Here is a 144,179-nt window from a genome sequence, read left to right on the forward strand (position 1 = left end):
CCTTGAAGAAACTGAGTTCCTTGCAGGGGTATCCCAATAATACTCAAAAGCCTGGGAAGCACCCCCAAAACCAGGGCATAGGCTGTGGAAATGAGTAAATAGAAAAAAAGGAAACTGACCATAAACAATTCCTTTGGTCCCATGGAGGATCAAAACACATTCAGAAGATGAAAAAAGTCCAAGCTTTTGCATCTAAAGACTCCAAGAAATATAAAAGTTGGACATAGGCTATGACAGAGCTCAAAAAATGGAAATCAAGGTAGAAGAGGTAGAAGAAAAATTGGGAAGTGTAATGAGAGAGATGAAGGAAAAACATGAATACCAAGTTAGTACCTTAGTCAAGGATTTATGATCTGTAAAGTTCTATTTGAGGGTGCACCATAGATTATGTCAAAGAATGACAGTTGGTGTTGAGAAATGAGGAGCACTGTGAACTAGACACTGAACTCATGGAGGAGGGAAGAAGAAAGTACTGAAAGTTGATATATAAAATCTAGTAGAAATTGAATTTATTGGTAAATGTGGTGGCATGAACCTCAAAGGAGGAGGTTTGTTGGCTGATACTAATAGGAAGAGAGTTTAGAAGGGGCAATAATGAACAAAGACTATTCTAATCTCTCTCATGAATAATTGGGAGATATAAATGAAAATAAAATCAGTACTGCTAAAGGTAGACAGGGATGCAATGCTAACAGGGCATATTCAGGTCTCGGCATTTGCAAAAAGATGCTAGGATTGAGAAAAGAAATTTAAAATGAAAGTAAATGTGTTAATTATGGAGCATATTCCCAACCACAAAGTAGAGAGAAGGGCAGATCTGAAAGAGAATTTTGGAGGAGATTGGATTGAAAGGTAAGATTAGCAAATGATTTATCAGTTCAGTATGGGGAGGAGTATTTGTAAAATAAAAGCTAGGATTCAGAATCTCTGGAATGTAGAGAATTTTAGGGGAATATTAGGAGTTAAGAGAAAGAAGTCTAGGGAGAGATATAGTGGTTAAGGATATCCTTGAAGGAGGAACGCAATCAGACTATCCATGATCCTTCAGTGAGATCTAAGTTCATTATAGGTATTGATATTTCTTATGATGCCCTAGAAGACTTGCATAGACAATAGAAAGGTGAGGGATTAATGAAGTATTGGGCTTTGGGTTTTCATGTTTTTCCTTCAATTCCCACAAACAAGTGACTAAAAGTCCTCTAATTTTTGCTTCCAAAGTATTTGTAAGTTATTCTCTAGTAGCTAACCATGGTAGTTGACTCTCAGTATTTTTCTACTGAACATTGTATTCTCATACTAGAGAGGCATCATAATGAGGTGGAGAGTACTAATCTTTTTTCCATGAAGACCTGAGTTCAAATACTGCTCCTGAGACATATTACTATATCTACTCAATATTCTAATAGTTTTTCTAATATTGTAAGTTGAAAAATACTTTTCAATTTGACTTGGAATATGGTGTTGGATCTTTGGGAGTTTCTTAGATCAAGGAAATCAACAGTTGAATCCAATATTAACTTCCAAATTGATCTTCCTACTCTTTTCCCTTGACTTTACTAATTCAATCCTTCACATATTTACCAAAAGAAATATTCTAAGGCATTGCTTTTATGTTACTCTTCTATTCCCAAACTTGAATTAACTCTTATTTATTCAAAAAGCTTTCATAAATTCACAATCAGAATCTCAGAGAAGGAAGGGATATTAAAAACCATCTGATTCAAAATACAAAAAATCATGAGAATATTGTAGATATTAATAGCAAAATTACATGATCAACTATAACTCAACTATTGTTAAGAATACAATGATCTAAAATAATTTTGAAAGATCTGAGATGAAACATGCTCTCCATCTTCAGAAAAAGAATTGATGAATTCTGAATGCAGATCAGCGTATGTTTTGTAAAAGCCTTCTAAATATTTTGTTTTATTTTTGTCTATTTTCTTTCTTCATGGAAATATGTTTTGTATGGCTGCACATGTGTAACCTATATAAAATTACGTGCCTGCTCAAGTGATCTTAATAGGATGGAAGGACAAAAGGGAGAAAGAATTTGAAACTCAAAATCTTGAAAATTAAATACAAAAAAACTTTTAAAAAGAGATTTAGGGTAAAATAAGATATTAAATTATAGAAACAAACTGGATAGATACCTGGAAACAATCAATGAAGCCTGATTCAATAGGGATTTCAGACTATAAACACCATTGTTCAAATTTGGATTAACAATTTCCAGTTTAAAAGATTTTTTCCTTTTGCTGAAAAGTTGATATGCAGCTCATGAAAATAGCCAGCCTAATTGTAATCAGTGCCTTATTGTATTTAGTGAACAATTTATCATACGTTCACTCCATATGTAAAGTTCAGAATGTAATTATTTTATTAATGTCCAATTTATTTTTGTATCAGACTATATTAAATTGCATAGTAAAACAAAACTTTTTTTGGAGACTTTAGATGTAGTTTTTTGACTGTTGTCTTCCAAGTGTATGTGTTTCTGTGAGCAGCATCTCTTTTCTTTACTCATTTTTCCATCCTTTTTTTTTTAATTTCAACTCTATCCTAAAATAGGGTTTTGCTTCCAGAGTGGAGGAAGCACTGTCTCAAGTATTAGGATTCTTGTGTAATTGTCAGAGATACTTTTGAGAGCCTGTAAGTTTTGGTGCTTCCAAGGTAAGCTAAGAAGAGTGTTTACTACTCCCTTGGTCTGTGATCTCCTTTGTAAATTAAAAAAAAAAAAACTACTATTTTCCATCTTGTAACAGTGATCAGTGTTCTAGCTTTCTGGAGACCTCAAGATTTGATATGCTAGTGGTAGTTTTCACTTTGAGACTAAGACCCAGGACTACATCCCAAATCCAAAGGGACCCCTGTAATCTTCTGACCAGTTGTCTGACCCTCTTATTTTCTGTGGGCTAAGTTATCTGGAAATTGCCTCTACAGCCAATGAATTCACAGAACCAAAAACTGGTGCTAGCTTGTGGGACCTCAGTCTGGGGTGGACCACACTCCATTTTCACTCATGTGCAACAGAACTTTCCTGCCAACCCTCTAAGTTATCTTGGATTGAAAAAGTTTCATCCTTACTTTTGTTTGTTATGCCACTTCAGAATTTATCAGCATTAATTAAAAAATTTTGGAGGGGTTTGGGGGAGAGAGCACAGACAAGTCCCTCTAACATCTTGGCTCCACCCCTAAGAAATAATTTTGAATCTACCAATTTTCAATTTTATTTAGGGCATGTTTCTATAATTTTTGCATAAGAATATATGGCACTTTGTCGAATGATTTGCCAAAATTAGGGTATATTGTATCTAACTACTTACTTTTTAAAAAATCATGATTTAAAGTTTCTAAAATGCTTTACTCATAACAACTGTGCAGGTAGATATTTCAAATTTATTATCTTTGCTCTATTGATGCAAATGATTCCCTAAGGCTTAAGTGACTTGCATATGATCAAGGCAGCAAAATGTATCTGAGGAAGAACTTAAAGTTAGACCCTCTGGCTCTAAGATGAATAATCTTGCCACTATGACACTTTCAGATTCAGATAATTAATCCTATTAATAAGTAACCCTCTAAAAAAAGAACAAGAGGTCATGTAGAATTACCTGTTAATGATTAAGTCATACTATTTCTTTTAGATTCATTGTAGAGATGCATGATAAGCATCTATTAAAAATGTTCTAGAATTTTCTGAGAAATGAACATCAAAGTTTCTGAACCATAGTTTATTCATTTTATATTACTTTTTTTCTTTTGAAAAATCAGTATCTTCACCCTTTTCACATCCAATGGTATCTTTCCTTCATTATTCTTCAACAATCATGGCAATCAAATATTTTGGCAAAAAAAATTAGTACCTGATGATGCAGTTACTCTAGGCCTCCTGACGTGATTTCACTAAGTTCAGGGAAGTGCTTTCTTATGATCTGATATCCATTCCAGGTATAAACTTTATTTTTATTTTTATTTTTTTCAGTAAAGTATCTAGATTTATTTTGTTATAAGAGTAAGCATAAACCCCCCTCCCCCAGGTATAAACTTTTAATTAACAAATTGTTCCATCCTTTACAGAGAACAATGGGATTTTTATTTGACTTTGGATATTTTGCTGTAATGCATAATGCTGTTATATGAAGTTTTTATTGTTATATTGGTACTGCAAAACAGTGTTGGAGGATGTTAACCTTTCAACAGAACAAAATAGATTTTTTTAAGATTGCTTTCTAGCCATGTCTTCTTGAATTCAGAATTCTCAGTTTGAGTTTTGAACTTAAGTATAAACCTTCATATTTGAGATATCCAATAGCCCTACCCTATCAAGACCTTGAAAAATACTAACTCTATCATCTGAAGTAATAAATGTCTATGCTCCAAATTTTCATGATATCTTTAAATCCAGCTATTTAAAATAAGTTACATAATATATTTGAATTCAATGAAAAAACAATGTTTTTATCGAAAACATTCATTTAAAAAAGGTTAAACAGCCTAAAATTAAGTGTAGATTCTTTAGAAAAACCACATAGAAACTATCTTTTAAATTGGCATCAAATCATTAAGAACTATTCTTTGGGACAAAAATTCATTAATTTCCAACTCTACTTAAGTGGCTTAATTTCTAACCCCAATGTATCCATGCTTTTCAGATAAACAGTGAAGAGGAAGTAGATAAAACTGCATGTACTGTGAATTTGAGATAAACATCTTCCTGGAAGAAGTACACTAAGTAAAAAAAAGGAACTTAAAACTTCATGTAAATATACCCTCAGTATAGGTCCTCAAAAGTACAGTCCACTAATTTTATCTTGAAGGAGGCATTTATATTGAAAATATGCCACTGGTCTGAAGGGATTAACTACAGGAAAAAACCCCACCAAACATAAATCTGATCTTTGATAAATCCTGAAGTAAGATCAACAAATTAAAAACTAAGATTGAGACATACTCAAACTCCCTTATTTCCCAATAACTTGACTTCCTATCCCTATTATTAAATTTCCCATATAAGGAAATAATGTGCTTGAGCAGTCTCACCTGACAGATTCCTTTAGCAGCCTGTAATGTTGCCCTGTTTAGTCCTTTCTGACTCTCTATGATATCATTTAGGGTTTTCTTGGCAGAAATACTGGAGTTGTCCTAAGTTTTTGTTATATGTATGTATTATACGATATGCATACATTATATGTGGTATATATATTTTTTTATTCTTGAGGAGTTTCTAGCCACTTGAGCATTGCTCATCAACAGATAATAAAGAAGCTTTTTATCTTTCAGCCTTCCTCTTGATTTATTAAACTCCATTCAAAGGACCAAGTTGTCAGGATTATCATCCAGGAGTTATTTTATTTTATTTTGTTTTATTTTTTCCCCAAGTAATATTTTATTTTATTTTTCCAATTACATGTTATGAAAGTTTTTCAAAATTCATCCACATGCATATGCATATTTATAACTTACATAATTCCCTTTCACACTCCTTTCCAACTCCCCTCCTCCCAATGGCAAACAGTCTGGTGAAAATTGCACATAAATTGTTGTGTTTAACATGCTTACAGATTACTCATTTTCTGCATGAGGGATTAGGACTAAGGAAAAAGAAAGAAAACCAAGAGATAGGAAAGAAAAACATAGGAGAGAGAGACTTCCAGGGCAGAGCCAAGATGGTGCTACAAAGCTAATCTTCTCCAGGAGCCTTTCCTTACCAAAGATAAATGAAGCCTCTAATCTGACACTCATACTACAGATCCCACCAAGAAAAAGTGAAGATTGAAAGTTTTCAATAGTAGACATTGTGCAGGATCTTCAGGAAACTTCTGTTGAGTCCCACTTCTGGACTCCCTTATCTTCCCCTGGGATGGAGGAGTGGGAGATAAGGATTACAAAGGAGACAAATACTCCATCAAGATCTCCAAGTGCCCCATTTATTTACCAAAACACCAGTGCTTAAATACCTTTCCACTCTCCCATCCACTCCCACTCTCATGGTAAGGTTCTGATGCTCAAAGACACAAGATGCTGATAATCTACAGCATTGCCACATATAACAGTCCCCAACAAAGGTCTATCTCTTTGGGGGCAAAGGGGAAGTAAAGTCCAGGAGGCAGGAGAATGGGGAAAGCCAGCAGGAGGCTTTTAACCACAGTGCTGCTATACAAGTCCTGACAAGGTAATAATAACAGAGGTCCTGGCAGCTGGATAGCAAGCCAGCAGGGTGGATTCCAACCCTATACAAAGTCTGAACCCTGAAAGCACTGGGGTAAAAGGCAAGACTGAGTCTGGAACAATCCTCAGAACCTCTACATAAAGGAGGAAAAAATTCTCTGCAAAGACAAGACCTGGACTGCATAGGCAACGTCTTGGCCAACAATGAGACATGGATCAGACCCCAATCCCAGCAAAATAAAAATTTGGATCTATACTCCATATATCCCAGGAACAGATCTACAACAACAAAAATGAACAAAAAGATAAAAAAAGCACTCACTATAGAAAAATACTACATAGATAAAGATGACAGCAATTCCATATCTGAAGAAGAAAGCAGTGAAAACTCACTCACAGAAATGTCAAAAAGTCTATAAATTGTATTCAAAAACAAAGCTCATTGAAGAGCTTAAAAATGAATTTAAAAACCAAAGAAGAGAGGAAGAAGAAAAATGGAAAAAAGAATAGAAAGTCATGCCAGAAAATTGTGACAAGTTGACCAAAGAAATCAACCCCATTAAAAGTAAAAATAACCAACTGGAAAAGTAAACACAAAAGCTAATTGAAGAAAATAAAATCCTAAAAATTAGAATTGAACTGTTACAAACTAATTAATCTAGAAGATTACAAGTTTACATTGAACAAAATAAAAAGGCTGAAAAAATTGAAGTAAATGTAAAGCTCCTTCCAGGGAAAATGAATGACCTGGAAAATAGATGCAGGAGAGACAACCCACTAATCATTGGACTACTAGAATGCTTGGGCCAATAAAAGAATCTGGAAAACATCATGTAGAAAATTATAAGGAAAAACTGCCCCAAGATACTAGAACAAGAAAACAATACAACAATTGAACGAATCCAGAAAATCCTTCCAGGAAAGAGATCCCAGGATAAAAACTCCAATGGCTGTAATAGCCAATTCCAGAACCCTCAAATTGAAGAGGGAATATTGCAAGCAGCAAAAAGAACACAGTTGAAACACAAAGGGAACACAATCAGATTAACACAGCATCAATCAGTCTCAAAATTGAAGGATTGGAAGAAATGGAATAACATATTTCAGAGTGCTGAGGACCTGAGATTATAACGCAGAATGTACTACCTTGCAAATTTCAGCATATACTGTCAGGGAAAAAGATGTATGTTCAATGAAATACAGCACTTCCAGAACTTCCTGACACAAATACCAGAACTGAACAGAAAATTCAATTGCCAAATACATGACTGAACAGTTACCTTATAACAAAAAGGTAAATGAAATGGGGGACTGAAAAAATGAAATTGTTTTAAAGAAATGTTAGTTCATAAATGGGAAGATATAACAATTCTAATTTTTTAGAACTTTACTTCTCTAATGAAAATTAGAGGATAGAATATAATTGAAGAGAATGAACCTAAAGGATATCAGTGTAATTGGGTATGGTCTGTCAATTGAAGAGGTCCAAGATTACATCACTATGTTTGACTTGAAAAGCCCTGGGGGAATAAAAAGGAGGAGTATTAATTTCAATTTAAGTGTCTCATTATATTTTGACACACTTTAATCACAAGGTGCTAGGCATGTTGTCTAATGAGAGCATCATGAATTGTGAGGACTTGAGACAGTGTCTCTGTTATAACCATTTGTAAGCTTCCCAGGTGAGAAAGATCTTTTCAACAGTAGACATGGTGGAGGATCTTCAATGAAGGTCTGGGAAGTAAGGTCCAGGAGGTGGGAGAGCCTCCTAATACTTAGAGATCTTTAAGCATCATAAACTGTGAGGACCTGAGACAATGTCTCATTGGTAAAGTTCTCAGAGAGACCTCCAGAGCCTCCAGCTACTTAGAGTTCTTCAAGCAACATACAGTTAATTAGCTCCGCATCCAGTGCTTCCCTTAACAAGGGGTTAAGTACCCTGGGTGGGAAGGGAGGAGGTAAAGGAGGAGAGACAATTAGCTTTGGTTGACTTGACAAGGTGTTAATTACCGTGGGGGGGAGGAAAAGTGTGAAAGAAAATAGGCCTGGGACAAGGGGAACAAATAGTTCAAGAAATAATGTGGTTTTGGATGATTCTTTGGCTCTGAGGAGGACTGTGTGTACTTTAAAGATACTTGACAAGGGGGTAAGGTAAAAAATGATTATAATTATAATTTGAAGCAATTTGAATCAATGCTGCTTATCAAGCAAACATGTAAACAATCTGTGATGATTTCTTGATAACAATAGGAGCTTATCAAGCAATCAAATAATCAAACTGTGGTTGATGATACCTGATTAACATTTTTAGAGCACCAAGGGAAGAGGCACAAGATTTATAATTTTACAGGGAAAGAAGGGAGAATGTGAATGGTGAGTAAATTCTAATCAATAAATTTAGCCCAGTGAGGGAATAAGATACATTCCCACTTGGGTTTAAAAATCTCACTTAATCTACAGGGAAGGGGGACTGTGAAAGGGGAAGATAAGAGAAGAAGGGATTTATAAAAGGGAAGGAAGGTATAAATGAAAAGAAACTGAAAGTTAAATTCCTAAAAGAAAAGCCAAAGGGGAAAGCTAGTATAATTTTGATGAGGAGGAGTAAGAGAAAAGATAGGAGATAAATATAAATGGAGAAAGATAGCATGGAGGGAAATACAGAATTAGAAATCTTTTTATGTAAATATGAATGGAATGAACTGTCCCATAAAGCGGAAGCAGATAGCAGAATGGATTCAAAACCAGAATCCTACAATATGTTTACAAGAAACACATTTGAAGCAGAGAGATACACACAAAGTAAAGTTTCTAAAAGGCTGGAGAAAAATATATCATGCCTCAACAGAAGTAAAAAAAAAATCTGGGGTAGCAATGCTAATCTCAGGCAAAGTAAAAGCAAACATCATTCTCCTTAAAAGGGATAAGGAATGAAATTACATCTTTTTAAAAGGCATCATTGGTAATGAAGTTATATAATTATTAAACATGTTTGTATCTAGTGGTTTGGCATTCAGAGTCCTAGAGGAAAAGCTGAGTGAATTACAAAGAGAAATAGTAAAACTTTGATAATGGGAGGCCTCAATCTCCCTCTCTCAAGAACTACATAAATCTAACCACAAAATAAACAAAAAGGAAGTTAAGAAGATAAAAGAAATTTTAGAAAACTTAAGATATGATAAAGCTCTGGAGAAAGCTTAATGGAGATAGAAAAGGATATACCTTTTCCTCAGCAGTACATGGCACCTTCACCAAAATAGACCATATACTAGGGCACAAAAACCTTATAGCAAATACAGAAAGGCATAAATAATAAATACACACTTTTCAGACCATGATGTATTAAAACGTACATGTAATAAAGGGTCAGGGAAAGGTAAACCAAGAGCTAATTGAAATTAAATAACTTTATATTAAACAATAAGTGGATCAAACAGCAAATAATAGAAATAATAATAATTATATCAAAGAAAATGATAATAATGAGAAATCATGCCAAAGTTATGGGATGCAACAAAGACAATTTGAGGGGAAACTTTATATCTCTAAATGTCTATATGAATAAGATAGAGAACTATGAATTGGGTATGCAGCTGAAATAGCTAGAAAAAGAACAAATTAAACAACCCATTTATATATCAAATTAGAAATTCTGAAAATCAAGAAAGTAATGAAATGGAAAGCAAGAAAATCATTGATCCTATAAGTAAAACTAAGAGTTGGGTTTATGAAAAAAATAATAAAATAGATAACCCTCTGGTTAATCTGATTTAAAAAACAAAGAAGATAACCAAATTACCAGGACCAAAAATGAAAAGAGTGAACTAATCACCAATGAGGAGGAAATTAAAAAGATAATTAGGAGCAACTTTGTCAAACTATATGCCAATAAGTTGGACAACTTGAGTGAAATGGATGAATATTTACAAAAATACAAACTGTCCAGATTAAGAGAAGACGAAATAAATTTCTTAAATAACCCCATTTCAGAAAAAAGAAATTGAAGAAACCATCAATAAACTCCCTAAGAAAAAGTTTCCAGGTCCAGGTGGATTTACAGGAGAATTCTCTGAGACATTTAAGGAACAATTAATGCCTATTCTACATAACCTATTTAAAAAACTAGGAGAGGGAGTTCTGCAAACTTTTGACATCAACATGATGCTGAACCAAAACAGACAAAGAAAATTATAGATGCAAAAATCTTAAATGAAATTTTAGCAATGAGACTACAGCAAGCTATTAACAGGATAACACACCATAATCAGTTTGGATTCATACCAGGCTAGGATGGTTCAACATTAGGAAAACACTCAACATAATTAAATATATCAATAGCCTCTGGAATAAATATATCAAGATCAATAGCCTCTGGAATAAGAACTCACTATTGGACAAAAATTGTTGGGAAAACTGGAAAATAGTATGACAAAAAACTAGGCATAATCTCACACCCTATACCAAAATAAGGTCAATATTGGTACAGGATTTAGACATAAGGAGCAATACCATGAATTAATAGACCAAAAAATACTCTATCTGATCTATGGAAAAAGGATGAATTTATGATTAAATAAGAATTAGAGCAGATTATTAAAACTGCAAAATGAATGATTTTGACTATATTAAATTAAAAAAAGTTTTTGCACTAATAAAATTAATGCTGCCAAAATTAGAAGAAAAGCAGAAAACTGTGAAACAATCTTCACAACCAAAATTTATAGATAATTGCATCAAATTTATAAGGGCACAATTCACTCCCCAATTGATAAATGGTTGAAGGATATAAACAGACAGTTTTCAAATGAAGAAATTAAAGCTATATATAATCAGATTTAAAATGCCCTAAATCAATATTAATTAAAGAAATGCAAATTAAAAGAACAATGAGATATCATCTCACACCTATTAAATTAGCCCAGATGAGAAAAAGGGAAGATGACCAAAGCTGGAGAGGTTGTGGGTGGATTGGGACATTGATGCATTGCTGGTGGAGTTGTGAATAGATCCAACTTTTATGGAGAGCAATATGGAACTATACCCAAAGAGCAATAAAACTGTTCCAATTCTAGGACTATATCCAGAAGAAATTGTAAAAAATGGGAAAAGCCCTACATATTCCAAAATATACATAGCAGCTGTTTTTTGTAGTGTCAAAGAATTGGAAATTGAGGGGGAAGTCCATCAATTAGTGAATGGGTAAACAAGTAATGGTACATGAATAACATGGAATATTAGTGTTCTGTAAGAAACCATAAAATTGTTGGACTCTAGAGAACAAGAACAGTGGAATCACACTTAGGATCTGATGCTGAGTGAAGGGAGTAGAGAACAATGTACACATTAACATTATGAGATGAACGACATTGATGGAAGCACCTCCTCCTGGCAGTCCAGAGAGCTAAGACAACTCTATTAGAGTAGTTATGCACTATATTATCCCCAAACAGAGGAAGAAAAGCAAAACAAAACTAAACACACACACACACACACACACACACACAAAAAAACACCCCCACCAAATCTGATGAACACTTTACAAAAATTTTCTCTTATGTACCTCTTTCCCTTTAATCCTAATTCCTCGTGCCAAAATTTATTAATTTGTAAATGTATGTAAAATGTTCAATCTGATTATTCCCTACTGAGGGGAGGGGGGGTGGGAAGGAAGGGTGGAGGGAAATTTTGCAACTTGGAAATATGCGTGTACAATTGGATAAAAATTAAAAAAAAGAAATTTAAAGAAAAAAACATGAGAAATTTTAAAAAAGTGGACATAGTGTTCATTCAGATTCTGTAAGTTTTTCTTTGTTTTGTTTTGTTTGTCTTCCTCTAGATGGCAATAGAATTATCCATTACTGATTACCAGGGTTGTCCTAGCTATTTGAATTGTTGAGAACAGCTGCATCCATCAAGATTCATCAACTCATAATGTATACATTATTTACTTGGTTCTGCTCCTTTCACTCCACTCCACAATAGTATATCATAACATTCATGTAACATAATTTGTTCAGCCATTTTTCAATTGATGGGCATCTCCCTAATATCCAATTCTTTGTCACTAGAAAAAGAGCTGCTATGAATATTTTGAAAATATGGAATTTTTCTCATTTACAATAATTTCTTCTTGTTATAAGTCTAGTATTGGTATTGCTGGGTCAAAGGGTATGATCAGGTTTATTGGTCTTTGGGCATAGTTCCATATTGCTCTCCAGAATGCTTGGGTCAGTTCACAACTTCACCAGCAATGCATCAATGTCCCAATTCTCCCACATCTTCTCCAACATTGGTTGTTTTCCCATTTTGTCATCTTAGTCAATTTGATGGGTGTGAGCTGGTACCTCATAATTGTTTTAATTTGCTTTTCTCTATTCAATAATAATTTTGGAGAATTTTTCATGATGATACTTAGGTTTAATTTCTTCATTTGAAAACTGCCTGCCCTTATCCATTGATAATTTATCAAATGGGGAATGGCTTGTAACCTTATAAATTTGATTCAATTCTCATTTATTTTAGAAATGAGACCTTTATCAGAACCACTAGCTATGAAAACTGTTTCCCAGTTTCTTGTTTTCCTTTTAATCTTGTCATCATTGGTTTTATTGGTATAAAATCTTTTTAATTTAATGTAGTCAAAATGATCCATTTTGGACTTTAAATGTATTCTTATTTCTTGTTTGGTCATAAATTTCTCCCCTTTCCCCAAAATTTAACAGATAGAGAATTTCTTGATCTGTTAATTGGTCTATGGTATTGTCCTTTCTGTCTAAGAACTATCTCCATGTGGATCTATGCCTAACTTTTCACATACTATTTTCCAGTTTTTCCAACAATTTTTTTCAAATAGTGAGTTCTTATCCCAAAATTAATATCTTTGGGTTTGTCAAACAGTAAATTACTGTAGTCATTTGCTAATGTTTCTTTTCAACCTATCCTAATCTACTGATCTTATTACTCTATTTCTTAACCAGTGTCAGGGAGTTTTGATGACTGCCATTTTATAGTATAGTTTTAGAACTGGTACAGCTAAGCCACCTTCCTTAATATTTCTTTCATCAGTTTCCTTGTTATTCTTGAAATTTTATTGCTCCAGATAAATTATATTATCATTTTTTTCTAGCTCAATAAAATACTTATTTGGTAGTTTGATTGACATGGCACTGAATAAGCATTTTAATTTGAGTAGAATTATCATTTTTATTTTATTAGCTTGACCTAACCATGACAATTGACATTTTTTCAACTGTTTAGATCTGACTTGAGTTGCATGAGAAGTGTTTTGTAATTTTTTTTTTTTGGTTTATCTTGGGAGGTAGAATCACAATTATTTAATGCTATCTGCAGTTACTTTAAATGGAATTTCTCTTTCTATTTCTTGATCTTGGGCCTTGTTCTTCATACATAAGAATACTGATGATTTATATGAGTTTGTTTTATTTCCTACTACTGTGCTTAATTTGTAAATTGTTTCAAAGAGTTTTTAGATGATTTCCTTGTGTTCTCATCAATTAATTAGCAAAGAGCTAAAGTTTTGCTTCCTCATGGCCAATTCTAATTCCTTCAATTTCTTTTTCTTCTTTCTGAAGCTATCAATTTCTAATACTTTATTGAATAGTGATGGTGATAATTGGCATCTTTGTTTCTCCCAATCTTATAGGGAATGCTCCTAGTTTATCCCATTACATAAAATATTTGCTGATGTAGATAGATATTGCTTATTATTTTAATGAAAACTCCATTTATTCCTATACTCTAGCATTTTTAATAGGAAGGAATTTGTACTTTGTCAATTTTTTTCAGCATGTATTGAGATAACATAAATTCTGATGGTTTTCTTATTGATATGTTCAATTATGTTGTGTTTTCCTAATATTGAACATTCTTTGCCAACTTGGTAAAAATACTACCTGATCATGGTATAGTATCTACTTAAAAATGTGCTATAATCTCTTTGCTAAAATTTTATTTAAGATTTTTATATCAATGTTCATTAGGATGAGTGATCTAAAATTTTCTTTATCTGTTTTGGTTCCTCCTGGTTTAGGTATCAGTAACATGTTGGTGTCATAAAAGAAATTTGTCAGAACTCTTTCTTGCTCTATCTTTAAAAATGGTTCATGTTGAATTGGAATTAATTGTTCCTTAAAATAGTAGAATTCACTTGTAAATCCCTTTGAAACTTGAGACTTTTTCTTTGGGAGTTTATTGATGGTTTCTTCAATTTCTTTTTCTGAAATGGAGTTTCTTCAATTTCTTTTTCTGCAATGGACTTATTTTATATTTTATTTCCTCTTCTATTAATCTGGGCAGTTTGCATATTTATAAATATTCATCCATTTCACTCAGTTTATTAAACTCACTGGTCTACAGTTAGGCAAAATAGTTTGGAATTATCTCCTTACTTTTCTCCTCATTAATGGTGAGTTCACCCTTTTCATTTTTGATACTGGTAGTTTGGTTTTCTTCTTTCTTTTTTTTTATCAGATTAGCCAAAATTTTACCTCTTTTATTGTTTATTTTTTCAGAAAACCAATTCTTGGTTTCATTTATTAGGTCAGTGGTTTTCTTGTTTTCAGTTGAGTTAATCTCTGTCTTGATTTTCAAAATTTGTAATTAGGTATTTAAATGGGGGATCCTTAATTTGTTTTGTTTTTTAGCCTTTTTAGTTCCATACCCATTCATTTATCTCCTTTTTCTCAATTTTATTCATATAAGCCTTTAGAGATATAAAATTTCTCTAAAAACTCTTTTGACTTCATCCCATAAATTTTTCTTATGCTTTCTCATTGTTATCATTTTCTTGGATGAAATAAATGATTATTTCTATGATTTGTTGTTTTATCCACTCATTCTTTAAAGTTGTTATGTAGTTTCTAATTAATTTTTGTTTTATCTTTGGATGACCCTTTATTTAGCACATATAATTTTTATTGCATCATCTGAAAAGAACGTATTCATTATTTCTGCCTTTCTGCTTTTGATTGTAAGTCTTTTATGCCTCTAGTACATGGTCAATTTTGGTTACATGTACTGCATAAAAAAAATGTATATTCTTTTCTATTCTTATACAGCTTTTCCCACAGGTCTAACATATAAAGTTCTTTTTATTGATATTTTATTTTTTCAAATGCATGATATGTTAAAGATTTTCAACATTCATACCTATGCATGAGTATATTTTTAAGTTACAAAATTTCCTTCCGTTCTCCCTTCCAACCCACCTCTACTCAATGGCAAACAGTCAGGTTAATATTGTAAATACACAGTTTTGTTGAACATGCTTACAGATTAGTCATTTTGGTATGAGGAATTAGGATTAAGGAAAAGAAATATATGAGAGGTTTTGTTTATTAAAGAAGTGAATGGGGGCGGCTAGGTGTTGCAGTGGCTAGAGCACTGGCCCTGAAGTCAGGAGTATCTGAGTTCAAAGCCAGCCTCAGACACTTAATAATTACCTACCTGTGTGACCTTGGGCAAACCACTTAACCCCATTTGCCTTGCAAAAACCTAAAAAAAAGAAGTGAATGTTCAGATTTTGAAGGATTTTTGCTTTGTTTTTTTTTTTCCTTTTGTTTTTCTTCCTCTGGATGGGTATAGCATTGTCCATACCCTGTCTAAATAGGGTTGTTCTAGCTCTCTGAACTGCTGAGAGCAGTTTGATCATCTCACAATGTTCTTGGTTCTGCTCCCTTTGTTCATCATCAGATCCTGTAAGTCCTTCCATACTTCTCTAGAGTCTTATTGTTTCTTTTTTCTTATGGAATAATAGCATTTTCCCTTTTTGTCATCTTAGTCAATTTGATGGATGTAAGGTGATACCTCATAGTTGTTTTAATTTGTTTTTCTCAAATCAATAATGTTTTGGAGCATTTTTCATATGATTTATATTTATGTATATATATATATATATATATATGAACTTTAATTTCTTCATTTCAAAATTGTCTAATCATATACATATTTTTTTTAATTTATTAAGGCAATGGGATTAAGTGACTTGATGAAGGTCACATAACTAGGCAGTCATTAAGTTGGAGACAGATTTGAATTCAGGTCCTCCTGACTCCAGGGCTGGTGGTCAATTCACTGCACCACCTAGCTACCCTATTTATATCCTTTGACCATTTATTAATTGGGGAATCACTTGTCACCTTCTACAATTGATGAAATTCTCAATATATTTTCGAAATGAGACCTTTATCAGAGATCCTAATTGTGAAGATTATTTCTCAGCTTTCTGCTCTCCTAATTTTGGTGGCATTGATTAATATCTAAGTTTTCTAAGATTTTATTTACCTTCTTAACTTCTTTCTTGTGTATTTTCTGTATAGACCTATCTATTTTGGAGAGAGGGTGATTGAGGTCCCCCATTATTATAGATTTACCATCTATGTCTCCTCATAATTCATTCAGCTTCTGCTCTAAGAATTTAGATACTATACCCCAAGATGTATGTATATATATATATATATATATATATATATATATATATACATATATATGTATATATGTATAATATATATGTATATGTATAATATATATGTATATCTTTATATATTCAGTAATGATTTACCTTCATTTCCTATGGTGTCTTTTATGAAGATGTAGCTTTCTTCTTTATGACTTTGAATGAGATCTATTTTTGCTTTTGCTTTTTCTGAGATCAAGATTGCTATCCTTGATATTTTTTGCTTTGGTTAAAGCATAATACATTTTGCTCCAGCCTTTACCTTGTTACTTTTACCCTGTTACCTCTGTGTTTCAAATGTGTATCTTGTGATCAACATATTACAGTATTCTGGTTTTTAAATCCATTCTGTTATCCACTTCCATTTTAAGGAGGATTTCATCCCATTCCCATTTACAGTTATGATTACTAATTCTTTAAATTTCTCCATAGTATCATTCCTCATCAATACTTTTTTCATTCCTCACCTCTTATTCCTCCTCACCAATGTTATACTCCTTTTCCCCTTTAACTTTTCTTTTAAATTTTAACTTTACTTTCATTTATACTTTCACCTTCCCTTTTATCAGTTCCTTTTTCCTTTTTCCTTCTCCCTCTCCCTCTCCCTCTCCCTCCCCCCTACTTCCCTTTAGATTCGGATGGCGTTTTAAACCTAACTGGGAATGTATCTTATTACCTCTTTGGACCAAATGTTTTGAATAGAATTTACTCAGTGTTCATACTCTACCTTTTTTTCTTCTACTGTAATATGTCTTTGTGCCTCTTCTTCTGGTGTTATTTATCCACTAATACCTAGGCTTCTCCTATGTTTTTATTGTTTCCAAAGTACCATCAATCAAAACACACTCAATCATAGATTGATTGATTGATTGCTGGATTAATTAACTCAAGGCAGCATTGCCTCATAGTCACTAAATACCTTCTCCTCTTCTGTCTCAATAGAAATACACTTCTCAAGAATCATGAGTCTTATCAAATTATAATCGTTTTGTAACCTATCCCCTTTTCAAGTACTCTCCAAGGACACACAATTGCAATAAGCCAAAGCATCATGCAAAGCCAAATCATTTCATGAACCATTTGTAACCATAGTACTTAACCTTTCCTTAAGTAAAGTATGGATTCATATATCTCCCTAGTATGTATTAAGAAAAGATCACTTGCTAATCTCTTTATGTCCAGCCATTCTAAGAAAGTTCCCACCCTTTGCACTTATGATATTACAAACATTTAAGTATCTAAATCTTTTTTTGATTTAATTAAGTATACATCCTCTAAGTACTCTAAGTACTGGGACACTTTGAATGCCTCTCTTAAAAACTTTACAATTGATTATAAGATATGGTAGACTTTGGTACAGGACCACCTAGCATAAGATGCCCATGTTAGAGAAAGTGCTGAGCTCTATGAGCAAGACAGAATTAAAGTCAAAGAAAATATGAAAAACATAATTTTAGAGTAAGTACCCCAGTTTTTCACCTGGACCAACTGTGCACAGCCTGTGGTAAAGCATTATGAACTTGTATTGCTCTGATCAGCCACAGTCAGAGGCCCCGCAATGTCTCAAACATAGTGAGACCATACTTATATCCTCTAAGCACAATCTCTTCAACTATATTCAACCTCTTAATTATCCAAAGAGAAATACAATTCTCAAGAATAACAAGCGTTATTTTCCCTTTTAGAATTGTGTGTGTATGTGTATATATATATATATATATATATATATATATATATATATACAGAGAGAGAGAGAGAGAGAGAAAACTGTATATAATTTTATATTCTTGACTAACTTTTTTTTTGCCCTTTCCTTTTACCTTACTATATATCTCTTGTGTCTTGAATTTGAAGACTGAATTCTCTGTTCAATTCTGATCTTTCGGTCAGAAAATTTTGGAAGTCCTGTATTTTGTTGAAAATCCATTTTTCCTCCTGACAAAATATGCTGAATATTGCAATGTAGTAAATTATTTGTTGCAATCAAGGTCTTTTGCCTTCCTAAATGCTATATTCCAAATCTTTGATCCTTCAAGATTGAACTGATAAGTCCTGTGTAAGTCTTGTGATTCCTTTCAATTTAATTTTTTTTTTCTTTTTGACTGCTTACACTACTTTTTCTTTCATTTGAGAATTCAGGAATTTGAGTATTGTAGTCCTTTCTCCTGGGGTCTACCTCTGGAGGAGTTCAGAGTATTCTTTGAATAGCTATTTTATCTTGATCTACAGTTTCACTGATAATTTCCTGGAATTTTCCAGGATAATTTTTTGAGCTGGGCTTTCTAGTAGACTAGTAATTAAAAAATTATCTCTCTTGAATCAATTTTCCAGGTCATTTGTTTTTCCTAACAGGAATTTTGTTTTTTTTCCATTTTTTAAGTCATTTTACTTTGTTTGATGGAATTCATTACTATTTGCCCCATTCTAATTTTCATGGTTTTTATTTTCTTCAGTTAGCTAAATTTCACCTTTTGCTGAGTTGCATTCCCTTTCCATTTGGTTTATTTAAATATTTGCTGAGTTTCATTTCTTTTCTAGTTGATCAATTTGAGTTTCAGATGAGTTGCATTCCTTTTTCAGGTGGTTGATTATATATTTTTTTTGAAGAGTTACATTCTTTTTCCAATTGGTTATTTTTACCTTTAAGAGTTGATTTCTTTACTCAGTTTTTCATAATTGTCCTGCATGATTCATTTCTTTTTTCTTGCATTTTTCTTCTTCCTCTCTTCTTTTGTTTTTAAATTCATTTTTGAACTCTTCTATGAGATGTTGGATTGGGGTCCAATTCATACCCTGCTTTCAGACTTCTCATGTAGAAAATTTTTCACTGCTTTCTTCTTCTGAGGTGGCATTTTTATCATTTCTGTCTGTATAATAGCTTTCTATGGTTAGTGCTCTTCTAGCTTTTTTGTTCATTTTGATTGTTTGAGCTCTGCTCCTGAGGTATAGGGAATATAGGCCCAGAGTTTTTGTGCTGGGGCTTGGATTTGATCTCTTGCTTATCACTGCTCAAGATGTTGCCTATACAGCCAGGTATTGCCTCTGCAGAGGTTTGCTTCCTCCTTTATGTTCAGGCTCTGCCTATGCATTGGTTTGTTCCCAACTCAGTCCTGTCTTTTGCTCCAGTATTCCCAGGGTTCAGACTTTATTTGGCGTTGGGACCCTCATGGCTGGCTTGTTACTTAGCCACTGGGACCTGTGCTGTTTTCTAGCTTCCAGGACCTGAACTGTACTGTGGCTAAAAGCCTCCTCCTGCCTTTCTCACCTTCCTGCCTTACTGGACTTTACTTCCCCATTTCCTCCAAATAGAAAGAGCTTCATTGATGATAATTCATGATGTCTACAAGTCAAAAATTTCTTTAAATATTGTTTATTTTTGATGAGGTCTATGGCTTTAAAGTCTGTTTGAGGATATGTAGGGTAAAGCTCTGGTTGCTTGCTAGCTTGATGTAGCCATCTTGACTCCACCCTGGAAGACCCTATCCCAGAATTGTATAGGACCTCAGGATGATGTGTCCTTTAACAATAGCAAGAGAAACATTTTTATATGTTATGATCTAGGCAGACTATGTCCATTATCCTCATCTTTCAGTGTAGAAACCTTCTCCCTCCTCCCCCCACCAAATAAAAAAGGAAGTTATGGTAGTCTGGCATTCCCTTTTCTTGACAAAACTATACAGGCTCTTTGGATAATAATTCCTTTTCTTTGGATTTTAGTTCATAATTGCATTAACAATGCAGAGAATATGACAAAAATTAATTTCAATTTAACAGACTTATGACTAGTAGAATCCATTCTTTTTTATTTGTGACTTTTCTTCTTTCCTTTCTCCTAGCCTTCTTTCCTTCCTTCCTTCCTTCCTTCCTTCCTTCCTTCCTTCCTTCCTTCCTTCCTTCCTTCCTTCCTTCCTAACTTCCTAACTTCCTTCCTAACTTCCTTCCTTCTTTACTACCTATATTGCTTCGCTTCTCTCTCTCTCTCTCTCTCTCTCTCTCTCTCTCTCTCTCTCTCTCTCTCTCATCTATCTTCTCTTTTTTCATTATCCTCTAATATAGTTTCTCTGGTCTAAAAACATCATATCCTCAAGAAGATATTTTCTTACCAACTCCCTCTTTATATCATTTTGGTTATTTTTGTTCTATTTTTTCCAATCTGATTATCATTTTCCTGGGCAGAGAAAACAGAAGGAAAATGAGACTTTAGAATCTCAAACTTATTTTATCATATCTATTCAGAATAATGGTTCTAGCCTTTTATTGATTGTTTTTTCTTGATTATAGCTATAATCAAAAAATACAATCCCAAAAGACTTTTGTTATTCTTATCCATCTAATTTAACATTAACTTCATCACATTAGCAATACAGATATCTTTTTTCTTAAAGGGCTGTGCTGTTCTTTCTTATTTATCCTTCATTATATTCCCTTATCTTACTTTACCCCTTCTTTATTTCTCCTAAAGATAACAAAAAAAATTTTATGTACATACTGAAAAAAATATAAGAATGGAAATTACATAACCTTCCTCACCTCCATGTTCCCCCATGATTTAAGGCACAATTTCCCATCTACCAGTTCCTGGTAAGAGTGGACTCAAAATTCAAATGTGTACTGTAAAGCATTCATTACATGTACTTCCCTTCTAAATATTTCATAGTCGCTGGAAAATTCACTCCCTTGCTTCAGAAGAAACAGCGACATGGATTTATGCCTGGGTTACCTAAAGTTCACTCTTTTTTTTTTCAGAAATGCTGTTGCTTTATGAAAAATCCTGGTATGAATTCTGGTTTCTGATTCACTGCCAGCTCACTCATCCAAAGTTTGAAGCTCACAAGGTCATAACCATCTCCAGTAGTCATTCGTCTAAAAAAATGAAAGAGTAAATTAGAAGAAGCAAAGAACAAAGAAATCATATAATCAAGATCCAGTGTAGAGTTGACAGTTGAGAGTAGATTATTGGCTTTAAAAGGTTCCCTCTGCAATCAGAGACTTGTGACTGGTCTTGCATTATTCACTACTAGGAAAAGATAGAAATAGACTTTGTAATGTTGTTGACAAATTCTTTGTAAATCAGAAATGTTTCTTTAAATAACTCTTTTCCTCCTCATGTGAATAGTTTCTCGTGGAAGATAAAAAATTAATTTTCAAAATTTAGTTCTAAAATTTAGTTTCCAAGCTGAATTGATTTGCAGATTTTAATTCAGGAGATCTGGCATATATTCCTCCAAACTGTCGAATATGTCACCTTCCAAAACTAAAGTTCCTTTCAGATAAATAACAATAATAGTAATGATAATAGCAATGATGATAATAAAAACACTAGATAACACACTGTATATGTTATCTCATTTGATTCTCAATCCTGTGAAGAGTAATTATCATCCTACTTTTACAGTGAGGAAACTGACTTGACTAGATTTTCACAGCTCATGGATGTCTGAGTCAAGATATGTACTCAAGTCTTCCTGTCTCCCAGTTCTGAGCTCTAACCATATACCATTGTTGCCCTGTGCCCCTCTTTTTATCTTTTGTCAAATTGTAAAATTGCATTTTCAATTCCCCTCAAAATTCCCATCATTTCTACCTGGTGATTAATTTCTTCTTATTGGTGAAACATCCAGAATAGAAACCCAAGTCTTTCATTCCTCCATATTTGAAGGATGAAATTATAATTAAGATACATTACAATAATAATTGCATGCTTTAGAGAACAAAGCTAGGGACAAGGGTCTCTGTGTGTGTGTGTGTGTGTGTGTGTGTGTGTGTGTGTGTGTGTGTGTGAGAGAGAGAGAGAGAGAGAGAGAGAGAGAGAGAGAGAGAGGAGAGAGAGGGAGAGCACTCCCTCAGATTCCTATGTTGTTGAAATTGTCTTTAATTAATATATGACAAAATTAGAATCCTTTTATCAAGCTCCACATATGTTTTTTGTTCAGATCATCTTTATTTTTTTAGAAAGTTCTTATTTTCAGTTTTACAATTTCCCCCCCTAATCTTGCTTCTTTTCCCCCATCCCCAACAGAAGGAAATCTGTTAGTCTTTACATTGTTTCCATGGTATACATTGATCTAAGTTGAATGTGATGAGAGAGAAATCATATACTTAAGGGAAAAAAATAAAGTATAAGAGGATCACAAAGTTACATAGTATGATATGGGTTTTTTTTAAAAATATTAAAGGTTATTGTCTTTGGTCTTTGTATAAACTCCACAATTCTTTCTCTGGGTATAGATGGTATTCTCCATTGCAAATAGCACAAAACTGTCCCTGATTGTTGCAGTGATGAGATGAGCAAGTCCATCAAGGTAGATCATCATCCCCAAATTGCTGTTAGGGTGTACATTGTTTTTCTAGTTCTGCTCATCTTGTTCAGCATTAGTTCGTGCAAATACCTCCCGGTTTCCCTGAATTCCCATTCCTCCTGGTTTCTAATAAAACAATAGTATTCCATCACACACACACACATTTATATATATATATATATATATATATATATATATATATATATATATATATATATATATATACATACATCGCAGTTTGTTAAGCCATTCCACAATTGAAGGACATTTACTTAATTTCCAATTCTTTGCCACTAGAAATAGGGCTGCTATGAGTATTTTTGCACAAGTGAAGTTTTTACCCCTTTTAATCATCTCTTCAGGGTATAGACCCAGTAGTGGTATTGCTGGATCAAAAGGGTTGCACATTTTTGTTGCCCTTTGGGCATAATTTTAAATTGCTCTCAATAAAAGTTGGATGAGTTCACAGCTCCACCAACAATGCATTAGTGTCCCAGTTTTCCTACATCCCTTCCAATATTGATCATTGTCCTTTCTGGCCATATTGGCCAGTCTGAGAGGTGTGAGATGGTACCTCAGAAATATAAATATATAAATTTGCATTTCTCTAATAAGTAACAATTTTGAGCAATTTTTCATATGACTATGGATCACTTTAATTTCCTCATCTGTAAATTGCCTTTGCATATCCATTGACCATTTGTCAATTGGGGAATGGATTATTTTTTTGAAAATTTGACTCAGTTCTCTATATATTTTAGAAATGAGTCCTTTGGCTGAAATACTAATTGTAAAAACTGTTTCCCAATTTACCACATTTCTTTTGATCTGGGTCACAGTTGTTTTGTCTTTGCAAAAGCTTTTTGATTTAAAGTAATCAAAATTATCTAGTTTGTTTTTAATGATGTCCATCTTTTCCTTGGTCATAAACTGCTTCCCTTTCTATAGATCTGACAGGTAAGCTACTCCTTGATCCTCTAGTTTGCTTTATAATGTTTTTTTATGTCTAAATACTATATCCATTTGAATCTTATTTTGGTGTAGAGTATGAAGTGTTGGTTTAATCTAAGTTTCTTACATACTAACTTCCAGTTTTTCCAGCAGTTTTTATTGAAGAGAGAATTTTTATCCCAATAGCTGAACTCTTTGGGTTTATCAAACAGCAGATTACTATAATCATTTCCTGTTATTGCACCTAGTCTATTCCACTGGTCCAATACCAGACAGTTTTGATGACTGATATTTTATAATATAATCTTTTATCTGGTAATGCTAAGCCACCTTCTTTTGCACTTTTTTTCCCTTTAAGTCTCTGGAAATTTTTCATTTTTTTATTTCTCTTCATATGATTTTTTTCTTACAACTTTTTCTAACTCATTAAATAATGCACTAAAAAGGTAGTTTAATTTTGGTAGAATTGTCATTTTTATATTAGCTCGACGTATCCATGAGCATTTGATGTTTGCCTGATTATTTCAATCAGATTTTATTTGTGTGAGAAGTGTTTTGTAATTGTTCTCAAAAAGTTTTTGAGTCTGCCTTGGCAGATAGACTCCAAGCTATTTTACATAATCTGAGGTTACTTTGAATGGGAGTTCTCTTTCTGACTCTTTCTGCTGCATCTTGCTAACCCTATATAGAAATGTTGAAGATTTATGAGGGTATATTTTCTATCCTGTAACTTTGCTAAAGTTCCTAATTATTTCTAGTAGTTTTACTTGGGATTCTCTAAGTTCACCATCATGTCATCTGCAAAGAGTGAGAGTTTTGTTGCTTCCTTCTCAATTCTAATTTCTTCAATTTCTTTTCCTTCTCTTATCGCTGAAGCTAACATTTCTAAGACAATGTTGAATAATAGTGGTGATAATGGCCATCCTTGTTTTCACCCCTAATCTTATTGGGAATACCTCTAGCCTATCCCTGTTGAATATAATGCTTGTTGATGGTTTCAGATAGATATTATTCTAAGGAATTATTCTAAGAATTATTCTAAGAATAATTATTCTTATTATTCTAAGGAACAATCCACTTATTTCTACACTTTCAATTGTTTTTAGTAGGAATGGGTGTTGTCTCTATATTAATCAGGGGAAAGAGGTCTACAATTTCTTTGTTTTAACTAATCCTGCTTTAGGCATCAGCACCATACTGGTGTCATAGAAAGAGTTAGGCAAAAAGAAATGAAAAAAAATTTAAAAAGAAGAGTTAGGCAGAGTTCCATCTTCACATATTTTTCCAAAGTGTTTATACAGAATTGGAACCAACTATTTCTTCAATGTTTGATAGAATTCGCTTGGGAATCCATCAGGCCCTGGAAATTTTTTGGGGGGGAGTTCAATGATGATCAAGTAGGATTTATCCCAGGAATGCAGGGTAGATTCAATATTAGGAAAACTGTTAGTATAATTAATTATATCAATATAAACCTCTCAGAAATCATATGATTATATCGATAGCTGCTGAAAAACTTTTGACAAAATACAGCACCCATTCTTACTAAAAACACTAGAGAGTGTAGGAATAAATGGACTGTTCCTTAGAATAATAAACAATATCTATCTGAAACCATCAACAAATATTATATGCAATGGGGATAGGCTAGAGTCATTCCCAGTAAGATCAGGGGTGAAACAAGGATGCCTATTATCACCACTACTATTCAATATTGTCTTAGAAATGTTAGCTTCAGCAAGAAGAGAAGAAAAAGAAATGGAAGAAATTATAATTGGTAAGGAAGAGACAAAACTCTCACTCTTTGCAGATGACATGATGGAATACCTAGAGAATCCCAAAATAATAATCTAAAAAACTACTGGAAACAATTAGCAACTTTAGAAAAATCACAGGATATAAAATAAACCCTCATAAATCCTTAACTTTTCTATATATGACTAACAAGTTATAGCAGAAAGAGCTAGAAAGAAAAATCCCATTCAAATTAACCACAGATAATATAAAATACCTGGGAGTCTATTTGCTAAGGCAGACTCAGAAGCTTTTTGAAAACAATTACAAAACACTTCTCATACAAATAAAATCAGATTTTAGTAATTGGGCAAACATCAACTGCTCAGGGATAGTTCAAACTAATATAATAAAAATGACAATTCTACCAAAATTTAATTATTTTTTAGTGCTCTGCCAATCAAAATTCCAAAAAAATTACTTGAATGAGTTAGAAAAAATGTATGTAAATTCATATGGAGAAATAAAGAGTGAAGAATTTCCAGGGATTCAATGAAAAATATGCAAAAGAAGGTGGCTTAGCCTTACCATATATGAAATTATATCATAAAGCATCAGTCATCAAAACTGTCTGGTATTGGCTAAAAAATTGAGTGTTGGACCAGTGGAATAGACTAGGTGCAATAACAGGAAATGATTATAGCACTGCTGTTTGATAAACCCAAGGTGTCCAGCTATTGGGATAAAACCTCTCTCTCTTCAATAAAAACTGCTCAGAAAACTTGGAAGTTAGTATGGATGAACCTTAGATTAGACCAACAGCTCCTCACACCCTATACCAAGATAAGATACAGATGGACATAAGATTTAGACAGAAAAAACAATATTATAAGCAAGAATATTATAAGAAGATCAAGGAGTAGTTTACCTGTCAGATCTATGTAAAGGGAAGCAGTTTATGACCAAGAAAGAGATGGAGAACATCACTAAAAACAAACTTGCTAATTTTTTTATTGCATTAAAATAAAACCACTGTAACCAAGATCAAAAGAAATGAAGTAACCTGGAAATACAATCTTTACTGCTAGTATTTGTGACAAAAGACTCATTTCTAAAATATACAAAGAACTGAGTTAAATTTTGAAAAAACAAGCCATTCCCCAATTGACAAATGGTCAAATGATAGGCACAGGCAATTTATAGATGAGGAAATCAGAGCAATCCATAGTCAAATGAAAAATTTCTCTAAATCATTACTTATTTGAGAAATGCAAATTAAAGCATCTCTGAGGTATAGCTTTATATCACTCAGACTGGCCATTATGTAAATAAAGGACAATGATCAATGGTGGAAGGGATGAAGGAAAACTGGGACATTAATACGTTGTTGGTGAATCTGTGAGCTCATCCAACCTTTCTTGAGAGCAATTTAGAATTATTCCTAAAGGGCAACAAAAATGTGCATAGCCTTTGATCCAGCAATACCACTACTGGGTCTATACCCTGAAGAGATGATGAAAAAGGGTAAAAACATCACTTGTACAAAAATATTCATATCAGCCCTGTTTGTGGTGGTAAAGAACTGGAAATCAAGTAAATGCCCTTCAATTGGGGAATGGCTAAACAAACTGTATTATATGCATGTCATGGACTACTATTGTTCCATTAGAAACCAGGAGGGATGGGATTCAGCTAAGCCTCAAACTGATGATGAGTGAGATGAACAGAATCAGAAAAACATTGTGCACCCTAACAGCAACTTGGGGGTGATGATCAACCTTGATAGACTTGCTCATTCCATCAGTGCAACCATCTAGAACAAGTTGGGTCTATCTGTGATGAAGAATAACATATGTATCCAGAGAAAGAATTGTGGAGTTTGAACAAAGACCAAGGACTATTATCTTTAATTTAGAAATAAAAAACTAATATCTTCTTATGTAATCTTTCTATCTCTTATACTTTTTCTTTTCTTCCTTAAGGATATGATTTCTTTCTTGTCACATTCAATTTGGATCAATGTATACCATGGAAACAATGTAAAGACTGACAAATTGCCTTCCGTGGGGGCTGAGGGGAGGGAAGCAAGATGAGGGGGAAAATTGTAAAACTCAAAATAAAAAAAAATGATTAAATAAAATAAAGGAATGGGTATTGTCTTTTGTCAAAAGCTTTTTCAGCATCTAATCATATGATTTTTGATAGGTTTGTTATTGATATAATTAATTAAACTGTTTTCCTAATATTGAACCAACCTTGCATTCCTGGGATAAAACCTACTTGGTCATTATGTATTATCCTAGTGATAACTTGTTATAATCATTTTGCTAAGATTTTATTTAAGATTTTTGCATCCATATTCATCAGGGAGATAGGTCTATAAATGTCTTTCTCTGTTTTAACTCTTCTTGGTTTAGGTATCAGCACCATATTGGTGTCATAGAAAGAGTTAGGCAGAGTTCCCTCTTCCCCCTTTTTCCCAAAGAGTTTATGTAGAATTGGAGCCAATTGTTCCTTAAATGTTTGGTAGAATTCACTTGTGAATTCGAATTCACCTGGCTCTGGAGATTTTTTTCTTAGGAAGTTCAGTATTGGCTTCTTGAATTTCTTCTTCTGATATAGAGTTATTTAAGTTTTTAATTTCCTCTTCATTTAATCTGCGAAACTTATACTTTTGTAAATATGCATCCATTTCACTTAGATTGTCTAATTTATTGACATAGAGTTGGGTAGAATAAGTCTGAAATATTACTTTAATTTCCTCCCCATTGATGGTGAATTCACTTTTTTAAATTTATTATACTAGCAATTTTGTTTTCTTCCTTCTTTATTAAAAATCAAATTGACCAGATATTTATCAATTTTTATTGGATTTTTTTATAAAACCATCTCTTGGTTTTATTTATTAGTTCAATAGTTTTCTTGCTTTCAATTTTTTTCATTTCTCCTTTATTTTTAGAATGTCTAATTTGGCATGGGGGGGTTAATTTGTTCTTTCTCTAATATTTTTAGTTGCATATTTAGTTCATTGATTTCCTCTTTCTCTGATTTTTTCATGTAAGCATTTAAAGATATAATATATCACCTGACTGCCACCTTGAGTGTATCCCATAGATTTTGGTATGTTTTTTCATTATTTGTCTTTATCTAGGATGAAATAAATAATTCTTTCAATAATTTCTTTTTTGATCCTCTCATTGTTTAAAATGAAGTTAATTAGTTTCCATTTAGTTTTGGGTCTATATCTCCCTGGCCCAATATTTCATATTAATTTTATCACACTATGATAAGTGAAAGATGTATTTACTATTTCTGCCTTTCTGCAGTTGAACATTAATTTTTTATGCCCTAGTACATGGTCAATTTTTGTGTAATTGCCATATACTGCAGAAAAAAATATATTCCTTTTTATCCCTATTCAATTTCTCCATAAGTCTATCATATCTAAGTTTTCTAACCATCTATTTACCTCCTTAACTTCCTTTGTGTTTATTTTATTATGAGATTTATCTAAATCTGAGAGCAGGAGGTTGAGGTCTCCCACTAGTAGATTTTTTTGCCGTCTATGTTTTATTGTAGTTCTTTCAGCTTCTCCTCTAAGAATTTGGATGCTATATCATTGGGTGCATTCATATTTAGTATTGAAATTACTTTATTGCCTCTGGTACCTTTTAGGAGGATGTAGTTTGCTTCCTTATCTCCTTTAACAATTATCTATTTTTGCAGCTACTTTGGCTGAGATAAAGATTGCAACCCCAGCTTTTGTTTCTCTTTAGTTCAAGCAAAACATATTTTGCTCCAACCTTTTACTCTCACTCTATATGTCTCTCTCTACTTCAAATGAGTTTCTTGTAAGCAGTGTATTGTAGAATTCTGGTTTTTAATACACTCTGCTGTTCAATTATGGGTTTTTTGGGGGGGTTTTGCAAGGCAAATGGGGTTAAGTGCCTTGCCCAAGGCCACACAGCTAGGTAATTATTAAGTGTCTGAGACCAGATTTGAACCCAGGTACTCCTGACTCCAAGGCCGGTGCTTTATCCACTCTGCCACCTAGCCACCCCCAATTACGTTTTAAGAGAGAGTTCATCCCATGAACATTCAAAGTTATAATTATTAACTCTTTATTGCTCTCCATGCCTCTTCCCTCTGTATTTTCCCCTTTTCACCCTTTATCCATATTCCCCCATATTTTGTTTCTGAGTACTGTGACCTTCAGTGTGTTCACACTCCAATATCAACTCCCTTCTCTTTTTTTCCCTTTTCCCTTTTCCCCTTGCTACTTCCCATCCTTCTGTTAGTACCAATTTTTCCTCCCCCTTACAGTTCCCCCCCCCTTTTCCCCTTTTAAACTTGAAAGGTAAGATAAGTTAAGATAAGTTAAAACTTGTTAACTGAAACTCTAGGCAAGGCACTTAATTTCAGTCTGACTTGGTTTCTCCATGCATATGTGAAGGATAATAATAGCACCTTATCTCTCAGTATTGTTGTGGGGATAAAATGAAATAATATATGTAAAACAATTTGAAAGCCATTTCATCTTTATAGGCCTCATATATCTCCTTAGATATAATTTACAAAATCATAACAATATGAAGGGAATTTCTATTGAGGTTAGAGTGCAGGGAATTTTCTATTGGGTATATGTTCAAATCTCATATCCATTGTTAGTGGCTATGTTACTATGGTCAGAGTTAATCTTTCTGGAACTCATTTTTCTCATCTGTAAAATTAAAGTATTGGAAAAAATGGTTACTAAAGTCCCATCTAGCACTGATCTTGTGAAATAGGAAACAATTTACCAACCAGTGACACCAGGGCAATGAATATATGATTTGAGAGACAAAGTGTTGGTTTTGACTTCATTAATATTGCAGAAGATGTGGGTAGGTATCATTTAGGGCAAAAGTTGCATTTTAAGTTTTGGCCACTTAATTTGGTTTAATTTATCCTAAATAAATTCTTGTTCAAACTTAGAAGGTTTTGGTAATTTTCATTTTTAGAAAAAATATCTTTTTTTCTATCTGATGATTAGACCAGACCCCCCACCCCCCACCCCATCCTTTCACCTGAGACATCAGGTAGACAGAACTAGCAAGAAAGACTGATGAACCTATGATAGCCTCAGATATCAAAGGGATTCTACCAAATTCTTGTTTGAATATTTACTTAACAATTGAAATATACAAAGATGTCTGCTGTTTTCTTACCCTTTGCCCGAATCATCTAAATAATAAATGGCTCTCTTTATCTAACTCATAAAATTTCACATACAGGGTTTTCTTTAGGACTGGAGTCTAGATAGAACCAATTCCTTTCGTTGTCATGACACATGTGGCTTTATTTCCCAGAATGGAGCTTTCTATTATTTTTGTATGGGAAGGAGTTCTATAAGTGGTGCTTTATAAACCAGTAATATTTCATAATGACAGGTCAAGTCAACAAGCATTTACTAAGGGTTCCCTATACACTAGGCTCTGTGGTGATGTACTATGTATTCAAATAGATACTTGCAAGATCTTTTGATGGGCTCTGGTAATGTTACCACTCTGATGCAGGTCGCTATCACCTTATCCTTGGACTGCTACAATAATCTGCTGATGGGTTCTTCTCATTGAGGTCTCTCCCCATTCCAATCCATCCTTCATTCATCTGCTAGAATGATTTTCCTAAAGTACAGGTCGGACCATGTCACTTTCAACTCAATAAATTGCAGTAACTTCTTAATGTCTCAAGGATCAAATATAAAATCTATTTGATTTGATGAAATCCTCTATTACCTCCCCCTATCTTTCTCTTCTTACTCTTTATTCCAAGTCATATACTTGGATACAGTGACATTAGCCTTCTGATTGTTTTATGAATGATACTTCATTACTAGACTTCAGGAATTTTATCTATCTACAATTCTTAGAATGTTCTCATTCTTTTTCTTTTTATCTCTGCATATTGGCTTCCCTATCTTCCTTAAGTCTGAGCTAAAAATCTCACGTTCTGCAGAAAGCCATTCCCAATCCCTCTTAGTTCTTGAAATTTCCATCTATTTATTATTTCCTATTTATCCTATATGTAGCTTGCTTATACATTTTTATTTCCCTATTAGATTGTAATGTGAACTCCTTAATGTCAAGGACTTTCTTTTGTTCTTTATCCTCACTCAAAACTTACCACTACACTCAAAACTTACCACAATGTCTGACAATATAATTAATAAATGCTTATCAACTCACTGATCATTACAAGCAGATAGTACTATAGTTCCTATCCTGAAAGTATTAATAATTTTTTAGGTTTTTGCAAGGCAAGTGTGGCTAAGTGGCTTGCTCAAGGCCACACATCTAGGTAATTATTAAGTGTCTGAGACCAGATTTGAACCCATGGATTCCTGACTCCAAGGCTGGTGCTTTATCCACTGCGCCACCTAGCCGCCCCAAGAATTAATATTTTAATGGGGAAAGATAATGCATGAAATGAAGTAAGAGGAAGAATTGGATTGTATCTGAAGGTAATCAGTATAGGGATATTATAGAGGTAGAAAAAGCTTGGACATCCAGGAGTGTAGCCTGAAGAGGAATGAAGACATGACTGGCCTGGGGGCAATTTTGAAAATGGAGGTTTCAGGAGGAACCAATCAGGTGGAAAGGTCTCAGGGATGAGAGTATTATCTATGTGAATAGTCCATAGGTGAAATTTAACTTCCAATTTAAAAAGATTCCTATAGTATTGAAGAGAATGTAGCCTAGTGAGGAATGAAGATGATAGGCTTGAGTTTATTGTGACCATATTTCTATTCTTTTAACTCAATGATCAGACTATTTCAATATACTTATAAATTAGTAAATTGAAATATACCACATAATCCTTAAAAAGTAACTAATCGTCCAAGTGGACCACTTAAACACAAGTTACTTGTTTCCTTTGAAGTACCCACTTTGCACATGATTTTGAAGAAAGGAATCAATGATTAATCAACAATTAATAATTAAGATATCTTCCAAAGAAACCTTCATTAACACCTTTTATAAAAAAGAGGTGGCATGATACAGTGAAAAATTCCTTGACTAGAACTTGAAACATATATTCAAATTGTCTAGACTTGGTTTCATTATCTACAAAAAAAGGAAATTATACTGGAAATTTGAACTGACAAGGGAGTAAGTGGGATCCTTTTTACATGAAGTCTTCAAAGATTGGATTTTCTCTAGTCAAATGTGCTGTCAGTAAAGTTTGGACAAAATGGCCCCTAAAGACACACACACAAGAAACAAAAACAAAAACAACTTCATATTTGCAAAAAGGGAAAGGCATAGACAGAGAGCAAGTAGATTATGGAAAATATATATTTAAAATAAAAATGATGTTTTATCATTTAATAATTTATTCTACTCTGTTGTTGACCCTTTATCCCATTTTTGTCATTCACCTTTCTCAGTTAAGCTTTAAAAAATGGTCATTCTAAGTAGTTGTTGAATGTTTCTGTCATTCCCTTTTAACTAGCCCCTGGTACATATGTTCTTTATATATGTAAACAGAAATAAATTTAGACTATGATCTTTCTCAAAGGAGAATTCTTTTGCCCTTGTCTCTCCTTGTAAAAATATGGATGGTTTGAGCTCCCCAGAGGACAACTTACCAGGTGGTCCTGATTGGCCTGGTTCTGATTTTTGAGCCACAAATTCTAGAGGTTGTTGGGTCACATAGAGCAATTAACATCTTTACTTGTCAGAAGGGCTAATGACCCACACCTGAAGGACAACCCACCTTTCCCAACTGTGGCCAGTTGTGCCATTCCTCATACACCCAGAATGCCTCCTTTTCCTCTCAGTCAAAGAAGCTTATTTTCTGTGACTTTCTGGTCATTGATCTAAAGAGGTCAGCCTGATGCATTTTATTAACAACAATATGTAGCATTATTAATACATTGTTATCTTCCCCAGGAAAAAAAATTATGACTCAGTTTATATAAGTTTCATTTCACTAGCCACAGAAATTTTAACATCCATACATTCAATATGAGTGTCATGGCAGTAATAATCTTAGGCTATATAAGAAGGAACATGCCTTTGAAAAAATATGGAGGAGATAATCTCATTTTTTTTCAGAATGTCTTTTCCAGACTCTAGCTAGAATTAGTGATTAATTTTTACTATAATGGCTTTAATAAGGACAGTGATGATCTAGACATAATCCAGAAGAGAGCAACCAGAATGGCGAAAAACTTGAATTTATCACAAATTATTTCATGGAAAGTGTAGTCTTTAGATGGGAGAACAAAAAACTGAGAATGGAAATGATAGCTGCCTTTGAATATTTGAAGAATCGTCATGTACAGAAAAGATATAGACAGTCTTATTTGAAACCTGTTGGTGGAACCAAAAGCAAATGGAGGAATTTGCAAAGAGATGTCTATCAATGTATCTATGTTGGATACTACCTATTAGAACTTTACAAAATTCTAAGTTTACAAAGTTCTAAGATATTAACTCAAGAGGTAGTAGATTGGAGGTAGGTCTTCAAGTAGAGGCTGGACAGTCACTTGTTGGGCATTTTATAGAGGAGATTCTTTACATATAAGTGAACCTAGATAGTCACTGAGGTTCTTGTAATGCTCAGATTCTATGATTCTGTGTCTTTGCCTTTGTGCTAATTTCTAATTATCTAATGATATAGTTTTGTGTTCTCAAAGGATCATACCAACATTTTATAAATTGTCATGATTTAAAGTACATTTTTCCCAGGTAATATTTTTTTGTATTAAAATTTAGTGTCCTAACCTTTTATTCAATGTCTTACACTTTTATTGTGAACTTCAGGATAGCTGGGAGAGGGCTAGACTTGGAGTTATTTCTTTGACTCTCAGGTTCTTTATTTTTAAACCTCAGTTATGCACCCTGATCAAGTAGGCAGATAGGTCTAACAAGTAGACAGGGATGGTTCAATATTAGGACAACACTCAATATAACTGAATATATCAGTAACAACACCAACAGAAATCATATGAATATCTTAATATTTGCTGAAAAAGCCTTTGGGAAAATACAACATCCATTGCTATTAAAAGCACTAGAAAGTATAGGAATAAATGGGGTTTTCTTTAAAATAATAAGAATATCTATCCAAAACATCAATAAATATCATATGTATGGGGGATAATCTAGGAACATTTCTAATAAGATCAGGAGTGAACCAATGATACCCATTATTACCATTACTATTCAATATAGTATTAGAAATGTTAGCTTTAGCAGTAAGAGAAGAAAAAGAAATAGAAGGAATCAGAATTGGCAATGAGGAAGCAAAAATCTCACTCTTTGCAAATGATATGATGGTTTACTTAGAGCATCTGAGAAAATCACTAAAAAAACTACTTGAAACAGTTCCCAAATTTTGGAAAGTAGCAGGATAAAAAATAAACCCACATAAATCATCAGCATTCCTATATATGAAAAACAAAGCCCAAACACAAGAGGTAGAAATAGAAATTTCATTTAAAGTAACCACAGACAACATTAAATACTTGGAAATCTATCTCCTAAGACAAACCCAGAAACTGTATGAACACAATTACAAAGCACTTTTCGCACAAATGAAGTTAGAGCTAAACAACTGGAAAAATGTCAAGTTAATATAATAAAAATGACAATTCTACCCAAATTAAAATACTTATTCAGTGCCATACCAAATAAATAAAACTACCAAAACTATTTTACCAAGTTAGTAAAAATAATAACAAAATCCACATAGAACAGGAACAGCAAAAGATAAATATAACAAGGGAGCTGATGGAAAAAATTGTAAACGAAGATGGTCTAGCTCACCAGATCAAAAACTATACTATAAATTGGCAGTCAACAAAACTGCCTGGTACTGGTTAAGAAATAGAGTAACATACCAGGGGATTAAGATAGGTTCAAAAGAAACAGTAGTAGATGAATATAGTATCTACTGTTTAACAAATCCAAAGACATTAGTTTCTGGGATAAGAACTCAATATTTGACAAAAATTGTTGTGTAACTGGAAAAGAGTATAGAAAAACTAGGCCTAGACCCACATCTCCTACCCTATTCCAAAACAAGATTAAATGGGTACAGGATATAGAAAGAAAGGGCAATACATATACCAATTAATAGGTCAAGAAATACTCATCTGTCAGATCTTCAGAAAGGGAAGAGATTTATGACCATGCATTATAAATCACAAAATGTATGATTTTTGACCATATTAAATTAAAAGAAAAGTTCTGCACTAATAAAACCAATGTTTCTAAGAATTGAAGGAAAAACTGGAAAACAATTTTCACAACTAGGGATTATGATAAAAGTCTCATTTCTAAAATACATATAGAACTTCATCAAATTTATAAGGTTGCAAGTTATTCCTCAACTGATAAATGGTCAAAGGATATTAAACAGGGAGTTTCAAATGAAGAAATTAAAGTTATGTATAATCATAAAAATGTTACAAATCATTGATGATTAGAGAAATCCAAATTAAAACAAATCTGAGGTTCTATCACTCACCTATCAGATTGGCTCGGATGACAAAAAGGGAAAACAATCATTGCTGGAGAGGTTGTGGTAGGATTGGTACATTAATGCATTGGTGGTGGAGTTGTAAACTGATCGAACCATTTTAGAGAGCAATATGGAACTACGCCCATAGAGCAATAAAACTGATCTAGCAAGACCAATACTGAGCCTATATCCAGAAGAAATTATAAAAAAATGAGAAAAGCCCACAAATTCTGAAATATTCATATCAGTTCTTTTTTGTAGTAGCAAAGAATTGGAAATCAATTGCGGAGTGATTGAACTAGTTATGGTATATAAATTTTATGGAATAGTATTGTTCTGTAAAAATTCATGAATGGTCAGACTCTAGTGAAGCATGGCATGAATTCCAGTAATGGATGCTGAGTGAAGGGAGTAGACCAAGTGAATACTGTACACATTAACAACATTGTGAGTTGATCAACCTTGATGAATGCAGCTCCTCTCAGAAGTTCAGAGTGTGAGGACAACGCTAGGAGACCTACTATGTACAATGCTCTTTTCATCCAGAGGAAGAAAAACAAAAGAAAACAGAATTAAAAAACCCTACAAAATCTGAATGAATACTACATTTTTCTAATTCAATTTATGTTTTTCTTTCCTTAGCCCTTAATTATAATTCCTCATACAGAAAATGACTAATCTTTAAACTTGTTAAACACTAATGTGCATGGGCAATATATATTAGACTCTTCACCACTGAGGGGAGGAGGGTGACAAAGAAGGATGGATGGAATTTATTTAAGTTAAAAATATGCATATGCACATGAATGAGTGTTGAAAAACTTTCATAACATGGAATTTGGAAAAAAATAAAATATCAATTGGAAAAACAAACAAAAAACCCAGCTGTTATTGTGAATATTAAATAAAATAAAATACTTTGCAAGCCTCAAAAACTTTATAAGTTATAAACCATTATTATTTATTTTAAGAACATTATTACTGCCAAGTGGGTAAAAGCAAAGGCAAAGCATAACTTTGATCAGGAACCCACGGTTATTTCTGTCTCCTGCCAACTGTCTGAGATCAGTTGGAAAACACAAATTAAGAAGACTGATGCCCTCTTCATTAAATATAATTGAAATATGTCTCTGGGGATAGCTAACTCTTTTTTTCTTTGACTTGTCATAAATGACCTAAAGGCAGAAAATCTAATTTTTTTAAACTTTTTTGGTTCATTATGAAATACCACCATGCTTAGTGAAAGATTAGACTGCAGTTAGGCTGATAAGATATTTTACATGGATGTTAAAGTTGTCTCTCCATTTTTTCCTTCTTAAAATGGTGTAAATGAGATAAGAGAAAACTAGAAAGGGAGAAAGAATGACTGGAAAATTGAAAGACATTTAAATAGAACAATTCATGGAGATTCTGTAAAGCATCTGTAGAGGGGGAGAAGATGGAAGAAGTGGATAAGACCATGGACTAATCATCAGGACCAATTCCCTCCCCATCCTTACCAATTGTTAAATACAATATTACAATTTACAGTTTTAATAAAATAAGAAAATAAAACTAAAATCCTTGAATGTGACCTCTAGAATTACTCACAAACCTTGAGGGTAGCTTACTATTTTATCATCCCTAGACCTAACAAGCATGGATTAAATTTGGGTAACATTTAGATTTAGTGGAAAATTTATCCCTCTTGGCTTCCTTTTTCAAATATCATCTGTAAGCTAGGAATTTGTACTGATAGTTGAATCTGAACCAGATACATTTTTAAAACTTGTCACAACCTGAAGATATTATGAAAAAGGGCAAAAAAATCACACTGTATAAAAATATTCATACACACTGTATTAAAAATATTCATAGCAACTCTTTTTATGGTGGCAAGAATTGGAAATTGAGGGGTTGCCCATCAATTAGGGAATAACTGAACAGATTGTGGTATATGTATGTGATGAAACACTCTTGTTCTATAAGAAATCATTAAGGGCGGGTTTTCAGAAAAACTTGAAAAGACTTGGATGAGGATGCTGAGTAAAATGAACAGAACCAGAAGAACATTATGCACACTAACAACACAGGGTGATGATCAACCATGATTTCAGCAATACAACAATCAAAGACAATTTTAAGACTTGTGCTAGGAAAATACTATCCTTATCCAGAGAGCAAAATGTTCAGTTTACATGAAGATCAAAACTTATTATCTACAATTTTTAAAAGTTGCCTTATTTTTTTACATCATTTTTTTCTCTCTAATCTTTTCTTTCTTCCATTTGCATCTGATTCTTCTCTCATAACATGATCAATATAGATCTATGTTTAGCATGGGTTTTAAATGTGAAGTCTATATCAGATTGCTTTCTATTTCCTGGGGAGGCAGAGAAGAAGGGAAGGGGGAGAGGAAGAAAAATGTAAAGCTCAAAACTTTGCAAGAAATAAAGATTGGTAAAACTACTGTTGCAAGTAGTTGGAAAAACAAATAAATTTTTAAAATTTAAAAAATAAAAAAACTTATCTTAATATTCAATAGCTCTTCATAGTAATCAATCCAAATAAAGAAAAGCCTGGAGGCAGTGAATCTTTAATTGGGACAGAAGCAAATAGTAAAGATAACTAAAACAACATTATATATTCTTTTTTTTCAAAGATAAAACAGGTTTATTTTATTCTAAAGGAAATAGGAAATCACTGAAACTAATTAAGAGCCACAAGATTAGAGATATATTTAAGGAAGATCACCTTAGCAGTGGACTCTAAGATGAACTGCTAACTCCTAGGATCACACCTGAGCAATGCCTATCTTCTAAGACTTATAAAATACAAACATTATTACTGTAGTTTGTGCAGACTATACAACTCCCTGGATGCATGTTAATTATATTAAAGTTCTCAGTATTGATTGGTTCTTTCCCTACAGACACCTAATTTCAAAAGAAAATAACCAGAAATCTCTACCATCTGCAAACCCAGCTTTAAAATCTATTCTGTACTAACCAAATACTTGCAAGCCAATTATGAATAGGTTCAAAAAATGATTACTAATAACTAAAGTGATTTTTATTCCACAAATTAATCCATTTATTGTTGGACTATGGGCTACAGATAATAGATAAGAAGATTTTACTGGTCTTTCAATTCCTTCAGTCTTCTGATGGCAGATTTGACTGTGACTGCAGAGGTGGTATTGTATGTCCATGCACCACCAACTACTGTTTTCATACAGGATCCACAATGCCAGATACCCATGGCCCATCTCTTCATTTTGGTCTTGCCAGAAGGAGCAGGTATACTTGGCATGCTGGCTAATTTCAATTTTTTTTTTACCATTTTCCTGAGGGATGCACCATAACGTGTTCCATATTTACCAACAATCCCGACCTTCTTTGTATGTTTAGCCATGTCGCCAGTCGCAGGGCCGCGGCTAGGAGAGACAACATTATATATTCTAAAAGCTTATTATATGCTTTCACTTCTCAGAACAGTACAAAATATAAGTTTCCCAAAAGGTTAGGGTAAGACCAGTTTTCTAACAATGGAGTGGGTCTGAGGAGCCCATGCAATAACTTTTATTTTACTGCATGAAAATCATGACTGCCTGAGGTGACTGGCTAGTGATGGTAATCTCTAATGCAGATTGTGCCTTGCCTTACCTTAGGCAAAATTTTTCTCTCACAGTGAGTCATTTCCCTACCACTGACCCAACTACTGTATAGTCCCAAAATCCAGCAGAGAACTCCATTAAGACTCTGTCATCTTCATGGGGGTTATGGGAGCAGAGTTTCAGAAACAAGCAAAAAAATTCTTCCCTAGTGATTTTAATGAGTGATTAGAGAGGCTCTCTCTAGTTCTTGTGATAAGAAACAGACGTTTCCCCACACACCTACCCCCAATAACCCTGATTCTCTTTGTTTTTCTGAAAAAGGGAATGGGAGGGAAGCTGCATATAAACCAGTCCAACATTCAAATATGTTCTTATTTCAATTGTTATACCACCATGAACTTTAGCTTATATTTGTTCTCTTAAAATTTTTCATTACTCTTGTCTTTTCAATTAGCTTATAGACACTTGGGTATCATGGGGTAACTGATAGATTTCTTTTGTATATCTTATATTGCTTAGCATATGATCTAGTACATGATGGACAATCCATTAAACCTTGCTGATTGATTGCACATTCAAATTCAGCTTGTTGGACCCATTATGACAACCACTGACCAAAGAAAATTAATAAATTAGCAAATTTGCTCACAGAACAAAAAACTCAGAGGTCTAGAAGGCAGAATTAATGGATCAAAAATTCAATTAACTGATAAAAAAATCTTGTTCATTCACTATAATGTAGTTATAATGTATCAATTAATATTTTAGGTAATTTCAGGTATTCTTTTCTTTCAAATTATTGATCTAATTGCAATAGTGTCTAGGCATGCATGCAATTTTCTGTTGGAATCATTCATTTTTCTTAAATTTGATAGGTCATAAATTCAAACAATGAAGAAAACTTTTTCAAGTAGATTTTAATCATTTACACCTATATGTATACTTTTATTAATCAATTTGTGGACACATTTAGTTCATGACAAGAATATATAATAAAATAAGCAACAAATTAATTCCTTCTAAACTCTGAGTTTACTCTCCCACAAATACTGGTACCGAAAGTGAGAAAAATGTATTTTTAAAGATATAATGCATTAGATATACACACAGGGAAAATATGTAGCTAAGTTATTCACAAAAAGGGACAATTTTTACTTGAAAAACTGGATTGCTGTCAATTTTCTGTCATCGTATTTTTCTTTCTTAGACCTACTCTCTAGCAGGACTTGCTCTCCTCTCATCCATGCCAACATTACCTCACATCTCTGTAGCTCCCTTAAAACCAAAAAAAGCTCATTTCTGTTCCAATTGACCTTTCCTTATCCAATTGTATTAAGGGTCACTAAATAGCCTACAATGGTAGGAATGATACATTAAATCCATCACTCCTCTCCAGGCAAGTTTGGATAGTTTTCTTTTAAATATAATGAGATAAACTAGATACTTGGTTGGCTCAAGAGACTAAAGGCTCAATCTCTTGACATTACTTCTTTATTTCATGAACGCGCAATAGCTATGAGGAATTCCAATTTTGCAAGATATTTGACTGATGGATGATGGTAGGTGAATCAGGCAAGGGAACTTTTTTTATGGCCAAATTAAATTTTGGTATACACAGTATCTATATTATTAAATATTCTTCTCCTGTTCTGACTAAATAAATTATTCATTAATTGTTGAATGATCAATGAATGTCTGATTTTGTTCTGATATCATATTTAAACTACCATAGAACTGACTTCAAAAAGTACCAACCCAGAACAACTGGGTAATCTAAAGTGATACAAGGTGGGTAGGGCAAGGAAAAGAGATTCAGGATTGCTGTTTGGTGCTCATGGTCTCTAGAAAAGGTGATTGCTAAGGTGCCACCTGCTCCTGAAATTGGAATAAGCAATCTCTGACCTTCCAACAATTTGTTGTAAAGAATATTTTTAACCTTCTGTTGTTGATGGACCTGTTAGGAATCGAATAGTAGTAATACCCTTTATTTTCTGATTCTAGGCTATGAAAAAAAACACTGCTTTAATATTCTTGGTCCTTTTCTCCTTTAATTAATTTGGCCTATAACCCTAGAGTGGCAGAACTAGGCCAAAGTATATAGAAATATTAGCAATATAGTTTCAAAGTGCTTCTAGAATAGAGGTCCAATTAACAAATCCTTCAGTAGTATACTAGCATACTTAGAAAACATAACATGCTATTAGCTAATAGTATGTTGCATATATAATATGCAATTTTCCTACTTAGCTATTTTTATCTTGACTAAATGGAAAATGGTTTGAATTGGGAAGGGACTTGAGACAGGCTGACTCACTGGGAGGTTATTGAAATAATCCAGCAATGAAGAGATGTCACTAGAGTGGTGACAGTGTCAAAGGAAAGAAGTGCCAGAGATTTTGCAATAGATCTTGACACCATATTGGATGTGGAAGATGAAAAATAGTGAGGAACCCAGTTTGACTCTTAGGTTATAAGTCTGATGAACTGGGTAGATTTCTTGCTAAAAGAGAAAAGAGGAGAAGGAAGGATTTAAGGCAAAAGTAATGAACTCAGCTTTGGACACATTACATTTTAAGATAGCTATAGTACATTCTGCTCAAGATGAATGAAAGTCAGTTGGAGATGTGAGATTGGAGAGGTGTAGTTTTGAGAATTATCAGCATGGAGATGGTAATTAAATCTTTGGGAGAGCATCAATTGAAGAGCATCAATTTGCTCAGAGCAATATTCAAATTACTATCAAAACATAATTCAATAAATGATGGCTCTGTCCTCTCAATAAGAAAATAGCTCAAAGGGAGAAGAGAAAATGCCCCATACCAGAACAGATAGATATTAGTAACAGAAGAATGAAAAAGTTAATGACTTTTGTCCCACTACATCTCAATAATTAATCATAACCTAATCCTTTTCATGACCCTTTAGTTCCCCTCCATTGCCACTACAAGGATCAAATAATTTCAGAGATGAAAGGGCTGCAAAGAGGCAGCCTGGAATGACATGTACCTGAATAGGAATTCCTTCTACAAAATCTCTGGCAAGCTTTCATTTGATGAATTTTTTTGATAGAGAACTTACCATCTCTTAAAGAAACGCTTTCCATTTTGAGACAATGCTTTTATCAAGTTAAAATTTATCACTCTGTAATTAAGCTTTATCCACATGCTTTCTATTATATTTCTCCCTCTGCTTTGTATAATACCTACTTTTCTTCTCCTTCCTTCTTCTTCCTTCTTCCTTACTCTTTTTTTCTCTTTGGGCTGTTTTACAGCCATATTTTCTCTTTACCTAATAAAGTTTCTGGTAAAATAACTTAGAAAGAAACCCTGAAAAACAAATAAACAAGCTTTTCTTCTCATGGAATATTATATCATAGATTATGCTAATCACAGAAACAAGCAATGAAACAACATAAAAATATTAAAACTTATTTTGAATCATGAAAAGAGGGGAAAGAGTGGTTTTCAAGTCAATTTCTACATCATTAGCTTTATAGATGACTTCATATCCTTTAAACTATCACATCCAGTAACCAGTGAGATTACATCATCAGTTGTTTTGTGCCATGTTTGATATCAAGCAGCTAAATTGAACCACCTTAAAAGAAAATAGTGCAAATTTCTCTGAGAAGGGGAGGTGATGGAGAATAATTGGGGGAATGGCAAAATGTCTTTATGAAGAATTGAGGTCAGCTCTTGAATAAAAGAATATTTTTAAGCCTTAAAAAACATTACAAACAATGAGTGAAAATAAGGCTTTGGTCAGAGCAATATTCAAATCACTATCAAAATATGATTTAATAAATGATGACTCTGTCCTCTGAGTATGAAAATAGCTCTAGCTCATAGTCTAATCTTTGGAAAAAGTTACTGCAGGAAAAACAGACATATTTGGCACAAGTTAGTCTCATTTATTAAATCACTCTCCCCAAGTTATACAAATAACCTCCATCAGGTAAAGCTAATAAATGCAGATCTCATCATTTCAGTTCCAACTGCTTTATGTCAATATATTCATCAACATGCCTTGATATGATCCTGAATTATTTTGGCATTTACTACTTCAAAATCTATTTTGGTTATATAACAAAACAATCACAGTTCCAATTATAACAACAACAACATGATTTTGAGTTACTACAGAAGCTATTCAGGAAATTATATATATACCTTTATTGTAGTGTAAAGATCAGTGAATTTGGAATCTGGAAAGCTAGACTTAAATTCTGGATCTATCATTACTTGTGAGGCCTCAAGTCAGTAAATTTCCCTTTTTACCTGTCAGTTTCCTCCTCTAAAATAAGAAGCATGTCCTCTAAATTTCCTTCCAATTCTAAAATCTCATGCTTAGAAAGTCCTTAGTTTCTTGTCTCTTCCAACAAAAGTTTATTTCTGGCTATCACCCTCCCCTACATATTTTGATATTTCTTTTATAAATATTTTGCATTTATCTTTGTAAGGATGGGGATAAGTAAAGACAATCATTTTCTCCTACACTTAAAAAAAAGAAAGCAAAACTCTGATACTTTTGCCAGATGAAACTGATCATAGATATATAACCTGGTTTGACAGTTTATAAAAATTAATCAATCAATTATAGGTTTTAATTATTTAATTTTATTGATGAAATATCTATCATTTTTAAAAATCCTTTGATAAAGTTAAATGATCACTACGAAAACATATTTAGTTTGGTGTAGGGACTTGGTCATGTTGGGTAAAAAGCAAGTGAACTAACTTGGAATCCATTATCTTAGCATCTGGTAGTTTAGTTAGTATAAAGTTCTCAGCCAAGTTACATATGAATAATAGCTTGAGTTGTGCAGAGGCTGGGGTGGTAAGGAGGTCTTGGCCTCTTCTCCTCTCATTCTGTCTGGAGTTAAATTTTGAAGAGTCCAAAGAATTTTGGACTTTCTGTAAGCTTTCTATAGATGATACAAATGTCTGCATCAGGATTTGAGGACACAGTGAGAAAAAGGAAGATTCAAGCTTCTACAAAGGACCTGGCATGAAATATGTGTTCATCATTAATTTTTGAAGATGATCAAATACATCTTGGGGTGATGTCTTGAATTTTATGTGAACTGGATTTAAGTGAGTCAGAGTTGTACAAAGTGCTCTGTCTCACTCTACTCAGAATTCCTGAAGTCTAGTGGCAAGAATGTCAGGATAACTGGTGATGACCTGGGACACAGTGGATGACCTTGGTATCTTCTATGTCTGATCTGGCTATAAATACTCCCTTAAGTACCTGCATCAGTTGCCTTCATGGCCATTGGAGAAAATTTTTTCTCATTTGTCCAGTCTAGTGGACTTACTAATGGGTTTGAGACCTGTCAGTTATCTGCAACTTGTTTCATTCTGTCTGTTGAGCTTGTTTTACCAAGATGTCTTCTGCACATCTTTCAGCTTCTCCAGAGTCACAGGTGAGAAGAGTATGGTAGGTGAACACCAAAGGTGTTTGAGTATGAAATATCTTGGGGACTTCAGAGAGAGAGGACTGCTAAGAGGTGTGTTACTCCTTTTTACCACATATACTTTAAATTTAAGTCCACTTTCCACTGGACTTTTTATGTATTTCTGGGAGAACCTGTCACCCTGTTATTGTGTTGTTTTGTAACAACTATGCCACTGTAGTAAATATCCATTTCTAAAAGTTAATTAGGACTGATTAAAGAATTGAAATAAATGGATTATCATTGGGGATGCAAGCAGTAGGAATTTGTAAACTGGAAGCTGCCCATTGTAATATCAGCCTACCAATGAGAGTAGGACTGGAAGAGTAACTTCAGACAGTGCTGTGTATACTCATCTTGTACCTATTTATCTGTGTACAATATGGTTGTTTATTTTCTTTTTGTTCCTCTCCAAATAATATAAATTGTCTGAGGAATCTATTTTGATTCTGTTTCTATACGCCTAATGTCTGGTAGAATTCTAGGTAGGTACTTAGTAAAAGATATTTGAATTGAAGTGAATTAATCTTGATTTTTTTCAAGCTAGAGAGAAATAATAGATGTCAACTGATGCTATCTCATATGGCAAGAGAATTAGAATTAAACTTGTTTATTTCAAAATAACTTGCCATGTAATTTTTTAATTCTTTATAACCAAGAGAAATTGTCCACAAGGGGAAAAAAAATTATCTATGGGCAATAAAGTAGTCAAATGATGTAGTGGAAGGATTTAGACTTAGGTAACAAAGTTGAAATAAAGAATTGATGTTTACTACCAAAATGATTTTCAATAAGTGACTACACTGCCTATATTTTGTATGCACATAATTATTTTTATATCATCTCCCCCAGTAGAATATGAGATATTGAGACCAGGGAAGGTTTGATTGTCACCTACTGAGTTCTCCTCTGAAGCAAGTCTCTAAGACAACAAAATGCAAAACAAATTACAGATCTACATTGATACATGGAGATTTCCATATCCAATTTAAGTCATGAGTCCAGGAAAAAAAATTTGTAGAAAATTTTAGTAGGTACAGGAATAATATGGTTTCCTCCAATGACATTTCCTTTTGAGGAATTATAGAGGACTTTTTTATTTTATCATGGAAATAAGGAGTCACTGGAGTTTATTAAATAGAGTAATTTGATATATTCACACTTGTGTTTTAGTAACATATACAAATGCAAATAAAAGTATTATATTTTGAGAGCAGGGAAACATGGAGAATTAGGCTTCTGGTAGGAGAAAACACCAGAGCAGAGTCTTGAAGGAAATAAACAGGAAATATTGAGGAAGGAATATATGGTTGTTTTTGAGGACTGGTGTCCAATTTCTGTCAGTTTGTTGCAATGTAAAATGAAGAAAGAGAAATAATGTGAAATGTCTTGAAAGATAGGCTGAAGTTAATTTATGAAGAACTTTATATGCCAAGCTAAAAAGTTTGCATTTTATTTAATATATAAGGAGTCACCGAAGAATATTTTTTTAGTTCAAGATGCAGATTTTTTTTATTTTTAACATTTTATTTGTTTTCCAGTTATATACAATAATAATATGTACCCATCATTTTTTGCAGGACTCTGAATTCTACGAATTTCCCCCATTCCCTCTCCCCCACACAGAAGGCTGTCTGATAGTCTCTACATTGTTTCCATGCTATACATTGATGTAAATAGAATGTGTTATAAGAGTAAACATAACAGTAAACATCCCCAAGAAGATGAGAAACCTCAGGAATAGAGTGAGAGAAAAAAAAATTATACTTCAGTCTGTGTTCAGATTTCAATGGCTCTGTCTCTGGGGTGAGTTGCTTTATTTATCATAAGACCACCTGAGAAATTGTTTCAATATTTTTCCCACAGTTGCTATTACTAGCTGTACCTCCACTCTAATCCTCACCACTCTCATTTATTCTCTCTCTCTCTCTCTCTCTCTCTCTCTCTCTCTCTCTCTCTCTCTCTCTCTCTCTCTCTCTCTCTCTCTTTTCATCCTGGCCCTGTCCAAAATTGTGTTGAAACTGAGTACTCTCTCCCTCAGTCTTCCCTCTCTTCTATCACCTATTCACCCCTTCTCTCCCCCCATTCCCCCTTATCCAGTCCCTTTCTTCTTTTCTCTAGGGTAAGATAGATTTCCTCATCCTATTAAGTATGTATGTTATTTCCTTTCTGAGCCATTTCTGATGAGAATGAAGGCTCACTCATGCCCCCTTGCCTTCCCCCCCCTTTCCACTTCATTGCAAAAGCTTTTTCTTGACTCTTATGGGAAATTTCTTAGCTTCTTCTTCATCTCCTTTTCCTTCTTCCCAGTACTTTTCTTTATCACCCAATGACTCCATCTTTTTACTATATTATATCATTATATTCCACGCCTTCCTATGTCCTGTCTATATATGCTCCTCTTATAAATGAGAAAGTTCATATGAGTTATCAATATCTTCTTCCCATGCAGGAATACAAATAGTTCAGTATCATTAAATTCTTAACTATGGTTAGTCCTTCTCTTGCACTCGCTCTGTGGTTTACCAGAGTCCTATACTAGGAGATCAAACTTTCTGTTCAGTTCTGGTTGTTTCAATAGGAAAGTTTGGAAGTCCCCTATTTCATTGAAAATCCATCTTTTCCCCTGAAAGAGGATGTTAAGTTTTGCTGAGTAGTTGATTTTCTGTTATAAACCAAAATCTTTTGCTTTCTGGGATATCATATTCCAATTCCTATGAGCCCTTAATTTAGATGCTGCCAGATGCTATGTAATCCTGACTATGGAGCCTGCATAGTTGAATTGTTTGTTTCTGGAAGATTTGGGAATTTTCTCTTTGACTTGGGAGTTTTGCAATTTGGCTGTAATATTCCTGGAAGTTTGTCTTTTGAGATCTCTTTCAGGAGGTGACTGGTGAATTCTCTCGATTTCTATTTTACCCTCTGCTTCTAGTATCTCAGGGCAATTTTGCTATATTATTTCTTGAAAAAATGAAGTCTAGGCTCTTCTCCTGGTCGTGGCTTTCAGATAGCCTAATAATTTTTAAATTATTTCTTGGTCAGTTGTTTTTTAATGAGTTATTTCACATTTTCTTCTGATTTTTGGCTTTTTTTTGGAAGAGTTTTATTTCTTTCAGATTTCTTACAAAGTCATCAGCTTCCTTTAGTTCCATTCTGCATTTGAAGGAGTTATTTTCTTCAGAGAGCTTTTTTAATCTCCTTTTCCAGCTGGCCACTTCTGCTTTTTAAAGCATTCTTCTCTTCATTTGCCTTTTGTTTTGCTTTTTTCCATTAGGCCTAAACTGGATTTTTAACATATTATTTTCTTCAGTATTTTTTGTTTATCTTTAACCAAGCTTTTGATTTGGTTTTCATGATTTTTCTGTATCTCTCTCATTTCTCCTCCCAATTTTCCCACCATCTCCCTTAATTGCTTTTCAAAGTCTTTTATGAGTTCATCCATAGTCTGAGCCCATTTTCTATTTCTCTTGTAAGTTTTGGGTATGGAAGCTTCAATTTTGTCATCATCTGAGTATGTTTTTTTTTTCTTCCATGGGATTAAAGTAATTCTCTATGGTCATATTCTTCCTTTTCTGTTGTTTACTCATTTCCTCAGCCCAAGATAGCACTTCCAAGGCTATTTTTTGGGGGATACCCCACTGGGACCTTTATTCCTCCAGGGTTTTATGCTCTCTTGTGTTTGCTTTGATTTGTAGATGGCCCCCCATACTTCCCTCTGCCTTGGGGCTATAAGGAGTGATCCAGCTATCTTATTATGGAAGCCCCAACTGCAACCTGGGTCTGAGTGTAGGCAAATAGCAGAGACCTACTTTGAGGGAGAGCAGAGAAATTTCTTTAGTCTTCCCTTACAGTCTCTGGGGGGTGCTTTCTCCATTTTCCCTGCAGGTTCTGAGACAGGTGCTCCTCACTCCACACTCATTCTGGTGGAGCAGAATTCTCTCACCACCTCTTCAAGCTGTTGCTGGTGGTCTCTGGGCTAGGCTGGGCTTGGCTGGGCTGGGCTAGGCTGGGCTTCAGTCATGCCTTTTTTTTCAACCCCCAGTCCTGGTAAAACACACCTTTCCCTCAGAACTTCTAAGCTATTGTGGACTGGGAAAATGTATCACTCATTCTTTCTGTCACTTCTGCCCATCTAAATTTTGGCTAGAGCTATCATTTGTTTGTTTTTTTGGAGGTTGGGTGGAAGGAGTTCCCAAGAAATGCTGCTTTCACACTGTCATCTTGGCTCTGCCCTCACAAAGAATATTGAGGACAACAGTGACAAGATCTGATCAGTTCCTGAGAAAGAATTTTGTTGGTTGGGTAGAAGACAAATTGATGGTAGAAGCCAGAAGCAGAGTGGACAAAAATGCATCTAGTGCAATAATATAGTGAGAGATGATGTGGGTCTCTAAAGAGAGTCAGTGGAGTGGAGTGAACAGAGAACCATTCTTAAAGCCAGAAAGGCCTGATTATTATTCCCACCTGGAATATATTTGATGGATGATCTAGGTCAAGACACTTAATCTCTTGGCGCTCCAGATCAGTGTTGATAACTCACATATAAACAGGGGACATGAATTTGTACATAAGAATGCGTATGAAAAAATTTGGACAGTATTAAATATAATTATCTATCTAGTTAAAACATATTTACCATTTTCATTTGAAGCTGGTTCCCCATAGAGAGTTGAATGTTTTATACCTCTACGGTAGGCAATTTTGTAAAATGATAATTTGAAAATAAGGCTTCAATTGACATTGGTGAAAGTGCTGAATGAAATAACCAATGAAATGAAAGGTCCATTCTTTTTCCATATTCTGAAAATAGATCCTTCCACTATAGTACTTGCCTCTCTTTAAATAAGCAGGTTTTGATTCTTCAACTGATTTCATCAAATCTTTATAATTGTGTCACAGGTAGGGATTAGATTGATATCTTCCTGACTTTAAGAATGATTCTCTGTCACTTCACTCTAAGTCTCCAATAGTTATGTTGGTCCTCAGATAGCAAGTATAGAATATATCACTGAACCTACACTCAGTAAACTTGAAGGTTTTCCCAGCTTCAACCCAGAACTTTTGAGAATCCTTAGATTATCCATATCATAAGGAGGCATGAAAAAGATGAATTTAATGGAGGCATTAAAACAAATAATAAAAATACACCAAAATTAAAGGACATTAGCAACTAAACATTTTTTTATCAAATTCAAAAATCTTTAGGATCTGTTTTGTTCTCTATTGGTTTTCTTCTCTTTCCCACGTTTGTTCCCAAGGAAATAAGTGAATGAGCCCTGTTTGTTAGGTTAGAATAACTATCTCTGCAATGTAGATCTGGAATTTGGTATATATATATATATATATATATATATATATATATATATATATATATATATATATATATTTATGTAATATATGTTTACTTCTATGTAATCACAGAAAGACAAAGTATAATAATAGTAACAATAGATAACATGACAACTATATAATACTTTAAAGTCTACAAAGCACTTTATGAATACTATCCTATTTATCTTCACAATTACCCTGAGAGGCTGATACTAGTATTATTTCCACTTTAAGATGAAGAAACAGCTTAAGAAAGTTTATGTGATTTGTCCAAGGTCACACAATTAATGCATTGTTGTGATCATATTTCAACTCAGGTCTTACTTAAGGTTTCTGTTTCACTTTACAAACCTAATTGCCTCAGTCAATTTTTGACTGAGTCTCTATTAATTTTTAAGTCTTAAAGGGTATTTGAGTCATTGCATGAAGGCAGATTATGATGCAAATGACAGTTTGCCATTGGTTTAAGAGAACTAATCTGATCCTGGTGGAGTTAGGACTAAATCAGAAAGCTAGTCAGAGAATAGTACTTCAACAACAAGAAGGTAATAGAATGCACCTAGCAATGAATCCAGAAAGGCATTTTCTCCATAGAGAGGAATGGGATCTGTAGGGAGAGACCTTCTAGAGAAAGTCAGATAAATGCAGTTCAAATACAAGAGGCATAGCAAAGAAATGTATTAGCATACTAAGAAAAAAGCTGATGACAGCTTCAACTTCCTTGCATACAGATTTAGTTTTTTTTTTTAATATTTCAAGCCCTCTTAGAGTACATGATCAATCAGCAGCCTTTGGTGGCAACTTAGAATAGATAATTATGGCACTTCATAAGAGAGAGGAGTTGAGAAATAGGAGATCAGCAAAAGGAAAAAGGTATTTCTAGGAGGAATATTTCCATGCAGCTGGCTAGGGCTTGTTATCAAAATGAAAAGACATTTCTTGTTCAAGGGCAGGAGACTAGAGAAGTTGACCAGATACTTTTGCAACCATTAATGAAATCCATTTAGGCAAAACTGCAGGTTCTCGATTACCCAAAGACAAAATAGTTGTTATATCAGAGAATATCATCTATTTTTACTGTGTTCTTTCATAGTTTATTACATTTTATTTCTCCTTCAATAGTACTTGGGGAATTTATTCATTTAGGCCACCAGATGGTAGAGGGATGATTACATCAAGAAATCAGAAAATGATTATGCATTTAATTCTCATTTCCCACTCCTTCTCCTCCCACTTTCTCTACTCTTGTCCAGATACTTTTTACCTCCTTACTAGATTTTGAAATAGCCTTCATTTTGTATCTCTTTTCAAGCTCTCTTCTCTCACATTCACCTTTCATATAACTAAGAAATGTTCCTAGATATAGTTCTAACCATGTCATTTACCTATTCCAGGACATATGTTGCTGTTCAATCATTTCAATGATGTCTAACAATCTATTTCTATTTAAGGTTCTCTTGGCAAAGATACTAGAGTGTTTTGCCATTTCCTTCTTCAGTTCATCATCCAGTTGAGGAACCGAGGCAGATTGGGTGAAGTGACTTGCCTAGGGTCACACAGCTTGCAAAATCTGAGAACAGATTTGAATTCTGGAAGATATCTTTCTAATTTGAGATCCAGGCTTCTATCTACTTTCCACCTAGGTACAGACCTCCTGCCATATTGAAAAACTTTTCCTGATACCCTTTTCTATTTCCTCCACTCTAGCAGATGTAAGTGCTCATTCTTTCCTGAAATTCTTTTGTATCCATATTTACCCAATGTACAAATTACATATGTATGTAGTTAACTTCAGAAAAAAAATTTTCTAGAGATCTGACTAGATTGGCTTCTTATTCCTATGATTTACACATAGTACATACAAATTGAAAAAAAAAGTAGGGGTTATAATACCCCATTTTTCTTTTGAGATATGTAAAATCTGAATTGTCGATACAATCTATTTCATAATTGAACACCCTACTGGTAGATTTGGGTTTTCTCTTTCTGCCCCTCTAGTTCTCTCTCTGTCTCTGTTTTTGTATTTCTGTCTCTCTTTCCATAAAGAAGATAAAATATGTTATAAGTTTTCATGCATAATTTTTTCATTGGGGAATATATAATGAAAGCATTTATATACCTATTAACTGACATTCTTTTGAAACAGATTTCATAAAACAGGTTTAGATAATAATCATTCATAATTACATGATGAATATTTCCAAATATTTTTGTAGTATTCTTGATCTCCACATTTTTTTAATTGAGGGCTAAATTGTGGTGATGTTCAAAATGAAAGTTCAAGCGAATTATTTTTAATGTAATTTATAAAAATAAGTTTTTACTTGTTTCTCATAAAATTTGTGGTCCAGATTGCAGTCCTTTGTTCACTAGGGTAATAGAGAGTCAGACAATGATGAATATTTATAAAATTAAGTATGCTAAAGTCTTTATACATTTATAATTAACATTCATTGATCATGCAACATATGTCACAAGATTTACATTTATATAATCATTTAGGTTTGATGGAAAATATTAAGAAAGAATACTTTTTTTCTTTTCTAGTAGCCATTTCCAGATTTTTCCCCATTAGCAGAATTTTGGCAGCACTCAAGGGGGTAACTCACCAATCTGGATCATTGAGGTGAAGGTTAGATAATAGCAGAAATGAATCAATTAAAAATTGTGCAAGAAATCATCTATTCTAGCTGGTCAGGGTAGATACAAAGATGTAAGGCATCCACAAGGAATTAGGAGAAGCAATTCTTTAAAAACAAAATTTTAACACAGCTTTCATAAGCTCATAATGTAATAAGTTCACAAGTTCACATTTCCTTGTTCATTATTCATTATAATGTGTGAAACAAGGAAAAGAATGATGACTGACTGTTCATTAAGTACAAGTGGTTTAAAAAAGTGTATTTGCTGGAAAGACTGTTTATTATTACTTATAAGAGACAGGAGTGTCATTGTCTCAGTGTAGTTTAGTCTCACAAAATCAAAGAAATCTTCTTGTCAGACTAGAAAGGGAGAACTTCCCTCAGGACTCTGGAATCTTCCACTTTCATCAGTCAAGTATTTTTTGACCAATAAGAAGAGTAAAAAGAGACATCAAAGGACATGAGTTTCTGCAGCTGGTCTTACAGTTCACTCGAAATCATTTACAGAAAAAATGTCTGATTTTTGAACAAGAAAGAATCAGCATATCTTGAAGCAGCACTATTTCTAAGAAGAGGAAGATCTCTATGTTACATAAACACATCAGGGAAGTTTATGCTGTATAAACCATGGATTGCCAAGAGATTTTAAAACAAGGTTGACAGGAAGGCTCAGTGGAAGCTGGAACCTCAGAAAACTTGCTGAAAGTAGTCTCCAGAGTCATCTAGGGAAGGTAATTTTGTTCAATTCCACCACATCTTTTCAAAATGAGTAAAAATAAAGAAAAAAGACTAAGATCCCAAAAATTGTATTTAAGGTGGAAATCAAACTAAACTCTGACCTACTTGACATCATTGTTAAACTATTCTCCTGAAGCAAAGAGTTCCCTTACCTATTTAATGGTAGTATCTTCTTTTTGCATTCAAGGAATTTGTAAAATCATTGATTACAAGAAGAAAATTCTTTCAATTTTTGAGGAATGCAGTCAATGACCGAATTCAATAATTGGAGGAGTTTTAATATATTGACTAGTATTTTAATCCCAAACAATACCTTAACTAACATTTAATCTTTTCAGACTCCTAGAAATGTTATTTCAAATTGTCATAGAGAAAAGGATATTTGTTAGGTTTGCATGAGTGAATCGTTAACTATTCTGGCCTGACCAGTTAGCTTTTAGTTAGAAATGATTTAAATTCCAGATTAATGTTAAATTAAATAAAATTGTTTCTAGAAGACTTGTTCTTAAATCACAAGTTAGATTATGAAGATTTTCCATAGTATAGAGATGTTTGCACACAAAATCATTAATATCAACTCCTCTATATTCAACTTCAATTTTGATTGAAATTCTTCTGTTCATTTTGGAATGACTGACTAAATTGGTTAAAAGACCTCTCCATTTTAGATGGGTTAATTTTAAATTCGAGATATATATATATATATATATATATATATACATATGTATATATATATATAATATATATATACATATGTATATATATATATATATATATATATATATATATATATATATATATACATACACACACAGTAATGAAAGATATGATCACATTTCCAAACTGAGGAAAAAGACAAGTCTCTATTTTAAGGAGAGGAAAAAATCGAGCTTCTGTTGATAAATGGACTTTGAAAACTTTTCTTATTTAGGTAAGATCAATTGAGTGACCATCAAAACTCTTTTCCCCAACTTGAAAAGGAGGATTTGCCTCAGAAAAGTAGGAAAAAATTATTTTGATAAAAAATAAATCAAAATTTAATTTTAATAGTTTGGTTTGCCAATAAGTTTCTGGTCAGCTCAGCAGAATTTAATTGTCTATTAAATTAGTAGTAAAGTTACTTAAAATTTGAAAAATCTAGGCATTTTCAAGGTCTTAAGTAATGTATCAATTGGAACTGAAAATGAATGCATGTCAAAAAGCTATTAATTCCCCATAAACCTGGAAATTTCAATTCTGATTAGTAAAAGCAATGTTATGTTATAGATTTGAGAAAAATGAAAATAATTGTACTTTTTTTTCAAAGGAAAGATTTGAGAGAAATAAAAAGAAACAACATTTAAAAATAATATGAGATCATTTTGAAAATGATTTGATTTGAAAGAAAAATTATCAGATTATAAAACTAGTGGCTTTTCAAAGAAAATGAAATGCTGAATCATTCTTAAGAAAAGCTGCAATTTTGTGATTTGTAAGGATCAATCTTGGTTCATCAGAGTCAGTAGCTTAATTAAAGAATTACAGGAAATTAAGTATAACTTATACTTAAAGTGCTCAATTGAAGTACAATTGAAAGACAATGAAGAATGCATAAAGAAGTCCTTGAGAGTAGAAGATGTCTTAAATGCATCTCTACATTGAGTGGAATTAATTCATCTAGAGAGAGCAAAGATTATTGGCTTCAATTTTTTTTTTATTTCATTCTTGCAAAAAAAAAAAAAAGAAAGAAAAGTTCAAGATTCCAGAAATAAAGTAATCCCCCTAAGAGAAGCTGAAATTAGATTTGAAATTTCTCATGGTTCCTACATTTCATCTTAGGTTACAAAAAAGTATTTTTTGTGGATTTGGAATCATATAGCAACCTTTAAAATTAAGGAATTCAAAGATTTGAACATATTGCATTAGAGCGATTTAAAATTTTGAATTTATAGTGAGTCTGATAAAGTAATTGGGAAAATTATCCATGTGATGTTTGAGATGAATTCTGAATGGTAACTGTTCATTTTATGTCATTGAAATTTTGGGAAAAGAGTTATAACTGCTATATTTTATAAATATTATATGTCAATATTGGTAGGTGAATGAATGATTTTCCAAAGTAGTTCATTTAGAGATAAATCCAACTATATTGTTTTAAGATTAAATTTTTTATTTAAATTTTGCATATACCAGAATAATTTTATCTTATTGTTAAGACAATCAGAGTTGTGACTTGCTAGAGTCACACACAATTAAAAAATGCTTGAGGTCCAAATTGAACTCATGTCCTTCTAACCCCAGGACTAGTGGTCTATCCACTGTACCACCTAAATTCTTTAAAGTTTATAAATTTCTTGATAAAACTTCAGCTTTAGGAAATATTTTGAGAAAGTTCAATTGATTTTGGAATGATAGTGTGATTTATTTGGGACAGTGGGAAGTTAGATTCTCTTTGCTCTGAATATATGATTGATTTATGAATTAGTGGTATTACATATTAAAATCTTTTCTCCTTAGGAGAAATGTTCTTTCCCTGGTTAATGACTCTCTTTAGTAATCCAACATATTTAATTTTGTCAAAGAATTAATTGGCATTTGGAAAACTGTACAGCTGACAATGGAAGGTTTGAAATGCTATTAATAAGCACAGTTTAAAAACAATAAAAATCAAAGAGATATATTTGCAAGTAAACTAATCAAAAATAGGTTGTTTATGTTGTATTCAGAAGATAAAATTTTATAATTGTTTGTTAAGATTCTAAACCCCAGCTCTATGCAGCCTATTCAAATGACCTTGTTTTAGGCATTGTTAAATTCACATACACACACATACACACACACACACACATATGTATGTATGTATATATATGTATGTATTTATATATGTATATATGTATATATGTATGTATGTATGTATGTATGTATGTATGTATGTATAGGTGACTGGGTCTCATTAAAGCCAGGAAATTGACTGTAGGGGTTGCTAGGTGGCACAGCGAATAGAGCACTGGCCCTGGAGTCAGGAGTCCCTGAATTCAAATCCAGCCTCAGACATTTAATAATCACCTAGCTGTTTGGCCTAGGGCAAGCCACTTAACCCCATCTGCCTTTCACAAACCTAAAAAAATAAAGAAATTGACTGTAGAACCCATCTTGCTGTGCTCTTCCCAGAGTGGAAGTGAACCTGAGTGAACAGAAGACCATTCAAGAAAATGGAAAAGCAGAATATAAAATTAAGGTCATGAAAAAACTGACATCTTTTATTTCTTTACACATTGTATTGTGAGAAAGGATTCATTTGAACTTCTATTTCATTTTAATCAGTATTAATCAGTTTGATATGATTCCATATGGGTAGTAATTACAAAATTCTATATATTAGATCTCAGGGTTATGAACTACATATTATAAATTCACTTGTTTAATCATAGGAAATTAACTAGAGGTCTTTTACACTTGTTTTTCCTTATTAAGGGGATCATACATGGAATGGTAGAGGTGATTCTAATTCACAGAAAGCCCCCCTCAATTTATTTTTGTATTTTTGGATCAATCTCTCTTATGTAACATGAGCAGGTGACTATTTTGTGAACACGTTTTCAGTAGATATCCCATGCTTCTCCCAGCCTGAAACCTCCTACTCCCCATTCCACTGACATATATAATTTCTAAGTTGATACATCACTTTTGTCCCATGAAGCAATATTTATCAACCAATGGGATTCTGCAGTTTCTGTGGACCCTCTAAAGGAATCAAGTATCAAATCTATTATCAAGTTTATTATTTAAAAATGAGTCCCTGGAGGAAGGCAGCATTTCAGAAAATGATAATTTGAGGTCCACTTCATTAAGGGGACCATGAACTTTTCAATAAAATGCTTTTGGCTCAAAGTTCTACCTCAGTAGACAATGATAATCCACACAATATGAAGACTATGCAGAGGGGTTTTTCAGACATATGATTTAAAGTCAATATAGGAATGACCAGGCAATTTGGACAAAAATCTATGTTTAGGTTGACTCTATAGACAAATTCTGTAGCTTTTTCACTTCTTAAATGAACAATTACTATTTTATCCTACTTCATTCTCTTCAGCTCACTTATGCCTAAGATAATTCCTTTTCTTCAGAAATTGGCATAATATACCTGAGTAAAGAGACAATTTGGTGTTAATTCATTTTGCTTCACTACAGAAATTTTGGTTTACATTTTTGTTTAATTTCCTAATAATATATTGTAACAGTTTAACCTTCCAGACACATATATTTTTGGAAATATAGACTAAGGCAAAGAGGCAGCAAGAAGGTACAGTGCATAGAGTGCTGGACTTGATGTTTTTTAGAACTGAATTCAAATGACTTTGAAGAAAGTTATTAGCTGTGTGACATCAACCAGTTCATTTAACCTCTACGATTCAGTTTCCTTATGTGAATTTTTTATATTAATAATATAAAGGAGGAGATTAAACTTGTGTTCTTATAAGTATGTATATGCTGTGAGTTTGGGGGAAGCATCTGCCCAAATAAATCTTTTTATCCAAAAGTGAGCTAAGGTCTAATGCCAATGGAGACTCTCAACCTTAAATTTATTCCCATCCTCACTGGTTACTACTGGAGGAACGTGATTCATTCTATCTTTAAGAAGACTTCATTTTAGAGGTTACTAATCACAAAGAATTTTCCCTCAGATCAAGCTCTTTATCAACTTCTATAACCCAAAAAAATCACATAATTTCTCCCATCCTCCAACTTTCTTTTCTATCCCAAAATAACACTGACTGTGTACTCTAAGAAAACTTGTTGCTGTTTGTCCTTAACTTTTGAAGAGGGTCAATTATATCACAAGCTGACATCTTGACTTGTGTATGAAAAGGATTTAATTGAGGCAGAGTTACACAAAGTTATGTCTCTCACTTGCAAAAGTCATCAAAATCCAGTATAAGACCCAAAGTCAAGATGGTTATTAATGACTGGGGAATGTACTGAATAAACTTGGTATCTCAGTTGCTTAACCAAGCCCTAACTGCTCCACCATACCTGCTTCAGCTGGTTTCATGGCCATTGGTACAAATTGTTCTCATCTCACCATTCCACCAGGAAAGTCTTCACATGCTTGGGGTATTCATTTCCCTAACTCAAGGAGAGATTTGAAGCCTGTCAATTACTTTGAACCTGTTTTAGCTCTCTTGACAAGATGGTTTTATGAGAATGTGGCTACAGAGTGAGCTGTAAGTGTATGGGTAAGATTGAGTAGCAGGTAGATAAACAACTCTGAAAAAGGCTTGGCAAGTTCTTCTTGGACACCTCATATACTCCCTAAGTGTGTTAAAATTTATAAATTATAAATATGTACCCTAGGAAATGGAAGTTGCTAACAGTCAGATTTTTCCCTTAGACTACTAATTTAATTTTCTTTCAGCATGTTTATTTTATTTGACTCCCTATTCTTGAAACTTGCTCCATCTTCCACCATGACTTCAAATTTTTTTATTTCCAACCACCTTTCAGACATCTTGAATTGAATAGTCAATAGGCATATTAAATTCAACATGTCTCAAATAGTAAATGATCAAAGGATATAGACAAGCAGTTTTCAAACTAAGAAATCAAATGTACCTATGATCATATGAAAATGACTCTAAATATCTATTCATTACAGAAATGCAAATTAAAAGAGTTTACTGTATCAGACCTATCAGATTGATGAATATGACATAAAAGGAAAATGACAAATGTTAGAGGACATATGGGGAAATTGGCATTCTAATATACTATTGGAAGAGTTATGAGAGTTATGAACTGATCCAATCATCCTGAAAAGCATTTTAAGACTATGCTTTAAAGGCTATTAAACTGCACACCTTTTGATCCAGCATAACACTACTAAGTCTATATCATAGAGATCCAAAAGGAAAAGAAACTATGTACAAAGATATTTATAGCAGTTCTTTTTGTGGTGGTAAAGCACTGGAAATTAAGGAAAGGGGAATGACTGAGAAGCTGTGATATATAATTATGATGGAATATTATTGAGCTATAAAAAGTGACAAACAGGATGCATTCAGAAAAACCAGAACTTACATAAACTGATAAAAAAAATTAAGTGAGTAGAACTAAGAAAACATTGGATGCAGTAGTAGTTACATTGTATGATGATCAACTGTGAAAGACTTAGCCATTCTCAGTAATAAAATAATCTAAGATAATTCCAAAAAAAATGTGATGAAAAATGGTATCACTTCTAGAGAAAAATAAAATGAATGCAGATCAAAGCATATTTTTAACACTTTATTTTTCTTGATTTTGGTTTTAGGTTTTTGGTCTGTGTTTTCTTTCATAAATAATTAATAAGATATGACTACACATGTAAAACCGAGATCATAATTTTTGCCTTCTTATTTAGAAAATAAGGGAGAGAATCTGAAGCTGTATACATATATATATATATATATATATATATATATATATATATATGTACAATTTAGAAATGTAATAGGAAAATATTTTTAAAATATTCTTAATTCTTAAATTAACTTCATTTTTCTTTACCCCTAAAATATCCCAATCTTCAACATTATCTTTTTATAGAGTTCAATATTACATTCTCAATCCCTCGGACTTCCAACCCTGGAATTATTCTGGATTCTTCATTATAGCTCACTAGGCTACATCCAATCTGTTGCAAAGGCTTGTCAATTTAATCTTTGCATTATCTCTCTATATAATTGCCCTACTCTTCTCTGATTGTCACTTAGTCTGATATCCATTAAAATCCCATCTTCTTTAGGAAGCTTTACCCAACTCCCCTAAATTTAAGTGTTAACCTCCTTTGCCTTGTATGTAGCTTGTAGAATGTGGTAGAACTGAGTTTTAACTCAAGTCTTGACTCCTAATCTTTTGTTCTTTCTATGCACATTGTGGCATTAGGATTTCAAGGTTTTCAGCCAAGGAAAGAGAGGAATTAGGAGAAACATTAAATCTCTTCAATTAATTGAATGATTGTCATGCAATAGAGAATATAATATTGTTCTACTTTGTTCCAGAGTGTTAAATTTGGGTGAAGCTGAAAAGAATAAAATTGAAACTTTAAATAAGAAAAACAAGCAAACAATCAGATCCTTCTCTAACAATTAACACTATCGAAGAGTGTAACATCTTTACTTAGAAATAACAGGTGACCTCTCAATGTTCAACAAAAAAAAAAGGCTAGATCAACATTCAAGAGCTGTGGACTTTTTTTGCCAAAGTGCCTTTTTTCCAGGTATAGGTTGTAAAGGTTGACAAAATCTGAGAGTGAATGACTCTGTCACATCTAAAATCCTTTAAGAGAAAATACTGCTATTTTTTATTTGAACAAAAATTGTAATCCTTTCTGACATATAAAAAATCTTCAAAAAACTAAGCTTTAATAAGTGAAAAGATAAATTTATCAAGTAAAAAACAAACAAAAACAAATTATATCATACTAAATTAATATCAGAAAGAAATATATACTTAAAGATAGGCCTTCCTTGTATGACCTTAGAAACACTTGGAAAATTTTTAAATGAAAAGGAAAGGCTATTGCCTCATTGCCCTACCACCAGGGTTCTTTTTACAGCACATGGTTTCCTTGGCAATGTCACCTGTTGGCCTGAAGATAAGTTTGCACAATAAAAATAGTACAGTCATGAGAACATTTGCAGGTTCAATAACCTGCAGAATAACTAGCTTATTAGTCTGAAAAAAGTTGTACAACAGGCAGTAAGACTAAAAATATAAATATCTCTGTTCCCATAGAATAAATAAATTATAATTAGCTTTGTTTTAGAAGTTTTGTGATATAAAAAAATTGAGGACCGCTTTTCCAAGAAAGAATATGAAAAATGTGAACTTAGGGTATCATTGACACAATAAAGAACTGATTTCTTGCTGTAGTCTTGAATATGATATCTAGGCTAACAATCCTTTCTTTATAATGTCCTTCCTGATCTCCCCAAGTACAGTATTGCTTATTCAACCTTCCAAAATAAATTTCAGTTCAAACTGTCCAAACTATCAAAGAAAAAAAAAACTTATGATGGCATTGGATTTGTTATTCTAAATTAGGAGTTATGAAAGTCATAGAATAAAGAAATAATATGATTCCATGAAATAAAACTATAGACAGAAAGGTCCCAATATGCTGCAAATCAATGCTTTGGAAAGAGAAAAATCCTGCCTTAGAGAATCTTGTTTGAAGAGTTGGGTGAAGCCTGCAGAAGAGAATATTTTTAATTATTAATCTTTAATCTAGTATCCTCTCCCTTGTTGATAAATATCATGACTAATAACTCACATGAATATAAAATTCTTAATCGTTAATGTCATTTTTTCTTACAATAGCCCTTTAAGGTAGATAATAAGACAAATTCATTCTATTTGTAAAGGTTATTGTAAAAAAAAAGACTATTTAAACTCTATGTATATCTGCAGATTATAGAATCACAGAACAACTAAATTAGATTTCCCCACAAACACACAAAAATATTTTCAATAATTGGTTTTCCAATCTTTTTTTGGACAGTTAGAGAATTCACTAGCTCATAAGGTCATTTGACGTTTTAAACAAAATCACCTATTAATAGAAAATTCTTCACTTTGAGTCAACATCCTCCTCATTTTAACTTATAATTACTAGTCTTAGTTTTATTTTTTCCTGTGGGCAAATAAGCAGAATGGTCATTTCCTACTCCATAAAGAAGTCCTTTACTATTCAAAGGCAGCTATCAAATCCTCTATGCCTTCTCAAGAATAAATATCCCTTAATTTGTTCAGTTATTTATCATATGACATATGAGTCAGTATGAGTTTGTGGCAGCCAAAAATATTAATTCAATCTTCTTCTGCATTAGAGGGGTGCAGCTTCCAGGAAAGGGAGGTGATTGAATGTCCTCTGACCTTGTCAGAACTCTTGAATACTGTGTTCAGTTCTAGACATCACAATTTACGAAGGACATTGATGAAATGAAGATTGTGCAGAGGAAGATGCTCAAGGGTTTCAGTTCCAAGTTATATAAGAACTTTTTGAAGGGGGAGGCTTTGTCTGGATAAAAAGAGAATATTCCAAGGCATATGATTATTATTTCAAGTATTTAAATAATTTATATATAATTAATTGAATAATTGAAATATTCAGTTATTTAAAAGGTTACTAAATGGAGGCTGCAAGATGGATAGACTTCTGTACTTGAATTGTTAAAGATGCACATTTGAATCTACTTCATATACTAAATGGATGAACCAAGGCAAGTTATTTCACTTCTGCTAGCCTCAATTTTCTCATCTCTAAAATGTGATAGTAAAAATGCTTGCCTCACATTTTTGTAAAGCTCTTTGCAAATTTAAAGTGCTATATAAAAGTTTACAATTATTACTTGTTTTTTTTTTGACCAATGGGAAGAACCAAGAGCAATGGTTGAAAGCCAGAAGAAGCAAATAAACAATTGATAACCACTAAAACTAACTAGCAAAATAGATTGTTCTACTTCAAAGATGCTAGATTTATCTTCCTTATGGAGTTTCAACAAGAGGCTGCTACTCACTGTTAATATGAAGGTAGGATGGATAAAACTAGCTGAACACTGAAGAACACTGTCATTCTCAAATTCTATAATCATGTTGATATCCACTCCTTCCTATTTTGCAGATGAGAAAATCCAGACTGAGAGAAGCTACATGACTTTGGTCAGTCATGAAAGTCCTAAGTGACAGAGTATTTGAAACAAGTTTCTTTAGATCCAAATGGAATGTTTTCTGTTATTGAACAAATTAGGGGATTAAGTATCACATTAAAATAAATATGAAACTTTATATTCTAATTTCAAGAATCTATCAGACTTTTTTTGGTAATCTTATTCTGTCTAATAATACCAGATATTAATCCTGAGACTCTGGAAATAAGAAGACATCAGATCAACTTAGAGAAATGAACTGGCACAACTTGGAAAGGGAGAATGTCAAAGGTCCTGTGCTAATCAGTACCGGAAGAGAACCTTGAGTAGCTTGTATACATCCAGCACTAATGAAGAATAGAGATCCAATCTTGAAAAGTACATGTGTACACACACAAATACACATCTCATGCTATAGTTAATATCTGTATGTGTGTTGAGCACCTAAATGGTGCAATGGATAGAGAACTGGGCCTATAAGATTTTCCTGAGTTCAAATCTGACCTCAAACACATACTAGCTCTGTGACCTTGGGCAAGTCATTTAACCCTGTTTGTTTTAATTTCCTCATCTTTAAAATGAGATGGAGGAGGAAAAGCCAAACAACTCCACTGCCTTTGCCAAGAAAATCCCAAATGGGGTCATGAAGAGTGTGAACACAGCTGAATACAACTAAACTACATCTAGTTAGCTACAAAACATACATATGTATATAAACATGCATGTATATATACATATACATATTTTACATACATCTAAATCTACAATTCAAGAAACCTCTTAGATAATAGTTATCTTTCATGGAGAATTTTTTTTACCAGCAATTCTTGTTTTACAATTTTAGGAAATGTTTTTATTTGAAGCTGATTATTTTTTTATTTCTTATATTTTTTTAAATTAATTTTTATTAAAGATATTATTTGAGTTTTACAATTTTCCCCCCTATCTTGCTTCCCTTCCCCCACCCCCCCACAGAAAGCACTCTGTCAGTCTGTACTTTGTTTCCATGTTGTACCTTGATCCAAACTGGGTGTGATGAGAGAGAAATCATATCCTTAAAGAAGAGAAGTCTAAGATGTGACAAGATCAGACAATAAGATATCTGTGTTTTTTCTAAACTAAAGGGAATACTCCTTGAACTTTGTTCAAACTCCACATCTCCTTATCTGGATACAGATGGTACTCTCCTTTGCAGACAGCCCAAAATTGTTCTAGATTGTTGCACTGATGGAATGAGCAAGTCCTTCAAATTTGAATATCACTCCCATGTTGCTGTTAGGGTGTACATTGTTTTTCTGGTTCTGTTCATCTCACTCAGCATCAGTTCATGCAAATCCCTCCAGGCTTCCCTGAATTCCCATCCCTCCTGGTTTCTAATAGAACAATAGTGTTCCATGACATACATATACAACAGTTTGCTAAGCCATTCCCCAATTGAAGGACATTTACTGGATTTCCAATGCTTTGTCACCACAAACAGGGCCGCTATAAATATTTTTGTACAAGTAATGTTTTTACCCTTTTTCCTCATCTCTTCAGGGTATAGACCCAGTAGTGGTATTGCTGGGTCAAAGGGTATTCACATTTTTGTTGCCCTTTGGGCATAGTTCCAAATAGCTCTCCAGAAGGGTTGGATGAGTTCACAGTGTAATAGTGTCCCAGATTTCCCACAACCCTTCCAACAATGATCATTATCCTTCCTGATCATATTGGCCAATCTGAGAGGTACAAGATGGTAACTCAGAGAAGCTTTAATTTGCATATCTCTAATAATTAATGATTTAGAGCATGTTTTCATATGGCTATGGATTGCTTTGATCTCCTCTTCTGTAAATTGCCTTTGCATATCCTTTGACCATTTGTCAATTGGGGAATGGCTTTTTGTTTTAAAAATATGACTCAGTTCTCTGTATATTTTAGAAATGAGTCCTTTGTCAGAATCATTGGTTGTAAAGATTGTTTCCCAATTTACTACATTTCTTTTGATCTTGGTTACATTGGTTTTATCTATGCAAAAGCTTTTTAATTTAATGTAATCGAAATCATCTAATTGGTTTTTGGTGATGTTCTCCAACTCTGCCTTAGTCATAAAGTGCCTGCCTTTCCATAGATCTGACAGGTAAACTAATCCTTCATCTTCTAATTTGCTTACAGTATTGTTTTTTATGTCTAAGTCCTGTAACCATTTGGATCTTTTCTTGGTAAAGGGTGTGAGGTGTTGGTCTAATCTAAGTTTCTTCCATACTAACTTCCAATTATCCCAGCAGTTTTTAATGAAAGACGGAGTTTTTATCCCAATGGCTGGACTCTAGCTTTATCAAAGAGCAGATTACTGTAATCATCTCCTGCTTTTATACCTAGTCTATTCCACTGGTCCACCACTCTATTTCTTAGCCAATACCAAACAGTTTTGATGACTGATGCTTTATAATATAATTTTAGATCAGGTAGGGCTAAGCCACCTTCTTTTGGACTTTTTTTACATTAAGCTCCTGGCAATTCGTGACGTTTTATTTCTCCATATGAATTTACTTACAACTTTTTCTAACTCATTAAAGTAATGTTTTGGAATTTTGATTGGTAGGACACTAAACAGATAGTTTAGTTTTAGTAGAATTGTCATTTTTATTATATTAACTCTACCTATCCAAGAGCAGTTGATATTTGGCCAGTTATTTAAATCTGATTTAATTTGTGTGAGAAATGTTTTATAATTGTTTTCAAAACGATTCTGTGTCTGTCTTGGCAAATAGACTCCCAAGTATTTTACATTGTCTGAGGTTACTTTGAATGGTATTTCTCTTTCTAGCTCTTTCTGCTGTATCTTGCTAGACATATAAAGAAAAGTTGGTGATTTATGAGGATTTATTTTATAACCTGCAACATTGCAAAAATTGCTAATTGTTTCCAGTAATTTTTTGGATGATTTCTTGTTATTCTCTAGGTCAACCATCCTATCATCTGCAAAGAGTGAGAGTTTTGTCTCTTCCTTCCCAATTCTAATTCCTTCAATTTCTTTTTCTTCTCTAATTTCTGATGCTAATATTTCTAATAAAATATTGAATAAAAGTGGTGATAATGGGCACCCTTGTTTCACCCTTGATGTTACTGGGAATGCCTCTAGCCTCTTCCCATTGAATATAATGCTTGTTGATGGTTTCAGATAGATACTGCTGATTATTTTAAGGAACCATCCATTTATTCCTACACTCTCTAGTGTTTTTAATAGGAATGAATGCTTTATTTTGTCAAAAGCTTTTTAAGCATCTATTGATATGATCATATGATTTCTGATGGGTTTGTTGTTGATATAATTGAGTATACTAACAGTTTTCCTAATATTGAACCAACCCTGTATTCCTGGAATAAATCCTATTTGATTAAAATGTACTATCCTAGTGATAACTTGTTGTAATCATTTTGCTAAGATTTTATTTAGGATTTTTGCATCTATATTCATCAGGGAAATAGGTATATAATTTTCTTTCTCTGTTTTAACTCTTCCTGGTTTAGGTAACAGCATCATATTGGTTTCATAGAAAGAGTTAGGCAGAGTTCCATTTTTCCCTAATTTTCCAAAGAGTTTATATAGAATTGGAACCAATTGTTCCTTAAATGTTTGGTAGAATTCACTTGTGAATCCATCAGGCCCTGGAGATTTTTTTTAGGGAGTTCAATAATGGCTTGTTGAATTTCTTTTTCTGAGATAGAGTTGTTTAGATATTTAATCTCTTCTTCATTTAACCTGGGCAACTTATATTTTTGTAAATATTGATCCATTTCACTTAGATTATCAAATTTATTGGCATAGAGTTGGGCAAAATAATTTCGAATTATTACTTTAATTTCCTCTTCATTGGTGGTGAGTTCACCTTTTTTATTTATGATACTAGCAATTTGGTTTTCTTCTTTCTTTTTTTTAATCAAATTGACCAGAGGTTTATCAATTTTATTGTTTTTTTTTCATAATACCAATTTTTGGTTTTATTTATGAATTCAATAGTTTTTTGCTTTTGATTTTATTAATTTCTCCTTTAATTTTTAGAATTTCTAATTTCGTATTTAACTGGGGATTTTTGATTTGTTCTTTCTCTAATTTTTTTTAGTTTCATGTTTAGTTCATTGATTTCCTCTTTCTTCAGTTTATTCATTTAATCATTTAGAGCTATAATATATCCCCTGAGAGTCGCTTTGTATGAATCACATAGGTTTTGGTATGTTGTTTCATTATTATCATTATCCAGAATAAAATGGTTAATTCTTTCTATATTTTGTTTTTTGGTCCACTCATTTTTTAAAATGAAGTTATTCAGTTTCCAATTTGTTCTGGGTCTATATATCCTTGGCCCAGTATTGCATATGACTTTTATTGCATTGTGATCTGAGAAAGATATATTCACTATTTCTGCCTTTCTGCAGTTAATCATTAGGTTTTTCTGTCCTAGTACATGGTCAATTTTTGTATAAGTTCCATGTACTACAGAGAAAAAGGTATATTCCTTTCTATCCCCATTCAGTTTCCTCCATAAGTCTACCATATCTTATTATTCTAACAATCTATTTACCTCCTTAATTTCTTTCTTGTTTATTTTATGATTCGATTTATCTAGATCTGATAGTGGGAGGTTCAGGTCTCCCACTAGTAGAGTTTTGCTGTTTATGTCTTCCTGTAGTTCTTTCATCTTCTCCTCTTAAGAATTTGGGTGCTGTCCCACTAGGTGCATATATATTCAATACTGAGATGACTTTATTGTTTATGGTACCTTTTAGGAGGATAAAGTTTTCTTCCTTATCTGTTTTAACTCTATCTATTTTTGCTGCTGCTTTTTCTGAGATAAGGATTACTACCCCTGCATTTTTTACTTCAGCTGAAGCAAAATATATTTTGCTCCAACCTTTTACCTTTACTCTACATGTATCTCTCTGCTTCAAATGAGTTTCTTGTAAGCATCATATTGTAGGATTCTGGTTTTTAATCCACTCTGCTATTTGCTCACGTTTTAAGGGAGAGTTCATCCCATTCACATTCAAGGTTATGATTACTAATTCTTTATTTCCCTCCATGCTATCTTCCTTCTGTTTGTATTTTTCCCCCTTTCCCCCCCTTTATCCATATTCCCCAGTATTTTGTTTCTGAATACCACCCCCTTCAGTGTGTTTGCTCTCCTATATCACACCCTCCCCTTTCTTTCCCCTTTCCCTTTTTCCCTTTTCCCTTCCCTTCCTTTTGTTATTCTCCTTTTCCCCCCACTTCCCTTCCCTTTCTCCGTCCCCCCTCTCCTTTTCCCCTTTTAATACTTGAAAGGTTAGATGTTTTATAAGTTAACTGAGTATGAGTAGGTTGACTTTAAGCAAAGTCTGATGAGAAGAAGATTCAGGTGTTTCTCATCTTCTCTCTTCTTCCCCTCTATTACCATAGGTTCTTTTGTACCTCTTAGTGTAATGAGATTTAGCCCATTCACTCCTCTCCCATCTCCAGTCTCTTTCCTGTCCCCCTTTTTAAGGAGGTAGTGTTTTTTAGATCATTCTATCTAAGTCATAGAAAATTCTGAGTGTCTGTCCCTTCTAATTCAGTATATTCTATCAAATAGAGTCAAAATTCCTGAGAGTTATTAGGGTCTTTCTCCCAAGTGGAGTTAAAGCCAGTTACATCTCCTTAGAAAGCAGTCTCATGGATAGGTCATGAATGTCCATTATTTCTGGCTAAGTATATTTTCTCTGTTAGAGTTACAAATCTCAAGATTTATGGGAGTCTTTTTCCCCCCATGCTGGGATATAGCCAGTTTCAACTTACTGGATTGCTTTTTTTTCGTTACCGCCACACCTTTTTTTTTTTTAACTTTTCATGTGTCTCTTGGACCTCCTGTTTGATGTCCACATTTTCTGTTTAGCTATGGTCTTTTCATCAGAATTTTTTGGAATTCTTCCACTTCATTAAATGTCCATCTTTTTCCCTGGAAGCGAAGGCTCAGCATTGCAGAAATGTAGATTCTTGGCTTCATTCCAAGCTCCCTTGCTCTTCGAAATATCTCATTCCAGCCCCTTCGATCCCTTATTGTTGATGCAGCCAGGTCCTGTGTGATCCTTACTGTGGCTCCTTGATATTTAAATTGTTTCTTTCTGGCTGCTTGCAGGATTTTCTCTTTTATCTGATAGTTCTGGATTTTGGCCACAACATTCCTTGATGTTTTCATTTTAGGATCTTTTCCTGGTGGGGATAGATGTACTCTTTCAATAACTACTTTGCCCTCCAATTCCATGATATCAGGGCAGTTTTCCATCACTAGATCCTGTAATATTAAGTCCAGGCGTTTTTTTCTCTTCAATGTTTTCAGGAAGTCCGTCCTATAATTTTCAGGTTTCCCCTCCTTGATCTATACTGGAGGTTAGTGGTTTTGTTGATGAAGTATTTTACATTTGCTTCTATTTTTTTCTAGTTTTTGATTTTGTTTAACTGACTCTTGCTGTCTCATGGAGTCATTAGTTTCTGTAGATGCCATTCTTTTTTTGGGGGAGGAGTTTTCTTCATTAACCTTTTGCAACTCCTTTTCCAATTGGTCAATTCTACTTTTGAAAGAGCTTTCCATTTGACCAATTGATGTTTTGGGAGAATTAATTTCTTTTTTGCATTTGCCCATTTGAAGATCTGAGAGATTTATTCTCATTTTGTATTTGTCCAATTGTACTTTCTAAGGTTTTGTTTTCTTGTTGAAAGGTATTAATTTTCTCTCCCAAATTTTTAAGTTCCTTCCTTATTTCTTCAAGGAAGTCTTTCTGTGCTGAAGACCAGATTGTATTCTCCTCAAAGGTTCCAGTTCTCTCTGAGTTAGGGTCTTTCCCTTCCAAGAATTTTTCTATGGATCCACCTTTCCACTGACCCTTCTTCATTATGCTAAGACCTTGAGTTGGGGGGGGGGGCTGGTTCACCTGGGCTTGGGATCACTAAAGGCTTTACTGGGTGCATTTTCTCTGGCTGGCCAGTAGGATGTGCTAGTTACTTTCTCTGGAATATCTGTGACCTTGGCTGGAGCCTTCTCCCTTTCCTTGAAGGGAGGAGTTGGAGCTATTGAATTCTTTTGCCTTCAATCTATTGTGGACTTTACCCTGGCCTGAGGTCATTCCTCAGCTGGGCTGGTTCTTCTGCTCACACACCTCGGCCTGAGGCAGAAGTAGTTTGCATTTGTTTGGACGAAGTCTGAGTTGTAATGGGCCTCAGACCAGAGGGGCCCAGGGATGGTGTCTGAAGCCTTCCTGCTCCAGAACTCTCTCCCCCAGCACTGTTGGGGATCTCCTGGGGGACAGCTCCAACACCAGTGCCTCAGCTCCCCCTTGGACTTATGCCCCCGCTGTCCAGCCCCACCCTGATCCAGCAGGTCCGGCTCTTGGGCCCTCAGACTCCTGGTTCCAATTTAGCTGTTGATCTGGCTGATCCAGGGCTGATCCTCCCTCTGAGCCCAGACTCACCTGCCTGAATTCGGCCAAAGCTGCTGCAGGAGACAAATCCTGAGGTAGATGTTTTTTCTCCTTGCTTTTCTTTCTGGGTTTTGTGGGTTGGGTTTCTTTTAAGAGGTTTGTTTCATGTGATAGATGGGGAAGAGATCAGGAGACTTTAGAACTGTGCCTGTCTTCTCTCTGCTATCTTGGCCAGAAGCTGAAGCTTATTATTTCTATTGGCCAATAGAATTCCACTACAATTTAGTGAAATAAGTCTAATGAGAAGTGCAGCAATGAAGTTAAAAGGGCAGCAGTATTAGAAATTCAGGCTCTCAGAATCTCAAAATCCTGAAATCAAGAGTGATTAACCATCTTCTAGGGAATCTAACCTCTGAGACCCCAGATGGGGGTGTGAGATGAGTCTATTTCCAGTTTTCCTCTACTACCTTATAAGCTCCTTGATGACAGGAATTATCTCATAAATTTCTCTGTTTCTTTCAGTGCCAAGCAATTTTTTTGCACAGAATATATGTTTGAGAAAGTTTTTTTGAGTGGGAAACAAACCAATCCTAAAGTCTAATTCATGAAAATCATGGCAGTGGAAACAAATGTATACTGTATATTCCTCTTTCTCTAATATGATTTTATGTCATATAAAAAAGTTGTTTATTTTGGAGTTGCAGTATGCTTTTTATTAGTCTTTTTGTGGATTGGCACACCTTGGCAATTAGATTGCATGTCTCTTGAGATCAAAACAGTGATAAATCTTTTCTGTGTCTCCAATGCTTAGCATTGTGCCCTATAAATAAATAGCAGGCATTAAATAGACATGTATTGAGTATAGCACAGATAAAGATTTGTTTTGATCTTCTTGAATATTCACTCATTACATTTTTAGCAGTTTATTGATGGAAATTGTTTTATAGACATCTTTCCTTTTGTTCAAAGAACAGTTCCAAACTAAAATCATCCAAGAAGAATCATTTTTAGAAGAACCTATGTATATCAGCTATTTGGTATTTCCCATATGCCAATTTTAATTTGTTTAAACAAATATATAAATATATATATATATATATAATATGTGTATTCATATTATATATGTATATATAATTTATATATTCATATGCATACACTCTATTTTCCCTACTTAATAGTATAATTTTGGAGAGCATACTTTTTTTGGTTTGTTTTTGTTTTTTTTGATTTTTTTGCAAGGCAATGAAGTTAAATGACTTGCCCAAGGCCACACAGCTAGGTAATTATTAAGTGTCTGAGGTGGCATTTGAACTCAGGTCCTCCTAACTCCAGGGCCAGTGTTCTATCCATTGCACCACCTAGCTGCCCTGAAAACATACTTCTGACATTTCTTTGCATCCCATAGCATCTAGTACACAAAACTTTTCATACTGATCTCTATTGGCTGTGTTACCAATATATTTGATTTAATTTTTGAAGTCTATCTTTTATAATATAGACATAGAGAACTGAATTTGGATTCAAGGACACCTAGTTTAAAATTCTTCCTTGTTATAAATGTGAGATTCTTGCCAAACAATTTAACTTTTCTGCTTTCTCATCTATAAAATGAGGATGATGTCATCTACCTCACAGTATGAGAAAGAAATGAGATAATATATATATATATATATGAAAGGATTTGCAAATTTTACAAGTATCTTCACACATAATTTATTACTGTCATCACTCCTTTTCTCCACAATATAATTGTAAAATAGGAGACAATTCATCCTGAATTCTTAGTGGAAAAAAAAACCTAATTTAACATACAGTGAAAAAAAGTTCTTCATACATTTGTCAGGTATTTTTTTTCAATAGACACTGAATCCAAAAGCATAAGTCATGCCCTCAAAATAAGCTAGAATTTAGTGGAATAAGTCTACTTCTCTTGACATGAAAGGATGTATGCATCTTTTGGAAATAACACTGAGAAACTACTGTGATGACCCCTATTTATTTTTTGTCAGAGAGAAAACTTCAGTGGACAAAAAAGAGTTCATTCTTCAAAATTGTGAAAGTAATGTGTACAAGAAGAATGATTCCTTGCCTTTCTCATCTAGCACAAGCTAAATATGAGGCACTGCTCATGAAGGCAAATGAATTAACCTCTTTTTCCAGATCATAAATCTCTACCAGTGTCAAAGAATAGCCACAAAAAGCCTTTATAATACCAAGGTGGAATCCCTCTGTCTGTGCTGTACCTTATCACGACTTGAAAAGCAACCAGACATCTGTAATGGTTTTCCTTAGTAAAACATGACAAAGTGACTTCATTATCTGGGTTGCTTAGCAAATGGTCCATATCAAGTAGCCCGAATATGTCTCTTACCACAGAAAAGGTCCTTATTATACAAGCAAGGGGAAAAATAATATTCCTATACATCATTGTTGTTGGCCTTTAAAACTGCCACCACTGATGGTATTATTTTCTTTGCTCTCAAAGGTGTTAGGAAAGACTATTCTATGACTGGAAGTTTTTTCTGCATGGGCTATCTTAATCAACAGCATTGAAAGGGATACATTGTTCTTTCTGACAGCCATTCACAGACCACTGAATCATAAGATTACTGGAGAAGAAACCTACCATCTTTCTATCATTTGATTTTGAAGGGTGTCTGAAATCAGAATTTAGTCAATGCACAAGTATTCCTATATAGGTCTGAAAATACAGGCTACAGAAGACATCATTCCTCAATATCTTAAAAATGACTTAAGCTTGTCTTTTTGAAGTTGTGCTCATGTCATCAGTTCATAATAGAAGTATCAATACCAACAAATTAATTTCTATAAAATTAGAAATATTTTCATTGATTCTTCATAAAATTAGAGTTCAGTTGTTTGCAGTTATATCTGACTCTTCATGACAACATTTGAGAATTTCTTTATAAAAATACTGTAATAGCTGGCCATTTCCAACTCCAGCTCAATTTCCATGAGGAAACTGAGACACTAGTAAATGTCTGAGGCTAGATTTGAGTTTAAGAAAATGAGACTTTGTTACTGCCAGCTGGACTCCCAATTCACTGCCTAGCAACCCATAAAATTAGAGTATTAATCATTTATATATTCATATCAGCAAAATTGTTGTACAGTAAATTTTGTTATCAAATGATCAATATTATATTTCACTAAAATGTAATAGACTACAAATTCCTGGAGAAGAGGGATTAAGTCATTTTTCACAGGGAAACAAGATGATGAAACACTCTGCTATACCCCAGAGAAGGAAGTTCTGAGTTCAAATTGCACCTCAAAGACTTAGTAGCTTTATGATCCTGGGCTAGGTATTCAACTACTGTTTGTCTCCATTTCCTCATATGTAATATGGGGATAATAATATCATCTACCTGCCTCCTTCCCAGGTTGTTGTTAGGTTGTTGCAAAGTGCTTAGCAAAACTTAAAATGCTGCTTAAGTACTATTATTGCTGTTATTATTATTATTGTCACCTTGGTATCTCTTTAGCACAGGGATAGCAGATAGTTAATAGAAATGTCTAATTAATGGAAATATACTACTGAATTGAAATAAAGTATTTATAAGTGTCTTCTCAGATCTTTGAGTTACTTGGAATACTTCTGGCTACAATCTTTAAGAAGGAAGAGACCAGCTGGAGGAAAATATTCTGGGAAGAAGTGAAAGAAGTTTGCAGCCTCTATCATGTCCCCATCTCTAGCTTACTATTTTGAAGAATGCACATTTTCCCTAGATTAAGCTAAAGGATTTTCTCTTGATTGAACTGAGTCATCTTGTTCCCAAAGGGAGATCTCTTTTATTTTTTTTTCATTGTCTAGTAGTTGTTCTATTATACCTTCCCTGATCACTATTTTTCCAATTCATTTAGAAGCCATGACATCACCTTTCTGACGGCTTTTTCCTCTTTGAAAAGGAAAGATTGCAACAATAACAACAAAAGCAGTTTTCCGATAATTTGGATAAATGAATTTCTTTGTTATTTGCAGTATGGACTGATTTTAGAACTAGGATGGGAAAGGAACTTTGGCTTTGGATAAAGAGTATGGAGTCCCTCTTCTCTCCAATAATAATGGCATAGTCTTCAGAAATTAGATTGAACCTAATTATATCCCCTAGACTAACAATATTTAAGGGAAAAGGCAGACATAATTCTAGTCTAGAATGTCCTCTGTCCGAGCAGAACAGAGTAACCTCCAGTTCAATATTCTGCTTCTTTTGGCAAAGAAAAGAGTCTCCCTTACAGAATGATAGAAGAAGAAGAGCCTAGAGTTCATTCTGCCTCTTTTCCTGCCACACAAAAAGCCTTGCTACAGGTGGAACTCTCTGCATTTGGAGTCTTTCTCACCTAATCATGACATTCATTTAGAACCAGAAGGGATGTTAGAAATCATTTACTCTAACAGTTGCATTTTATAGTTAATAATAACTCCCTCTCCCTTTGAAACATATAGTGCATTAAGTCTTACAAATTTCTTTGCCTACATTTATTTTGTCATTTATTCAGTATAATTGCCTTGTGTGGGCAAACATTATAGATATTTTTATCTTCATTTAAAGCATCATTAGGAATGATGAATAAATATATAGTAGGTCTCTTAGGTAGCAAGTAGCGACCAAGATTCAAACCCTGAATCTGAGAATCCAAATCCAATATGTACTGCAATGTGCCATATTGCATATTATCCATGGATTTTCAGTTTTCGATAATAAAATTTCTTAAAATAACAAAACTCCCAATACTAATGTTAAACTTAAAAATAAAACTAAAAACCAATACTTGGAAAAGAAAAACTTCTCTTTTATACTTTATTATTAGGAATATGTTTCAGTAATTTCAGATTAATTTGAGAATGAGAATATTTTGGTTAATTATTCAGTTAGGCAACATAGTGGCATAATAATTGGGATTAGGAAGATTTGAGTTCAAATTCTGCCTTAGTCACTGATTAGCTATGTGACCTTGGACAAGCCACTTCAAATTTCTGTGCTTCAGTTTCCTCACATGTAAAATGAAGAAAACTATCTTACAAGGTTGTTGTAATATGTAAAAAGCATTTTGAAAACCTTAATGTGCTATGTAAGTACTAGCTATTGTTCAATGTCACCTAAGCTAGCTGAGAGTATTATGGCATAATGGATAGTCCTGGGTAGAGTTTGAAAGAACTGACTTTAAATCTCAGAGTAGATAATTATTAGATGTGTGATTTTAGACAAATCATATAATCTTCATGATCAACTTCCTTACATACAAAACAGTGATAATAATAACTACTTAACTTTGCAGGTTTTTATAAGGTCTAAATGAGATAATATATATTATGTCTAGCAAAATATAAAATAATATATGCATATTGTTTACTTGTATATGAGTTTCCATAAAATGAGGAATTCTTACACAGTTTTTGGCACATAAGTGTTAGCACTTAATAAAAGGTTATTGACTGAGGGGACAAACTACTTCCTGCTACCTACTGACATACTGTCTACTGATTTAAAAAAAAAAAGCTGTTAGAAGGGGGAAATGATCAAATATTTAGCCTAATTTAAGAAAAAAATGATGGGAGCATAATAAAACCACTTTAAAATCATTTAAGGATATTTTAGTTAAAGTGTTGTATTATAATTCAACCAACCTTTATTAAGCACCTCTTTCAAGTATCATATCAGGCACTGAAAGAGTTTTAAAATATATATTGTATCTACCCAAATATAAATGAGATACTTCTCTCCTCTAAATTTGGTTAGATGAAACCAGGGGGCAGCTTCTAACAGTACCATGTACTTAGACAAAAACTTAAATCTCTTAAGCAGCAGGACCAAGAATAGCACCTTCCCTAGGATTGAACCCACATATACAGATTGAGCTGACACCCATGTTTCTGTGAGGGTGAGGAAGTTAGATCCCTCCCACTCTCTGTATTTTTGCTCCATCCCTTGGAGGAAGGAATCTATCAAAACACTGAAGGCAATGAAGCTTATGAGGCTCAGGTGACAAATAATAAGTCCTAAGATTTCATTTCTTCAAAGTATTTGCACTTTCTTCTGGACTTAAAAGTTGATTTCCCTCTTGTTCCCTGACTGCTACTTACATTATCTGCTTCTAAAGGCTTGAGAAAGACATACCAAACTAGGGGTTATAGAGTAGAAAATCTAAAGTAGTACCATATGAAGTGATACAGATGTATAGATATGTGAATATCAATCTATTTATCTCTCATGTATCCTTAGATATGTATTGGATAATGATGATAATGATGATGATGATGATGATGACAGGTATTTATATTGTGTTTACAATGCACCAGATACTGTGCTAAAATACTATCACATATAATCCTTATAGAATCCCTGTGGGATAATATTACCCCCATTTTATAGGTGAGGAAACTAAATCAAACAGCAGTTAACTTAAAACTTCAAGTCTAATCATTTTCATTTTCATCTGAGTACTTTATTACCTATGTATTCACACATGAATGTATTTGTACACACAGAGACAACATATATGCATGATAATGTGTTGTATACACAAATTTATTACACATATGCATTTGCAGGAAGGTTTGTACACATATAGATATAGACTATGAATTTGAGCATGTCATATTGTATAGAAATAGGTCCCATATTCAGATGAATATTAATTCACGTGATACTTCTAACACATATTGGCTGTTTGACTTTGAGAAAGTCAATTAAATTCTCAGTACTTCAGGGAAACTCTCTAATCCTAAAAATTTAAGTGTTTGAGTTGATTGGCATTAGTAGAGTGTTCTATACATATCCAAATGCCAATAAAATCACAAGTCTCATCACAAAAAGAAAACAGAACAGAAAAGTCTGAATATAGTTTAAAATGGGTATGGATATGGATAATTATACAATAGCGTGTAACTTTTTTACTTATAATATTTAGGCAACTTGAAACCATTAATGTTTAAGATCTTTTCCAGCTCAATCATTCTGATTTTCTGAAAGGTAAAGCATAAAATAAAATCCTTAGAATATGAGAATTGGAAAGTACCTCAGAGGAGATTTAAGAGTTGGAGTTCCTGCTTTGGAAAACTCTCTCTTAGAAATATATTTTGGAACAAGCTATGTATCCATGAATTTCATGTACAATATAGTCAGTACATGTTTTTTCTCTCTCCCTTTTTAGAACCCTGCCTCTAAAGTGCGATTTTGTGTGTGTGTGTGTGTGTGTATGTATGTGTGTATGTGTGAAGACCAGCTAATTAACAAGAAACTCAATTATCTAAACCCCAAATGGACATCTAACTGTTCACTTACTTGCTGTTCTGAAATGATGCTCAAGCCAAAGATTTAAAGAGATTTTTAGTATTCATGCAGTGTTTTCACACAATTCACCATTTGACCTTTTTATATCATTGTGTTCTAATTGGATATATAATTTAATTATGCATTAAATTCTAATTAATGGCATGAAGGCTGTCCAAACAATTTTATCTTTGAATGGAGTGGCCATTGTGATCATTATGTAGCTTGTGGTGCTGTATATCAGATCACAGAAATGTATCCCACAGACACAACATGAACACTTTGTTCCTAAAGATAATTAGACTCTCAGTGGAAGCATGAAAGTTTTTGGCTTACATTCAAAATGTCACATATTTTTCATTGTGCTTGAATTTAGGTATGTTCCTCTACCTTTTATATCCCAATCAATTAACAAAAAAGTATGACTTCAAGAAGTTCCACATTAACATAGTGTATACTTCAGATTGTCAGATAATCATAATAAAAGAAAACCAAAAAATCCATCTTTAATTCTTGAATCTGTAACAATGCTATTCTATATAAATACATCCCTGTTCTTTATACCTTACATTTGCTCTTTTCATTGATCATCATCATCAGTAGCAGCAGCATCTTCGGCATTTATAGAATACTCCAAGGGTTGCAAAGTACTTCACAAAAATCTCAGTTTATTCTTACAAAAACTCTGGGAGGGAGGTAGTTGTTTTTACCTCCATTTTACTGATGAGAAAATGGAACCTTAGAGAAGTAAAGTGATTTGCCTAGGGTCATATAGTATTAAATGTATGAGACTAGATTACAATTTAGATCTTCCTGAATCCAAGGCCAATGCTTTAACAAAAGGGGCAATTAATTTTATCATTCTTGCATTTGTTAATTTATTAACTTACTAAAGATTATCTTCTCCCTGCTGTTAGTACCTGTTCTCCAATATATCATGTGTTTATTGTGTATGTATTTCATATATAATCATCTCTGTTTCTGGTAGTGTGATATGGTGGAAAGAACATTGATTAGAAATTTAGAGAACTTGATTCAAATTGTTCTTCAACTTATTACATATATGACCTTGGACAAATTTGTACTCTCCCTGAGGCTTCATTTTCCTTATCTGTAACATGAGCATTTTGAACTACTTTCTCTCTTAGTCATCTCCCCAAATAGAATGCAAATTCTCTGAGAGCAGACTTTCCTTTTTTTTTGTATTTATATCCTTAGTAGTTAACACTGCATTTCACACATAATGATTGTTTAATAAATGTTGAATAATAGTGAGATCATTGAACTGGATACTGTAGTATCCAATTTTTCTTATAATGATATATCTGTATGTATCTTTGTGTATATCTGTGTGTGTGGGGGGTTGTTGAAGTTGCAAACAAATGCCTATAATTTGTAATAATGTAAATAAGCAAAGGAGATATTTACAAAAAGAAAAGTATTATATGTAATTTGAGTGAAAGGTTGTGGCCGAAAAGAGAACTAAGGAACATTTTTCTGGGGAAAACTTTAAAGTGAGAGTAGACTTTAGGAACACTTTAAAGTGAGATTAGAAATCCCATAAGTTGTAATGAGAAAGAGGTCATTGAAGGCAGAGAATAGCATGAGTAAACATGCATGAGTGCATCTAATGCAATATGCAAGAATAGCGGTGTGTCAGAGAAGAGAATGACCACATAAAATAAGATACCCAACTGTCTGAGCCTGAACTATTTTTTTTCTCTCTGCCAAATCTTTCCTTCATTCTAATTTCTCACTATTGTTGAAGTTACTATTATCCCCTCAATCATCTAGCTGTCTTCCTGACAGTAGTTTCCTAACCATTACTTCCACAAAACACTCTTAACTTCATATATTTTCACTGACTTTCTCCTCTACCTGAAATTATCTCCTTTATCTCTATCTCTTATTTTCCCTGGATTGTCTCAGTTTCTATTAACCAAAACCTTTTTTTAGTCCTCTTAATCTTAAATCTTTCCCTTTGCAATTATCTCCAATTAATCCTGTTAAATTTTGTTTGCAAATAGCCACATACCTGTAGTTTTCTCCATTAGACTGTGAGTTCCTTGTCTTTCTTTATATACACCATTATTCATATGGAATCTGGAACACAATAGACAATTAATCAATGAGTTTTAACTTGACTTGAAAGTTTTTCCTCATTGCTCTGACTCCCAAATCCTTAAATTGTTAAAAAAAAATGAATACAAGTTTGCTATAGATACTAAATGAGTACAGAATTGTTACAGATAGAGATAGTCAGACTGAAATTTGCCCCAGAATATTATATCGTACCTCAGACCTTAGAAACTAGAATATCTCAAAGAAACATATTTATGCTTTATTAACTTTTCTACCTTTGCTCTGCATTCATTTTTATTCTTTGATCACTTACTTTTCTCCATTTCCAAACTGACATTTGGCTGTATATCTCTATTTTGACTTCACTTGATTTGCTTCATGATTCTACTTTAAAACGCATGTGTGAGCAACTATACATGTTCATATACCATTTCTCCATTGCTACAAGGATACCTGCTAATGCATGAATATATCTTGTTAAGGAAGTAAAAGTGAAATGCTTTTAGGGGACCTGAATCTAATGTTTCAGAACTCCTAAAAATACAAATGTACTTTTTTCTCTACATAAATCCTTAAGAGTTCAACACATTCAAGAATCATTTGAGAAAACAGCGACACACTCAGTTCTCTTCAAAGAAACTGGAATCAAATGCAACATTGCAGGATAAAATTACATTTCCATGAATCCAAGGAGGGGGGACAATTTACTAAAATCAAAGATGGTGAAGCACTTTCAAAAATGGAGCATAGTTAAGATGATTGGGATCCTGGATAAGGCACATTTGATAGATGTCGATCCATTTATTGATTGCCTGCTGCTTCAAAGTGTCTTTACAGCTGCAGTAATCTGTTTGTTTTCAAACTAATGGTAGCTCTGCATGCTGGGGTGAAACTAGAGACATTATTGGCAATTCCATCAGTGAATATCGTGTGAAATCATTAGACAGGTCAATATGTTCTACCTTTATTTGCAGTTTATTTATTTCTTTATTAACAGAGAACTCTGTACTGCCGTATGCTAGGCAGACAGATTACTGTACAAACTTTGTAGACATTTCTTCATTGTATATAAATACTTGTGTTTCATAATGAAATGATATTTATTATATATAAAAGACCTTTTGGTCTTTAGTGAGGATATACAACCATCCCAAGGAATTCCTTTAATTATTATTTTTTTTAAAAAAGTTCTTCACTATTTTGAGGGTGTTTGAGGGGGTTTTTGGCCTTGAGATATCAAAATCTAACTGCCAAGAGCAAAACTTCTTGGCCTCTCAGAAATTCTAGTCAATAATAAAATGTATGAAACTAGAGCTTTCATTTTCACTTGACCTCAGGAAATGTGGTTAAGAAAGAGCATAGAATCCCTTGGTCCTCCAAGTCCGTTTATTTCCTCATTGACTTATGTAAAAATTACAAAGAACAGCTACAGCATTTCACTTGTCTTAGTCACCTAAGAAATAATGATGTTCATGTCTACCCTCTGAAAGAAAGTGAGGAAAATGGGATTTTTTTTCTTTTTAATTTTATTGATGCCTTTGATTTCACATTACATTATTTTCCTATCATACCACCTCCCCTACAGTGAACACAACTTTGTATTTAAAAAAAATAATCAGGTAAAACTATTCAACACAATGACTATATATTATGGTTTAATGAAACCTTCTATTCCCACAGTTCCTTGCTTTTCAATGAAGAGAGGGGAGGTATATTCCATTAGGTGATCTCCAAATGAGTTAATTGGAAAGCATTATTAAACTATTTATTATTAATAAGGGCAGCTAGATAGTACCATGGATAGAGAGCCAGATCTAAAGGCAAAATGACTCATCTTCCTCAGTTCAAAAGCTGACCTCAGTCACTAACTAGTCATTTAGGCCTGTTATTCTCAATACCCTCATTTATAAAATGAGCTCGATCGGGAATGGCAAACAACTCCAGGATCTTTGACAAGAAAATTTCCAACTAAGAGTTGGACATGACTGAAACAAATGAACAACTGAGAAACTGAATAAGCAGAAAACAACAATACCAACACAAACAACAAATTAACCTGGCAATGTGTTAAGTGCTGAGGAGAGGGAGAAAGGCAAAAATAATACCTGTGTTTGAAAAATTCACATTCCAAGTGGAGAAACAACATATAAATAACTGGATAGGAAAATCTAGATTGTAACAAACTATCATCTATCTATCTATCTATCTATCTATCTATCTATCTATCTATCTATCTATCTATCTATCTATATCTATCCATCTATCTATCTATCTATAATGTATTTGTCTGTCTGTCTAAATATCATAAATAGAAGAAAGTAACCTCAAAAAGGAAGGTAATGGAGGGGTGAAAATCCTTCAGGAAAAGGCAGGAATTGTACTGTTAACTGAAGGAATAGAGAGGGAAAACTAAAGGTGATAATTATTGCAAAAGTGGGGGACGAACAGTGGAAAGTCATGATAAAAAAAGATTAGATTATGAAGATCTTTAAATGACAAATAGGATAGTATAGGTAATCTGTTCTTAATAGGGGGATCTTGGAGTTCGGTGGTCTGAGGTTGATGTAGAGTTGAGAAGTTTACATAACAAATCTTGCTTTAAGGAAATCATGTTGGTATCTGGGTGAAAGAAGTTTAAGAATTGGGAGATATTTAAGGCAGTGATAACAATAAAAATTACTCAATAGTGTAGATGAGAGGTCAAATGGGTCTAAAATGAGGGGAGCTATGAGAGGCAACTATATGAGTAGAGAGAAAGGACTATATATACATATATATATATATATATATATATATATATATATATACATTAGGCATTTTCAAGGCAGAAATGATAAGATTTGGACAAAACTGCATATGTGGGGCAAATATGAGTAAAGTATTAAGGATAAGACAGAGGCTCTGAGTTTAGGTGTATTTGAGTTTGGTAGTGACTTTGATGTCAAGAGGGAAGTTTGGAATAGGATAACATCTGAGAAAGAGATAAAGATAATGAATTCTGTTCTGATATTCAAAAGTGGAGGTGCCTCCACAGTATCCAGTTTGAGTGTCTGAAGGTTTTTTGGTGATGCAGGACTGGAACTCAGAAAAGATATGTATGTATATCCGGGCATATTGCTATATATCTTAATATTTCTGACACAAATCTTTCATTTTTCTTGATTCTGCAACTGACTACTTAGTCTTCTGTGCTGAATTTTTATCCATATACCCACAAATTGTGTACTATGTGTCTAATGTGTATATAAACACATAGGTTGAGAATCATTTGTATTGCGCCATAATTGAACCTATGGAGGCTCATCAGCTTGAGTCATATAGAAAAAAATAGAGAGTTCAGGATATTGTTTTTGGGAAAACCTATGGTTTTGAGAATAATATAGATGAAAAGCATGGAAATGAGATCAAGGGGTTGATGATCAAGTAGGAGGATAAACAGTGTCAAAATCTATATTGAGATCAAGAAAAGCAAGAAGTCAGAAAAAGTCATTAGATGTAAAAATTAAGAAATCACAGATAACTAATGGGACAATTCATTGGATGAGATCAGAAGTTAAATAAGTCAACAGCTAGGAAGCTAGATGGCATAGTAGATAGAGCACCTGCCCTGGAATCAGGAGGACCGGAGTTCAAATATGGCCTCATACACTTAATAATTGTCTAGTTGTGTGACTTTGGGCAAGTCACTTAACCCCATTGCCCTAAATAAATTTTAAAAATTTTTTAAAAAAGGCAAATGGTCAAGACTTCAGAAGAGACAGGAAAGGAATTAGAGGTGCCTAGTGCATATATATTTCTCAGATTTATATAGAACATGAATAAAAAGTATGTGGGATAGTAGCTACAGGTGATCTTAAAATCAAATGATGGTTGGGAGAGGGTATTTCTGGTCAGCCTGGAAATGAGAGTGAGGATAACAGTGCAGGAAATTCACTTGAGAAGATAGGGGGGAAGGGATGTGACCAAGGGTACATGAGGACATGTTTGTTCAGGCAAGGATTGGCCCTAGAATCATGAGGACCTGAGTTCAAATGTAGCCTTAGGCACCTGATAATTATCTAGTTCTATGAGCTTTGACAAGTCACTTTACCCCATTACCTTGTATAAACCAAAAAAAGAGAGAGAAAAAGAAAGAAAAAAAGATCATGAAGAAAGAGTCTGAATGAAGTAAGTGATGAAAGAGGGGATAAAAGGTAGGTTTAGTTGAATATCCCCATTTCTTTGGAGAAGTGTGAAGAGAAATCCTTAGCCAAGAGTGTGAGTTCATGAGTGTGTGTTAGTGTGTGTGTGTGTGTGTGTGTGTGTGTGTGTGTGTGTGTAGGCATCTTAGGAAAGGTGGAAAGGATTGGAATATTCACTGTGGAGAGTGAGATAGAATATTAATTTGGAATAAGTAGAATGTTAGTCTTTTAGACTATTAGAACCTACTGGAGATTAGCTAAGGTAATTTGAAATGTATCTTTCAGCATGTTTTTGTGAATACTTCAGAGCATGTTCAGCAACATATATATAGGAATGAAGTAGGTATGTGGTTGGTATAATAAAAGATTGGACTTCAGAAAGGCAAAATTAGTGATTGGACTGGGGGAGAGGGATTCTAGAACATAGGAGAACTGAAAGATGAATTGATTCACCAAAGGTTCAAGATATGGAATTGGGCTAAGCATAGTCAGAATTAAACATGAATCCCTAAGTGGGAAAGGGATTTTTCTTGATAGAACACAGCAAACAATTTATATCTTTATATCTATCTATCTATCTGTCTGTCTGTCTGTCTATCTATCTATCTATCTATCTATCTATCTATCTATCTATCTATCTACCTATTGCCCACAATAGGTCTGGTGTGGGTTTGGACATGAATTTCCGAGAGTCAAGTCAGGTAGACAAACATACCCAAACATGAAAGGTTGGGAAGTGAAAATCTACCTACTTTATTTTTGGAAACTCAGACTTTTTATAGCAAAAACTTATCTCAGGAATGACTAGTTAAAGGAGACCCAGTTTTTACAATTTCCTGGGTAAATTTACAATATTTGTCCTTAGAAATATGCATACTTCTCTATAAAAAAAACCTTTTACAATGACCTCCAGAGCCACAGATTATCCTAGGTCAGGGTTCACTGGTGAGCCAATGGATCCATACAATGAGCAATAATCCACACATATCTTTGATTGAAAAACTCACCAAATATACATGAATATAACTCCCTGGGACTGGCCCTCTACAGATTCCCCCTTCTTAGGCATGCTGAAGCTTTAGGCGATGTGTTAGGACATCTGTGTTTTGTCCCAGTGACAAAATACATTTAAATAGGCATAATAAACCATAACAATAATAATGCAAAGATACCAGGAAACATGCTCACTACTAGGTTCATAAAATGAAAAGAATGAAACTTATTAACAAAGTTAAACAAATTATCAATATTTGAATCCATTGCCATTCTAGGCGCCAATGCAATATCATTCATAATTTTATGCAATTGATTTATATCCGTAGTTATAGAATCATTATGCCACATTCCATTCAAATAACCTTGTATATTATCCCATGGAATAAGTGAGGTATTATATTTCAAAGAAGTAACACAAATAGCAGAAAATCTATAATCACACTGCAACTCTAATCTCATTTCAAATGCATCCATGTGATCACCTATATTTTTTACAGAGGTTTGTAATGCATTAATCAAACAATAAAGATCTTTATTAATTCTCTCCTGAGCCTTCAATGCTCTAGTAACATTTTCAGATAATTCTTGAATATATTTGGCTTCTATTTTTTTCCTTATTCCCTACTTGTACAGAAATAGTCACTGAAGTGGCTGCTATAATGGTGGCCACAATACTTAATATACCAAACACAATACAACTAACACATTTCTTCTGCCTAATTTTCTGTAATGTTTTTTTCTAAGAACTCATCAGCCAGAGTCATTTACCAGCCTTCTACCTCGGTGGGTATTATAGCAAATTTTGGTTGTCTTATCATGAAAACAACATCATCATCCTCTACTTCCTTATTTATACATGATCAAATAGTGCATTGTAACAATTAACATTATATCCCCCACTTTTGCTCTGATAATATTGACATCTTTGAAAGATCCTATCATGAAGGCAAGATCTGATCCTGTGCATGCAGTCACAGACAAATTGTTTTCTGCATAAGATATTTTGTCCAATATCTTGTTCCATTGTATATACCTTATCTCATCTATAGCTGCCATAGCTTTCCATATCTCTGAATAAGCTACCCCTATTTCTAGGTATATAATTGGTTTAATATAGCCTGAAATACCCCATGGAACAACTCTATCAGGAGAATTCCATACTTGTAGCAGAATAGAATGATCATAAATTCTTCTATTTGGGGTATGACAGGCAACCCAGGGTGGAAAACATTCATTTTTGAAATCCCAAGCATTGTATATTTAAACAAGGAGATTCTGTACGAAATAGCTTTCTTCTTGCAATACTTTCTGCAAATGGAATTCCTGATATTTCTAAAGTCCTAAATGCTCCCCTCTTATAAATATTTGGATGAGTTGAATGATTAATTTTACTTAATTCAACACATGGTTCAACAGTACACGTTTTACAAAAACTTATAGATGTCACAGTATTTAAACCAGAGAAATTATGCCTAGCTTTTCTTCTCAGCATCCCTTCTTTGATATCTCCAGTAGGAACTTTGTTATATCCCAAATAATCTGCAGCATCCCCAATTAATACAATTTCAGTCATACTCTCTCCCTATTGTAGAGTAGTGACCTATGGAGGGTTTTGGATATAAGTCCAATATTCAATTCCGTGTACAGTCTTCAAATTGTTCATGAGTAATGTAAGCATCATAAATTGTCCCATAAGTCCATGATGTATTATCCTTTCATCTTTTCCTTTTCAATTTCTTAAGTGTAAATTATTCATTTTCTATGTTACTTGATTCATCTGGTCTGCATGGGCTTATGTTTCTTTCTGGGACCCAGACAGTTTCTCCATCTGTGGACAAATCAGAAGCATACCCTTGACCCCAGGTTAATAATGGATCCAGTCGTTTTCATTGTTGATGCCTTAAGATCCTTCCACATGACCATGCCCTTCTCTTCATGTTGCATAACCTTAAAAAAAATCTTTCTGCAGGTGTTAATTATTCAATGCTTAAAAATTCATGGTATATAAGGCAAGATTTACTCTCCTTTCTTGTTTCCACTTTGTCCTTATATATTCCCCTTTCTTTTGCACTTCCAGAAAGCTCTTAAGATCTTTATGTTTTCTTTCTACTAAAGCTTGACCAGTTGGGTTATAGGGAATACCTGTAATATGTTTTATATTGTAATATAGGCAGAATTGTTTAAATGTCATACAAATATATCCAGGGCCATTATCTGTTTTTATGGATTTTGGTATACCTGCTTTAGCAAAACAATGGCATAAATGATCAATCACACCTTGTGTAGCCTCTCAACCTTGTGCTGTTGCCATTGCACATGAACCAAATGTATCTACAGTAACATGAATGAATTTCATTTTTCCAGAAGATGCATAATGAGTCACATCTGTCTTCCACAATTCATTAGGAACCTGGCTTCTAGGATTCTTAGAATAATTTGGAGGGGTAGGTAAATATGGAATGCATAGTTGACAGGATATTATTATATTCCTTGCATACTCTCTGGTGATTTTAAATTCTTTCCTTAATAAAGAAACATTCTAGTGAAACTCTTTGAGACACTGCCTAGCTTGCTCTTTCACTAAGCTTATAAGAACTGGAAGGGTTAATTGATCAACCCTATGATTGCCTTAATATATGGACCCAGGAAATTCAGTGTAGAAATGTATATATTCAAAAAGGATTATATCTATCTCTTATAACTTCTTGTAACTCATTAAAGAATTGATATAATTTTTCATCTGTGCCATGTTTAATAAAAGCTGTTTCTATGTATCTGACCACATGATAATTATACTTACTATCTCTAAAAATGTTAAGGGTTTGTAGCTATTCCATTAATACCATTAATTGGGCTATTCTTTTGTTTGGATTAAAAAAATAATTTTTTTAAATTGCATTTATGCTTGGACCTACAAGTCTAGAATAAGGTCCATCACATTGTTTAAAAATTTCAGGAAACCTAGAGTGTCATAACTTCAGATATTTTTCCTTTTTACCTCAACAGAGCAATCAATCATTAATTCCAGGCTTTGACATCATTAAAGTAAAATAGCTTATATTGATAAAACTAGATCATATAACTTTTCAACATCTTGATCATCAGTAAATTACCTAAGTATGATTTACATAATTTTCAATCTCTCAATCATTTTTCAAAGTCTCTCACATTTATTCAATATTATTGTAAATAATTGCAGTTAAGCTATAACTTCCCAACTTCTTATACAACCTTCTTCTAAGATTATCATTTTTGCTTTTATGAAATTAAAAATTAAATTCTTGTTTTTCTTTTTAGGTTTTTTTCTAAGCATTGGGGTTAAGTGGGTTGCCCAAGGCCACACAGCTAGGTCAATATTAAATGTCTGAGACCGAATTTGAACCCAGGTATTCCTGACTTCAGAGCCGGGGTGCTTTATCCACTATGCCACCTAGCCTCCCCTAACCATTAAATTCTTAACCTACATGAACATGTTTCCATGCTGACATCTCATTCTCTTAAAGGTAACCTTATAACTAAATATCTGTTACACATAAATTTCTTTCACATCTCTGTTTTATAAGCTTATTTTCCTCTTGTTCAAATACTCCCCTATTTTCAAAAAGAAAATAAGCTTCACTATGAATTTAGTTTTATATATAATAATATAATATAATAATTTATATATAATAATTTCAAAAAGTCCCATGTAGTTATATATATATATATATATACATATATATATATATATATCATAATAATTAAGACCAGTCCAAAAACATTTTAGGGACAATTTCAATTTCTCCTAGGTCCCTTACAAGTATAATTTGCCAGATAAGTAAATAAAATTCTATTAGTCGATCAGACCAGAAAAGAGACACTAGAAAATAAGAGAAAATAATAGAACTCCTTCTCCTCCAAAAACAACATGATTCTCAGGAAAATCTCCTGTTTTGGTGCCAATCATGAGTTTTAGGGGAAAAAAAAGATCTAATTTTGAAAAGAGAGAATGGAAAGAAGGTTGGCCAATCAGAACACAGAGAACATCAGGCCTGAGAGACAGGTGAGAGTTTCTTCAATATAGACACATAAACAGAGTCAGAGCATTTAGAACCAGAGGTCCCCCCAAATCTGGGGAAACTCCACTCTGCTCTCTCACTAGAGGGTCCTTTTAAACATTACACAAAGACAAAAAAACAACAGGATAACACCACCAAAGGTGACAAATCTTCCACGAAACACAAAGAAAAATGCAGAGAACCTTACATTTTTCACAATACATTTTTTCATTCAAAGGCTTTGATATCTAACACTTCTTGATTTTAACTATAAATAACTATAACCTTTGAGAAGGAAAACAGTCATTCAGAAATCCCTCAGCCTAGTTAGAATATCCCCTTTTCCCCTATCAGCTTAGAGTAAACCAAATAACTTCAACAGCCCTAAATCTTTTCTGGGTGAGGAGTCTTTTTTTTTTTTAATCCTCAATTGTCCCATTATTTTTTGTAATAATCAAATTACGTATTTTAAAATGAACCTGATTATCTTCTCTTTTTGAAATTAAACAGCATTTTAAAAAATTCAACATTTTATTTTATCAAGTCTCCATGAAACAATTCTCTCTCTCTCTTATCTAGTGCTTTTTCTTAATTCCTCTCTCACTTAACTTCAAGATCTAGATAAGCAAGCCATGAGCAAACATGCTGTCTGATTTCTCCCATTGCCTCCTTTTTCAGGCAATTTTAGCCATGCCTGTTCATGTACCTGTGTAGTTTAACATCCAATTTGAGTATTTACTCCTGCCCATGGGCCAGTGCTAAAGAGCATTTCAAATGTTATTATTAACCCTGCTGCTTCATTTCTTTTAGCCTGACTAGAACAATTCTCAAAACCTTTAGTTTTCCATATAAAGTAATCTCCTGGTATAAGAGTAGTTTTTGCTATCATGGTCCAATCTTCTGTGGCTAATATTTGTCTATCTAATATTTCTATTATATTTGAAATATATGGACTGGTGTTACCATACGTGCTTGTTGCTGATTTTAATTCTCTAAATGTTTTAAAATCTAAATTATTGTATTCTCTCAAAACAAACCCTGGAATTGTTGGATCAGGTCTCGCAAGCACAGGAAAAGAGAATAACTGTCTCCTGTACCATGGATTCTTCTCACCTTTATCTATTGATTTTTGAGTGGCTGTTTGAACAATATTCATATGCCCCTTATCTTTGGTAACATTTTCTTTAGACCATAAAGCAGCAGAAGGTGGGTTATTAGAGTTAGGAGGAGGTGGAGCTGGCTGGGGAGCTACCACCACCTAAAGCCCAGGAGCATCAGCTGCTGTGGCAGCCTGAGGGGGTGGGACCTGGTCTCCCAGAGACTCTCCTGTAGGAGTTTCTAAAGTGGGAGCCTGGAGGATTCTCCAAGGAAGGTACAGCCCCATGGCCTTGGCCTCCACATCCCTCCTTCCACCCGGAGGCAGGCAAAGGTCTGGAGTCAGGTTGGGTAGACAAGCATACTCCAACATGAAAGGTTGGGAAGTGAAAGTCTACCAACTTTATTTTTAGAAACTCAGACTTTTTATAGCAAAAACTTATCTCAGAATGGACCCGTTAAAGGACACCCAGTTTTACAATTTCCCGGGTGAATTTACAATATTTGTTCTTAGAAATCTGCATACTTCTCTATCAAAGAAACCTTTTACAAGCACCTTGGGAGTCACAGATTATCCTAGGTCAGGGATCACTGGTGAGCCAATGGATCTATACAATGAGCAATAATCCACATATATATTTGATGGAAAAAGTCAGCAAATATATGTGAATATCACAACCTGGGCCTGGCCCTCTACATCCATCCATCTGTCTATCTGTCTGTCTATCTATCTATCTATCTATCTACCTATCTATCTATCTATCTATCTACATTTGCGTATAGATGGGATGGGTAAATTTATCTTTGAAATTAATTTGAAGAAGTTTTCTCACTTAAAACTTAATCACAGTGTGGTTATCTATCCTATCCCTGAAAAACGAAATTAATTAAAAAATCATGGAGGGCAATGGAATATAGTTGCGTTAGCTACTATTGTACATGCTTTGTATTCATAAGAACATAAGAAATATGATATTTGGTCAATCCCTAGGCTTGGTCAATCCAGTATTCTGTTTTGGTATATAGAAGGAAAAATTGTGGGAACGAATAGGGCTATTAATTGTTCTCCCTCTTAATATTTTTTTAAAATTTAACTACTTTTAATTTATTTGTATTTAATCTTTTTTGCATATTTATTATATATATATGTCCCCAAAATGTCTTGAAGTCCTCCTCAGAATATGAGCAGCTTGATAGAAGAGTTTGTTTTATTTATCATATTTGTATCCTCACTTCCTGGCAAAATCCCTGCCTGGCACCTAATGGTGTTGTTCAGTCTTTTCAATCATGTTTACTTCTTTGAGACCATATTTAGGATTTTCTTGTCAGAGAGACTGTAATGGCTTGCTAGTTCCTTCTCTAATTCATTTCATAGATGAGCAAACTGAGCCAGAATTAAATGACTTGCCCAGGGTGACATAGTTAAGAAGGATCTGAAGCCAGATTTAAACTCAGACAGTTGAGCTTTCCTGACACAAACTCTGGAATTTTGGTAGTAGTCACTTAATAAAAGCTTACTGATTCATTCATATAAAGATATCTATATCTATCTATCTATCTATCTATATATATATATATATTATATATATATATATAATATATATATATATATGATAGGTCAACAGTTCAGGTATAAGGTCAGGGGAAAACTGCAACTAAATAGGCTTTGGGAATGGAGCTCATTTTGAGGTTGAACAAGGTCTAAATGTTAAGGCACAGCAGAAGATGGAATAATAAAATATTATCATTAATAAAACATCTTGAGAGTTTATTAACATGAAGTAGAACACTGTTGAGTGATGATGGTAAGATCAAAAGTATGATAATTTCTATTGTGCAACCAAGGTATAGACATTATCTTGGGAATTAAAAAGAATGAGAAAATGGGAAATTGCAATGCAGGACCATTAATATGAATGTTGAGGTCATCTTTTATAATAGCAAAAGTTGGGCTAGAGAGGAAATGAGGTAAACAGAGCCTCTTGGGAGTTTCAGAGAATATAGCCATCAGGATCTGGATTGTGTGATCAGTTTTATTAATATTATTTTTTAAAAAAGAGATATATCTAGTGATGGTTGACCAAGAGGGAGAGGATGAGAGTGGATATGAGTCAGAAGAAATATTCCATCTCTGCTCTCTACCCTTCCTCCCACCCTTGTGAAAAGTATATCATTGAAAGTTCAGCCAATATGGGACAGACAGCAGGAGAAACCATGTCATCAAAAGAGAGAATAGACTCAGTAAATGCCAGAAAGTAGAAAATGAGAATAGATGATTCTGATGAAATGAACTTTGTTAACGATGGAACAGGTTCTGGAAGGCTTAATGGAGAGGGTAGAGCTGCAATACACATTTGGAAGAGAAAATAAGATTTCGAGGGAATGAGCAGTGTTACTTCTTAGGCAGCCTGAAGAATTTAAGGGAGTGAATACATATTATTCAATGAAGAATGAGTCCAAACATATTATCAATCCTTAAGAGTTCAAGAATTAAAAATCCTCACTCTAGGTCCAACTTTGGAATAAGGAATGATATTGAATCTTGTGAAACACTGAAAGGCCTACCTCCTGGGAGGTAAGATCAAGAGATTGTTTGGGAATACTTTCAAGAGACTATAGAAATGGGTTATCTGGAGAAGAATGGGAGTGGCAGAGGGGGGAGATTTTGACCCAGGCATGATTTGTCCTAGAAAAGAACTTGAAATGAACTGACTGTAGTCTGAAGTTGGTGACTGGTTTTCATCCTCCATTTGGAGCTGGAGAAAACCAGGATGGGTAGAGAGATTAGTCATTACAATTAAATAGAATTAGACTTCTTTTTAGGATTATTTTCATTGACATTGTTATCTTATTTGTCTGAATTATTTCTTCTGGATCTGCTAAACTTCTCTGTCTGAATCAGTTCATTCAAGCTTCCTCAAAGTTTTTTCTTTCTAAATTTTTCATAATAATAGTTTGTCAGAAAATATTTAGTCAAGCTATGGAAAAAAGTTATGATGTTCAAATATTATGTTTTCTTGAGTTAACCTAATAATGACTCTGATAGTAAAATGGCTCATGACAAGAGAAGGGACACATTTCTCCTCATCTTTTTGTTTAGTCTTTGGATCTTCAACACTTTCCAGTGTCTGGCACATAATAATTGATCAAATGAGATAACCTATTCAAAATGCTTTATAAAAATTAAAAGAAACATATAAATGATAATTATTGCTATTATTAGAGATGCTTTTATTGATGAGGATGATGATGATTACTTAAAAACGTAATGGTACTGCTCAGCGTGTATATCTATCTGCTCATGACTAGGAGAACATAATAAAACTGATAAACTCCTTGGCTTGATTAATATAATATACATATATACATATTGAGTGTAATATGCACATTGCATTTAATATACTTTTTGTTGTCTAAATTGATGAAATTATGAGATGAGTGACTCAGAATGAAGATATACATGTACATGCATATTTATTCATATAATCATATATATATATATATATATATATATATATATATATATGAATATTGGGACCACTTAGAAGAGATTTCCTTAGATTTTGGCTGCATATATATATATATACATATATATATACCTTGAAGTTTAATTATCAATAATAATTGGAAAAAGAAAGATAGAAGTCTACAGATAATTCAGAAACCAAACACATATTTTAGTTACTAATACCGCTTTCCTTTGTTGCTCATCATTCTTAAATTTTAAAAAATGATTCAATTTAAAAATATAAATTTAAAGATTTATTCTAATTTTTACATCAACATAAATTTGCCTCTATCTCTCCCATTTTTCCCCTCCCCTAATTGAGACTATCAGAAAAACAAAACTTCTTCCATGAATGTGTATAATCAAACAAAACAAATTTTTTCATTGATGATTTGCAAAAATGAAGTGTAAAATAATACTTATTGTCTACAATGTGACAGACATAGTGCTAAGTTCTTGATAAATATTATCTCATCACATACACATGTATGTAAATATACAGATATATCCACACATATGTATACACACATAATACTCTGTGTGTATGTATAAATATAAACAAACATACATGCACATTTAATCTCATTGTAGTCAAAATTAAGATTGATCAGAGTCCCAATTCCCTTCCTATCTTGTTTGTTTTCATATTATTGTTATAGCATAAATTGGTTGTATTCACTTCCCTCTGTATCAATTTATAAAAGTCTTTCTGGATTTCTCTGACATTTATATATCATAACTTGTTTTTTCTTTTGATAGGCATTATCTCAGATTCCTATTCTTTACAAATTCATCTATTATAAGATTATGAATATTTTGAAATATATCTTTAGTTCTTTTACTTAAGGGGAGATAATTTTCTCCCTCAATCTCCTCTTTCACTAGTCCCATCTACTCCTTTCCCTCAAATAGTCCTATTGAATGAAATTTATTTGTGTTCCTACTATTTGTGTTCTCCCCTGTTTGGAGCAGTTCACATGAGCATGAGATTCAGTTGTCATCTGATCCCCTTCTTTCTTGTTTGGGTCTATGATTTGTGCTGGGACAGTGATTAATCAAGTTGCCAGCCTGCACCTGTTCCTGAATCCTATCTGAGGTTATGCAGCCCCAGTATGGGTCCAACACTCTTCTTGCCTTGTCAGCAAACCTCTACCTGGATGATGAAGTGAGGCCCCCTGCACTTGTTCAGAACTTGTCTCCCAGATTCTCAGGTTTCTCTGTCTCCCTATGCTGACCTGGGCTATAAAAGTGACTCTTGAGGCCATTCCCCACTTTGGACTACCTCAGCAGCATTTATTCTCATATAATTTCCAGGTCTTTATGGAAAAATTTGTGGAAATAAAATTACTATAGTGCTTCGTGATAATTCTACCATCTTGGTTCTGCTTTTGTTACTCAACTTTTAACAGAATTTGCCAACAAGTCATAGAATTGATAGAGATGGATTTTTTCACGTCTTTTATTCTTTTCCCTCATTGGTTAGATATAGAAAAGAACCTTTTAGTAACGAGAGCTCTCCACAATTAAATTGGGATGCTTTGAGAAGTAGTGGATTTTGCCTCACTAAGTCTTTAAATAAAAATTTAATTGCTGCTGAACCAGCATGATATAGAAGGGATTGTTATGCATTAGTGATGAGAGGTAGGTGAGAACCTGAGGGTAGAGAGGGGAACATATTCAAGAAATATTATAAAGGTAAAAATGACAAGGCTAATTGGCTTCTATGACAAGATTAATTATTCTCTAAAGTCTCTTATACCTATAATATTTTGTGTTTCTTGAAGGGTTCATTAATTTTTTGTGTAGATCATAAACATTTTAAAACAGGATTCCAAACATTTTCTTTGGATGAAGGAGCCACCTCGATAGAAAAGTCACATCAAAAAGTGCTTACTTTTTTTAAGAAAAAAAATTTCTTTTCATAAAAGAAAAAAAATTTATGTGAAGCCCAAACTCAGTGAATGCTATGTGTTTGTCCTTTAGAAGGAAAGCATCCCTTTCCTCAAAAAACAAAGGGAATTGAAAGAAAAGTGGGGAATTTGCAAATGTCATTTCTAAGTGAACATATTGGGAGGGATTTGGGAAAAGAGGAAGGGGATCTCTCATCCAATCTACCACTTTATTTTATTTTTTTGAAATTTTTTATTTATTCCTATAACCCCTGGCTATGGCAACCTGCATGTGTTCTCTTCCACTTTTGTTAAGTTTTTACAGGAACAGAAGTGGGGAGTGAAATGGCTTATCTGTCAGAACGGGTAATGATGGACTGTGTGGTTATGAGTCATTTATTTATGAGTTTAGCAGGTCAGTTGAGAACAAGAGACTCACTGTTTTTTGGAGACAGATAAAAAAGCCACATGGAACAAGTAGATGAGGATAGCATACTAGACATTTGGATTATGAGTTTGCCTAAGGAATTGGGGTCACAAACATACAAAAAACTCTGCCCAGGAAACAGTATGGATGATGAGTTTTTAGCATGAATTTTGTAGGATCAGGAGATGTTGGGGAAGCTAAAAGTAATGAATTGATATCTTGAGGTACCTCTAGTGATATTCTGGCTCTAGAATTAATTTGGTGATTATCCAAGAAGCAGTTGCTATACCAATGGGCATCAGAGTAAAGTAAAGAAGTACAAATATATTATTTTCCCTTTCTATGATTATGATATCAGTAGGAAATTCTTCAAAGGGTGTTTCTTCCTTTGGTGAACATAAAGCTGTGAAATTAATTGGAAGTTAAGATTCTTATGGAAGTGACAGGTCACTAGACACAGAGAAGTTTACATGTAGAAATTTTAATTTTTTCATTCAATAAATTTATTCTAAATTAAAGAGACAAGTTGATATATTAGATAGAGTACTAGATGGAGTGAGGGAGACATGAATTCACATCATGAATTATGAACTTGGACCTGCCATGTAAACTTACACAAGTTCAGTAAAATAAAGTCTCCCGCAAGAAATTATTGTGAGGATTAAATGAGATTCAGTATGCAATACTTAAACTTTAAAATTGATGTGAAGATTATTATTATTATTATTATTGTTATACTAAATGATACTGTATTTTCTTTCAGAATATTTTCAAATCTAATTAAAACTATTCTCTTCAAAGTTAACAGTGATCCCCTAATTGTTAATAATAGTAAATAAGCATTTATTATGTTTATTATGTGTCAAGTCAATTATGGCAAGCAATTTCATATAAAGTATGAAAAAGAGTAATGGTCTCTGCCCACAAGAAGCTTACAGTTTAAGTGTCGAAGACAAAACACACCAAAAAAGCTAAAAATGGGGGCAATGGAAAAGAGGAGGGGTACTTGATGTAGTCAGTGAGAGAAATCCAAGGTGGTACTTCCAGGTGAAAAATTAGATTTCATATTTTTCCACAGCCTTTGAACTTATGCACCATCTTCTTCTCTTTTCTCTCTAGCTTTCCATGACATTTAACTTTTCTAGTCCTCTTACCTATCTCACTCCTCCATATCAAGTTTCCTTGTGGGATTCTTTATCTGGATCATCTCTGTTACGAGTAGAAGACCTACTGGCATCTGTCCTGGGCTTTCTCTAATTTCACTTGGTGAGCTCATCAAAACCTATGGACTTGAATTATTTCTGTGCTAATAGTTCTCAAATATACTTATAGATCCCTAAACCATCTGATGTCCTTTAGTTTCACATTTCCACCTATTTTATGTTTTACACATATGTTCAACCCAACAAATTCAAAGCTGAACTCATTTTGTTTCCCCAAAACCTTTCTTCCAAATTTTACCAATACTGAGGAAGGCAACACTATTCTCATCAGTAAACCAGTATCACCACCTTTGTGTTTTCTTTGATTCTCACTCTTTTTCATTCCCCTAAATCTAATCTGCTGCTAACTCTCATCACAACATCTCTGGTTATGATCCTTCCTCTGACATTTTCATTACTCTTTTGCAGGCCCTCATCTCCTTACACTGGGACTATTGTAGTAGCCTTCTTCTTGGTTTTCCTGCTTCAAGTATCTCCTTTCTCCAGGATATTCTTCACTCAGCTATTAAACTGATCATCCTAAAGTACCTAAATATTACTCTGTTATCCTCCTCGTCAATAAACTCCAGTGGTTCCTTATCACCTCCAGAAATAAATATAAAAGTCTGTTTGATATTTAAAATTCTTTATAATCTGTTTCTTCCTTCCTTTCCACTTTATTTCACACTTTACTATTGTGCTACTCTGTAGCACAATCACACTTGTCTCCTTGTTCTATCTCCTGAACAGTGAATTTTCAGTGGCTGGATCCTATATCTGGATTTCTCCCTCTCCTCATATCTGTCTCCTGGCTTTTCTAATAGCAATGAAATCTCAGCAAAATCCCATCTTCTACATGAACTTTCTAAATCCCTTTGATAGCTGTATTGTAACTCTGTTCCCTCTTATATTTATTCTGTGTATAAGCTTTTATATGTGGTTTTACTCCATTGAATTGTAAAGTCCATGTGAGTAGAGATTTTGGAAGAGTTTTGGGATTCTCTTAGCAGAGAGTTCATGACATAGTGAAAACTTAATATATATATATATATATATATATATATATATATTTGTTGACAATTAGAGCATATGCAATTTGAAATAATACAATAAACTTAATGGGAAGTAGGGCCAAAAGCGAGCTCTTTGTGATAGAATGAAGATAATTATATGATTTTACAAGTTAACCCCTACAAGGAGTAAAGATAAAAAATTGTGCCAGGTGACTAGGAATCAGGGGTGCAGATAGGATCATCAGGAATACCTGGGTTTTTGACTTTGTTTTTTTTTTCCATTTCAAATTAGGTAGGTACATCAGGAGCAGGGATTCTTAATCCAAACTCAAGGAAATATTTTTCAACTTTTTGATAACTTTATTTTAATAATAGTAATATATTTTTGTGCATTTTAAAAGAATTATCTGAGAAACATACCATTGACTTCATTAGGCTTTCAAAAGGAGTCCATCACACATATACACAAACACAGGCAGAGAAACAGAGAGAGAGAGAGAGACAGACAGAGAGACAGAGTGGGGGAGAGAGAGACAAACACAGAGACAGAGACAGAGACACAGAACCAGAGACAGAGAGAAAAAGATAAACAAACACATACATTTGCACAGAGAAAATAATAAATCCTTGATTGATCAAACTCCTCATAATCTGCCAACAACACTCTAATACAAATATCACATATTGAGCTATCTTCTGCCAACTAGGTGGTGCAGTAAATAGAGTAGGATTCCTAGAATCAGAAAGACTTATCCTTTATAATTCAAATTTGGCCTGACACTCACTAGCAGTGTGACCCTGGGCAATTCTTTCAACCCTGTTTGTCTATTTTCTCATCTGTAAAAGGAACACGAGAAAAAAATGGTAAACCACTTCACTATCTGAGAAAAAACCCCAATAAAACCCAAAGAAATTACCTAATTGTTGAACATCTTTTCTTCTGCTTTCATGTGTTTGGTAATCTGAAGTAATGCTAACTTTGAATTTGTTGCTACTCAGAAACAAAGTTTAATGCTGATAGTGATGACAGGAGATTCTAGTATTTTTTGGGCCAAGATTTGTCCTCTTTTGGTGATGTACTTCATTTAATGTAACTAAGTTCAACAGACAGATACGCAGCCTACCATCAGACTCTCTAAGATTGTACAGACTTTTCAGAATTTATACTCCACTGATATTGCTTCCAATGACACAGAATGCCTTGATAAGACATTCGAGAAGTACTACATTGGGGGAAAAGCGACTTTTTAATAAATTGTAAAAATTTAAAAGACTTGCAAAAATAAAAAAAATTCAATGCACTTTAATATATTATATTAAAACATTGATTTAATCAAATTAGTACAATAAATCACTCCCTCTATATTCTCTCTGAATAGATACTAAATTTCTCTTTCTCATGCCAACTGGAATTGCTGTTCTGACAGAATTCTGATGGTTTCTATAACATTGGCTATTCATATTACCATTTTTAATGAGGTTAAGGCACCTACATAAATCTACTTCTGAGAAAAAAATCAATGCATTCATCAAAATAATCTTTCTCTGTTCAATACCTGAAATGATTTCTCAGTTAAACATAAATTGGAAGTTCTTCTCTATCTTCCAATGTACACATATTACTGTGAAGATTAAAAGACCTTACATATATATTTTTCTTATGTGTTTCATGTATCATATGTTTGCATCTATAATGTATTTTTTATTTTAATACATGTATGATAGAATCCAATAAAACATCTCTTTGAACACATTAAATTATACTGTATTTTAGTTATATCTTATGAAGAAAATGACTTCTGGAAGCTAAAAAAGTTTCAATAGTACATGAAATCTATGCTTTGTTTTACCTTTTGTCAAAACAAATCTTAAGTGCCATGGCTAAGTTCTATAAATGTTTTATATAACCATTCATTTCATGAAATAGAAAAATAAATCTAGGTTTAAAACATTATTTTTCCTCTCAATATAGTAGTAAAAGTAAAAGAAAAGTTACCTCTAAACAATAAGCTTCTACTGGGAATATAACTATAGATAGCTTTTATACAAAGGTGATTTTCCTTAGGAGTTTAGTGATTCCATCTAAATTTGAACACCACCCACATAGAAGGGGAAAAAATTAAAAAAGAAGATAAATTTCAAATCAGTCTTTTTGGAATAGACTGGTTAAAGAAATAATCATGGGTTTCAAGAGAAAGGCTAAAAAAAAGAAGGCCATGAATATACCAAGGAAATGTGAGCTCTTTTTTGCTTGTGTGTGTTTTTTAAAATTAGTCATTGAATCATGGTATTCATTATTCAATTAGTAGACAGGGAAAAAAAAAACAATGTAGTGATTATATAATGGATATGTGTTTTCTGTTCCATGTCCTTCAGAAAATAGTTCAGAAAACAAGAGGATAAACAAGAGAACAGTTCAAAAATCACAGAAGAGTATTGTAGACAAATTACCCAAATGCAAATGAATAGTTTAGGAAATGTCTAATTAGGCAAACACCTAAAATATGAACTAGTTAATAGTCCAGAACATGCTTAATTGTCTATTTCAGATTAAGACCAATTAGCTATGGGCAATTTAACAATAGCTGTTACCATATGTAAAATTTCAAATAAGAAAAATTTATTGTATTTGTCTAATTGTCTCCCCTCTTACTAGATGCTCCTCCTTCCAAACTCCTCCCCCTAAAACCCTCCATTTTTCCTCTTTCTCCTTCCTTCATCTTCCTTTCCTTAACTAAGAATATAATGGCTCAATTTTCTAATTTTCCTAGTACTCCTTAACATTTTTCAGACTTTAATCAAATGCTTTCCAGTCTACTTGCTGTACAGGTCAAATCCCCTTACGGGGAAATTACTTATGTTTCAAAAACATGAAGTATTTACAAACATAGAAAATAATTTCCTGCTACATCTCCCATTTTAGAGTTTTACTCTATTAACTGAAAATTCATATTGTTTAAGGAAGCAAATTAATTGTATAGTTGCTAGAAAATTATATGTATACAACATTATGCATATGTTTTTATATATGCATAGCAATGTATATATAGAAAAAGAACAAATATATATTATTTTCCTTATATATGTGTGTATGCATGAATATGTATGTGTACATATATAGTTTTCTTCTAGATATATGTTTATTTATATACATATTTTACATATATATTATTTATATATGCAAATGTATTCAGTATACATATACATGCACTTGTTTTCTTTTTTTTCTCTGTATATAATTCTATTGTTTCTCCCCAACTGACCATGAAGTACTTGAGGGCAGGGATAACTTCATTTTAGCATATACACTATAAAAAAATAACTACGACCCAAAACTTTACAAGTGTAGGACAGAGTCTGCCTCATAAAAGGTAAATAAATGTTTGTTTTATTGATCTGAATGCTATTTTATAATATAAATCACTATCATTTGAGTTCTTTCCAATGATTTATAAAATAAAAGCTTAAGAAAACTTCAAACTATTTAAGCACAAAATAAGAAACATAAGAATTGTGGCAGAACCTTGTAACATTATTATCTATGACTCCATTCACATAGATGGATCACTTGGTAGATTTAAGAAATATATTTGATAATTATTTTTATGAAAAATAATAATTACCTTTACAGTCTCTTTCTTGTGCTCTTTTTTGATAGAGTCCAGACAGAATAAATTTGATATGACCTATTTTGCTGCAGTAGTAATAATAAAAGGATAATAATAATAATAAAAAAATAATAATGATACTTAGTCCTAAGGAAATAATAACTTTTATAGTATTAGCATTACAATTACCACAAGGCAAAATATAGCATAAGGAAAGAAAAAGGAACATTTTCTTGACTTCCTTCAAGTCTCAATTAAGATCTCATCATCTACAGGAAGTCTTTTTCAATTCCTTTTAATTGTAGTGCATTCCCTCTTTTAATAATTTCCTATTTATCCTATATATAAATGATTTGTATATATTTGTTTGGTTATTTTCTCTCCCTTTAGACCTTTAGGGCAGGGAATTCTTTCTTCCATTCTTTTTATATCTCCAGTGTTTAGCCCGGTGCCTAACTTTGCACATAGTAAGGGTTTAACAAATGTTAGTTGACTGCCTGACTTTGCCACTCTACTTTTAGGAAGATTAAAAATTAACTGCAAGATAATCAATTTATTCAAGAAAATGAAATTATAAACTAATTGATATCTCACAGTTTTCCCAATCTGTGATATTATAAAGCTTTCATTCTACAAGAAAAGATTTCCATGTGGCAGTTGATCTCAATTCACTGGGAACAGACAAGGTTATTATGAACTACATATACTTCCACATTTCTCCCTCCTACATACTTTTAAGTTTCGTTTGTGTGCTATCTTCTCTATTAGATTATAGGCTCCAAGAGGGAAGAAACTATCTTTCTTTTTCTTATTAGTATCCCCAGCTCACAAGAATGACTGGAACTTAGTAGGCATTAATAAATATTTATTCTATTGAATTCTATATAGGTATCATTATAAAAAGATATTGTTTTTTAGAAATTCATAGTCCCATGGGACTAGTGACATAGTCCTGCTAATATTCATCCCTTTATTGGATTAAGGTTGATTGGAATTGGGGTTTGGGCAAAGATGGTGGAGTCAAGGCAGGGACTCCCATGAGTTCTCACCCCAAATCATTCGAAATATCTTTAATTATGACTCTAACCAAATTCTACAGTGGCTGAACTCACAAAAAGACTGAGTAAAGGGACTTCTAGTATGGAGTCAAGATGGTGGTATGAAGCTCATTTGCTCCCAGAGCCTTTCCCTACCAAAAGTAAATGAAGCCTTTATTCTGGCATTCAAACTACAGATCCCACCAAGAAAAATAGAAGATCCAAAGAGGTTTTCAACAGTAAACATAATAGAGGATCTTCAGTGAAGGTCTGTCTATTTGGGGGGGAAAGGGCAACTAAGTCCAGGATGGGAGAGCAGGAAAGCCAGAGGGAAGCTCTTAGCCACAGTTTAGTCCAGGTCCCAACAGCTTAACAGCAGCAGAGGTCCCAGCAGCTAGATAACAAGCCAGCAGGGACACCAAACAAAATCTGAATCCTTGGGAGCACCATGGCAAAAGTTAAAACTGAGTCAGAACAAACCACTGCTAAGTGAGAACTTAGACATCAAGAAGGAGACAAACCTCTGAAAAGGTAGGGTCTGGATTGCATAGGAAACAACTTAGCCAATGAGAAGCCAGGGATCAGACCCTAGCTGTAGGAAAAATAAAAAAAGCTTGGATCAATACTCCCTATATCCCAGGCATAGAGATAAAACTTCAAAGATAAACATAAAAGCAAAAAGAGTGCTCACTATTGAAAATTACTTTATAGACAAAGATGATAATAGTGCCATGTCTGAAAAAAACAGTGAAAAATCACTCATAAGGGAAGTATCAAAACAGTCTATAATTTGGACTCAGATACAAAAGCTCATAGAAGAGCTTAAAAAGAATTTAAAAACCAAAGAAAAGGAAAAGAAAAATGGAAAAAAGAAATGAGAATCATGCAGGAAAAATTAGGAAAAATTGACCAAAGAAATCAATCCTATTAAAATTAAAATAACCAACTGGAAAAGAAAACACAAAAGTTAATTGAAGAAAATAAAACTCTAAAAATTAGAATTGAACAAATAGAAACCAATGAATCTACAAGACTACAAGATTCCATCAAACAAAATAAGAAGTTTGAAAAAATTGGAGAAAATGTATCCTATCTTTTAGGAGAAAATGAAGAAAATGGAAAATAGATCCAGAAGAGACAATCTATGAATCATCAGACTACCAGAAAGTATAGATCAAACAAAAAGGATTTGGAAAACATCATTCAGGAAATTATATGGGGAAAACTGTCCACACATACTAGAACAAGAAAACAATATATCCATTAAAATAATACACAGAACCCCTCCAGAAAGACACCCAAAGTTAAAAACTCCAAGATGTGTTAAAGTCAAATTCCAGAACTCTCAAATAAGGGAGAGAATAACACAAGCAGCAAAAAAGAAAGTCAAAGACTAGGACCTATCAGCCTCAACATTAAAGGATCAGAAAACCCGGAATACCATTTATTGAAAATAAAGGACCTGGGATTACAACCCAGAATATCCTACCTCACAAAATTCAGCATATATTGTCAGAGAAAAAGATGGATGTTCAACAAAATACAGAACTTCCAGAATTTGATGACACAAAATCCAGATCTGCACAGAGAATGCAACTGTCAAATACATGACTCAAGATATAACACTTCTAATTCTTTAGAACTTTACTTCTCTTAGGATAATTAAAGGGTAGAATATTAAAAAAAGACTGAGTGAAACAATTTTTCCAGTCCAAGACAACATGGGATATCTGTGAAAAGGATCTGTTATACCAATTTTAGAAAGGGTCCACAACATAGACCAGGTCACACTGGAGTGAACTGGTTGCAGCAATTCAGTAACAGACCTCAGGGTCCCTGTGTCCCTGGGAGCACCTGGGTTTTTGTTAGCAGTGGCAGGTTCCAGACATCTCAGAACAGGAATTGTTAAAGATAACTGGGAAGGTCAGCAGGAAAATTCTACTTCACCGAAGTGAGAACTGATCCCAGTCTAGCTGAGGCCTCAGCACAAACTTGGACCCAGGTGAAAAGGAGCAAGCCTGGAGGTCACCTGGCAGGAATCCACCCAGCTTCTTCATCTAGAGTGCTCAGCCCCCAAGGGTAAGGGGGTTTGGGGGAGATTACAGATGTCTCTTTGCTATCCCTGAGGGAGGACTCTGCTCCTTTGCTCATACTCAGATTCAAGGAGCAGATGCACAGTAGAGCTTACTGCCTGCATCAGAGCAGGGACCATCCTCACAGTTTCAGAACAAAAAGGAGTGCTTGTGGTTATCCATAGACCAGAACACAGGACAGCAGTCAGAGCCTCTCATAATACCTTGAAGAAATTGAGAACTTGCAGGTCCCTGGAGGAAATCCCTGAAACCAGGTGCAAAAACCCTCAAAAGTTTGGAAGTGTGTCCTCCATTCTGGAACCAGAGCCCCACCATAACAAAGAGTTAAAATCAAGACATAGGCTTGCAAAATGAGCAAACAACAGAACAAAAAATCCAACCATTAGACAATTACTTTGGTCCTACAGAGGGTCAAAACACACACTCAGAACATAAGAGTCAAAGTTTCCGAATTCAAAGCTTCCAAGAAAAATATGAATTGGTCTCCATTTAGGGAAGAGCTCAAAAAGATTTTAAAAGTCAAGTAAGGGAGGTAGAGGGAAAATTGTGATGAGATATGAGAGTGAAAAGGAAAAATCTTGAAAACTAAGTGAGCAGCTTGGTGAAGGGGATACAAAAAAAGCCTTAAAAAATAACATCTTAAAAACTAGTTTGGATCAAATGTTAAAAGCAGTCCAAAAAAAGCCAATGAGGAGAAGAATGCCTTAAAAACAGAATTATCCAGATGGAAAAGGAGATAAGGAAATGATAAGATAAGAATGGAGATAAGGAAAGCTGATGATTGTGAGAAATCAAGATACAATATAATAATAAAACAAAAAGAATGACTGGACGAAAATGTGAAATATATCATTGGAAAAGCATCTGACCTGGAAACAGATCCAGAAAAGATAATTTTAAAATTATTGGACTACCTGAAAGTTATGATTAAAAAAAGAGCCTATATGGTCTTTTTTCAATAAATTATTCAGGAAAACTGTGCTGATATGCTGGAAGCAGAAGATAAAATAGAAATTGAACGAATCCATTCATCACCTCCTGAAAGAGATTCCAAAATGAAAACTTCCAGGAACAGTTCAAATTTCAGAACTTACAAGTCAAAGTGAATCTATTTGAAGCAGAAAGAAACAATTTAAATATCATGAAGCTAGAGTCAAGATTATACAGGATTTGGCAGAGTCTATAATAAGAGCTCATAGGACTTGGAATATGATATTCTGAAAAGCAAAAGAATTTGGATTACAAGCAAGATTCAACTAGCCAGCAAAACTGAACATACTCTTTCACAGGAAAAATAGACATTGAAATAGGGGACTTCCAAATTTTCCTGATGAACTGACCAGTGTTGAACCGAAAGTTTGTTCTCCAAGTACAGGACTAAGGCAAAGCATAGAGATGATAGAAGGGAAGCACAAATCATGAGGGACTTAATGGTATTGAATTGTTTATATACTTATATGGGAAGAAAATACTGACAACTCACATGAACCTTATCATTTATTGGAGCAGTTAAAAGGAGCATATATTTTGCACAGGAAGAAGTTGAATTTGAAGGTATAGTATGTTAAAAAAGATGGAGTTAATGAAGGAGAAAGGAATGCATTGGGAGAAAGGGAAAGGAGAGGTGGAATGAGGTAAGTTATTTTACATCAAAGGGGCAAGAAAAAGATTTTTCATTGGAGTGGAAGAGGGGAAAGGTGAGGGGAAGTGTCTTATTGTCATTGGATATAGCTCAGAAAGGAAATAACTATACATTTAATTTGATATGGAAATCTGTCTTACCCTACAGAAAAATAGGAGAGGAAAGGAATGGTATAAATGGAACAAGAAAAGTGGAGATTAGGGGAGAGGCTAGTCAGATGCAACATACTTTTGAGGAGGAGCAGGGTGAAAGAAGAGAGAGACTAGGATAAATGATGTGGGGAATACGATGAAGGTAAATACAGTTATTAAAAGCAACTGTGAGAATAATATTGAAACAATTTATTTGAGGTGTGCTGTCCATCCCTAGAATGCAGTTAATGGTGTTTGAATAGAGACTGAAGCATAAAAAGGACAGTATTCAGTCTATAATATCCTTAACAAAACTTGTTTGTATAGATTGTAGCTTATTGTCTTTCTCATTTAGAATGTAAACTCTTTGAGGGTAGGAGGCTAGTTTTTGTCTTCATTTGTTTTGCACAGTGTTTAATAAGTGTTTACTGACTGACTGATACACAGAAGGAAAAATAAAAAAGAAATACTTAGCTCCTACAAGTTCTAAATTATGTAAAGAAAACATACTTCACTAATTGACTAATTGTGATGAGTCCACCCCATATAAACCAGTGTAGAGAAGAAGATATGACCTATTAAACTTGATTGCTTCCTCTTGTAGGAGGTAATATTGCCACAAATCTGAACACTTTCTATTGAAGAATCTGAAGAATCTCAAGGATTTATGTGTATATATATATATATATATATATATATATATATATATACATATATATATATATATTATGTATGTATATATAGTTGCATACTGTACATATATATATATATGCACAAAATGCTTGCTCCTACAGGTATTTTGTTATTAAGAAGTAATTATAAATAAGTTTTATGTATTTATTTCTTTTGAGTCATTATTGAACTAATCTCACCAAATCTTGACCCTGAATTTTGGAGCAGTGTATATACTTCCTCTAGTCCACCTCTACCTGATACACTTACACACACACACACACACACACACACACACACACACACACACACATATATGTGTGTGTATGTATAAATATATACATATATATATGTATATATATATATATAATACACACCTTTCAAATCATCAGCAGAAAGTTAATTCCAAACCAAATGCTAGCACTGATATAAAGAAAAGCAATCTCAACCTGTAATGTGACCTATGCTCATTCTTTACATCATAAATATGAGAACAATATTAAAGTAGGTTTTTCCCTTAATTAGTAATGTATCATCAGTTAAGATTAGAACTTCATCCTCCTCATGGAAGATATAATTATAACACTTTAATTATTAATTGACAATATAATAAATTATTATATAAATGATATTTATGAGACTGGAAAAGCTTATTTTCCCTGTAAATAGTTGTACATATTTGTTATCAAAATCCCTGAATTATTAGAATCAAATAAATATTAAGGGCTATATAATTAAATGTAAGAAAAATAGAATCAATAAAGCATTCAATTGTTCAGTTGTCTCTGACTCTTCATGATTCTTTGAGGGATTTCCTTGGCAAAGATATGGGAGTGGTTTTCCATTTACTTGTCTAGTTCATTTTACAAATGAGAAAACCAAGACAGAGGATTAAGGGTCACACAACTAATAAGGGTCTGAGGTCAGTGTGACCTCAGGTAGATGATTTTGCCTGATTCCAAGACTGCTACTCTTTCTTTTTCAACACGTAACTGCCCTTAATGACCCCTAGCTTCTCATAAAGTAAAACATGAATTTTTAATACTGACACGGTTATTAGGCAGCAAGGCATTTTGTGAAAATCCTTCTGAAAAACTACAAATTAGCCATAAAACAAGCAATATGGAGAGGAACATAGAAAACAAAGGTAGTAAATTGCATAATCAAATAACTGTGTTATGAGTCAATGATGCTGTGGAATGGGTGAGTCAGGAGTCACAAGTCAGGAGTCAGAATGCCCTGCTAGAATCTGCTTCAATGTCAGGAGAGAGTAGGGAGCACTTCCAATAGATTGTGTGGACATCTTGGGATGAACATTTGGGAAGATATCAGCAAGAGGAACACAGAATTAAAAGGCAGCCTATGATCTGCAATAATGGAAGAACCTCAGTCCTTGTATATAAATAAAATGCTTATTGAATCAAACAGGAATAAAAGTCATTCTTCCCCCCCGCCTCAATTTTTGATTTTCATTGGTGACAGTCCTAGATTATGTCATTTAAAAATGCATTAGAGAAAATGAAACCATCCAAACCTCTTAATAGTAATGTGCACTTTTACATCTTGGTAATGATAATCATTACAAAGCTGAATACCTTCTCTGTGTTAACCTCAATATAAAGAAGCATCTAAATGCCCTGTATGAAAATCTTGTTTAATTACCACAAGATGATACTCATACATTTTAGAACCATTGGCCATTGTAAGTGAATTTTGAGAGAATTACTTTCATCTTGTTAATCTGACCTCCACAACAACTAAAGGAAAATGCTAATCAAGGCAAAGATATGTGAATTTTTTTTATAGTTGTCAAAGAGAATAAAAGTATTACACCTCTGCCTAGCCCTGCAGCATTATACAATAGTTCTCATTCATTCCTTTTCCATAGTAAGCACTTTTTATGATTAAGCAATCAAAATTGGAGAATAACACGAGGTTCATTTGTTGATGTACAATTCATTTGTACATCACTAATTTCAAATCAAGTCTCCTGATGGGATAGGAATTGACAAACTTACATCCCAGTGGTTAAGGGCATATTTTACAAAGTCCAAATAAAATATAGGACTTCCTTGCTGACAAAATTTCACCATCTGATACATTTCTGGAATTGGTGATGGCTTCTTTTGGTTGAATTGTTTCAGTCAAGGCTGACTCTTCATGATACTATGTGGAGTTTTCTTAGCAAAGAGTTTAGTGGTTTGCCATTTCTTTTTCTATACCATTTCTTTGTCTTCCCTTCCCCCTTCCCTCAAATTCCATCCCCCTCTTTTCCCTTCTCTTCCCTATAATAGAAGTGAAAATCATGCCATATGAAGGCATATCTGATGTTCATCAGTGGATGAGGACTGTAGGGAAAAAAAGCAAAAACATATTGCATTAATATTATATGGAAATAATCCAAATTGTATGCATTATTATTTTATATTTTTAGTGTTGTAAACTCAAACAATTGAATACCCAATTAACTGAAAATACCTATATAATATTCATGATTTAACGAAAATTCATCTAAAATTTCAACAAATTCATCAGGAGACTTTGTCTTAGTTTATTTTGTAGTAGAAACAAGAATTTCAAACAGCATGATGATAATCAATACATTTGTTTCCCAGAGATTAAATGAATTATCACAGCAAGCTTTATGACTTCCTCCATTTTAGTTTGGAAAATAAAGTTATTAGTATAATTTACAAAGAAAGATAACTTTGCCAAAATGAGGTGAGAAAATTATATTGATAAAAGGAAAAAGTTCATTTTATTAGATTAAATAGTATTGTTGATTTTGGGATGAAAAGAAATTGTCAAAAAAATGTAAATAAAAAGCAGGACTTATGCATTTTCCAGCAGTATAAGGATATATATTCTTTTGCTAAAAAGTAGAAAGTACTATATTTTACTTCAATGTCTACATTATACCAAAGAAAAATTATATTTATAAAAGTCAGACTACACTAACATGTCAATTTCATATTAATAATTTAATAATGAAAACATAGGCAGAAAAACTATTTTCATCAGACCATTGATTAAAATATCTCAAAGGTCTATTTTTCTTGGCTACTTTAATGGTAGTTCACCTCAACTAGTAGGATAGCATTTTAGGGTAATAACATGCCCTTAGGAGCTTGGCAGTTACAGTGCTGAAAAACTCTATTCCACTCAGAACAAGTGTGACATTATTCAGTAGCATCCAACGAATGCATCAGTGAGATAATAAAATGCAATTTTCACCATACATAAAATATAAAACTACCACATTTTAATTGACCATGTGAGTTTCAGGCCTAGGTCTTCTAGAAAATTGGGCTTTCTAGAAAATCGGATAATTACAAAAGAAATTAAGTTGGAAACTTGATGCAGAATATGTAGTGTAACAACAACAACAACAACAACAACAACAACATTGAATGTCAAATTCAGTTTCATTCATATAAAATATTTTCTTTCCTGTTTTACATTTTATACTTTTTTCCAATGCACACAGATCAATTTAAACATATCTATATCTATATCTATATGCATATACATATATATATATATATATATGTATATCATGAGTATCTAATCTCATCAATATGGGCACCCAAAGAAATTTTCCAATGAAAGTAGAAAAAGTGATTGGCAAGGTCTATTGTAGTGGTACTTTGGAAATATGGTGGATATGATGACTTATCAGTTTTGGCACTCTCTTTACCAGGGAAGATCATTACAGGTATTTAATTGTCTATGTGTGTTCCTTGCTCATATTTTCTACTAAACCAAGTGTTCTTACATTGATATCCAAAAGTTAGTGAAACTTTTATATATTTTGATAACTGTATTTCAATTTATTCCTTTACAATCCTATTTATTTATATAAATTAAAAATACTCTGAGAATAATGAGAAGGGGTTCAAAACTTTCATTAAATTGTAAAAGGGGTTCAAGACTCAAATATGTTTAAGAATTCTAGTTCTATTTTCCCTATGATTGTCACTCAACATGTTATGGGTCTTCCTTTTGTTCTTTCCATTTCTAAAATACCAGTCTGGCACTCAGGCTATCTGTCTGTTTTTTCTTATCCTTGCTGTATGATGGCTCAATTTATTTTCATTAAGATATGTTTTGAAAAAGTCTTTTGAACTTACTTTTTCTTCTATTGAGAAAGAATAGCAAATGAATCACAATAAAGTTCATTTTCCATGACCAGGCTAGGTCTGGAACATTCTTTCAGTGATCAAATGTTAAAAAAAAGGACTAGACATAATGTATTCCAAAATAGGGAAATGGTATGAGTCCTAACCTATGACTCAGGGAATAGATTTGGAAAATCTTGTCTACTAATAGATAGCTTTGCCAAGTGAAATTCCTTGCTTGTAACTTGCTTATAAGTTTGTGCACTATATCTGTCCATCTCCTTCCCATATCCCTATTTTTAGAGACCCTAATCAGCAAAGTCAGGAAGTAGTGGTAAGACTTTGTTGATAGAATGATGGTGAGGTACTCATGGTTCTTGTTAATCAGAAACTCTGTTTAGTGAATTTGTTGTTGTGGTTGTTTAGCTATTTAGTCATATACAATTCTTCATGACCCCATGGACTATAGCATAACAGACCCTTCCTTTTTTCACTATATCCTGTCCAAGCTCATGTTTTTGCCCCTTGACACTATAAATCCATCTGATCTTCTGATGTTCCCTTTTTCTTTTGCCTTCAATCTTCCCATACATCAGGATCTTTTTTAATGAAGCCTATTTTTTCATTATGTAGCCAAAGTATTTAAGCTTTGGTTTTCATATTTGACCTTCCTGTGAATAATCTGAATTAATTTATTTAAATAATGATTAGTTTGGTCTCCATGCTATCCAAAATACTCTCATTTCAGGTTTTATTGGAAAAGATAGTAGTTGTTTGTTTGCCATTTACTTCTATATCTCATTTTATAGATGGGAAAACTGAGGCAAGCCAGGTTAAGTAACTTAGTTATTTAATTTGAGGCCAGAATGGAACTTAGGGTTATCTGACTCTAGACATGGTATTCTTTCCAATATGGCACCTATCCGTCCCTGTTTTGTGGATAAAAGCATTAATTTTCCCTGAGTGATATATTTTCCAAGAAATAAATAGAGTTAAATATATACCTCCAAAACTTACTTGATATGCACACTCAATAATGAGTACAACACATTAAAGAGTACAAGCAGAGGATTTTAATGTACTAAATTCATAGATCCATGGGAACAATTCCATTTCCCTTTTGCTTTAGTATCTTCAAAACCTAGCACAGTTCCTGGAACACCTTAAGTGTTAAATAAATGTTATTTAATTCAAATGATTTAATTTCTCTTTGATGATTCTGAAAGCACTGTAGGACTTTTGCCAGGATCATTATTATAAACTCCAATTAACACCATTCTTTAAATATATAGAAAAGCCAGTTGGAGAGTTTGGGCTAATAGCCAGGTAATAGAAAATGAGACTATTTTCAATCAGAGAAGGCACAAGTCTTGTACATGTAGTATAATGAAAGGAATAAAACAGTAGAACTCTTGAGACTGCACCTGACTCTGTCTCATGGTTATTGTCTTTCTCATTTGAACAAAGAACAAAGAACTTTCAGTAAAAATTTGAGATTCTGGGAGGTAGAGACAAGATGGCAGGGACTGAGTGAAACAATTTTCCAGCCCAAGACAATGTGGAGGAAAGATCTGCTGAGGAAAGATCTGAGATAGGAGCACAGAGAAGCAGGGGGTCATGCCAGAGTGAACCAGTCCCAAACATCCAAGAAGAGATCCAACTGGATCCATGGCAGTGGTGGTGGGTTCCAGATCTCTTAATCCAGGAGTTGCCAAGGACAACTGAGAAGGTAAAAAAGGGAAAGTCTGCCCCACCAGGGTGAGAACGCAGGCTTCAGCAGGACAGACCTGACCTCCAACAGAGTAGCAGCCAGTCTCAGGAGCCATTGATATATCAGAAGCAGTTGCTTCCCGAGTTCTCATCTCAGGGACAGTAAGAGGTCAGAGGGAGATTACAGGGGTCTCTTTGCTATCACTGAAGCAGGACTCTGTTGTTTTGCCCATACTCAGATCCAGGTCACATGCTGGGGCCCCAGTCCCAGGGAGAGGTGCAGAAACATAACCGAACTTACTCCCTTAGCAGAACAGTGACTCTCCTCACAGGTTCAGGGCAGAAAGGAATGTTTGTAGTCACCCACAAACCAGAGCACAAGTCAGGAGAGTACTACAAACTTCTCCCTAGATCATAAGACCTTGAAAGAATTGAAAACATGCAAATCCTTAGAAGTATCTCTGAAAACAGTGCAACCCGCCCCCCAAACTTGGGACAATGCATCCTCCACCCTAGAATCATAACCCCAGCTAACGAAGGGTAAAAATCAAGTTATAGACTGGGAAATGAGCAAACAACAGAAGAAAACAAAAATCTGACCACAGACAGTTACTATGGTCATTAGAAAGACCAAAATACACTGTCAGGAGAAAATAAAAAAGTCAAAGTTTCTGTATCCAAAGCCTCCAAGAAAAAAAAAATGAATTCATCTCAGGCCAGTAATAGCTCAAGAAGGATTTTGAAAATGAATTAAGGAAGGTAGAAGAAAAATTGGAAAGAGAAATGAGAGTGATACAGGTAAATCATGAAAAACCTAGTCAGCAGCTTAATGAAGGAGGCACATAAATACTGAAGAAAATAACATTGTAAAAACTAGACTGGGTCAAATAGGAAAAAGGTCCAAAAACCAATGGGAGAGGAACATTCTATTCTTTATTGATGTTTTATTTTATTTTTCCATTTATTTGAAAAGAAAGTTTTTCAACACTCATGGACTTACATATTTATGTTACACAATTTTTTCTACCTTTCCTTTTCTCTTAGTGGCAAACAATGTAGTGAACATTATACATGTGCATATGTGTTAAACATTTTTATATATTAGTAATTTTATGTATGAGAAATTAGGACTAAGGGAAAAGAAAGAAAATCATTGCATAGGAAGGAAAAACATTAGAGAAAAATTTTTAAAGTGAACATAGTATATATTCAGAGTTCACATTTTATTTATTTATTAATTTTGCCTAGATACGGAAGGGTTGTCCATAACTGGTATCCCAGGGTTGTCCTAGTTTTTTGAACTGCTGAAAGGAGTTATATCTTTCATAGTTGATTAAGTCACAATACTGTTGTTAATGTGTGCAATGTTCTCTTGATTCTGCTCCCTTCACTCAGCATCAGTTTCTGCAATTTTTTTCATATTTCTCTAGAATCTAACCATTCATGGTTTCTTCTTCTTCTTCTTTTTTTTTTGCAAGCAATGGGGTTAAGTGGTTTGCCCAAGGCCACACAGCTAGGTAATTATTAAGTGTGTGAGGCCGGATTTGAACTCAGGTACTCCTGACTCCAGGGTTGGTGCTCTATCCACTGCGCCATCTAGCCTCCCCCATTCATGACTTTTTACAGAACATATATAACATTCATATACGTAGCTTGTAATCCATTCTCTAAATTATGAGCATACATTCCCTCAATTTTCAATTCTTTGTCAGTGCATAAAGAACTGCTACAATTATTTTGGAATATGTGGGACTTTTTCCAGTTTCATAGGTTTTTTTTTTCTGAATATAGACTTAGTATTGGTATTGCTGGGTAAAAGGGTATAATCAGTTTAGTTATACTTCCATACTGTTCTCCAGAATGTTTGTATTATTCACAACTGAGAAGAATACTTTAAAAAACCAAAATGGACAAATAGAAAAGGAGATACAAAAGTTCACTTAAGAAAATAATTCCTGGGGCGGCTAGGCGGAGCAGTGGATAGAGCACCAGCCCTGGAGTCAGGAGTACCTGGGTTCAAATCTGGTCTCAGACACTTAATAATTACCTAGCTGTGTGGCCTTGGGCAAGCCACTTAACCCCATTTGCCTTGCAAAAAAACCCTAAAAAATAATTCCTTAAAATATAGAATTAAGCAATGGGAAGTTGATATTATTGTGAGAAATCAAGAAAGTATAAAACAAAACCAAGAGAATGAAAAAAAATAGAAGAAAATGTGAACTATCTCGCTGGCAAAACAACTGACCTGGAAAACAGATCCAATTAAAAAATTACCGACTCTAGAGAAGCATGGAATGATTTACAGGATCTGATGCTGAGCGAAGGGAGTAGAACCAAGAGAACAATGTACACATCAGCAAAAACATTGTGAGATGAATAATTTTGATGGAAGCAGCTCCTCTCAGAAGTTCAGAGAGCTAGGACAACTGTATGAGACTGGCTATGAACAATGTTATCCCCATTCAGAGGGAGAAAAACAAAACACACACACACACACACACACACACACACACACACACAAACAATCCTTCAGAATCTGATGAACATTTTATAAAAATTATCTCTATCTCTCTTTCCTTTAATCCTAATTCCTCATACCAAAAATAACTAATCCCTTATATGTTTATCAAAATATGTATATACAATGCTAACCTGACTGTTCACTGCTTAGGGGAGGGGAGGTGGGAAGGGGGGGTGGAAGGAAATTTTGTAACTTAAAAATATACATGTGTATATGGATGAAAATAAATAAATTAAAAGATATTGGACTAGATGAAAGTCATGATCAAAAAAAGAGACTAGGCATCATCTTCAAGAAATCATCAAGGGACATTGCCTGACATTCTAGAAGCAGAGAGTAGAATAGAAATTGAAAGAAACTACTGATCTTCTCCCAAAAGAGATCACAAAATGAAAACTGCCAGGAATATTATAGCCAAATTTTATAGTTCCCAGTTCAAAGAGAAAATAATGCAAGCAGCCAGAAAAAAACTTTTAAATGCTCTGTGGAGCCACAGTTAGGATAACACAAGATTTAGCAGTTTTTATATGAAGGAATATGATATTCAGGCAGGCAAACTGCCTTAGATTAAAACTAAGAATCAACTACCCAGAAAAACTGAACATACTCTCTTGGGAAAAGATGGACTTTAAATGAAATAGAAAACTTTATAATTTTCCTAAGGAAAACACCAGAAGTGAACAGAAAATTTGATCTTCTAATATGAGACTCAAGTGAAAAATATAAAGATAAACAGGAAAGGCAAATCATAAAGAATCTAATAATATTAAACTGTTTATATTCCTTCATGAGAAGATGATACAAATAACTCATTTGGACTTGCTCATTTATTAGGTTATTCAGAAGGAGAATATATAGGTGAGAGACATAAGGGAGTTGAATTTGAAGGGATAAAATTTGAAAAGATGGAGTCTAGTTCTGGTTCTTGTCATTAGTTATTGAAGAAGACTAAGATGTCATCATTATGTTAGAATGAAGTTACAGTGTGCCAAACTGTGGCTAATTAAAACAATATAAGCTCTGAATGCTCTACCAAATGTCAGTTACAAATAGTCCATGTGAACACCTAGGGTGCGTACACTAGTCTTATATACCTACGTTTTCTTTGAACTTCTTCAATTCTGCCTGGTCATAGAACACAATACCCTCTCTGATGAGGGCATGGTCCTGTTCCAGTTTTTCCCTTGTGGGATAATCAATGCTAAAGTTCTTAAGAAGATCTTTTGGGTGTCCCAGTATCCCTTTTTTATATATCCTGTATGAGTTCTCCATAAAATAGTCTTTTGGGTAAATGTATATTTGGTATTCTAACAATGTAGCCAAATCATCATTGTTATGCTCTTCTGTAGTAACATTTGAATACTGCCAAGTATTTAGCTTGAGAAAAGACAAGGTCTGCTATCTTCTCCTACCAGGTGATCTTCAGAATCTTCCTAAGACAATTTAAATGGATGCAATTCAGTTTCCTGACATGGTGCTAATAGACTGTCCATGTTTCACAGGCATACAGCAATGAGGTCAGCACAATAACTGTAGACTTTCAATTTGCTAGTTAGTTTAATACCTCTTCTCTTCCCACTCTTTCCTTCTGAGCCTCCCAAATACTGACCTAGCCTGGCAATGCATATGTCAAACTCATTGTCAATGTGTACCTCTTTGGAAAGGCTACTGCCAAGCTAAGTGAACTTGTCCACAGTATTCAAAATTTCCCCATTTGCTGTAACTAATGGTTCCACATGTAAATGGTGTGGTACTGGATGATGGAACACCTGTGTTTTTTGGTGTTAATTGTTAAGCCAAAGTTAGCACAAGCATCAGAAAATGAATCCATATTTTGTTGTATCACACTTTGTTCTTGGCTTGTAACCTTTTCAAGTTGAATATTTTTTTCATCAGTACAGTGGCTGACCTTGTGATGTTATGTTCATTCTCTGTGAAGGTATTTGATAACATGGTTGAAAATATCATGCTAAAAAGCTTGGGAGTAAGGAAATAGTCTTGGTTTACACCATTGGTAATGGAAAAATAATAATAGCAACACCTACTGTCCAGAACCTATACAAGCATGCCATCGTGAAACTGAAGTACAATACTGATGAACTTCTCCAGGCAATTAAATTTGTACATAATTTCCCATAAACTCTCATTACTGATGGTTTCAAATGCTTTGGCCGGATCTACAAACCTTTGTTCTTCTCCTGGCATTTTTCCAGGAGTCATCAGGGAGCAAACACCATATTGACTATTCCTTGTCCCTTTCTGAAGGTACATTCACTTTCAAGAAGGTGAACATCTTCCAGGTGAGAGATCAACCAATTTAGGAGGATTATGACAAAAATTATACTAGAAAGATTAAAAGAGAAATCCTGTGATTGTCACATGATAATGTATTCCCTTTACATTTATAGAGGTGGATAATGGAGACATCCTTGAATTCTTGAGGAATAACCTCTTCAAGCTATATAAATTGTAAAATATGAGTTAGCTTTTGGATAAGCAATGGACTCCCATTTTGTAGGTCTCAACTGAAATAGAATAAGCACCATGTGCTTTGCACATACAAAGGCATTCAAAAACTCTTCTTCATTTAGAACTTCAGCTAGGGACAGATTGACTTCAAGTTGAGTTAAATGGTGAATAGTTTCTGCTTTGATTAATGATGATTTATTAAGAAGTGTCCAGCCTTTCACTCTAGGATCATAAATCAATGTGGCTCCATCAGCCCTGAGTAGATGTTATGCACTATATGTTTTCAGTCCAAAATTATCCTCAGGGCTCCATAAAAGAACTTTGGATTGTTACTATGTGCAAAAACCTGAATTTCATCTGATTTCTTACTGAGCCAAGAATTCTTTCTTATTGCATCTCTCTAAGCTTCTCTTGTACTTTATTTTTGATGGAAATAAATGCTACCTTCTTAGAAAAGAATGAAGTATTCTGTTGATAAATCCTATGGAGTTCTAATTATTAATTCAGTAATTGTACATCATTTTCATCAAACCAGTCTTGATGTTTGGGAGTATTCTGACACAGGCAAGTGAATTCAGTACTGTACATCAATTCCCTGAGATCTTCCCACTTGTTTTTTCTCATTGTTGTTAGCTCAGCTATTGGTTGAGTTTTTCCCTCTAAGTTGACAACACATTGTTCCTTCTAAGAGAGACACTTTAATAACTTGACATTAATTCTTCTGGTAGTCATTTTGCCTTGGGACCACGGTTTCAATTGAAAGTGGATACTTAGTTTGGAAAGGATAAGTTTGTGATCAGTCCATCACTCTCAACCACATATTGCCATTGTCTCTCTCATTCTATCTCTCTCTTTTCCTCACAATCACATAATCTGAGGGGCAACTAGGTGGCAAAGTGGATATAGCCCTGGCCATGGGGCCAGGAGGATCTGAGTTCAAATCTAGCCTCAGACACTTACTAACTGCTTAGTTATGCAACCTTGGGGAAGTCAGTACCATTGCCTTAAATAAATAAAATTTTTAAAAACCCAATCACATAGACTAATAGATACCAATTTTGCTGCATCGAAGTTTTATTGCATTTATATAAATGGGAGACAATGTTTGTGATGAGAAGGTCATGAGATGCATAAGTCTTCAGTAGTAGTTGACCATTGCTATTGTGGTTTCCAACTCCATTCCTCCCAAGGACTCCCTGCCATGACTGGCAATTTGAGCCTACTCTAACTTTAAAGCCACCCAAAATTAAAATCTTGCCCTCTTTTGGTACATTGATAAGGAATAAATTTTTCTTTGACTTTATAAAACTTTTCTGCACTTCATCAGGATTTGTCATGGTGGGAACATAGGTACTAATGATGGTGGCATGCTGTCTTCCTGCAAGTGGTAATCTTATTGTCATGAGTCTGTCATTCACTCTTTGTAAGGTATGCAAACTTTCAGACTTGTTGACTAGATTATTTTGAATGCAAAACCTACCCTAGTTTCACAGTGCTCCCCTTCTCTTTGGCCATTCCAGTAAAAACATGTATCTAGTTCTAACTTCAATTAGCCTTCATTTGCAATCCTTATTTCACCCAGGGTTGCTATTTAGATATGATATCATCTGAGTTCTCTTGAAAGTAGAGCTCTTTATCTTTCAGTTCTATTGGATCTTTTCCATCTTCTTTGAAGAAATATATATATATATATATATATATATATATATATGTATATATATATATATATACATACACACATACACACACACACACACACACACACACACACACACACACACACACACACATATATATATATATACTGCAGGGTGAAATTCCCAGTTGTCATGATAATCAGGCCAGAGTTGGGCAAAAAGATAATTTTAGAGCACCATTTCTTAGTCCAATCCTCACATCAGGAGTTGGGCAGTGTGATCCTTTAAAGGGCTGTCCAGTTACCCAGGAGGGCTGCTGAGTCCCACTATTGCTTTCAGTGAGGAAATGGTCTTATGGGTGGGTCACCTTTGTTCAGGATTGTGACTACAGTGTGCAGTGTATCTGCACCTGCTGCTTCATCATTTGCCTCTTACTACAGGTCTTTGAGGAATTGTAAATTGGTATGTATGATGGCTTATCATGCCTGTGTAAATTGGAGTTAAGTGAGCCAGAGTTGCACAAAGTCATCAGTCTCATTCTCTCTTCCAAAGTCATCATGATCCAGTGGCAAGACAATCAAGTCACCTGGTGATGGCTTCAAATGCAGAGGATGCCTTGGCATCTTCGATGTCTAACCAAACTCCAAAAGCTCCAAACACCTGCTTCAGTTGCCTTCATGGATGTTCGCCTGAAGTGTTGTCATCTTCCCATTCCCCAGTGGAAGACTTCAAATGCTTGGGGTAGACACCTCCTCTATTCACCAATGAATTTGATACCTTCCTCAGTTACCCTCAAACTGATTTAGCCCACCTACTGAAAAGGTTTACTAGGGTGTTACTTCTTTGCATGCTACAGTTTCTTGGAGCCACACATGAGAGTTAGATGGCTTTGGTGCACATCAAAGATGTAAAGTGGTTCTGAAAAGTGGGAGGTAGAATGGGCTAATTTATTTCATATAATAGAGGAAAGAAAAAAGTTTTTACAGTGGAATGGGAGAGGGGGGAGTCGAATGGAATGAGTGAGCCTTACTCTCATTGATATTGGGTCAGAGAGGAAAGAATATACACACTCATTTTTATAAAAATCTATTTTACTGGAAGAAATTAGGAGAAGAAGGGAATGGAAGAAAAGATGGGAGGTTTTAGAAGGATGGAAAGATTGTGGGAGGGAAAAGTCACATGCAAAACACTTGAAGAAGAAAGGTGAGAAAAAAGAATAAATGGTGTCGTGGAGGGCAATAGGATGGAGAGAAATTCAATTAGTAATAGCAACTTTGGGGAATATGATTGAAACAAAGTTTCTTTGTAAAAAGATCTAATTTCTTAAGCATAGAGAGCTAATCCAAATTTACTTTAAAAAATAGGATTCATTCCCCAATTGATAATGATTAAATGATATGAACACATAGTACTGATAACCCATTCATAATCATATTTTTAAATGGTCTAATGCACTATTGATTGGAGAAACAATTGAAGGACAACTCTGAGATACTACCTTATACTGGCTTGGCTAATAGGACAGAAAGATAAATTGAAAAATGTTGGAAGGGTTTTTGGGAAAATGAGAAATTAAAGTACTGTGGGAGGAGTTGCGAAATAATTCAACAATTCTGTAGAGCGATTTGGAACTTTGCCCAAAGGGATATGAAAAACCTTGCCAGCCCTTTGATCTAGTAAAGCCACTAATAGAAGAGGTGAAAAACAGGAAGGAAAAGGACTTATATGTATAAGGATATAAGCTATTTTCTGCTGACAAGGAAATGGAATTTGTGGGGTTGTTCATCAGTTGGAGAATATCTGAACAAATTGTGGTATGTGATTATGATGGAATGCTATTCTGCTTTAAGAAATGATGAACAGGATGCTCTCAGAAATACCTGGATAGACTTATATGAACAGATTCAATAGGAAATGCACCACGTATAAAGTAATAGAAATAGTGAAGAATCTTCTTTTCTCTGCAACACTGTGACCCGAGACAACTATGAAGGACTTATGATAAAGAATATTATCCATCCCCAAAGACAGAGCTAATCATGACTGAATTCCGATAGAAGCATCATGTTTTTAGTTTTTTTTGCAATAGAAGCATCATTTTAAACTATATTGTTCTTGAAGTTTCTCTTTTGTTTTCAGAAGAAAACTATGGCTATGTTTATTTTCACAACATGACTTAATGGCAATATTTCACATGATTATAGATTTTGATCTATATTAAATAACTTGTTTTCTCAATGGGGGAGATGATGGGAAGAACAGAGAGAATTTGAAACTCAAATTCAGATTAAAAATGAACATTAAAACTTGTTTTTACATATAATTGGAGGGAAATGAAATAAAATGGGAAAAAATTATTAAGCTCATACTATATATTATATTCCTTTTACAGATAATGTGGACCATGAAGATTTACTGAATTGCTCATGATCACAGAAAGAAAAAGCCTTCATTAGATATTAAGTCTCCTAATTCCACACTCTTTCCTCTAGAAATGTAGGGATTTTTTTTGTTTTAATTAATTTGTCCATGTAAAATTATATTTCAAGAATATAATCTGCCCTAAGTAAAGTCAAGACAAATAATATTTATAGAAGACACTGATGTGTTTCAACATTATAAATGCATATTTAAGGAAAAAAAATAAAAAAAACCTAAACTTTAACATTATATTCTCTTTTGATGCCTCCTCATGGTTACACTGCGACTCTGGATTCTATCAGACTAGATGCTACTATATAATTACTAGAGAATAGTTACCATTAAGGAAACAGAAGATCAATAAGACTCTATACCCATCCCTTAGAAATTTATAGGGCACAAAAATCACAGAAAGAAGTAAAAATAAATTCCAGGGGTCCAAATGTTTATATAAAATATATACAATATATGTAACAAATGTGAATTAGAGATCATAAAGCAAGAAGTCACATTTGACCTTGTGGATATGATTGAGGATTGAGAGGATGGAGGTTATAACAGTAAAGATAGAACTGTATCAAGGTTGTCAAAAATAGTGACTTTAATAAATGGTTGTTATTGGAAAAAACAGACAGTAATTCTTTATATGACCTAAATATAATTTAATTTTTCAAAACCCTTATATATAGGTTGCTTTTTAAAAGCAACCTATAAGAGAAACTCCAAGAGACATTAGGTGATACCACGATACTGGATGTGAAGCTAGGAGTTCAAATTTAATCATGGACATTTACGAGTTGTATTGTTCTGGGCTAGTCATTGAACTTATTTTCCTTGAAGGATTGTTGTGAGGATCAAATGAGATAATATTGTCAAGTACTTAGAACAGTGTCTTACATAAAATAGACACTATGCAAATATTTATTCCCTTACCTTATTCTGGACCTTATTCTTACTAGTAAGAATTCTTACTAGTAAGAATAAGATAGTTCTTTTGGTTGAAATCTTAGGCATCATGGAGGTAAGTGTTTAGTCCATAGTAAAATTTATGCGAAACATTGAGTGAGAAGCTAGGTACAGTACACTATGTTCCAGTTTTAAGGAGAATAGATTTCAAAATGGTCAGAGAAATTATGTTCTCATGGACCAAATTCCTACAGGGCAAGAGAGATGAAAAGCTTCCAAAGGTAACATTATGAAGATACAAAGAAAACTTTATTGAAAGGGAAAAGAGGGAGTTTTCCAAAGAGATCAATATGCAGGCACCATCTTATTTGAAGAATCAATAGGAAAAATGTATGGAGAAAAGGTCTAAGGATTCAAAAAAAGAGCTAAGCTCATGCTTGTCCTCTGAAAGGTATAGTCTATGAAACCATGTGCAATTAACTCCCAGTTTTTCAGGCAACATTTTGGTATATAAATTAAAGGTAAGTTGTTCATTTGAATTTGTGGATGGAGTTTTCAAAGTTATAGTTCACTGCACTTATGAAATCACAGCTCCTGAACAAAAAGAGCTAGAGGCAAAACTAGACTACAGAGGACAAATAGAAGTGTGAAGAAAGTTAATGTTGACAATGTCATTTTGTGGTCTTATTCCTCTTTTCTTCAAAAACAGAATAAGAACAGTAATCAGGGCAAATAGGATATTAACCAAGCAAGACAGCAAGAGAGAATGCTGCTAGTGTTAATGAGTTCAAGTCAGCAGGATCACATGGTGGGTTTGGTGGATTTCATACTGATAGTTTGGAAGAAATAGCATATCCAAGGAATGTTTGACCTTTTTCTTTGGCCATATCTCTTCTTCCAACTTCCACTTCATGTTTTTTTAGTCAAAGATAGATGTAAGGGTGTCTCAATATATTTTTAATCTGGCTACACTCCTGTAATATCTACTCAAAATGTCTTTTCCTTGCTGTCCTTCACCATAGTTGTCTTCCCCTTTAAGAGCATAATCTCCTTCAGAACAAGAACTAGTTTCCTTTTTGTGTTTTAATTCTCAGTTATTGGGACATTGATACTTTGCTGGTGGAGTTGTGAATTGCTGAAGAGAAATATGAAATTGTGTCCAAAGAGCAATAAAAACGTTCATGCCCTTTGACCCAGCAATTATAATTCTAGGTCTATAGCCAGAAGAAATTATAAAAAAAGGAAAAAAGTCCTACATATTACAAACTATTCATAACAGTTCTTTTTGTAGTGGAAAAGAATTGGTAATTGAAGTGATGCCCGTCTATTGGGGGAATGGTTAAACAAGTTATGGTACATAATACTATATAATATTACTATTCTATAAGAAACCATAAATGATCAGACTCTAGAGAAGCATGGAATGACTCATGGGATCGGATGCTTAGTGAAGGAAGTAGAACCAAGAAAACAAACCATTAACAACAACATTATGGAACAACATTCCAGCTTTGATGGAAGCAGCTCCTCTCAGCAGTTCAGAGAGCAGAACAACTGTATTACTGGCTATGGACAATGTAATCCCCATTCAGAGGAAGAAAAACAAAACAAACACACACACACACACACACACACACACACGACAACCCATCAGAATCTGATGAATGGTTTATAAAAATTAGCTTATCTATCTATCTATCTATCTATCTATCTATCTATCTATCTATATCCTAATTCCTCATACCAAAAATAACTAATCTGTAAACATGTTCATCAAAAATATATATGTACATGGGGTGGCTAGGTGGTACAGTAGATAGAGCACTGGCCCTAGAGTCAGGAGTACCTGAGTTCAAATCCAGCCTCAGGCATTTAATAATTACCTAGCTATGTGGCCTTGAACAAGCCACTTAACCCCATTGCCTTGCAAAAAAACCTAAAAAAAAAAAGAAACCCAAAATATATATACATACAATGTTAATCTGACTGTTTGTCCCTGAGGAGAGGAGGCTGGAAAGGAAGAGTGAAAGGAAATTTTATAACTTAGAAATATTCACATGTATATGGCTGAAAATAAATAAATGTATTTTTTAAAAAATAAAAAAAATTCTCAGCATTTAGTATAGTATTTGGTATGTGAAAAGTACTTACAACATATTTTTTTCTGCATTGTACAAAGTATCAGACGCATTGTGTATTGATCAACTGTAAATGAATCAGCTCTTCTCTGCAACACAATGATCCAAGAAAAGAACAAAGGACTAATGAGAGAAAATGCTAGTCATTTAGATAAAGAATTGATGGAATCTCAATGAAGATCAAGGCATATTTTTCCTACTTTATTCTTTTTCATGCTTTTTCCTTTTGATCAGTTCCTTCTTTCATAATTGTGACAAATATGAAAATATTTTTTACTTTATAGCACATATATAACCTGTATCAATTGCCTACTAATTTTGGAAGAGGGGATGGCAGGGAAGGAAGGAGAAAATTTTGGAATTCAAAATTTTGTAACATTAAGTGGTAAAATTTCTGTTGACAAGGTAATTTGGAAAAAATATCTGAAAACTGTGAAAATATGAAAAATGAGATAAGTACTATAGTTTTAAAGAAAGAAGTTTTATCTAGATTTTAAAAAGATTGGAATTAAAAAACTCTGGATATCATGATATTTTTTCAGAGGACCAAAATGACCTCATCATACAGACCAAAACTGCAACAATTTTCTTTTCTCTTTCATAACATACTCTTAGTTCATAATGGACTAAAACATGTTAAATAATTTGGGCAACTGTCTACCAAATCTCTATCTTATTATATTTAGAATGTTGATTTTTTTATCTTAATATGCAAAGCATAAAGAATCAAATTACAATGTGTTTGAGTGACTGATCAGACAAACATAAGCTCAGAATGCTCTAATACAGGTCAGGTACAAAGAGTCTATGTAAGCATTTAGAGTAAATTTTCTAAATCTGCACATTTTTCATTTCTTTTGAACTACTTCAGTTCTGCTTTACTCATACAGCTCGGTAGTTCTGTTCAGGTGTGCCCAATGTCATGCAAACAATTCTAATTAGAATTGGAATTGGAAAAAATATCTAGACTTGAAAGAAAGGCAAAAGAATATAGAGAATAGGATGGAGTAATCATAAAGGATCCTTTTAGCTTAATTAAATACAAACATGACAAATTTACTTATTTTCCTCTTTTTGACAGTTACTACAGTATTAGTTATTAAATGTAGGAATGATCCAAAGTTAACATTCAAGGCTCTGAGCTGGGTCCCTGTGCTAGCAATTTGTATGAAAGGATAGATAGCTTGCTTAACATGTTCATAGTTGACAAAAAATGGAAAGAATAGCTAAGACTTTAGATAACTGAAGATAAAAGATCTTTACAGGTTAAACAATTGTGCTGAACCTAACAGATCTATAGAGCATAAATGCAAAACTGCATGTTAAGATTAAGATGATAGAGGTACGTAGTTAACAGTTTCCCCAAATTATTAAGAATGTTCAAGTTAATTATGTCTTGGAAGATCAAAAATTTGCAGTTTTGAGCTGTACTAAGAGATATATATTCCATGAATAAAATGATATATCCTCATGGGGGAGCTCTACACTTGGGGAGTTAATTCACTTGCTTTAGTAACTTTGACTTAAAGTTGAACTATATTGATTGCTGAATAGCAAGTTACAGAAAATATACGTGTACATACACCTAAGAGAGCTTTCTGTCAGAAATGAATGCATGATGGATTTGTTCTACATTATATTCTATTATAAAAATCTGAAAAAGTTTCAAAAGTTTAAATTCTGATTCCAAAATTTAGAATGCAAATGATATGTACTATTTCACCAAATGCTTTATGAAAAGTTATCATTTTAATTTCTATTCATTATAGAAATCAATTATCTTAGGCAGACATTTCTTAACAATGTATTTTCTATTCATTACAAATGTAATTACATTTTGAGTGCATTCGATTTCATTAACCAATGCTCTGATTTTATAGATAAAAATAAGTATTTATCTTGACTTTTAAATTTATTTTAGATAGTTTCCAAATCAATTGTCATTAATTTCCTTCTTGGATAGATTTTACATTGAGTTTACCAAAATATATATGATGCACATAAATCAAATAAATAGAATTTAGTCAAATGTTTATTTGTAGAAATAGATATATATGTTTGCATGTGTAAACACATATTTCTATAGATGTATATGCTTTTAAGTTCACCCATGCTTACACACACAGGCCCACAAACACAACTTTAGGCTACTATGTCATTGTTTCCTAAATACAACTAAAATATTATTGTCATCTCTGATATCCAAAGTCAGCTTCTTTCTGATACTTTGATAATATCTATCTTTTTTCACTTTATACCTATTGTTATTAATACCACATGTTTATTCTTTCTTCTTCCTTCAGTCTGTGAGATGATCAAGGGTGTCATTTTTAAATGTACCTAAATGTATGTGTATAATAAATGTTTTTTGAATAAATGGATGAATGAATGCATTCTTTTACCCAATAAAAAGTTAAGAATACAAAGAGGCAAGTTGATTTGGCCATGATCACACATCTAATAAAATGCGTAACAAAGATTTGAATTCAAATTTAACTCAAAGCGAGTATTCTTTTCATGAAGCTACACTACCTCTCATAAATATAGCATTTTAGAAAAGAAAATAATATACTTAGATTATTGCTATCCAGGTACATAGTGATTCTACTGATAACTAGCAGAATGTAGAGATTTAGTAATATTTGAGAAAGAGAAAAAGAAGTGGGATGACCTTCTAGTTTCTACTTTGTCAGGTTCTTTCCAACACTATCTATGAGTACCTATGATTTTAATAATTTTTAATATTTATTTTATTTATTTTTGCCAACCAACTGCAATGGTAGCTTTCAACAATCATTTTGCAAGGTTTTGAATTTTACATTTTACTCTCTCTCTCTCTCTCTCTCTCTCTCTCTCTGCCCCCTCCCCCAACAGCAAGTAATCTAATATACACTAGACATGTATAACCATGCTAAACATAGATGAATATTAATCATTTTGAGAAAGAAGAATCAAATTTAAATGGAAAATATTTATAGAGAAAAAGAAACACATAGCAGCTAAGAAAAATTTTTAAAAATTTCAGTTCTTATGCCTGACCCCATACCCAAGACCATCCCTCTCCCCATACTCCTCCCCCTCTCCAGAATTGTGGAAGAAGTTCCTTCCATCCACTTCAACCAGGAGCAAGAAGAAGCAATGCTACACCAGAAGTGTCACCATAGCATTGCTGAGGACAATAATATTTCGCTGCAAAGTCAAGACATCCTCTCCAGCCTCCTTAGTAAGGACAAGGTTATGGATACCAGCAACTTTTCTGAGAATCTTAAGAATTCAAGAGCAGTTGTACCCATCAAACCTCCTGGATCTGCCTTAGACTTGGGTATGACTGAGGAAAGTCCTTGCTGCTCTTCCTACCCTCCAGTTCCCCCACCCCTATCCCCCAGATAGTAGTCGCTGCTCCTACAGTCAGTTTCTTCCTCAGAGCTCCCGATGGGAACAGAAGTCTAGATTTGGGAAGGGCAGGATACCTGGGCCCCACACCCACATCCCCAGGTGCCAAGGAGAAGGGTTAATGAAAGATCCTGAACCTTGGGTGAGGCCTTGGGTCTGGAGAGACTGGCTAGGCCTGTGGAGTTGGAGAGAATAGATACCTTATAGTATAGAGATGGGGAGATAAGCACTATGGGGTGGACCTGGTTCCAGGAAGTGTGAATATCCATTTCTACATGGAGTACCTCAGAGTTTGGTTCTGAGCATTACCAGGGTATATAGGATTAAGAATAAAGTGCAGTGTTTATAGGTGAGTGTTTGTCTTCTCTGTTCCCCTTCACCACCTTGTGGGGCAAGCCCTGGTCTGAGCTGGGAGGAACTTATATAGAGGAAAAAAAAAATTGGTTTTAGTGGTTGAAGGCCCAGGTCTGCTATTTACTGTCCTTGGGATTTTGGTCAAGTCACTTAAAACTTTATTGGCCTCAATTTTTCTCAACTGTAAAAATGAGAGGGTTGGATTGGATTCTTTACATAAAGGTTTGGTAAAGGTCCCTTCCAACTCTGAATTAAGATCTATCTTATTTCTTTTCATTCTTTTTCAGCAGATGTTTTTCATTACACCTCCAGGTTGCTCACTGTTGCTTCTCTTCTTGCACCTGTCATTTTGAGACAAATGAAGGAAGGGGATCAGGACAAAAGTACAGAGCTTGGTCTATGAATCAAAGAATGAAAAAGCTTACTACTTACTATGTGCTACTCTCTGGGGTTATAAATACCAAAAAAAAACCCCAACCCAAAACAACCCCAGTAGTCCCAGTCTTTAGGGAGTTTATAGGCTAATCAGGGAAGAGAATTCATATAAAGGAATTGGAACTGAAAAAGAAGTGGTAAATGGAGGTAGTAGAGAGTATGTGCCCATGCTTTGGAGATAGCCAATGAAAGAGGTGTGCTGGCTTGGTTCTGGACAAGATAAGTTAGTTTACTTAATGATTTTTATTTCTAAGAACACAAAGGAAATCTTCAGAGGGATGGAAGTTATTGGGATGTAATTTGTTAAAAAAAAAGCAGTGCAACATTTAAAAACAAAAAAAAGACAGGTTAAGATTAAAACACTTTTAAAATCCCTTCCATTTCTGAATGTCTGATTCTATGAAATTCTATGAAGGTCAGGGTAGAGTCTCTTGATTTTTGGGGGACTCTTAATTTTTCCCCCTTTGGGGGACACCACTAAGAACAGTACATGAGTTGTGCAGGTCCCCAGAGAGGATGGAAGATTGCTTGCCTTTATAGCAATCCCAGGGGCTTCTATCTTGTTGATGATGACCTATCCTCAAAGAAGTATTATTCTAATAGTATTACTCCATCATTCTATAGTGCCTTAAGATGGTGGAGGACTGCCAGAAAATGAAAGCATGTTTTCTGCCATCCTGTGGCTTTCATACAAGACTTTTCCGTGGTTCTCTACTATGTTTATAGAAAATCTGTATTTGATGCTTTGTCTGCGTGTTTGTAAGGGAATTAATGGACACTCTTATGATTTTTTTCCAAGCCTCATCTAGATAGATGAAGTCCTTAGAAGTTTAAGTCCATGAGGAATGAAGGCTGGGGAAAGGTCATGAAATTAACAATGCCTTTGATGATTCCTGTGATCAATGGTTACAGTTTCACTATAAGGTCAGAAATCAAACTGCAAGAGGATGAGAAATAAATGAGATTTCACTTAGTTGAACCAAACTTGATTGAATCAAGACTGTGATCTCTGGATCAACAGACTCCTTTTTTCCATGGGACTTCTTTGTAGAAGACTGCCCTAGAGTCCCCACCCCTTGCAATTACACATTATTCAAACTAAGGACTCTGCTGCTGGATCTGCCTGGGTCAACTCTATCCCTCCCCAAGTCCTACTTCCACTTGGCTGTAAAATTTTGTCTTCTGAAAGTTGAAGTCTGACTATGAAACCCAACCTCCCCTCTCATTTGTAAATTCCAGTTCTTTGATACCTCCAGGATCAAAGGATGGGATGATCAGCAAATGGGTCAGTCTACTCGTTTTGGAACATCATATAACCAGCATCACTGGGGCAAACACAACTCTTGCTACAGTCTCAGTGGTGATCACTATCATTAGAAGAACCACTTGAGTGATGGCTGATGCTCTCACCCTCAACTGCAGTCACCACAACTAGGCAGGACCCGGCTCCATCAATGAACTTCACATTTAAAAATCAGATAATGACTTCTCAGTCTACACCCTCCCCACTGCCCATGGAAGCAAGCAACATAATTGGGAGAGGAATAACTGATGAGGATATTATATTTGAGACAAAAAAAACCTCATAACTACATCTGGTGAGAACACAAATTCATTAACCACCAAGATGGCCACTGACATGGTGAATGGGTTTTGGTATTTTGTCTCTGTATTGTGATTGCCTTGGTGAAATTATCAATTATTTCTATGATTTTTTATTTGTTCCTCTCATTCTTTAAAATTAGATTAGTTTCCAATTAATTTTAAGTCTATTTGTCCATTGTTCTTTATTGCACCTAATTTTTATTGTATCATGGTCTGAAAAGGATGCATTCAACTAACTTTGTAATTTCAATTATGATTTGGTTTTTATTTTGTTTTATTTTTTTTTTGCAAGACAGTGGGGTTAAGTGGATTGCTCTAGGCCACACAGCTATGTAATTATTAAGTGTCTGAGTCCAGATTTGAACTCAGGTACTCCTGACTCTAGGGCCAGTGCTCTATCCACTGCATCACTTAGCCATACCATGATTTGGTTTTTGTTGCCCTAACACATGGCCAATTTTTGTTAAGGTGCCATGTACTAGGGGGAAAAATGTATGTATTCCTTTCTATCCCCATTCAATTTTCTCCAGAGGTCTATTATATCACATTTTTCTAAGATTTTATTCATCTCCTTAACTTCCTTCTTGTTTATTTTATGGTTAGATTTATCAATTTCTGAGAGGGAGTAGAGGTTGGTATAGTTTTAGTATCTATGCTTTCCTCTTACTCATTTAGCTTCTCTAAGAATTTGGTTGTTATATCATTTGATACATAGATGTTTAGTATTGAAATTACTTCATTGTCTATGGTGCCTTTTAGAAGGATGTAGTTTCCCTTCCCTTTAATGAAAACTCTTTTTGCAATTTCTTTGTCTAAGATAAACTTTGTTACCCCTGCATTTTTCACTTCAACAGAAGCATAACATATTCTGCTCTAATCTTTTGCCTTAACTCTGTGTGTATCTCTTTGCTTCCCATGTATTTCTTGTAAGAAGCATATTGTACAATTCTGGTTTTTAATACACTCTTCTATCTGCTTCCACTTTGTGAGCAAGTTCATCCATTCAATTTGCAGTTATAAGTCATAAATCTTCATTACTCTACATACCATCTTCCTCCATTTGTACTTTCCCCCCTACTTTCTCCCTATCTGTCCTCACCAGTGTTTTGCTTCTGAATATCACCTTCTACAATCTTTCTCCCCTATCTGCCATCCTTCTTTCTTCCCTTACTTCTATCAGTCCTCCTTATCTCCCTGCCCATCCCCTTCTAATACTTGAAGCATAGAATAAATTTCTAAACCCGGGTTCATGTGTTATTCCCTCTTTGAACTAAATCCAATGCAAATAAGATTCAAGCAGTTCTCACTACTTCCCTTCTTTATCTCTACTGCAATATCCATTGTGCCTATTCGTGTGATGTAATTTATTCCATTCTGTCTCCACCTTCCTCCTGTCTCATCACCATCACTTCCTTTTATATGTTTTAGTTTTTTTAAAAAATCATTCTATCAAAATCAACTCATATCCATACCTTCAGTCTACGTATACTCCCTCAGATAGAGTTATGATTCCCAAGAAGTATGAGAATATTTCTCTTAGGTAGGGATGTATCCAATTTGATCTTAATAAATAACAGTATTTTTCCTTTCCCCTGTTTATGTTTTTCAAGTAAATCTTGAGTCTCCTGTTTGAATATCAGATCTATTTTTTTCATCAGGAAAATTTGGAAGTTTTGTTATATTTCCATCTTTGCCACTGGAAGAGTATGCTCAGTTTTGTTGAGCAGTTGATTCTTGCTTGCAATTCAAACTCCCTTGCCCTTCAGCTTGTTATATTCCCAGGTCTTTTGATCCTTTAATGTTGTTGCAGTAATGTCCTGTGTAATTCTGACTGTGGCTTCACAAGATTTTAATTGCTTCTTTCTTCCCTCTTGCAGGATTTTCTCTGTGATCTGATAATTCTTGAATTAGGCTACATTACTCCTTGATAATTTCATTTTGGCGATCCCTTTAAGAAGTTAATTGATGGACTTCTGGCCAAGATGGCAGAGAGAAGACAGGCACAGTTCTAAAGTCTCCTGATCTTTCCCCATCTATCATATTAAACAGTCCTCTTAACAGAAATCCAACCCACAAAACCCAGAAAGAAAAGCCAGGAGAAAGAAGATCTACCTCAGGATTTGTCTACCTCAGCAACATTGGACGTATTTGGGCCAGTGTGTCTGGGCACAGAGGGCGGATCAGCCCTGAATCAGGCAGATTAGCAGCTGAATTGGAGCCAAGGAGTCTGAGGGCCCAAGAGCGAGACCTGCTGGATCAGTGGTGGGGCTAGAAGGTGGGGGGCTGGAGTCAACTAGGGAACAGAGGTGTTCTGACTCTCTGGAGCTTGCCAGCAGGGCTGGGGGGAGGGTTCCGATGCAGGATAGCTTCTGACACACAATCCCTCCTGGGCTCCGCTGTTCTGAGGAACTCTGAGTCCACACATCCATTGTAGCTGAGGCCTCTTCCCAGAAAAAAAAACAACTGCAGACTACTTCTGCCTCAGGTACAGGTGTGTGAGAAGAAGAACCAGCTCAGCTGACAATAGGGAGAGGAATGACCTCAGGCAAGGGTGAAGTCTGAAGGCAAAAGGATTCTTTAGCTCCAACTCCTCCCTTCAAGCTAAGGGAGAAGGCTTCAATCAAGGTCACAGACACTCCAGAGAAAGCAATCAGCACCTCCTACTGGCCAGTCGGAGAAATTGCACTCAGTGAGTAAAGTGTCTATTGATCCCAAGCACCTGTGAACCAGCCTCTCCCCAACTCAAGGTCTTAGCAAAATGAAGAAGGGTCAGCAGAAAGTTGGATCCATAGAAAAATTCCTGGGAGGGAAAGACCCCAACTCAGAGAGACCTAGAACCTTTGAGGAAAATATGATCTGGTCTTCAGCATAGAAAGACTTCCTTGGAGAAATAAGGAAGGAGTTTCAAAATCAACTGGAAAATTTGGGAGAGACTATTAATACCTTGCAACAAGAAAACAAATCCTTAAAAAATACAATTGGACTTATACAAAATGAGAATAATTCTCTCATATCCTCAATTGGGCAAATGCAAAAAGAAAATAATTCTCTCAAAACCTCAATTGGTCAAATGGAAAGCTCTCTCAAAAACAGAATTGACCAATTGGAAAAAGAGTTGCAAAAGGTTAATGAAGAAAACTCCTCTCTAAAAAAAAAGAATGGTGTTTGAAGAAACTAAGGACTCCATGAGACAGCAAGAGCCAGTTAAACAAAACCAAAAAATAGAAGAAATAGAAGAAAATGTAAAATACCTCATCAGCAAAAGCACTGACCTTGAGAATAGTTTGAGGAGGGGCAACCTCAAAATTATTGGATTTCCTGAAAACAGTGATGGAAAACTGCCCTGATATCATGGAACCAGAGGACAAAGTAATTATTGAAAGAATACATGGATCCCCTTCAGAAAAACATCCTAAAATGAAAACACCAAGGAATGTTGTGGTCAAATTCCAGAACTATCAGATAAAAGAGAAAATCCTGCTAGCAGTCAGACAGATGGGTTAACAAGTGAATTCTACCAAACATTTAAGGAACAATTGGTTCCAATTCTATATAAACTCTTTGGAAAAATAGGGAAAGATGGAACTCTACCTAACTCTTTCTATGAAACCAATATGGTGCTGTTACCTTATCCAGGAAGAGTTAAAAAGAGAAAGAAAATTATAGACCTATGTCTCTAATGAATATAGATGCAAAAATCTTAAAATCTTAGCAAAATTATAACAACAAGTTATCACTAGGATCATACATTATGATCAAGTAGGATTTATCCCAGGAATGCAGGGTTCATTTAATATTAGGAAAACTGTTGGTATACTCAATTATATAAACAACAAAACTATCACAAATTATATGATCATATCAATAAATGCTGAAAATCTTTTGACAAAATACAAAATCCATTCGTACTAAAAACACTAGAAAATGTAGTAGAATAAATGGACTATTCCTTAGAATAATTAGCAGTATCTATCTGAAATCATCAACAAGCATTATAGTTAATGGGGAGAGGCTAGAGGCATTCCCAATAACATCAGGGGTGAAACAAGGGTGCCCATTATCACCACTACTATTTAATATTGTATTAGAGATGTTAGCTTCAGCAATTAGAGAAGAAAAAGAAATTGAAGGAATTAGAATTGGGAAGGAAGAGAGAAAACTCTTACTCTTTGCAGATGACATGATGGTCTACCTAGAGAATCCCAAGAAATCATCCAAAAAACTAATGGAAACAATTGGGAATTTTAGCAAATCCTCACAAATCCTCAACTTTTCTATATATTTCTAGCAAGATACAGCAGGAAGAGCTAGAAAGAGAAATCCCATTCAAAGTAACCTCAGACAATATAAAATAGTTGTGAGTCTATTTGCCAAGGCAGACTCAGAACATTTTTGAAAACAATTATAAAACACTTCTCACACAAATTAAATCAGATTTAAATAACTTGGCAAATATCAACTGCTTGTTGATAGGTAGAGCTAATATAATAAAAATGAAATTCTACCAAAACTACACTACCTCTTCAGTGCCCTAACAATCAAAATTCCAAAACATTACTTTAATGAGTTAGAAAAAAATGTAAGTAAATTCATATGGAGAAATAAAAAGTCAAGAATTCCTAGAAGCTTAATTAAAAAAAGTGCAAAAGAAGGGGGCTCAGCCCTACCTGATCTAAAATTATATTATGAAGCATCAGTCATCAAAACTGTTTGGTATTGGCTAGGAAATAGATTGGTGGATCAGTGTAATAGACTAGGTGCAAAAGCAGGAGATGATTATAATAATCTGCTATTTGATAAACCCAAAGAGTCCAGCTATTGGGATAAAAACTCCCTCTTTGATAAGAACTACTGGGATAATTGGAAGTTAGTCTGGAAGAAACATAGATTAGACCAACACCTCACACCCTTTACCAAGCTAAGATCCAAATGGTTACAGGACTTAGACATAAAAAAAAAACAGTACTATAATCAAATTAGAAGATCAAGCACTAGTTTACCTGTCAGATCTATGGAAATGGAAGCAGTTTATGACTAAGGAAGAGATGGAGAACATCACCAAAAACCTACTAGATGATTTCTATTACATTAAATTAAAAAGCTTTTGCACAGATAAAACCAGTCACCTAGATCAAAAGAAATATAGTAAATTGGGAAACAATCTTTACAACTAATGATTCTGTCAAAGGACTCATTTCTAAAATATACAGAGAACTGAGTCATATTTTTAAAACAAAAGGCCATTCCCTAATTGACAAATGGTCAAAGGATATGCAAAGGCAATTTACAGATGAGGAGATCAAAGCAAGCCATAGCCATATGAAAATTGCTCTAAATTATTAATTATTAGAGACATGCCAATTAAAGCTTCTCTGAGGTACTACCTCACATCTCTCAGATTGTCCAATATGACCAGAAAGGATAATGATCATTGTTGGAAGGCTTGTGGGAAATCTGGGATACTATTACACTGTTGGTGGAGCTGTGAACTCATCCAACCTTTCTGGAGAGAAATTTGGAACTATGCCCAAAGGGCAACAAAAATGTGCATACCCTTTGACTCAGCAATACTACTACTGGGTCTATACACTGAAGAGATGATGAAAATGGGTAAAAACATCACTTGTACAAAAATATTTGTAGCAGCCCTGTTTATGGTGGCAAAGAATTGGAAATCAAGTAAATTTGCTTTAATTCGGGAATGGTTTAGCAAACTGTGGTATATGTATGTCATGGAACAATATTGTTCTATTAGAAACTTGGAGGGACAGGATTTCAGGGAAGCCTGGAGGGATTTGCATGAACTGATGCTGAGTGAGATGAGCAGAACCAGAAAACCATTGCATACCCTAACAGCAACATGGGAGTGAAGTTTAACCTTGAAGGATTCGCTCATTCCATCAGTGCAACAATCAGGAACAATTTTGGGCTGTCTGCAAAGGAGAGTGCTATCTGTATCCAGATAAAGAGCTGTGGAGTTTGAACAAAGATCAAGGACTATTCCCTTTAATTCAGAAAAAAATACAGGTATCTTATTGTCTGATCTTGTTAACTCTTAGACTTCTTGTCTCTTCCTTAAGGATATGATTTCTCTCTCTTCACACTCAATTTGCATCAATGTACAACATGGAAACAAAGTAAAAACTGACAGATTGCTTTATGTGGGGGGGTGGGGTAGGGGGAGGGAAGTAAGATGGGGGGAAAATTGTAAAACTCCAGTAATATCTTTAATAAAAAAAACATAAAAAATTTAATTGTTGCATCCTTTCAATGACTCTATTGTCCTCTGATTCCAGAGGAACTTCCTTCATGATTTCATGATAAATGCTATCCAGGCTCTTTCTTTGATCATAGCTTTCAAGAAATTAAATAATTTTTTAAATGAAAGACTTAAAAAGAGATTCACCAATATAACAGGGAAGAAATTATATTTAACTCACATTGACAAAAAAAAATAGCTTTCAATGAGGCAAATTTCAAAACTGCTAATTAATTATTTTACATTTTCTTTTTATCTGACTTGGATCCCACTAATTCCATGCCTTTGGACAATCCAATTCTTGGATAAGATTTCTCTTCTGCCAAATGGGACTCTTCTCAAAGAATCCAATAGAAGTTTTCAGGGCCCCCTTCCATGGGGTAGCCCATACTTGATTTAGGAGCCAGGATCACTGAACTTCTCAACTCACACCTGTCTTCCTAGTTTGGACATGTCCACCTTGGGATTAATGATCAGTCACCTAAGCTAAGAATTGAGCAAACATAGAAAAGGCAGTGCCAAATCCAGTAATAGATTTGCTTAGGTAGGACATGGCCTTTGTTTGTCATAGTTTTATCACTACATGGCAAACAGGTTTAGGATTAATTGAGTTTATCTATCCTAAATTCTTCCTGGGAAGCAACTTGAAATAAATTCTTGATATAATCTAAATGTTAAAGATTTGCTAACTTGTCAGATCTTTTTTACTCAAAGATGAATGAAGAGGTCAGCTCATTATCTTAATTGAAATTCCTAGATTGTTTCATGTCAGAAGCTTCATTATTCTCAAATGTCTATCATTGATCTAACATACATGGTTGGCTAAAATAGGGTAGGGGTGTTTTGCAAAAGTCCCTTGTAACTCAATTATACAACTTTTTCATAATTAACTTCATTATTTTATTTAAAAAAATTGAGAATTCATAGAAGATTAATCTCTTTAATAATTAAATATAAATATACAGATATATGTTTATCTTTGAAATTATTTTACATTCATTCATTCTTTCATGCCTGAATCTTTGTAACTTTATAGAACATAATGTTGATGGAGTTATCTTAGCAAATGTTTTGAAGTGGTTTTTCATTTCTTTCACCAGTAGATTGAAGCAAAGAGAGGTTCAATTATTTGCCCAGCATCCCATGACTAGTGAGTCTGAGGTCAGATTTTAACTCAAGGTCTTCCTGACTTCATGTATTACTCTAACTCAACATAAATTGCCTTAGTAGAATATTACAAAATAAATGAATCAAAAAAATCATTTTAGAATTTAGAGTGGAGTATTTTCTAACAGAATTTACAGAAAATATTATAACTTAGAAATTCTATTTGCTCCTACTCTTGTTACAATAACTAAAATCTATTTTATGACTAACAGATTCTAATGAAGAAAATAAACATACTAAACTAAGGGATACTAAAACAGGATGATCTGTCTTTAAAACATATTCTTTGGATAATTTTAGTTAAATAACTTAGATTCATTATCTTGAAAATAAAGGTGTTGAGGCAGAGCCAAGATGGAGGCCTGAAACTAACATGCTCCTGGAGCTTATCCTTGTCAAAGATAAATGAAACCTCTGTTCTGACATTCAAGCTACAGATCCCACCAAGAAAAAGAGAAGATTCAAAGAAGTTTTCAAGGGAAGACATCATGTAGGATCTTCAATAAATGGGCAAAAGGAGAAGTAAAGCTGAGCAAGATAGGAAAGCAGGGAAAACCAGCAAGAGTCACAGCGCAATCCAGGTATTGATAGCTTGACCGAAGAGGTCTCAGCAGAGATCCCGGGAGCTAGTTAGCAAGCCAGGGAGAGCATCCCACCTGCAAACAAAGTATGAACCTTGGCAATACCAGAGCAAAAGACAGGACTGGAATTGCTAAGTCAGACTGCTAAGTCATAACCTAGACTTAACTTTGCAAAAGCAAGGCAACATCTTGGCCAATGACAAGTCAGGGTTCAGGACCCAGCCCCATAAAAAAAGCTTAGATTTAAACTCCCAATACCCCAAGAGAAGAGCTAAAAGATGAGGAGAAAATATGAAAGAGTACTCACTATAGAAATCCTTTACAAAGATAATAACATTGCCATATCTGAAGAAGAAATCAGAGAAAAATCACTCACAGGGGGAGTATCAAAACAAGCAATAAATTGCATTCAGACACAAAAGCTCATCAAAGAGCTTAAAAAAAGAATTTAAAAATCAACGGAGAGAAGAAGAAAAAAATTGAAAAAGAACTGAATATCATGCAAGAAAATTATGAAAAATTGACCAAAGAAATCAACTCCATTAAAAGTAAAACTAACCAACTGAAAAAGGAAGCACAAAGGTTAATTGAAGAAAATAAAACCCTAAAATTTAGAATTGAATAAATATAAATCAATGAATTTACAAGACTACAAGAATCCATCAACAAAATATAAAAGCTGAAAAAAATTGAAGAAAATGTAATATACACTTTTAGGGAAAATAAATGATTTGGAAGATAGATCCAGGAGAGACAATAATAATAATCACTGGACTACTAGAAAGCCTGTATCAAAAAAAGAACCTGGAAAACATCATGCAGGAAATTATGAGGGGAAAACTGTACAAATCTACTAGATCAAGAAAACAATATAACCATTGAAAGAATCTATAGAACTAGAAAGAGACCCCAGGATAAAAACTCCAAGGGTTATTATAACCAAATTTCAGAAATTTCAAATAAAGGAGCACCAAAAAGAAAACAATTTAAATACAAAGGAAACACAATCAGACTCATACAGGACTTATCAGCCTCAAAATTAAAGGACAGGAAGACCTGGAATACCATATAATAGAGAGTAAAAAACTTGGGATTATGGCCCAGAATGTATTACCCTGCAAAATTCAGCATACATTGTCAGTGAAAAAGATGGGTGTTCAACAAAATAGAGGACTTCCAGAATTTCCTGACACAAAGACCTGAATTGAACAGAGAATTCAATCACCGAATACATGGTTCAAGAGTTGCATACAAAGGTAAATGAAAAAAGGAAGGGAACACCACAAAAAATGGTTGGTCAGGACCATCAAATTATAAATAACACTAAAAGTGAAGCTATAACACTTCTACTTCTTTAGAACTTTAATTCTCTTAGGATAATTAAGAGGTCATATATAATTGAACAGAATGGACTTAAAGGATATGAGTATATTTGGGTCTTATCTTTCCATTGAAGAGGCCTAAGATGACATCACTTGTTGAGACTAAAACCCCTGAAGAAAAACAAGGGTGTTAACTTTAACTTAAATGTCTCATTATTCTTTGACCCACTTTAATTCTACTGTGCTTAGCACTTTGTCTAATAAGAGCATCATAAACTGTGAGGTCTTGAATCAGTGTCTATAACTTACAATCATTTTTAAAGTTCTCAGGTCAGACCTTCAGATGCTCCAAGTACTGAGAGTTCTTTAAAATTCTTGCACTTTTAATTAGATCAAGGTTTGACTTAGCCCATGCTTCATTTAACAAGGGGTCACGTAAGGGGGGGCAGGTAAAGCTGAAGAGAAAATAGGCCCTGCTTCACTTAATAAGGGTTATATACCCTGGGTAGAGAGTCAGAGAGGGGAGATAAAGTGTGAGAGAAAATAGGTCTGAGGAGGAGGGGCACAAATATTTCAAGAAATGATACAGATTTGAATGATACTTTAGCTCATGAGGAGCATTGTATGTACTTATAAAGAGGGAAAGATAAAATGATTTTAATTATAACTTGTAATTTGAGATAATGTTGTTTAACAAACAATGAAGCAAGCAATCTGTGATGATATCTTGATAACAATATGAGCTAATCAAGCAAACAATCAAACTGTTATTGATGATACTTGATTAATAGTACTAGAGTGATAACACCAAAGGAAGCGGAACAAAGATTTATAATTTTGGAGGGGAGGGAGGATGTGAATGCTAACTGTATTCTATTCAATGAATTTATCCCAGAGAGGGAATAAAATACATTCCCACTTGGGTGTAAAAATCTATCCTAATCTACAAGGAAGGGAGGGGAGACTGGAAAAGGGAAATTTAAGGGAAGAAGGAACTGATGAAAGAGAAGGAAAAGGTATAAGTGAAAATAAACTGAAAGTTAAATTTTTAAAAGAAAGTCCAAAGGGGAAATGAATAAGAAAAAAATAAAGAGGAAAAATATAAATGGAGAAAGACAGCATAGAGGGAAATACAAAATTAGTAATCTTAATTATAAATGTGAATGTGATGAAATGTACCATAAAACAAAATCAGAATGGATTAAAAATCAGAATCCTACAATATGTTATTTACAAGAAATACATTTGAAGCATAAAGATACACACAGATTAAAGGTAAAAGGTTGGAGCAAAATATATTATGCCTCAGTTTAAGTAAAAAAAAACATCAGGGGTAATAATCCTAATCTCAGATAAAGTAAAAGCAAAAATTGATATTAAAAGGGATGAGGAAGGAAACTACATATTCTTAAAAGGCAGCATTGGTAATAGAGCTATATCATTACTAAACTTGAATGTACATAGTGACATAGTATACAAATTCCTAGAGGAAAAGCTAAGTGAATTACAAAGAAGACATAGTCAGCAAAACTTTGATAATTGGAAACCTCAATTTCCACCTCTCAGAACTAGATAAATCTAACCACAAAATCAAAAGAAGGAAGTTAAGAAAGTGAATTAAATCTCAGAAAACTTAGATATGTTAGACCTCTGGAGAAAACTTAATGGGGTTAGAAAAGTGTATACCATTTTCTTGGTAGTACATGGCACCTGTGCCAAAACTAACAATGTACTATGTTACAAAAACTTCACAAACAAATGCAGAAAGGCAGAAATAATATGTACACTCATCTCAAAACATGAAGCAATAAAAATTGCATGTAATATACTGTCATGGAAAGACAAAACAAGAACCAATTGGAAATTAAATAACATTATGTTAAATAATTTGTGGATTAAACAGCAAATAAGAGAAATAATCAATAATTATGTTCAGGAAAATGATAATGAGATATCATATCAAAATTTATGGGATGCACCCAAGGCAGTTTTAAGAGGTAACTTTATATCTCTAAATACCTATATGAATGAGATAGAGAAAGAGGAGATCAGTGAATTGGTTATGCAACTAAAAAAGTTAGAAAAAGAACAAATTAAAGATCTCCAATTAAATACCAAATTAGAAATTCTGAAAGTCAAGGCAAAGATGAATAAAATTGAAAGTAAGAAAACCATCAATCTCATGAATAAAGCTGAGCTGTTTTAATGAAAAAGCCAATAACAGAAAAACCTTTGGTCAATATGAATAAAAAAGATAGAAGATAATTAATTACCAGTGTCAAAAATGAAAATGTGAACTAACCAATGAGGAGGAAATTAAAGAGATAATTTGGAGCTCCTTTGTCAAACTGTATGCCATTAAATTGGATAACCTGAGTGAAATGGATGGATATTTACCAAAATATACATTGCCCAGAATAGCAGAAGAGGAAAAAAATTCCTCAATAATCTCATTTTGGAAAAAAGAATTTGAAGAAATGATCAATAAACTCCCAAAGCAAAAGTCTCCAGGTCCAGATGGATTTTCTAATGAATTCTACCAAATATTTAAAGAACAATTAATTCCTAGTCTATGTAAATTATTTTAAAAAATAGGAAAAGGAGTTCTGCCAAATTCCTGCAGTACCAACATGGTACTGAAACCTAAAATATGAAGAAGCAAAATGGACAAAGAAAATTATGGACCAAACTCCCTAATGAATATTGATGCAAAAATCTTAAAAAAATTTACTAATAAGACTACAGCATGTTATTATTAGGAAAATAGACAATGATCAGGTAATATTTATACAGGTAGGCAGGTGTGGATCAACATTAAGAAAGCACTCAACCCAATTAATCATATCACTCGCAAAACCAACATAAATCATATGATTATCTCAGTAGATGCTGAAAAAGACTGATAAAACATAACACGAATCCTATTAAAAACACTAGTAACTTTAGAAACAAATGTAGTTTTCCTTAAAATAATAAATAGTATCTAAACAATCAAGGATTATTATATGTGATGGGAATAAACTCAGAGCATTTCCAATAAAATCAAGGGTGGTACAAGGGTGCCAATGAAATTATCACCATTATTTTTTTTTTAGGTTTTTGCAAGGCAATGGGATTAAGTGGTTTGCCCAAGTTCACACAGCTAGGTACTTGTTAAGTGTCTGAGGCCAGATTTGAACTCAGGTACTCCTGACTCCAGGGCAGATGATCTATCCACTGTACTACCTAGCCACCCCCTCACCATTACTT

The 144,179-nt window shown here is 33.8% G+C and overlaps 1 pseudogene; it reads right to left on the bottom strand.

Moving 5' to 3' along the window:
* Positions 1-39,186: 39,186 nt before the first annotated feature.
* On the bottom strand, positions 39,187-39,564 carry LOC141515017 (large ribosomal subunit protein eL43-like; annotated as a pseudogene).
* Between the last annotated feature and the right edge of the window lie 104,615 nt (positions 39,565-144,179).

This window comes from Macrotis lagotis, chromosome 1 (genome assembly GCF_037893015.1).
Source record: "Macrotis lagotis isolate mMagLag1 chromosome 1, bilby.v1.9.chrom.fasta, whole genome shotgun sequence".
Lineage (NCBI taxonomy): Eukaryota > Metazoa > Chordata > Mammalia > Peramelemorphia > Peramelidae > Macrotis > Macrotis lagotis.